Consider the following 114,524-nt stretch of genomic DNA (forward strand, 5'->3'; position numbering starts at 1 on the left):
GGGGAAAGTTTCCAGGCAGCGATGACAGCACGTGCTAAGGCCCTGAGGTAGGAGTGCCGGGTGGGGTTAGAGAGCTACTCGAGTGCCCGGTGTTTTTCTTTGACTTGAGAGATCTGGGGTAGGAGACAAAGTCAATGGAGAGGGGGCAGCACAGGTGGCTCCTGGAGACCACTGAGGCCTGGCTTTTACCACGGGCGAGACGAGACCGCTGGGAAGAGGGACATGTTGAGCTGAGGGGCTGCTGAGCTGAGACCAGTCTTCAGGGAGCAAGTATATAGGCAGGAAACCAGTTAGGATGATGCTGAGACAGATGATGGTGACTGAGCCAGGTGGCAGGTGTGGAAATGGAGAGACAGATGGGACCTGGGACATACTTTGAAGGTTTATTTCTTGGACTCCTTCCTGTATGCTGGTTAGCACGGTGCGAGGGACCTCACCATACTCCTTGTAATTTATTCTCGCAGCAACCCAGTCAGCCTCCCCCGGGCACAATTTTTTTGCAGTGTTGCAGCTTGATGAAGCAGCCGCACCACTAAATCATAAACAGCTTGCATCTCTCAAGCACCGCAAAGAAACATAGGTTCTAATTTAAAACAGGGTGCGCGGGGGCGCCTGGGTGGCTCGGTCGGTTAAGCGTCGGCTTTGGCTCAGGTCATGATCTCGTGGTTCGTGGTTTTAAGCCGGCATATCAGCTTCTGTGCTGTCAGCATGGAGCCTGCTTCAGACCCTCTGTCCCACCCCCTCGGCCCCTCCCGCCCTCCCTGTCTCTCTCTCTTAAAAATAAACATTTAATAATAATAATAAAACAGGATGCTTGCTATAGAAACATGACTTCCAGACTAGCCACCTCCCCTGACCTCCAAGTTGTAGGGCCAGCTCTGGCTCTTTGCATTATCCCCTTTGTGAAGGCGTGAGTTCATCTTGACCCCGAAGGAGGTTAATCTTTGAAGGATGCATATAATTCATGTTGCTTTCCTTTGACACTGGAATGCAAATCCCACAGAAGCAAAATCTTTGTTTCACTGGTTCCCCTGGGTTCCCTGGGGTCCCGGAGCCTGATCCATAGTAGTGGCTCAAGAAACAGTCGTTCAGAAATGCCTGGTGTGTGCTGTGGGCTAGGCAAGAGGGTTCTGCTATGGAAGACCTCACTCACCTTCATGGGGCATGCAAATCGGAGTTTGACCAGGGGACTGGCCAATTCTCGCGGAGCAGGCAGACGGCTGGATTTCTACACCTGACAGCTGCCTGATTCATCCTTTCCTTTTTTTTTTTTTTTAATTAGAGAGAGAGAGCGAGAGCAGGAGAGGGGCAGAGAGAGGGAGGCACAGAATCCAAAGCAGGCTCCAGGCTCCGAGCTGTCTGCACAGAACCCGATGCGGGGCTCGAACTCACGAGCAGTGAGATCATGACCTGAGCCCAAGTCGGACGCTCAACCGACTGAGCCCCCCCCCCCCCAGGCTCCCCAATCACTTGATTCATTCTTAATCCCTTCAGCCTGGCCCACCCAACCAGACACAGCACCTGTAGGGGAACCCAAGGAAGAGGTAAAGTACAGCCAAAATAACCAGTGCCTTGTTGTCCCCCCTTTGTCATTCTTCCAGACATACGAACATCTGGAGGTGCCTTTTCGGGCCTCACCTTGCTGTGCCTTATCCTTCTGGACAAAATCAGAGAGGGGGACAAAGAAGAGGTTCCAGAAAGTTCTTCCCACTTAAAATGGGCACATGGCTAGAAGGACGCTTCTTGACCGAGAACCTTAAACTGTTGTCTGTGTGTAACCTTCCCCACGTCCCCTTGTACCTTTGCTTGTTTTGGACTCAAGGATCTAGATTGGTACTGCGCACACACCACACTTCCGATCTGTGCTTCCCCATCCTAGTCTAGGTTCTTCAAAGCTTTGTAACGGAATCCAGAAACCTACCAGGCCAGATGCATCAGAGGGCTGACCTCCCCACCACATATTTCGAATCCACGACCCTGCTGCTCCCTCACGTACAAGCCCGTCGGAGTTCCTGTCTATTTCTCCCACACTGCTGTGCAGTAAGTTAGGCTTTCCATCTTTCAAAACTGTCACTATTATAAGATGACCATTAACTAACGTAGGAAATTATGAAAACACACCGAGCCCTCTGGAATATGTTGAAAGCAGCTTCAAGGGAAAAAGCATGAGTATTCAGAACTAGCAAAGAGTTTTCCCAAGAAGGCCCCAAACTGATGGCCTGGAAGAGGAGCGGTCCCCACAGCTGGGGTACAAGTCAGGCTTATCCGAACGTCCACATGCTTTTGACGATATGGATCTCAGCTTTCTCCTCTCTTCTCAAAGCAAATTTCTTTGTACACACAGAATGCCATGATGAGGTGCAGCTGGTAAAGAGCCCAAAAGGTCCGTCCTCAGAAGGACAGCTGGGCAATAACGTGACAGGGACACAGACAGCTACCCACCTACCGGGAAGGTCACAAAATCCAACTCCCGAGTCTCTCCTGGGAGGACTGTGCCCAAGCCAAGGGGTTGAATCCTGACCTAAGCTGACGTTAGAAAGTTTCATCATGGGCACGAGGCGCCTGGGTGGCTCGGACGGTGGAGGGTCCAACTTCGGCTCAGGTCATGATCTCGCAGTTCGTCGGATCGAGCTGTGGGGCTCTGCGCTGACGTCCACCAAGGAGCCTGCTAGGCCTTCGCTCTTCCTCCCTTTCTCTCTACCCCTCCCCCACACGCACGCAGCACACATTCTCTCTCTCTCTCTCTCAAAATTAATAAACAAAAACAATTTAAAAAACACATCTGAAAGTAAAAAGTTAATCAGTGCCGACAAATCTCACTGGTTTGGTTATTCTACAATCAGTACCTTTCAACCCAAGCCAAACTTCACCCTCAGGAGACCAGCCTAAGCCAGAGAAAGAGGGAAGGACGGTGTTTACTCGCTAAAGGAGGTTTTGCCGTCGCGTTACTGTTTATTCCCCAGGGCAAGACACCACGGTAGGAACTGGGATGAGTTCATGGTGAGCATCTGTCACCTAAACCACCAGTGGGTTTAGGGAGATTACGAGAACGGATACTTTCTCTGAGTAAGTATGAGGTTGAATATCCGTCAGGTCCTTGTACAGAAGAAGCTGGCCACCACCCCCGGTAAATGTCTACCCCCAGGCATCAGTGCCCACACGGCTAAGCCAATCCCAGAGATCCTTCTGCTCCTTTGCCGGATTGGCTCACGGGCAGGCATATGACCGGCTTCCAGTGAGACCAAAGGGGCATATATGGGGGGTGGGGGTGCCCTCCCACACAGTTTCCTGGGGAGGAGCGAGGTCCCTCTGCAGGGGGCTGCGACAGGTGTTTCACAACCCCAAGAAACAGGGCCAGGGTGCAAGAAAACCCGCTAACAGAGGACGGCAGAGAGAAAGGGGGAAAGCCAAGTTCTCTCTCTGAGCTGCAGGGCAAGCCCGTGGCTAGCCCTGGGCGTCTGGCTGAATCAATAGTAACTGTCCTCACGGATTAATCCCCGGGGGAGTGGAGTCATCGCAGCTTGCTGCCAGAAGCATTCTACCTGAACGATCGCCAAAAGTCACTCCCCTTGCCCTCTCCCCCCGGAGGGGTTCCTGCTCACTTTGGTACATTCAGTACCCGCGTGGGATGGCCTAGAACGCCTGACGCAAAGATGGGCAGCCATCAGTAACAACTAGGATGGGTCGGATCCCCAAGGTAGTATCCCTCTATCACAACCTGAAGATGTCCCACCTTAGGGAAACAAAAGTGAAGCATCCAACCCAGGGCCGATCTTTGGGAGGAACCTTCGAGAGACCGGATATAGCAAGTGCAAAGGCCCTGAGGCACGTTTGGCACAAATGGGAATGACTAATGCAGGACCTTGGGAGTCCGCAGGGTGAGGACTATGGGCTTTATTTAAAGTGTGATTAGAAGCCTTTTGGAAAGTTTTGAGTAGGAGGGAGATATGATGTATATTTTGAAAGCATTATTCTAGCTGCTGTGTGGTAATAGAGTGAGTGGGGCTGAGCTTGGAGTGGGATAGAGGGAAATATTGCAAAGGTTCACATGGGATATCATGGTGGCTTAACTAGGGTGGAAGCGTGGGGGATAATGAGAAGGGGAGATATACATATTGAGAGAGAGAGAGAGAGGTGTTAATATACCTGTTTGTGAATATAAGCTTAGATAGAGATACATTTTTTCAAGAAGGGGGAGAAGCAGAGAGAGAGAATCTAAAGCAGACTCTACACTCAGCACGGAGCCCAACGTGAGGCTCGATCCCACAACCGAGATCATGATCTGAGCCAGAATCAAAAGTTGGGTGCTTAACTGACTGCACCACCCGGGCACCCTGAGATACATCTTTAAATATTTATCGATACATAGAGATACTTTGGAAGATACACCAAGGGCATAGGGTGCTGGAGTAGACATCAGGTGGCAGGGCGTGGGGGCCAGACGATTTGAGAACAACTTCTCGCATAGAATTAACTCTCCCCAAGTCATGGCCAAAGGAGTGAGGTGTAGGACTTGATGGAGAGAAGGCCAGAAGGGACCAGAAGCTGACCTATTTCCATCGCCTGCAGCCCCTAGCATAGCCTCTCCCAGGCTGGTCCAGGAGAAAAGTGAAGGGTGAGTCCAAACGGAGACTCAGCCGAGTTCCTTGGGTTCATCAGGCAAAAGGGTTGTTAGAGGATTTATTTTTCTGGCGTCTGTCGTGAGGTTGCCTCAAACATCCCCCTCCACCCACAGGGCTGTGGAAATCGGACGGATGCCAGCTACCAAGGGCCAAATGTGCCTGAAGTGGTGTCCCAAAGTTCAACCTCTCCGCCTCCTCTCCAGCCACAGGAGAAAGCAGAGGGGGGAAAGGTGGCCACAATCCAAGAGAAGGGATACACAGGCGGTGGGACAGTCACCCAGTGAATACTACGCAGCAGTGAAAAGGCATGATCTACAGAAACGCCAGCACAATGAACCTCGAAACATGACGTTGAGCAAAAAGATCAAGGCTGAGAAGCGTATAGACTTTTACAGGAAGGGAAAAAGCAGCAAAACCCAAAACGTCTGGCTGAGGAACACATACCTGTTAGAGAAACATAAGGAAAGGCAAAGAAAGGCTGTACGACATTCAGGGCACTGGTTTCTTCCAAGAGAAGAAGATGAATTTAGGGAGAGGCTCCCAAGACACTGGGTCACAGGAACACGGTGCACACTTAGTATTCTTCAAACTGTACACACACACTATATTCAGACTTCTTGTACGGTCATACTTGTCCCAATTAAAAGCAAAATAGGGCTACCCGAGTTTGCAACAAAAGCCGGGACACTGAAAAAAAAAAAGTAAAATAGGGGTGCCTGGGTGGCCCAGTTAGTTAAGCATCCGACTTCAGCTCAGGTCATAGTCTCACGGTCTGTGAGTTCGAGCCCCGCATCGGGCTCTGTGCTGACAGCTCAGAGCCTGGAGCCTGCTTCAGATTCTGTGTCTCCCTCGCTCTCTGCCCCTCCCCCGCTCATGCTCTGTAACTCTCTCTCTCTCTCTCAAAAATAAATTAATGTCAAAAATTGGTTTGTTTTTTTTTTAAGTAAAATAAAAGCAGGGCCTTAAAACTCTGATAACATCAATGACTGTTTTACTTCGCCAAGCCTGGATGGAAAAATTGTAAACAAACTCAGAATCTGTCAGCAGGAGAAAGGCCAGTAAAGTGCAGTCCAGTCCACATCTTGCAATACTGTATACATCAGCGAAAAGCAGTAGGATTGACCCACAAAGAGCATCATTCTCGAAGACATTGTTCAGGAGGAAAAGCAAGTTGGAGAATAATATCTACAGATGTAGAACAATACATGTAAAATACCATTTGTGTTAAAAAAAATTTCTTCTTTGGCATACTTAATAATATATATTTTCTACCCATTAATGTACATGTAGGAAAAAAAAACTGGAAAGATATTGTAGGGGGTTGAGTGATGCCCTCCCTCCCCCCCCCCACAAGGTCCACCCGAAACCTGTAAACATGACCTTATTTGGAAAAAGCATCGTTGCAGATGTAATTAAGGCAAAGATCTGGAGATGAGATCATTCTAGATTACCCTCATAGCCCCCAAATCTAACGACAAGTGTCTTTATAACAAACACACAGAGGAGACACGAGGGAGGAGGTCATGTGACAATGGAGGGAGACTGGAGGGACCCAGCCACAAGCCAAGGAATGCTAGCAGCCCCAGGAGCCGGACAAGCCAAGGAGGACATCTTCCCTGGAGACTTCAGGGGGAGCACAGCCCTGCCCACAGCTTCCAGAACTGCGCGAGAATAAGTGTTTGTGGGTTCAAGTCAGCTACCAGGCTTGTAGTAATATATTAGGGCAGCCCCAGGAGACTGATACAGACGTTCATTACCCTACAAACAGTGGTTACCTCTGGGGAGGGAAGGCGGGACCCTGTGGTCCTGTCTGTCGTGTCTCCATTTTTCTGTAAGGGGGATGACTTCCTGGCAGTGTTAACACTTAGTAGCTTTGGGGGCACCGGGCTGGCTCAGTTGGTGGAACTGGCCAACTCTTGATCTCAGGTCAAGAGTCGTGAGTTCTAAGCCCCATGTTGGGCGTAGAGTTTACTCAAAAGCTCTGCCTTTGGGGCGCCTGGGGGGCTCAGTCTGTTAAGCGTTTGACTCTTGATTTCAGCTCAGGTCGTGATCTCATCCTTGGGGAGTTCGAGCCCCACAAGGGGCTCTGCACTGACAGCGCGGAACCTGCTTGGGATTCTCTCTTTCTCCCTCTCTCTGCCCCTCCTCTCCTCGAGCTCTTTCTCTCTCTCTTTTTTTTTTTTTTTTTTTTTTTTTTTTTTTTTTTGAGAGAGAGAGCGAGCACGAGCAGAGGAGGGGCAGAAAGAGAGAGAGAGAGAGAGGGACACACAGAATCCGAAACGGGCTCCAGGCCGCTCCAGGCCCTGTGCTGTCAGCACAGAGCAACACGTGGGGCTCGAACCCTGGAGCTCAGGACCGGAGCCGAAGTCCGACGCTTAACCGACGGAGCCACCCAGGCGCCCCTCTTCTTAGTGTATTCTTTAGGATGTCACGGGAGAGTGAGTATTTACGGGAGGGGTCCCGGGAAGCAAGGGAAAAAACCCTGCGGACGAGGCTGCCCCGCGCTGCTCGGTTCCCTCCCACTTGGCGCGCCCCCGGCCCGGCCCCGCCCCGCGTTCCCAACGCTCCAGCGGCTCGCGCCCGCCCGCGGAAGGATCCGGGCCACCGGCCTCACCACACACGGCACGCACTCTGATTGGCTGGCGGAGAGCTGGCCTCACATCAGCCCAGGCGGCCGCGCGGCGGCGGGGCGGCCTGGGAGCCAGCCAATCGCAAGACGCTCCGGTGCATGGGTTGCTCCTCTCAGCCAATCCAAAAGGAGAGCCGGAAAAGGGCGCGCCCAATCGGAGCCGGGCAGGTGGGCGGAGTCACCCTTCGACCGTGAAGGCCGACCGCTGTCACCTTGACAACCCGGCGGGTCCCCGGGCGAGTCCGTGGGGTCCGCCGGCTTGTCTCCCCTCCGGCCCGCAAGTGGCCCCCGACTCACAGCCTCCGGCTCCGCTGCCGTGGGGCCGACGGGAGATTCGCGTGCGAAGCGTCTGGCACACGTTTATGTTCGCATGGCCGTATTCTGATGTGTGTGCTGGGGCGCCAGCCTGCGAGACTCGGGCACGTGGGGGATCGGAGGGAACCGGACCAAATCTATGGGGAAAGGCGAACCAAATCCTCGGATAACTCACGTGCCTAATACTCGCTTGCACTCTAAATGCTTCTTTTAAATGCTCCCATTCGCTAAGGCAAAGCTTTCAGGTAACGCCAATTATTTCAATATGTACAGTGTTGCAATCAGTACACAGTGCCTTGCTTTGTGCAAACGCAGAGGAAAATTTCAGGACTTCTCAAAGGTTTTAATTCACTGCACACTTAACCTCAGAGGGTGTAGGGTTCAAGTTGTCAAGTTGGGTGATGGGTATGGTGAACCCCCAGAACTGTGGGTGCAATCTCTCAAAACTATGGAGAGAGAGAGATCATCATTCTTAGAGTCTCTTGAGTTCTGAACGTCTCACTTGAAATATTTGTAAGGGTGGGAGCCAGAGCCAAGTGAAATAAATATTAAGAAGTATCTAACTACGACTGGAAACCCTAAAATAGAACGGGAGAGGAATGGGACGCTCCAATCAGATAATCCTAGAAATGAAAATGTAATTGAACCTGCGGTTCAATCACAACCTTCAGGTTGTGGATAGGCCGCATAAATGCTACATTTCCTTTGACGTCACTTTCTCCATTCTATTCACCCAGATGTTTTCTCAACATACAGCCGTGTCTAGAGTAATAGGTACAGTTCATATATGAATTCTCAGCTGTCAAAAAACAGCTCTATTAAGATTTTTTTTAGTCTTTTTATTTTTTAATTTTTGTTTTGTTTTAGAGAGAAAGAGTGCGAGCGGGGGAGGGGCAGAGGTAGAGAGAGAGAATCCCAAGCAGGTTCCATCCTCAGCGTGGAGCCTGACCCAGGGCTTGATCCCACTAGCCTGGGATCATGACCTGAGCTGCAATCAAGAGTCTGGCCCTCAACCAATGGAGCCACTCAGACGCCCCTTAAATTTTTATTTTTAAGTAATCTTTCCTCCCAATGTGGGGCTTGAACTTATAACCCTGAGATCAAAAGTGGCATGCTCCACTGACTGAGGCAGCCAGGTGCCCCCCAAACCAACTCTTTTTAATGATGGTATTATTTTCCCACGATCCCTATCAATGGAGATCTGCAATTGATGAAGTTTTGGGGTGATGGCGGGGTGGTCTGGAGACAATGGCCAGGAAAGAATTCTTGAAGATGTGTTTGGTGCAAAAACAAATGATTTCATGATTTTATGAAAGCACGGGGACAGGACCCGCGGGCAGGAAGAGCTGCACTGGGGTCGTGACAGGAACTGATTATATATCCTCTTGTTGGTAGGGGGTCAGGCATAGAGTAAGTCTCTAAGGAATTTTGGAAGCAAGGTTTCCAGGACCTTGGGGGGCCAGCTGTTGCTACACAAATGCCAATGATTGTCGTTTAGTAAAACCTCAGTCACGAGACCCTTCCGATGTGTATCAGGGGCCATGAGCTTGGAGGATGATTGCCCGCGTATGTCTTGGGGCCGTTGAGATAAAGGAAGTTTCCAAAGGACTTTTTATCCGTGAGAGTAGACTTACGGGTTCCCAGGGGGGGTCAGGACGATGTTAAGCCAAGATTCTCCTTTGCCCCCAGCAAGGCGTCCTCATCAGGACGGCTGAGCTCCCAGAGGGAGGTCAGTCTGCCGGTTTCCAGGACTCGTCAGTGGGCTGCAGGCCGTAAGGGGATGTAATTTCTCATTTGCCTTAGTTTCCCACATCACCATGGCCGGGACGTACCCCCCTTCCCTTTGTCCTTGGGTAGCCAGGAGTGTCTGAGGAACATCACACACGTCCCACCTGGGGGCGGGGGGCTGTTAGCCTGCACTTTGCCCTCAGCCCACCCCACACTCCCTCATCCCAATCATTGAACTAAAACACTTTGAGAAAAACTTTGACACAGGAAAAAATAAAAAAAAAGAGAGAGTTCAGAATTCATTGTCATAATGTCATAATGTAGGTAACATCTTAGCACTGGCGATGAAAACGTCATGTCGGCACTGATGGGAGTTTCTCTGACTTTTATCTAGGCTGGAAGCCGGTGTGATTCTTTCTTTAGGCTCCACAGTCTCACTCCAACTGGTTTGACTGTTTGGATGCGGAGCAGACATTGTATCATGAGCTAACCACTTCGTAACTGTTTCCTTTGCTAATTCCGTGAGTATCCAGTTCCGTGGGCCATAATTTACAGTTTCCCAAGGAGTATGTTTTATGATTTAATCAAGTTCCAGTCGACTCAATAGCAGACTTCCAATACTGAAGTGTGGATTTAAGAACGAAAATGTAATTCAGCAGTGATCGGGAGTAAGTATTGGACGTTACGTTTTTAGAGACGGTGAGGATACATGTCGTAGCTGGCTGAGAGCGAATAGGGCCACACACCTTTGCCGCAAGACAGACAAAATCTTTCTGAAGGGTAGCCCAAATCCCTAGGCCGGAAGGAAATTGCCCCCCCTTAAGGAGCCATAGGATTGAATACCAGCTAGGACAAAGAATGTGTTTGGAAAACAAAAGACAGGGGCACCCGGGTGGCTCAGTCGGTGAAGCGTCCGGCTTCAGCTCAGGTCACGATCTCGCGGTCTGTGAGTTCGATCCCCGCGTCGGGCTCTGTGCTGACAGCTCAGAGCCTGGAGCCTGCTTCCGATTCTGTCTCCCTCTGCCCCTCCCCCGTTCATGCTCTGTCTCTCTCTGTCTCAAAAATAAAATAAACATTAAAAGAAAAAGACAAAACGAGCTTATCCATTAGACTAATGCCCATTTTCATTCAGTCGCCACAACCTTGGTTTTAAATTTTCAACACCAGTGGAAAGATGGAATGAAATTCGCAGCCCAGTTCCTAGGCAAAAAGCTAGAGGTGAAACTGATTGCTTAATGTCATATTGTATATACCGTGTTACATTGTATAATGTTACGTTGTGTTATAAGTTATACTGGGTCATTTGTACAATAATGCCGTACTGTTATTACATAATAATGCTATGTTGTCTTATCACATAATCATGTTATACGATGATGTTAGGTTGTATCATTATATAATAATGTTATATTGTGCCATGTTGTGTAATTAGGTTCTGTGATATTATATGTTACATTGTGTTGTATAATGATGTTATATAGCATCATATTTGCGCCGAGTACAACAACTTGCATCAAAGTCATAGAAACACGGGGCCCCTGGTGGCTCAGTCGGTTGGGCGTCCGACTTCAGCTCAGGTCATGATCTCACAGCTCGTGAGTTCAAGCCCCGCGTCGGGCTCTGTGCCAACAACTCAGAGCCCGGAGCCTGCTTCAGATTCTGTGTCTCCCTCTCTCTCTGCCCCTCCCCTGCTCATGCTCTGTCCCTCTCTGTCTCAGAAATAACTATAAAAAACATCAAAAAAAAAAAAAAGTCATAGAAACACATGGGGACTTAGGCTAAGTCAGTCAATTTAGGAAGTGTGGCTGTTGGTCAATACGGAAACGGTTAAATAAATTATGGCCTATCCACAAAATGGCCTTTCATAGCCAAAGAATGGGGCAGCTGGCTCAGCTATATGCACACAAATACCAGGTTCCAGAAATGCTCAGACAATATGCTGTGATTTGTGTTAAAGAATGGTGTATTTATATATCTTCGTGCAGACACTGGCTACCCCTAGCAGGAGTCACAAGAAACTGGTTACAGGTGTCCCCTTAGGGGAGGAAACCGCGGTGGTGGGGAGATGGGGCAGGGGCGAGGTTTGGTGTTCACCAAACAGAGAGACGGCTGTCATCCATAAACCAGGAAACGGGGCCTGGGCTGAGAGGCTGACAGCAACGGGCCTGATGCGGGACTCAGACCCATGAACTGCGAGATCACGACCTGAGCCTAAGTCAGATGCCCAACCGACTGAGCCACCCAGGCACCCCAGAAAACGGGAACATCTAGCGAGAAGAGTGGCAGTGTTCCACGCACCTCCTAATCTGTAATATCTGACTTAAGGACCACTGGGTTCCTCCTGCCCGTGTCGCCGTTCATCAGTTGTGATGTCGTATCTCATAGTCTCTGGAAAACCCCGTTGCACAGTCGTGAAAGAATAAAGTGGAGAATGCAAACGACTAATTATTAATAGTATTTTATGTAGCTGGAGGAACCCAGACCACAACGTGAGAGCCACAGGACTATCCAAATGAATGAAGAACATTTCTAAGCCTCCAAGGGTTCCTTCATGCAAAAAAAAAAAAAAAAAAAAAAAAAAAAAAAAAATTATATAGATGTATCTTTATATATGCATGTGGGGGTAACATTCAAATAATTGTACCTAATTCACACAGGGTGTTCTAAGCAATACGGGGAAAGGATCTGAACACAAAGGAAGGTAATTTTGCAGTCTTTTTTTTTTTTTTAGTTTATTTATTTTTGAGAGAGAGAGACAGACAGACTGAGCGCAAGCAGGGGAGGGGCAGAGAGAGACACACACACAGAATCCGAAGCAGGCTCCAGGCTCCGAGCTGTCAGCACAGAGCCCGACGCGGGGCTCAAACTCATAAATTGCGAGATCGTGACCTGAGCTGAAGTCCGACACTTAAGCAACTGAGCCACTCAGGTGCCCCAAGATAGCAAGATTCTTAATTAATTGTTTATAATGTTTATTTTTGAGAGAGAGAGAGGGAGAGAACGCACGCTGGGGAGGGACAGAGAGAGAGGGAGACACAGAATCCGAAGCAGGCTCCAGACTCTAAGCCATCAGCACAGAGCCCAATGCAGGGCTCAATGTCACAAACTGCGAATCATGACCTGAGTTGACGTCGGTCACTTAACCAACTGTGCCACCCAGGCGCCCCATAAGGCTTAACTTTTTTAAACCTCAATAAGCCGTAAAACAAATATTATTTATCCTTGTTCCCGGCTGTCACCCTTTGGAATAGAAAAGGTGGTTATTTCAGTTTTTTGATTGCCAGGCTTTGTAGTCATTATCTCATTAGGGTCGCCAATAGCTCTGTTGATACAGGTTCAAAAAATAATAATAATAATAAAAATACCCATGAGAGGTACAGCTTCCCAGCAGGGAGATCCCAAAGCAGGTGACGGGACTTCTGACGCAAGGGACATAGCCTGCAAGGCTGGGCGCCCACCCAGGTTCCCCGAGCTGTAAGCATTTGACCTTGGGAGATGTTCTTTAACTTCTCCGAGCCTAGGTGTTCTCATTTTATTACCCACATAATCCCTTCTTAGCAGAGTGGCTGTGTAATTCCAACAAGCTGGGGCAGGTACAGGGGAGCTGACCCACAGAAGGCTCTTAGCTCACACTGATGGCTGTCATTTATGGGGGCTTACGGCCACCGCCCCTCCCTCATCACCTCCCACGTCAACCTGCGGCGCTCTTGGTCCTGAAAACTCATCTAAAGGAAAATTGTTTCTCTGCTCTCAACGCTCTGACAGCAAACAGTTTTCCCTCTCACTAAGCAATTCTGAGACCAGTTACCCAGAACCAGTGCAGACCCCACAGGTTAAGAGCTGAGTCCCACGAAACCATCCCCGGCCTTCAGATGTCAATCCCAAGTTCGCCCCCCCGCCCAGGGTTGCCCTCACTTCTGTCCGACTTGGTGACAAATCAGGTTCATGACTGCCTCCTTGGAGTCAATAAATTGCTAGAATCAGGCTCACCGAACTCAGGGAAACACTATTTACTATTACTGGTTGACTATGCTTTAATTAGTGATGGCCAGCTTCCAGGGTGCCTGGGTGGCTCCATTGTTAAGCGTCTGGCTCTTGATTTCAGCTCAGGTCATGATCTCGCCGTTTGTGGGTTCGAGCCCCGCGTCGGGCTCTGTGCTGACAGCTTGGAGCCTGCTTGGGATTCTGTGTCTCCCTCTCTCTGCCCCTCTCCTGCTCACACTGTCTCTCTCTCTCTCCCAAAAATAAATAAACATTAAAAAAAATTAAAAAAAAAAAAAAAGAAAATACCACCCATACGAAGTGTCAGTGGGGTCGTGGAGGAACTGGGGTTCTCATACAGAGCTGGTGAAAGCGTGGGTACAACCACCTCAGAAAACACTTTTTCGGGAAACTAAACGTACGCCTGTTACACGATCTAGCCGTTGCACTCCCAAGTATTCACGTAAGACAAACGAAACACAATGTGGATACAAAGATTCGTGCCTACGTGTGGCTTTATTTGTAAGAGCCCCAGACTGGGAACAGCCCCAACCCGCCGGCAGGTGGATGCATACGCAAAGGGAGGTATATTCAGGCAGCGGACCACGACCCGGCAACAGAAAGGAGGGAGCTACGGACACACCCAACCTGGGTGAATTTCAGCATAATTACGCCGAGCCCAACGGAACGGTAGAAAAGCAAGCACACGCTGTTTGATTCCGTTTGTGTGAAATGCTAGAAAACGCAGGCTAATGTGTAGGGACAGAGTACAGATGAGAGGTTGCCTGGAAGCAGGAGAGCAGGGAGGTCAAGAGGCCGGCACACTGAGGGTTTGGGAAGCGGCCAATGTGTTCCCCGTCCACCTGAAACACGCATGGTTCACCGTATGTCAGTTATACTTCGGGAAAGCTGGCGTTAAAAATGAAACAAGCGGGGGGCACCTGGGTGACCGGGTTGGTTGAGCGTCCGACTTTGGCTCAGGTCGTGATCTCGCGGTTTGTGGGTTCGAGCCCCGTGTCGGGCTCTGTGCTGACAGCTCGGAGCCTGGAGCCTGCTTGGGATTCTGTGTCTCCCTCTCTCTGCCCTTCCCCAGCTTGTGTGCACTCGCGCTCTCTCTCTCGAAATAAACATTAAACAATTAAAAAAATATTTTTAAAAAAAAGCGGCCAACAGCACAGCTCAGTCCGGACTGGGGACAGGTGCCGAGGTGCCCATGCACCACGTAGCTGCCCTGGGTGTTAGGTAAACCACCTGCTGGCTGGAAGCAGCTGGCGGCTTTGGCAGAGAGGGCAGCGAAAGCGAAGACGGTAAATGGAGGCTGGGTCGGGGGCAGGGACGTGTATTTGTGCCCTCTGCTCTGTCAGTCACACTGCTCAGCCTGGTGCAGCCTCACCGGGCGAGGCCTCACTCCCATTTCGTTTAACACTTTCTTGGTCCCGGGACCTGCTTCCACCCTCCTTTTCCACCTGCTGTTTTTCACCGAGATGTTTTTTTTTTTTGTTTGTTTTGTTTTAATGTGCTCTCACAAAATGATTAATGGCTTATATTTAATTCACTCAAAGGGACAAGGCTTTCCTGTCTCAGCGTGGTTCCTATTTTCTGACCCGACGCGGCTGTTGTGGCTAACTTGCTGTTCTGTCCCCCGTGGTGTGGGTTCCCTACCTTTAACCTGCTCCCTCTCCCAGGGGCCGGTCACCCAGGTGGCCTCCAAATAACTCACACGCCCAGGAGCAGTACTTTTGGGTCATAAGTGTGTTTCATCGGACTCTTCTGATGTTACATTTGCTCCTGAATATTTGCTAAGGAAATAATTTTTAGCACCCAGGAGAGCATCTCAGTTCGGGATGGGGGGGAAGGGTCTACATGTGTTGCAAAACCCTCCTGGGGTTGCCCCAATTAGCAAATAAAAATAGTTTTCCTGGTTAAATTTGAAATATACGTTTTTTGTATATGTATATTCCTGGGTGGCTCAGGTGGTTAAGCGTCCGACTTCGGCTCAGGTCATGATCTCATGGCTCATGGGTTCGAGCCCCGCATCGGGCTCTGTGCTGACAGCTCAGAGCCTGGAGCCTGCTTCTGAGTTTGTGTCTTCCTCTCTCTCTCTGCCCCTCCCCAACTCATGCCTTGTCTCTCTCTCTCTCTCTCTCTCAAAAATAAATAAACATTAAAAAATTTTTTTAGTATATATATATCCCATACAGTGATTGGGATATATGTATACTTAAAAAGTATTTGTTGTTTATCTGAAACTCAAATTTAACTGGGCATCCCATGTTTTATCTGGTGGCCCTACCTACCTCCAACACGTTAAGATTATTTGATTTCCCAGACCGGGGAACAGAATCACAGAATCAACCAACACAAAGTCGGGGAAATTCCACAAATGCTCGGTTAGGAGTGATGACATATATTTAGGAAGCCCGTACAACGAAATTACAATAAACGTTTATTGAGCCGCAATTTTCACAATATTTTCATTCTGTTCTGAAATCGGTCTACAAATATCTCTACAGAACACTAAAGCCAGTGATTTAATAAATAAGAGGAATGTATTTAGCATTTTGCAAATAAAAGAAGCCTTATACATTCAGATCTCCATTTGACACGCACAGAATCAGTTTCCCAAGGCTTTAGGCAACTAAAATGCGCACACAGCACAGACACACACACACACCAGCGTATTCAAATCAGATGGGTTTAGATTAAGCGTGAAATCAAATGCTGCATAAAATTTATAACCAGATACACACACAGGATGAACTCAATCACGAACGCACTGTTCCGATAATGGACACGGTTACCTCACTAGTATGATTCCCAGTTAAGAGGGAAATAAAGGATTGCTTCGCTGGATTTTAAGTGAGCACAAATCACCGTCACCATCACAAGAAATCAGTTGAATTGCACGGTACCCAGAGATTGAACACACATGCGAATGTTAAGCTGACACCACAATAAAACCTTGAAATCTGCGAAAAGACGTGGGGACATAGGGTCGATGACACCGTTAGCTGCCACAGGTTTCCCGTAAACGATGCAAATGACCATCAGCTTTTTATGCCACCACAGGGGAAAAAACTGGTCCTGCCGTGTCTCCTGCAAAAAACTCAGGACGCTGAACAAAGCCTGCTTCTCCCAGAGACTGTATATCATACCGACGGCTGTCCGTTACTCATTTTAAGGGTACTATGCTAGACCCTGCAAAAAATAGATAATTCTATCGCTCACCACTCACAAGTGAGGGGCAAAACGTCCAAGACTCAAAGGACCGTAAACAAAACTTTGCGGAATGGAGATCTATTATCATTACTATTTTGATTTGGGGACGAGGGGGTGACACCTCAGGGCCTTAGGAATTCCTGCTAACACAAGCCAGCTGGATGGCCGGAGCTGGCTTTTGGGTTCAGTCGGGCAATTCGAACCCCGTCAGGGAGAAGTTACCAGACGTCCTTCACCTAAAGCATCTTGGGGAGTACCAGGAAGCACAGAAATGAAACGGTTCAGAATTTCCGCTAACGACAAGGCGTATTAACCGTGTTTTTGATGCGTTGGCTTTGGCGTGTTTTTCCTAAGCTGTCCGTGAGGCCGCTGAATCGGAGGCAGACCGGCAATCAAGGTGGTTTACGCCTTCCCCCCCCCCGAGCCAGCCCTCACGGGCGTGCAAAGTCACATCACAACCCTCCCGACCACTGCCCCCCAACCTGCACGTCCGCGCCTGGCACCCGGTAGGGCATGTTCAAACCCGTTGCTTCCTCCCACCGCGGTGACGGAGTCCAGACACACACCCACTCCGCGTCCCGACCCCGTGTGAGGCTTCGCGAGGCCCTGCAAGGCATGCTGCGGCCAGGTGCTTTAGGGAACCGTGCCGAGAACCTTCTCTCAATGGGATTGGCCCCCGTGCTGTCACCCAGGTCACCTTCGTAAATGAAGACCCCGGCACAATTCACAAGAGCAGCTTTCAAGAAATTCTGTTGCTGCGTTTTGCCCCCAGAAGTGATGTGGGTTATCACGGAAACATGAGGCCAAGACTCCCCCCCCCCCCCTCCACCGGAAGCCAGGGGATGCTGATCTTGACCAGTACGGGGAATGCCTTTGTGGAGGGCTGACGTACCACGAAGCGTCTTCGCCAGCACGTCAGGGAACAGGTCCCTCTGGACACAGACCCCAGAAGATCCACTCAAGTCCAGCAATTTTGAGATGGCCGGTCCTTCTCCTTTTCTGTCCTTGGCGTTGGTTGTTACTGAGGCACTGGAAAATAAAAACTAGTCGAGTTTAAGATCTCTAGAAAACAGAGTCTTAATTTGAACCCATCCACGGTCGTTTCTGTCAGGGTTTTCTAGATCACACTGAATATGAAGTGTCGCGCTAATAGGTCCTACAACCCGGAAGACATTAAAAAAAGGTTTCTCTTCCAGGTATGAGATGTGGTACAAAAATACATTTTTTTTTTCCCATGTACAAAAGAGAGAAAAAAGAAAGACACGGGGAGTAGTGGGAAAGGCCAAGTACCCTAACAAGCTTCCGTGGAGCGGAGAGAGAGGAAACGAAATCCCCAACTATTCGGGGTTAAGACGAGGCCCCAAAACAAAAGTCAAATGGATGCGTTAAAAAGCAGGCGTTGTTCAGACCGAACGTCCACGGTTTCTACCAGAATTCCAAAGAATGTTCTGCCCTGAAGTGATGCTCCTTTTTAACTGTAGGTGCTTTCATTACAAATAAAGCCATCTTTCATCGCAGTGCATGAAACTGCAAGGCTGGCCTCAGAGAGCCCAACCCTTGGCTAATGGGGTGGAAACAGCGCATGTGACCAACAGCGATTTCTACCTGCTGCTTACGGCCTCCGCGCGCCAGTGCCCAGGTGCACGCGCCTCCCTTGGTTTACCGGAAGTGAAAACGGTTTGACCCCAACACAGCACGGTGCCTTTCAGGGTTCGCGGGGGAAGGCGGCTGGGGGAACAGAGGGGATATTCCAGTGACAGTTTAGGACTTACAAGCTGTGTGCAGAGAACGCCAGTTCTGCCCTGGCCAGCACAAGCAAAGCAATGCTTTGGGATCTCAACACGCCCGATGCACGAGAGCCAAACGCACAAGAGGAAGGCAGGCCGGGATGGCCTCCCCGGGGCTATTTCTTATACCCCTTGTGCTAAAAGAGATTTGCCTCCAAGATTCTGACTGCAATGGCTTCGGGCTCCAAATGCCCCTGGAGAAAGGTTTGCCCCGGGGCAGACCTCGGAAAACACGTATGCGTTTCAGGAAGCGAACCGAATGCTGCAAAGGTTGGGTCCCGTTACGTGCACCTCACACAGAGAGGTTTCGTAAACATTCTCAGAAACATCCGCTCCGGTTTTCCGGATACTTGCATCCAGCAGTAAAACTTCACGGAAACCGCACAGGAGTTAGCAGACAGCTGAGTGTTTCTCCGGAACGATGGGTGGACCGTGGAGTCTTGGTTCTACCCGATCCAACTGGGGGTGGGGGGGTCTCTGCAAATCTGCGTACAGAGGCTCTGTCGGGGGGCCGCCGGGGCACGTAGGTGGGCAGGGAAGGATTGTGGCAGCCAGACCTCCCTTTCCTTGTTCATGTGTTGCCTGATGCTTACCAACAGGCCTGGGGGGGGGGGGGGGGCTACACTGGGCCGCGTGCATCGACCCCTGATCCAGCCTCGCAAGGCGCCCCTGTCGAGGACCCCCATCGCTGTCTGCCCGGTATGTCCCTCTCTGCCCCTAGGCACCGCCGAAAATGAGGGCACCACAGACTTCACACAGAAAGCACATAACACGTGTGTCGTAAAAATTTCAGGAAAAAGAATTCGGATCTTCTCCAAGGCGTGTTTATTGCTGCTTACTGCTCCTGAGAATGCCTGATAAGCAGCAAGAGACTTGAAAATGTTATTAGCTGCTAGAGTTTGTTTTAATTCCGAGGTCCTGAGTCAACCCACACTACAGTGACACAAATAAAAACCCTTGAGAGCGTACCTTTTCTCTACAGGTCTAGCTGGCAAATGGTGATACCGGGGCATCAGATAGACTCCGGACAGGGGGAGTTTTGCCACTCACCCAGGTAGCTCTCGGCATCGAACTCCAAAGACATTTCTTTGCTTGGTCCTTGGATCTTCCCTTACAAAACGCGGAGGTTAAAATACATCAAAGTTCAGAAAGGGAAAACAAAAACAAAAACAAAAACAAACGATCTCAGGGTTGCTATGAATAACGATCTCTTTCTCCATTTAGAAATATAATTGACGGGGGCCTGGCTGGGGTCACGAGGACCCAGAAGATGTTTAGTTTCGTCCTGGACCCCAACCACCCACATCCAGAAACAACGACATCTATCAGCTAAGTCACCGTCAACCAAAAATGACATAAAACGAAGTTCACGGTTTTGGAACATGAGAAGAACGCACACAGACCTCACCCACCAATCCCTATGCCGTGACAACAAACAGTGACACTGGAACTCTTCGTCTAAAATGTCCGATTAGCATATTCTTCCCCTCAGTGTAAAGTTTTATTAAACTTGACTCGATCTGCCTTTATTAAAAAACCTTACAAAAGATGTATTTAAGTGCTTGAAAAAATTAACTTTATGCACTATGCACAGATAAACTCTTACCATACAGCTAATATGGTTATATCCTTTGTTTTAAAAAATACCTCTTCCCCCACTAACGACCCTCGGCGGGTAGTTCCGCATACACGATCCTGTCATTCCTCTGGGAACGTGTCCTAGGGGTTGACACGTGGCCGGAAATACCCTCGCAAAGCGCCCCCGGTTCCTGCTCGGGAATGTTTATTAGGACTGCTTGGGGTTTGCTGTTCTTTTCTTCCTTCTTCTTTTTTGCTTCCTGAGGCAGGGCGCTGGTACGGGGGGACCCGGCCGGCCGGCTGATTGTCACTTGCCGTTGGTGCGGTCGAGACTCTCCAGCACTTTGTTGAGGCGGATGTTGAGCAGTCTGACCTGGTTCTCTAGGTGCTCCAGCTTCTCCTCCACGCTGGGGCCACTGGGGCTGCTGCGCCAGTAGAAGCCCATGGGCCCGGTCATGAAGTAGATGGCCACCACGAAGCACAGGGGCAGGACTGCGTTCTCCGGCTCCCCCTCGTACTTGTGCAGGACGTAGACGCAGGACATGGAAAACAGGATGACCCGGGCGATCCAGAAGAAGCGGCCGAACACCACGTGCAGGAGGCTGAAGGTGAAGCCCAGCGTCAGAGACAGGAACCAGTAGGCCAGGAGGACGACGCCCACCAGCAGGAGGGCGCGGGCCGGGCTGTTGGCCACCGAGGCCGGGCTGAAATACTGGGACAGGTTCGACACTGCGGAACAGAAAAGAGGGACAGCGGCGGGTCAGCACGAGCCGGGGGCTTCTCTGCAAGTGGGGCGCGGGGGTGCGCTGGGTCTCCGCCCTACGCGTGTAAAGTCCGCGGCCTCTTTATCCTTCACGCGAAGCCCTGGGGGAAGGCAGGGCACCCTCCGAGGCCACCCGCCGCATCCTGAGTTGAAAACACCTTTCGTGGCAGGGCAGAGCTTACGAGCCCGTCCTCTATCTCCTTCCTTCCTGTCTCCCATGGTAGCCAACGCCCAGGTGTAGGCTGGGTGCGTGGCTGCCTAGGAGGAAGGCGTTTCCAGCCTCCCTTGAAGCTCCGAGACTAAGCTCTGGTCAAGGAGATACTTTGTGGTGGCTTTGTGGGGTCTTTCCTAAAAGTAGCAGGAATGTGCCCTTTCTCTCTTCTTCTGCCTGCTGCGATGGAGATGCGATGGCGGGAGTGGGAGCGGCTATATTGGGCCATGAGGTAAGGGAAGTCACCTAAGCCATAAGACGGACGGTGCCTCGGTCCTGAGGCCCTCGTGCTGCAAAGCCACCTCCCTGCCTAACCACCTACCTGTGAACACTGACACAGCTTTATTGAGATATAACTGACAAAAAGCACTGTATAAGTTCAAGAGCATGACTCATTACATAGATTGTGAAATTATTAGCACAATAAATTTAATGAACATCCATCACCTCATATGGACACAAAAAAAAAAAAAAAGAGAGAAAAAAAATGCTTTTTTTTCTCGTCCTGAGAACTCTTAGGATCTACTACTCTCTTAATAACTTTCATATATACCATAGAGCAGAGTTAACTGCAGTCCTCACTTTCTAAATTACACCCCCGGTGCTTACTTATCTTATCACTAGAAATTTGTACCTTGACCCTCTTATTCCAGTTCCCGCACCCACTATCACCCACCTCTGACTACAAATCTCATCTCTTTTTCTATGAGTTGTTGTTGTTGCTGTTTTTTTTTTAACTTTATTTTTATTTTTGACAGAGAGAGACAGGCAGAGCATGAGTGGGGGAGGGGCAGAGGGAGAGGGAGACCCAGAATCCGAAGCAGGCTCCGGGCTCCGAGCTGTCAGCACAGAGCCTGACGCGGGGCTCGAACTCACGGACCGCGAGATCGTGACCTGAGCCGAAGTCGGACGCTCAACTGACTGAGCCCCCCAGGTGCCCCTGCTGGTTTTTTTTTTTTTTTTAAGATTCTTCATATAAGGGAGATTATCAGGTATTTGTCTTTCTCTGACTTGTTTCACATGCCATAATGCCCTCGAGGTCCATCCAAGTTGTCACAAATGGCAGGCAGGATTTCCTTCTCTTTTATGGCCGAATAACATTCCACGGTGTGTGTGTGTGTGTGTGTGTGTGTGTGTGTGTGTGTCACTTCTTCACTGCCTCAATTTACAATCCCACCACCAGTGCACAAGGAAGGGCTCCTTTCGGTCCGCGTCCTTGCCAGCATTTGTAAACTCTTGTCTTTTTGATAATGGTCATTCCAGCAGGTGCGAGATAATGTGTTTCTCGATTTGCATTTTCCCGATGAGTGATGTTGAACACCTTTTTATGTAACTGTTGGCTATCTGTTCTTTTGGGTTTTTAAAAAATGTTTACTTATTTATTTTGAGAGAGCATGCACACGAGTTGGGGGAGGGCCAGAAAGAGGAGAGAGAGAGGATCCCAAGCAGCCTCCACTCTGTCAGCACACAGCCCGACACGGAGCTCGGTCCCAACAACCGTGAGATCATAACCTGAGCCGAAATCAAGAGTTAACTTCCAGGTTAATCAGACTGTGGGTTTCTCGCTATTGAGTTGTAGGAGCTCTTTATAGATTTTGGTTATTAACCCCTTAATAGATACGTGGTTTACAAATAGTTTTTCCCATTCCATAGGTACTTTCTTTTTTTAAAAAAAATTTTAAAAATGTTTTTATTTATTTTTGAGACAGAAAGAGACAGAGTACAAGCGGGGGTGGGGGGCGCAGAGAGAGAGGGAGACACAGAATCCGAAGCAGGCTCCAGGCTCCGAGCTGTCAGCACAGAGCGCGATGCGGGGCTCGAACTCATGAACTGCGAGATCATGACCTGAGCCGAAGTCGGAAGCTCAACCGACTGAGCCACCCAGGCGCCCTGGTACTTTTCATTTTGTGATGGTTTCTTCTGCTGTGCAGAAGTTTCTGGGTTTGAGTAGTACTACTTGTTTACTTTTGCTTTTGGTGTCAAATCCAGCAAATCATCGCCAAGACTGATGTCAAAGAGCTTTATGGAGTTTTATGGTTTCTGGCCTTACATTTAATAAGTCTTTCATACATTTTGAGTTAATTTTTGTGAGTGGTATAAGGTAGGGGCCTCGTTTCATTCTTTTACGCGTGCATATCCAGTTTTCCCAGCACCATCTACTAAAGTGACCGTCTTTTCTCCATTGAGTATTCTTGGCTCCCTTGTCAAATTTTAGTTGACCACGTATCCCTGGGGTTTATTTCTGGGCTCTCAATTCTCTTCCATTGGTCTACGTGTCAGTTTTTATGCTGGCACTATAGTGTTTTGGTTACTGTTTTGGTTACTATTTTGGTTCCTAAGGCTTATAATACAACTTGAAATCAGGAGGTGTGGCGTTCTTTTCTCAGGATTCCTTCGGCTGTTCCTTTGGCTTCTGCAGTTTCATGTAAATTTTAGGATTTTTTTTCCCCACATCTGTAAAAAAAAGCCATTGGAACCTTGATAGGGATTGCACTGAATCTGCAGATGGCTTTGGGTAAATAACAGACATTTTGACATTAATTCTTCCAATCCATGAACATGGGATAATTTTCCATTTATTCACGCTGTCTCCGATGCCTTTCGTCGATGTCTTACGATTTATCTTTCACCTCCTTGATTAAGGTTATTCCTAAGTATTTTATTGTTTTTGATGCTATTGTAAATGGGATCATTTTATTTCTTTTTCAGATACATTCATCGTTAGGGTATAACAATACTGCTGATTTTTGTATGTTAATGTTGCACCCTGCAACTTTACTGAATTCATTGATCAGATCTAACAGTGTTTTCGTGGAGTCTCTAGGATTTTCTATGGATAAATCATGCCACCTGCAAACAGATAATTTTACGTCTTCTTTTCCAATTCTGATGGCTCTCGTGTTTTAAGAATAAACATTCTTCTCAAAGTCAACACTATGGGGCGCCTGGGTGGCTCAGTCAGTTAAGCGTCCGACTTCGGCTCAGTCCGTGATCTTGCAGTTCGTGAGTTCGAGCCCCACGTCGGGCTCTGTGCTGACAGCTGGGAGCCTGGAGCCTGCTTAGGATTCTGTTTCTCCCTCTCCCTCTGCCCCTCCCCCACTCATATTCTGTCTCTCAAATGTTAAAAATGTTAAAAAAACAACAACAATGGGGCACCTGGGTGGCTCAGTCGGTTAAGCGTCCGACTTTGGCTCAGGTCATGATCTCACAGTTTATGAGTTCAGGCCCCACGTCGGGCTCTGTGCTGACAGCTCAGAGCCTGGAGCCTGCCTCAGATTCTGTGTCTCCCTCTCTCTCTGCCCATCCCCTGCTCATGCTCTGTCTCTCAATAATAAATAAATGCTAAAAAAAAAAATTAAAACAACAACAACAAATTTCATTATGATTTTCTACTTAAATATACCTCATATTTCCAGGCTAATTTTTCTTAAATTTTTTTTATAAATTATTTTTAATGTTTATTTATTATCGAGAGACAGAGAGACACAGAGTGTGAGCAGGGGAGGGGCAGAGAGAGAGGGAGACACAGAATCCCAGGCAGGCTCCAGGCTCTCAGCTGTCAGCACAGAACCCGACACGGGGCTCGAACTCGTGAACTGCGAGATCATGACCTGAGCCGAAGTCAGTCGCCTGACCAACTGAGCCACCCAGGCGCCCCAAACATTTTCTTTTTTTAAGTAGTCTCAATTTTTCAGAGGGGTTTTGGGTTCACGGAAAAATTAAGCGAAAGATATAAATTAATTAATTTATTTATTTTTATTTATTTTTTTATTTTAGAGAGAGAGAGCATTGTGTGCAGGTGGAGGGGGAGGGGCAGAGAGAGAGAGAGAGAGAGAGAGAGAGAGAGAATCTTAGACAAGCTCCATACTCAGCATGGGGTCCGACTTAGGGCTTGATCCCAGACCCTGGGATCATGACCTGAGTCAAATTCACGAGTTGTACCCTTAACCAACTGAGCCCCCCAGGCGCCCCAATATAAATTAATTTTTAAACATTGTTATTATTAATTCGTTTAGAAATAGCAATGAACCCAGGGAAGTGGGTGGGGGGTGGGCTAAATGGGTGATTGGTACTAAGGAGGGTACTTGGTTTTTGTTTTTGTTTTTAATTTTTTTTCAATGTTTATTTATTTTTGACAGAGAGAGAGAGAGACAGAGCGTGAGTGGGGGAGGGGCAGAAGAGAGGGAGACACAGAATCCGAAGCAGCTCCAGGCTCCAAGCTGTCAGCACAGAGCCCGACACAGGGCTTGAACTCACAGACCGCGAGATCCTGACCTGAGCCGAAGTCGGTGGCTCAACCGACTGAGCCACCCAGGCGTCCCAGGAGGGTACTTGTTATAATGAGCACTGGGTATAATACGTGATGAATCACTAAATTCTACTCCCGAAACCAGTATTACAGACTATATGTTAACTAACTAGAATTTAAATAAAAATTTGGAAAAAAAATAACAAGGGACCCATTACAGGCTAACACAAATAATATATTTTTCGAGAAGAATAACTGATCTCCAAAACAGAACCAAAAAATCCCGATGATGGAAACAGTGAGATGTTCTGCATTTTTACAACTCTTGTGTTGGTTTTTTTTTTTTTTTTTTTTAATATCTGGGCTGTTAGGAGAGAGCTTGATCCTCATATCTGGTTTTGAATTCACAGAAACAGAATGTCAGCCACAAACGTGGGCCACGGATAGATTTTAAACATTTCTCGGGGCGCCTGGCTGGCTCAGTCCATAGAGTATGCAACTCTTGATCTTGGGGCTGTGAGTTTGAGCCCTGTGTTGGGTGTAGAGATTACTTAAGAATAAAATCTTTGTTTTATTTTATTTTTAAAGTTCATTTATTTATTTTGAGAGAGACAGCGAGCACAGGTCGGGGACGGTCAGAGAGAAGGAGAGACAGAATCCCAAGCCGACGTCACACCATCAGCACAGAGCTTGATGCGGGGCTCGAACTCACGAACAGTGAGATCATGACCTGAGCCGAAGTCAGACGCTTAACTGACTGAGCCACCCAGGCACGCTTAAAATACCTACTTTAAATAAATAAATGAATGATTAACAAAACAAACAAATATTTCTAGTAGCCACATTAAAAAGGGCAAAAAAGAAATAGGCAAAATTAACATTAAGACATTTAGCCCAACAGGGGCGCCTGGGTGGCTCAGTTGGTTAAGTGTCTGACTCTTGATTTCGACTCAGGTCACGATCTCACAGTTGGTGACTTTGAGCCCCGGCATGGGGCTTTCTGCTGTCAGCGAGGAGCCTGCTTGAGATTCTGCCTCTCCTCTCTCTCTGCCCCTCCTCTACTTACATGCACACTTGGTGTGATCTCTCTCTCTCTCTCTCTCTCTCAAAATAAATGAATAAACTTAAAAAAAAAAAAAAGATATTTAGCCCAACATATGCAACATATTATCAACGTGGAATTGATACATTGAAGGATCCCTTGAATGCCTGGCCTCACACAGGTTGCTGGAGAAGGGGGGACCTCACGGTTCCCCTGAGGGGCCTGAGGAACCCCCTCCAGGGTTCCTCAGAGCATACTTTGAGAACCACCGGACTAGCCTATGTATATCTGAAGCTACATACCACGTGTTATTATCAGGGTAACAAGGGGCTGAGTTAGGTGACCAGCGAGGACAAGGACCCTCGGTGGGGGTGGATCTAGGACTAGGGCCGAGAATGTTGACACAGGCACGACCTCGCTGAAACCCGCGCTGCAATCCAGCGAGGGGGGTAAGAAGCAGTGTGCCTCGCCAGACGCCCTAAAAATCGCACCTAGAACATGAGCAACTCATCACTCCTGCCTGAATCCGCTTCCCGGAACTGCCACAACAAAGCAGCACAGGCCGAGCGGCTTAGGCGACGGGAACGTACGTATTCGCACACAGTCTGAGGTCAAGGCGTCGGCAGGGTGGCGCCTTCTGAGGCCGCCGGGGGGACAGCCCGTCCCAGGCCCCTCCCCAGCCTCGGGGGGGGGGGGGGTGTGGGCGATCCGTGGTCTTCTTGACTCGTGGGAGCATCCCCCTGACTCTACCTTGGTCTTCAGGTGGCCTTCTCCCCGGGGCCGCTGGGTCCGAGCTCCCCGCGAGGTCACCGGTCCTACCGGATTAGGGGTCCACCCCGATTCAGAGCCAGGGGAAAGCCGGCTGTGTGTGCAGCCGGACACAGACGGCCCTCGGCGTGGGGAATCGAGCCTGGGTGGGTCCCACAGCGGCCTGACAATGACTTTTCGCAGCGGATCCCCTCCGTAAGCCGTGAAGGGGTCACAAGGTGTTTCCCGCGGGCCCACGCGCTGCTCTGATGGCTCCGCACAAATTGTCATCTGGTCCTCACGACGTGCTGATGACACGTAGCGTTTTCCACATGGGGGGGGTGGGGCTCAGGCACACAGCATGACTTGCCCCGGGTCCCGCAGCGAGGACAGGGCAGAGACAGAGTAAACCGCCTGATGCAGGGACGAGGCTTTAAGTCCATCCTTCCAACTCCTTCCCGGAAGAGTGACTTGAGCCGCCGGGCCTAGAGCAGGCCAACGCCACGGTGTCCGTTATGGGAGCCATCGGCCACGTGTGGCCACTGAGCGCTTGAAACGTGGCAGGTCTGAACTGGGATGTGCTGTGTCAAACACGGCTGGATCACGAAGGCCTCACACCCCCCCCCCCCCAAAATGTAAAGACGCCTCATTAATAATGCCACACGCTTCCCACACGTTGAGATGACAGGAGTTTGAATCTCTCGGGTTAACCGAAATACCTTATTAAGTTAGTGTCGCCGGTTTTTTACTTTTTTTAACATGGTAACTAGAGCATGTGACATCATCTGGCGCTCTCTTTGTACCGGACGGCTCTGGCTAAGGAGGCTCCACTTTAACCGGTACCCCGAGAGATTCTGGAGACAGGAATTAGAGGATTGTGCTCACGGAGACCTTTTGCACCAGAACATCCAACTTCGGAACGCTATTTCCCGTAAAGCCTCCTGCGTGCTCAGACTTCTAAGCAGAAGCTGAAAATCCCAAAGGCCTCTGGTTGCTTTGAAGTTTATGCGCCAAACACAAGGGGAGAACATGACGTGGGAGGGGTTCTTTCACCTCCGGAACGTGCCAGCTGCCCTCCCCACGAACGCAAGCATGTGGGGCCTCTGCGGGATGACTCTGCTCTGGTCCCCTCCCAGGTAATCAGGAGGCTGTCTCCACCGCAGCTTTCCGCTCCAAGCTGCATGCAACTTTTTGCAATCAGGTTTGCTTCTCCGGGGCTCCTTGTTGGCCAGGGATGGAAATACCGAGAGTTTAACAATCTGGGCGAGTGGCGAATACGGATTCCGAGCGGGATTGCACACAGTTGCCATATCTGGGTTGTGTGTTGGCTCAGCCCGACTCCCAGGAGGCTGCAAATGGCATTGCTAGAGCATTGGGACTGTGTCGTCTTGCCCGCTGGGGGCCAGAATTCTGAAATCAAGGTGTGGGCAGGGCCGTGCTCCCTGAGCGCTCAGAGGGAGTCCCTCCTGCCTCTTGCGGCTCCTGGGGGCTCCAGGCACCCTTGGCTTGTGTCCACGTCCCTCCAGTCTCTGCCTCCGTGTCCATAGGGCCATCTCCTCTCTGTGTGTTTGTCTCTGTGTCCCAATTTCCCTCTTCTTACAAGGACACCAGACACTGTCTGCTGGGATTTAGGAGCCACTCTAATCCAGGATAGACCCCATCTTAACTTGATCACATCTGCAAAGACTCCATTCCCAAATAAGGTCACATTCATAGATACTGGAGCTTTTGGGGTACTTTTGGGGGGACGCAAGTGAACTCCCACCAGCAGCGAAGCAGAGGGGCCAAGAGTCCTCCAACTTTTATTAATGACGGGACCCTGTCCACCAGAGGCAGAGTGAGGTGGAGGGTGCAGCCTGGGGGAGATGGGCAAAACCCTGCTCATAGGAGCTGATTCCGGAAGAAATGTGGGCAATAAACATATACACACGCGTGTGCAAGCTGCGGAACATTACAGCTGACAAGGGATTGTAGGCGTGAGAACAGGGTCCCTGTACATAGGGTAGTCAGGATGGGCTCCCTGGAGGAGGTGTCATGTACCAGAGACCCAAGGATGGGAAAGACCTGAGCAGACAAAGGGCTGAGGGCCTGCTCCCAGTGGGGAACACCTAAAGGAAACAAACATGTGTCCGAGGACAGGACGGAGGCCGGGGCTGGGTGGGGAGGCTGGGCAGATCCTTGGAGCCGACGGTCCCCATGGGAGCACTGTGTCAATTCCAAGAGCAACAGAAGTCACTGGGCAGTTTTAAGGTGAACGACTTAACCTGACTGATCCTTTTTTTTTTTTTTTAATCACTCTGTGCAACAAAAGAACTAATAAAAACTAAAACCACCCTGGCTGGTTTGTTGAGAAGGAACCACAAGGGGCCAAGAGAGGACACGGAATTAGGAAGTGTGCAGGAACGGGTTAACACGGCAGGCCCGAGTCTGCTCTCTAGAAAGAGGTGCCGGAAAGGATTAATATGGCCCTTGGCTGACATCTGGGAACTTGGGTTTCTGGAGTGTGATACAGTGATTTATAAGAAGTATATGTGGGGCGCCTGGGTGGCTCAGTCGGTTAAGCGGCCGACTTCGGCTCAGGTCACGATCTCGCGGTCCGTGAGTTCGAGCCCCGCGTTGGGCTCTGTGCTGACAGCTCGGAGCCTGGAGCCTGTTTCAGATTCTGTGTCGCCCTCTCTCTGACCCTCCCCCATTCATGCTCTGTCTCTCTCTGTCTCAAAAATAAATAAACGTTAAAAAAAAAAAAGCGTATGTATATATATATATATATATATATATATATATATATATATATATATATATATATATTTGGTCTTTGTCCCCATTCCTGGCACAGAGCTCCTCCTAGAACCTTTGGATTAATTCTTAACAGGGTCCTTTCGGCCACACCTGAGTATGTGTTGACACAGTGACCTCTGGACAGGCCCTGAGGATGGGGGACCAGGAGAACCCATCGTGAGGAGAAGGATGGAATTTCAGACCCATCCCCTGACCTCCAGGGAGGGGAGAGCGGCTGAAGGCTGAGTCAGTCACCGACGGCCAATGGCTTCATCAATCGTGCCCGTGTGACAGAGCCACCACAAAAACCCGACAGGAGCTTCTGGGATGGGGAGCTCAAGGAACACCAAAGCTCCGTGCGTCTTCCTACAGAACGCACCCGAACATCTCCTCCATCGGGCTGTTCCTGAGTTACATCCTCCTGCAATAAACTGCTAAGCTAGTAAGTGGTGTTCTGGAGTTCCGTGAGCCGCTCTGGCAAATTAATCAAACCCAAGGAGGGGGAACCTCCGATCTAGAGCCACTTGCTTGGTCAGAAGCACGGGGGGGCTTGCAACTGGTATCTGAAGAGGGAGGAGGGGCAGTCCTGCGGGATGAGCCCTGACCCCGTGGGCTCGCTCTGACATTATACCTCCAGGTAGCCGGGCTCAGAATTCAGTTCAATTCGTGGGACGCCTGGTCAACTCACAGAGAGTTGAATTATCTGCTTGGGGGGTGGAAAGAACACAGGTAGTGGAGGGGGCTTCCCCCCATTCCCTGATAATGGGGGCTCCCTGTGCCTGGACTATTTGCACACATTCTGTGGTTTATGCTGACCACCTGCTTTCCCGCGGGGTGTCGGGAATTTTGGCAGGTGCCGGGCAGAAGGTGCCCACATGACCAGCCTCTAAGAAACACCCTGGGCGCAGCGTCTCTAACGGGCTTCCCTGGTGGATGACGACTTTACACGCATCACCACAAATTGCTGCTGGTGGAATTAGGGTTTCCTGTGGGGCTCCCACCGGCCTGTCCCCTTTTGCTGAGGGTGCTTTGTGTCCTTGCACTGGAATAAATCACAGCCGTGAGCATGACGATAACACTGAGTCCTGAGTCCTCCTGGTGATTCACCGAACCTGGGGGTGGTCTTGGGGCCTCAACACAGGCGGCTGCAGACTTCCTGGCGGGAGAGGTGGCAGCCTGGACCAGGGCCGAGTCCTTGAATTCAACCGTTCCAGCAGTAGCCTCCTGATTCCGCACAGAGCAGCAACTCCCACGGCAGGCCAGTTCGGCAGCGTTCTAGGCACGGCTCTGGGACCGCCTCAAGCTCTGTATGAAATCCCTTTGTGCCTAAATAACTGTAGGTAGGAGTTTGTGATGGGTCCCAACACCCCGGAGGCCCCACCTCTGGTCTTTGCAGTTTGCCTGGGGGCCGACGAATCAGCCCTACCCACACGTACCTTACCCTAAACAGCATCTGTGAATCTCAGTTTTGACGGGCCATTTCTTTATGCAACTATCACAATAAAAAATGTTCATTTGTGGGGCACCTGGGGGGCTCAGTCAGGGAGGCATCCGACTCTTGATTTTGGCTCAGGTGACGTTCTCACGGTTCGTGAGTTCAAGCCCCACATCGGGCTCTGTGCTGACAGTGCAGAGCTGGCTTGGGATTCTCTCCCTCTCTCTCTGGCCCTCCCCCGCTCACACTGTCTCTGTCTCTCTGTAAATAAGTTAGCAAACCTTAAAAAAAATTTTTTAAGTGTTCATTTGTGTCCTCACTACCACCCCCCCACCAAGGGGTCCTGTGTGCCGCCCATCATGGGTACTGCGTCCACACTTTGATAACCACTCGAATAAAACAGCACCTTCAATGAATGCCTTCCCCCCAGCACCACGTACCATCGAGTCCGAGAACATCCAAGAGCTCCATCCAAACTTTCCACAGCGTTTCGATGAACATGTCCACCCCCAGCACGAACCTCTCGGTCAGCCTGGTCAGGAACTGCAAAAACAAGAGAGTGGTCACTACCACTGACTGGGACAACGCGCCCTTCTCCTGGTCCAGCCAGGCCCATTGGTTTACGCGTTAGTGGGAAAACAGAGGCGGCCAGTGATGAAGGACACAGCAGGAGTGGCCGAGTAGCCTGGGCACAGACATGAGCTTGGTAGGCCAGGAGCTGGGCGAAATCTGGTCAGGCCTCCTCCTCCACGGGCCAAGGGGGAGACGGGAGGTCCCCACAAAGCTGATCCACTCCACCTCTGACTTCTCCTGAAGCCCTCTTGCCCACGTCAGGCTCAAGGTCTCCTTCTTTTCTCTGCCTGATTTCTCACCTTTATCTTTTATTTATTTTTTTAATGTTTATTTTTGAAAGAGAGAGAGAGAGAGAGTGTGTGTGTGAGCACGAATGGGGGAGGGGCAGAGAGAGGGAGACACAGAATCGGAAGCGGGCTCCAGGCTCTGAGCCGTCAGCACAGAGCCCGAGGCGGGGCTCGAACTCACAAACCGCGAGATCATGACCTGAGCCGAAGGCAGACGCTTAACCGACTGAGCCACCCAGGCGGCCCTGGTTTCTCATTTTTAAATGATGGGAGTTTCCGCCCCCTCCCATTCCGCCTGGACGTTGGGTGCTGCCTCCTGGGACAGGAAGGGTGGGAGGGCGGTGGCTCTCACATGTGAGCTGTATCACATCTCCTGGGCATGAGGGAAACCCTAGAGACCCATGTCCACCTGGCTTTAAGGACCCGGGTCCTCGGAGGGCTTCCTGATCTCTACAGGGGATTCCAGAGAAACACCAGGCTGGAGGAACAGCTCAATGAGGTGTAGTCTCATCCATCCGGTTATTATTTTTAATAAGTGCTATTCTGTACACATGGTATAAAACTCAAAGTTGCAAATGGGAAGTCAGTGAAAACTAACCTTCCCGTCTTACTCCCCATAATGCAAATCTCCTTCTGGAGGCTCTGTCGTTATTCTGTGGCTTCCCTTTGATGCGCCGGGGGAGTAGCAGCAGACAAACATTCTTCCTCCAACCGCCCGTGACTATGCACGGTTTTCTCACGTGACACTCTGCCTCAGACCGTACAGAGCTGCCTTGTTCTCCTTAGAGATGTTTGAGCGATCCCCTACCCATGGACACCTAGGCTATTCCCACCCACGCTATTGCAGCAAAGGGGAGTGACACAGGGGAGCCCTGTACTTGTGCACTTTGGCTCACATGAGGGCGATCAATGCCTTGGAGTGAAATGGCTATTGTTTTTAAGTTATTTATTTATTTAGAGACAGAGGGCACAAGTGGGGGAGGGTCAGAGAGGGAGAGAGAGAATCTCAAGCAGGCTCTGCGCTGTCAGCGCAGAGCCCGACGTGGGGCTCGAACCCACGAACCATGGGATCGTGACCTGTGCCGAAATCAAGAGTCAGACACTTAACCGACTGAGCCACCCAGGAGCCCTGGCTACAGCATTTTGAATCAGACCTTAGGACTGGATCACCGCTCCAGGGCGCAAGGGGAAAGAGAGCAGGGTTGAATCAGCCACCGGGAGAGACAGGACTCCAGTAACCTCCGTGCTAGTTCTGTGGCTTGGCTGAGAGCGCGTGTGGCTGAGTTTAAGGGCCTGGGTTCAAATCCCAGCTCTGCTTCTTACTGCTAGCTACGTAGCCACGGGTGTGTGTGTGTGTGTGTGTGTGTGTGTGTGTGTGTGTGTGTGTGTGTATACACACATATAATACGTATCAGAGCTCCCGCTAACTAAATGCATGTATTAGTATCTACCCCAACTGGTTATTTTAGCATTAAGCGGGATACTCATATGAAATGCCTCGAGCACACGGTAAATGGTCAAAATTCCCACCGACATCCCATACTCGCACTGAGCCCTGACCCCAGAGCACGTCCTGCAAGGAATCATCCTTTTCTCCTTAGGTCATCACACTGAAGGGATTTGTACACGTAAAGCCCACGTGGCCATCAGCTGACGGATGGAGAAACAAAGCCCGGTCCATCCATACAGTGGGATGTTGTTTGGCCATAAAACGGAATGAGTTACCATGAGCTTCCACGTCAGTGAACCTTGAAACACGATGCTAAGGGAAAGAAGCCGGACGCAAAAGACCACATATCGTACGATTCCATCTGTATGAAAAGTCCAGAGGAGGCAAACCCACAGAGGCAGAAAGTCGACTGCTGGTTGCCAGGGGCTGTGATAGCTAAAATTTCTTTTAGCAGTGAGGAAATGTCCTAACATCGACTGTGGTAGTGATTGCACAGCTCTGTGGTCGGACTAACGAGGACCGAACGGTACACTTTAAGGGGGTGGATTGTAGAACACGTGAATTATACCTCGATGAAGCTATTTTGAAATGGGAGGGTAAAAAAATATACAATGGAAGAGCTGGCATTAAAAACAAAAACAAAAACAAAAACAAAAACAGGGATGGGAATGCAAACTGGTGCAGCCACTCTAGAAAACAGCGTGGAGTGTCCTCAAAAAATTAAAAATAGAACCACTCTACGACCCAGCAATCGCACTACTAGGTATCTATCCAAGGGAAACAGATGTGCTGTTTTGAAGGGACACACGTACCCCCGTGTTTATAGCAGCACTATCGACGATAGCCAAAGTATGCAAAGAGCCCAAATGTCCACCGATGGATGAATGGATAAAAATGTGATATATATACAATGGAGTATTACTCGGCAATCAAAGAGAATGAAATCTTGCCATTTGCAACTACGTGGATGGAACTGGGGGGTATTATGCTAAGTGAAATTAGTCAGAGAAAGACAAAAATCATATGACTTCACTCATATGAGAACAAACAGAGGGTTGCTGGAGGGGTTGTGGGGCGGGGGCGGGGAATGGGCTAAATGAGTAAGAGGCATTAAGGAATCTATTCTTGAAATCATTGTTGCACTATATGCTAACTTTGATGCAAATTAAAAAATTTTTAAAAACAAAAAAACTAACAAAAAACAACAAAAAGACAACAGGGTGTCTGGCTGGCTCAGTCGGTAGAGCATGCAACTCTTGATCTTGGTCATGAGTTCGAGCCCCACGTTGTGAGTGGAGCCTGCTTAAAAGAAAAAGTAAAATAAAATAAAAATTTTTTAAAAAGGGGGTGCCTGGCTGGCTCGGTCATTTAAGCGTCTGACTCTTGAATTCGGCTCAGGTCACGATCTCACGATTTGTGGGATCGAGCCCCACATTGGGCTCTGTGCTGACAGCGCGGAGCCTGCTTGGGATTCTCTCTCTCCCTCTCTCTGCCCCTCCCCTGCTCGATGGCTCTCTCCCAAAATAAATGAATAGTCTTAAAAAAAAGAGAAAGAAAGAAAGAAAGAAACCCGTACTCATCAGCAGCCAACCCCCATGCCTCCTCCCCAACCAAGGCAACCGCTAATCTGTCTGTCTCCACGGATTTGCCTTTCCTGGACTTTCCGTACAAACGGAATCATACGGCAGGTGACCTCTTGCGTCTGGCTTCTTTCTCTCAAAATAACATTTCCCGTGTTGTACCAGGACTCAGTAGTTCATTCCTTTTTATGGTGGCCGATAGCGTTCCACTTGACGGGCACCCCTGTTCTGTGTGTCCTCTCACAGAAAGTATGTTCGAACTGTGCGTGTTTGTCGGTAAAACCAGGTAGCAGGCTTTACCATTTGTTCAGAAGGAGGAAGAAGGAAGGAACGCCAAGGCTTTTGTGAGAAAAGGGTATCGGGTCCTTCGGATGGCACTGAGCCCCCCAGGAGGGGTGCGAGGCAACAGCTATTTTGGAAGGAAGAGACACGGCCGCTCAACGTTGCTGAACCTCTCTGTGCCTCAGCTTTGTCAGCTGTCAAACGGGGCAAAGACAGGATTGGACGTTCCGACCTGTAAAGGCCTCCGCGTGGTGCTGGCACAGACCGGGAGCCCGGGCGGCAGAAGGCTAAGGACGCTTCTGTCTCAGCGCCTACCCACGCTGGTCTCCAGGTAGGTGCTCGGAGACCTGCTATCCTTGGGAAACCCTCAGGCCCAGACATGACTGGCCTTGCTCAGGAGAAAGAACAGACCCGTCCCGGAAACTGGTCTGGGCGGGAGAGGTTGAGAGCAGAGAAGGGCCCACTGCTGGCCTTCTAGCCAGGAGCAGGACAGACTCGCCCTGGGCCCTGGGGGCTGGTGCTGTTGCTTTGGATACGGCCCTGTGACACCCTGGCCCACTTCACCCTGTGAAGGGCATCCGGGAGCCCTCAGGGGGATGAACCTTGTGCCTGCAGATTTCCTATGTCGAAGCCCTAATCGCCAGGCCCTCCGAATGTGACTGGAATTGACGACAGGGCCTTTGGAGAGGTAAGAAATGTAAAACGGGGTCACCAGGCTGAGCCCTAAGCCAACGGGACCTGTTGGGGAGGAGACGGGGACACAGACACATACAGAGGAAGGACCCCGCGAGGACGCAGGGAGAAGACAGCTGCCCGCACACCGTGGAGAGACACCAGGGTCTCAGTTTTCTAGTAAATTCCTACTGTTCGAGCTGCCCAGTATGTGGCACTGGGAGGGCGGCCCCAGCCACTAACAGGGGGTCACAACACGGCCCGGAGCCTGGAACGGTTCTCCCACCACCGGCCCGCGGGGGCCGAGAAACACACCCAGCCAAACGTGAACGTGGCCTTGCCTCCAGGGCAAGGCCCAACTTCGCCACAGAAGCCGCTGTGGACATAAAGAGCAGAGGAAGAGGGGAGCCCGGGTGGCTCAGTGGGTATAGAGCGTGTGACTCTCGATCTCGGCTGAGGTCCTGATCTCACGGTTCGGGAAATGGAGCCCCGCATCGGGCTCTGCGCTGACAGCGGGGAACCTGCTTGGGATTCTCTGTCTGCCCCCCCCCCCCCAAAATAAATAAATAAGCTTTAAAAAGAATGGCAGAAGGTTGATTAGCGGAAGCAGTGGCTGGTGGGTCCAGGGTTCATTATAGGATTCTCTCTGCCTTTGAACCTGTTGGACAATGTTCAGTATGAAATATGAAAACAAGGGAGATTCAGGTGAATTAACTCGAGGCCGGAGGCCGTCACGGTGGGAGGGACAAAATTACTTAAGCCTGGATTTCGTTATCCCTTCTCTTGTAGCAGAGAAGCCTGGACTTCCATCTCCCGAGGGCACCTGCCTCCGCCCCAACCTTCCCTCGGCCCGTCACCCCTTGGCTTGTGCAAATCGGCTCCAGGGAAAATCAGCAAATGTGTCCTGACGAGCGAGTCAGAGGAGGAGTGGGGTTTCTGCCATTTCGAGTTTGCCCAAGCATGTGAAGAACACCCAGAAATGCAAAGATTGCACGAACAGGAAATACTGGCCGACGCCCGGATCACAAATGGGTCACAAAAGGGAAAGGCACCTCCAGGGCACAAGGCAGGGACACAAGACCCCTTCAGGGGAATTCTTGCCAGATCCGGACGTGTGCCCTCATCCTAACCGCGAGGAAACAATCCGACCACACCATGGGACATTTCAAGAAATGACTGGTCTGCGGGCGACTGGCTGGCTGGGTCGGCGGAGCATGTGACTCTTGGTCTTGGGGTTGTGAGTTTGAGTCCCATGTTGGGTGTAGAGATTACTTAAAAATAAAGTCAGAAAGAAGGAAAGAAAGAAAGAAAGAAAGAAAGAAAGAAAGAAAGAGAGAGAGAGAAAGAGAGGAAGGAAGGAAGGAAGGAAGGAAGGAAGGAAGGAAGGAAGGAAGGAAGGGGAAGGAAGGAAGGAAGGAAGGAAGGAAGGAAGGAAGGAAAGAATTGGTCTGTCAAAACCACAGTGAGATACCATTCCGGCCTCACCCTGTGGGCTATAATCAAAAAGACAACGATGAGACGACTGGGTGGCTCAGTGGGTTAAGCATCTGACTCAATTTCGGTTTACATCATGATCTCACAGTTCATGAGATCGAGCCTCGCATTGGGCTCTGTGCTGACAGCACAGAGCCTGCTTGGGATTCTCTCTCTGCCCCTCCCCTGCTCTCTCTCCCTCAAAAACAAATAATGGGGTGCCTGGGTGGCTCAGTCAGTTAAGCGTCCGACTTCGGCTCAGGTCACGATCTCACGGTTTGTGAGTTCAAGCCCCAAGTCGGGCTCTGTGCTGACAGCTCAGAGCCTGGAGCCTGTTTCAGATTCTGTGTCTCCCTTTCTCTGCCCCTCCTCAGCTTGTGCGCACTCTCTCTCTCTCAAAAATAAATAAATATTTTAAATCAATCAATCAATCAATAAATAAAAATAAAATTGACTGTGGTGAGGGCCGGGCAGCTGTCTGAATATACTCAAAACTACTGAACTTTCAATAAAGCTGTTACCAAAACAAGAAAAGCAAAAAAGACAACTGGTCTGCACTATTCCAAAATGTCAATGTCAGAAAAGCTCTCCACACCCACACCCAAAAAGTGAGGGGACTCTGACAGACTAAAGGACATTAAAGAGACATGAAAACCAAATGCAATGAGCCATGGTTCATAAAGTGTTAGATTTTTTTTTTAAAGCTGTGAAGGAAATGTGAATACAGACTGTATGTGACAAGTTTTTACTGTACTAAATGTAATTTGGGGGGATGGAGGGGCCATGGTATTGTGGTTCTGTAGGAGAAAGTGTCATGATGTTTGCAACTTTTTGTTTTAACGTTTATTTATTTTGAGAGAGAGCGCGTGCGCACATGAGCAGGGGAGGGGCAGAGAGAGGCTCCGTGCTGTGCGTTCAGAGCCTGACACGGGGCTCGATCTCACAAACCACAGACCACAAACCGTGAGATCATGACCTGAGCCAAAATCAAGAGTCAGATGCTTAACTGACTGAGCCACCCAGACACCCGTGCGACTTACTTTCAAATGGTTCCGGGAAGAAAACAGTGTGTGTGTGTGTGTGCGTGTGTGTGTGTGTGTGTGTGTGTGTGTGTAAAGAGAAAGGGAGAAACCAGTTTGGGGAAAACGTGGGTTCAGTGGGAAAGTTTCTAGCTGTTCTTCATTCCAGCCTTTCATCTGTTCCGTACTTCCAAACTTCTCATAATGAAAACGAGAAACGTTTTGATTGTGGTGGTGTTTACACGGGTGTGCACGCACATCGAAATTTATCAACTTGTAAGCTTTCGGACACGTTCGTCCCACTTTAAATATGCGCTGTCTATCGAAGCGTAATGTCAGTCACACCTCCAAAAAGCCGCTAAGACGGGCCGGGGAAAAAAAGGCTGGAAAGCGTCAGAGTTATTTTTGCCCCACAAGCTCGCCGGCAAACAGCGAAACGGGCCAGCATCTCAAAAAATCAAAAACAAAAGACAAAGAAAGAGCTCAATAGAAGAAAATGGCAAAGAAAACAAAAGGCAGTCTCCAGACAAGAAAAGGCTGATGGAGTCTGCGTATGTGAAAAGATGTAATAAAACCAATAAAACACGTAATAAGAAACTTAATGATACACTTCGTCGGACAAGGTGTGGAAGGTAGAGCTCACACGTTCGGTAGGAGTGGAAACCGGCAGAATTTTTGGAAAACAATTCGGTCGTCTTTCACAGTATTGAAAGCGTATAGGGAAGTGGGTGTAAACACAAAACTAACTTATGTTGCCAAAAGTCAGGAGAGCGGTTGCCTTGAGCGTCCGACTCTCGATTTCAGCTCAGGTCACGATCTCGCGTGTGTGGTCTCGAGTCCCACGGGGAGGGCTCTGCGTGGACAACACAGAGCCTGCTTGGGCTTCTCTCTTCGTCCGCCCCACCCCCCTCTCGAAATAAATAAACTTAAAGAAAAAAATTAAAAATAAACACATGTGAACGCACAGACCCTTTGGCTCAGCGACTCCATTTCTAACAACCTGCACACAAAAATCTCTATAGAAAGACCTTTACTGCAGCCAGATTTGGAGGGCACAAGAGGGGACGCTAACAAAATGTCAACTATTAGGCGTGGGTTCAATTATGATACATCCTGAATGATGGTTTGCTTTCTGCACTCCTCCAAAAGGAAGGAAGCAAAGCTTTATGTACCAATAAGATGTGGTTGCCAAAATTTGTCAAGAAGGAGAAGAAGAAGGAGAAGAGGAGGAAGAGGGGGAGGAGGGGGAGGGGGAGGGGGAGGAGGAGGTGGGGAGTGGAACAACCTGCGTAATGAAAAACAGAAAACCCACAAAGGGGCAGGATCTGTACGGATGCTCAGAACACCAGGCTACTCTAGGAAGGAAAATGGGAGATGGGGTCAGACTGGGCAAGCAGATTTATTTTTTTTTTACTCTTGAACTATGTGAAATGGCATTGCATGCAGCTATGGCCTTATTAAAAAAAAAAAATGTTAATCGTCTTAAAAACAAAACAACTAAGGAACAAAGGACTAATAAGAACACCAACTCTCAGCTTCTCATTCAAATGTTCCCACCACGTGGGTCCAGCTGTATTTTTTCCCCTGTGCTCCCCAAGATCCACACCCCAACGCAGCCGCCTGTGAACCGGACCCCAACCTTGTCTCAGCCCTTCCCTCCCCTGCCAACCCATCTTCCCAGACCCAAATCACACCCCTTCCTCCACCCCCTGCCCAATGCCTCCAGGCAGGGCACCAGATCTCTTCCTCCTGGCTCTCCACAAGGCCTTTCTGGCATCACTATTGATGTCTTGTTAAACCCTAGGTCCTGTGTGACCTAGGTCTCGATCTCCCTCTGTCCCTTGTTCACTCTGCCACAGCCCTACTACGGACCCTCTCTGGCCCTCACACACCAAACCTGTTCCTACCACAGGGCCTTTGCTCACACTGTTGCCTTTGCCTGGGATTTTCTGTCCCTCCAGCTCCTTCTGTTTCAGCTCACTTCCCTGGCCACTCTGTTCCAGTCATTTCCAATTCTGCAGAGGTGACGAGTGTGGGCACTCCCAGTCCTCCCTCCAACTGATTAGTGGAACTGGGGGCGAGAGGTTCAACCTTTCCATTGCCTTACTTTCCTTCTCCGTAAAACAGGGCTGATAAGAGAGGCTCTCTCTCTTAGAACAGCGCGAGGCACATCCTAAGCTTAAACAAAGATTACCCGTCATCATTAGCACATCATCTTCTCTTACCTCTGTAACGGCACTTACTACTCCGAAATAATCTTGTTTTAAGTGTCTGACTTATCTATTGCCTGTCCTATGAAAGGTCCTCGAGAGGGGACAATTTTGTCTGGCTTGTGCTCATATGGCAGGTGCTTAAGAAATTTTTGAAAATTGTTGTAAAGGGGCGCCTGGGTGGCTCAGTCGGTTAAGCGTCCGACTTCGGCTCAGGTCATGATCTCGCGGTCCGTGAGTTCGAGCCCCGCGTCGGGCTCTGTGCTGACAGCTCAGAGCCTGGAGCCTGTTTCAGATTCTGTGTCTCCCTCCCTCTGACCCTCCCCTGTTCATGCTCTGTCTCTCCCTGTCTCAAAAATAAATAAAACGTTTAAAAAAAAAATTTTTTTTTTAAAAAGTAATATTTAAAAAAAAAAGAAAATTGTTGTAAAATACACATAGCATAAAATTAACCGGTTGAACCATTTTAAAGTGTACGATTCAGTGCCATATGGTACATTCACAATGCTGTGCAAGTCACCTCTGCCTAGTTCCGGAACATTTTCTGCCCGGAAAAGAAACCCCCGGTCGATGAAACAGTCACTTTCCACCCCACCCCACCCCCTCCCCTTAGCAACCACTCATCTGCTTTCAGCCTCTACGGATTTGCTTGTCCTGGAACATTTCACACAAATGCCATTGTACAATACGTGGCCTTTTGTGTCTGGCTTCTTTCACCTGTTTTCAAGGTTCACCCGCGCATCACCTATCAGTGCTCCACTCCTCTTTATGGCTGGATAATATTCCATGCTTGGACAGGCCACAGTTTATTCACTCATCAGCAGATAGACATTTGGGCTGTTTCCACCCTTTGGCTAACGTGAAAAGCACTCCGACGAACACTCATGTACAAGCCGCTTCATAATTTTTAATTGAATAAATGAGTCTATCACTTTCCTACCAGAGTCCCTTTCTTACATAAATATCTCCCACCATTGACTAAAAAAATCATTCAGTACCTGGTATTATACAACCTAGTCGCATTCGGCCCTCCAATTCATCTCCTCTGGGGAGGAGACAGAGAGGTCAAGTCAACTGGCCCAGGATCGAAGGCCAGGAAGTCCAATCCTTGTCTGTTGGACAGCAAGGCCCATGCTCCAAACCAGAGCCCCGCAGGTTTATTTTAGACGAGGCCTAGCTTAGACCATGGGGTGTTTCTTGAAACACCCTCAAACCTCACAACCCACCAAGCCGGTCTGGCTCCGACGACATCGCCAGCATACCTAGTTTTTGTTAACAAAACAGTCTCCCCCAAGCCCGGCCAGTCTGGGCGCCGCTCGGCTCGGCAGGAAATGTCAGGTCAGTCTCGTTCTAGATGCTGCGTTGATGGGGGGAGGGGAGGACCACAAAGGGTCATGAGGCATAAAGACCCATGAAGGCACCAGTGTGGACCCCAGGCCCACGCTGCCTGGGTTTAATTCCCGGCCCTGCCACTCAGTTTGACTTGAAGCCACTCACATCACCACTCTGTGCCTCAGTTTCCCTATCTACAAAATGAAAACATGAACAGTACCTACTCATAGGGTTTTTCTGAGAATTAATTGAGTGACTCTATCTCTAAAAGCACTCAGCACATTTTAAGCAAATAACAGATTTGTATTAGCCCCGTGGAAGGCACAAACCTTGGTCACCCCAGAAAGAGTTCTGATCTCGACCCAAGAAGAATGCCAGTCTGAGTTGGGTTTTGTTTTATCTCAAGCACCAGAAAACTTTTTTTTTTTTTTTTTTTTTTAAATCCTGAAAGTCCTTCCAGCAGGGCTAAGCAAAGTGGATTTGTGCCTTGGCGGGAATGTCAGCAAAACGATGTAGTTGACACAGATTCAGTCATTACTCGGGGCCAGGAAAAAACCATAATTACAGGAAGCATTCATAATTACAACCGCATAATGAAGGGGATATTGTTATTAGCCCCTTTTAGAGGATAAAGAAACTGAGGCTCAGGGAAATGAAGCCACACGTGGCCCAAAGCGGAGCAGCCCGTTAAGTGGTAGCCTGAACCCGAGTTCCCAAACCCCAGGGCTAGCCCGGAGCAGAGACATCAACAGGAGGACCAGCAAGGGCTGTCCTCAGGGAACCACGTTACCACGTGCAACTGTCTCTCATTCACTTCCCCTTTCTCGGGCCCGAATGAAGCCTGTCCCACCGGGCTCCAGAGGGCAGCGCAGGGTGCGGACACACGTTCCCGCGCTCCTCCTGAGCGCTCGACACAGCAGCTCCGAAGTAAAAACGCTCCGAATCAAGGGACGGCACACAGTAGGAGCTCAGGAGGGTTACTGGGCCAAAGCAACAGAGGAGACTGCCTCAGTCCCTTTCTTTTCTTGTAAAGTTCAAAAAAAAAAAAAAAAAAAAAAGCCGAGATATCTTCGCAGCAGAAGGAGGAGGGCCTAAGGTGCTCGGGGGAAGTGGGTCGGCGCGAGGCTGGCAGAAACGCAGGGGTTGCTGGGGAGAGGGCAGGGCGCCCCCTGGGCGGCGCGCGCGGCGCCTGGCTCACAGTAGGTGCTCATTCAAACGCGCTGAATGAATGAATGAGAGGCGCGGCCGGCGTGGGCGCAGCCCAGGGGCCGCGCGGCGCCCGCGGGCAAGGTCCAAGGAGAAGTGCGGCGCCGAGCAGAGGGCGCCCCGAGGCCCCGCGCCCGCCCCCCGCCCCCCGCCGTGTGCGCCGCCACCGGCCGCCGGGCCCGACCCCGGCCGCGCGCGGGGGGCCGCAGGCCGCAGAGGCCCCGGGGCGCAGGCCGGCCTCCCCTCTCCCCGCCGCCCGGCGGCCCCGGAGGCCGCGCACGGCCCAGGCCGGCCCCGGGAGCCAGGTGCGCGTGGGCCCGGGCAAGGTGACCGCAGGCTGGAGCCCGGCGCCCACCTTGTGAGCGGCGCGCACGTTGTCCTCGCCGAACAGGCTGCTGACGCTCTGCGAGAAGGTGTTGACCGTGCGGCGGTAGCTGTTCTTCTCGGCGCCGCCGCGGCCCCGCGCCCCCTGCGCGCCCGGGGCCAGGAGCCCGAGCAGCAGCAGCGGCAGGAGCAGCAGGAGCCCGGGCCGGGCCCGGGGCCCGCCCGAGGCGCGCGCGCCCATCCTGGGGCCGGCGGGATGCGGGGTCGGGAGCGGGGCCGAGGGCCGCACCGGGGACGCCGCGGCTCCGGCGGGGACCGCGTTAGCGCGCTCGGGGGCCGCGCGCCGCGCCTCTGTCAGCCGCCGCCGCTGTCGCAGCGCCACCTGCCCCGCCCCGCGCGCAAAGCCGCGACGGCCCCGCCCACGCCTCGCCCCGCCCCCCGGACGCCGGGAGCCGGCCGACGACCCCGCGAGGGGCCGGTGCGGCTGGAGGCTGCCTGGTCTCCCCGCCCCCACCGAGCTGGAACGGGGTGGGGGTGGGGGTGGAGGTGGGGAAGCGGTTGACCTTTAAAAAAAAATAGTAATTGTTATTTTTAACTTTTCTGTAAAAAGGAGGCTGTGCTGGTAAAACTTGCAACGGCCTCAGCAAGGATGGTGACTGCGATTGATTGGAAAACCAGATACATGCATGTCCCTGAATTTCAACTGATCCCCAATACTTGGCCACCGTTGGCGACGGCAAGGGCAACCGTTCCTCCACCCGTTCATTCATGCTGAGATTTTGAATTAAAGGGAAAGCACCAAGCATCCCTCCTGACTTTCCTCACCTACTATTTCAGCCTCGCAAAACGGGAGGAGGGAAAGTTCTCTGAACATAAGTCCAGCTGGTAAATGAGGAGGGAGCCAAGGAGCTAGAAAATCATTTTGCCCCTTAGGGGCACGATGGATCCAGGCGATGGTCATCAAGAGACTGAAACCAAGAGGTGAATGCTGGGTGGGGAACTTGAAAATGGAGGCGCCGAGTTGTCCAGACCTGGACGCGGGACAAACCCTAGAAGCAGGAAGTACCTGCCCCACCTGGGATGGATTCTTGCCCGAACACTTTGAACCCTAACCGGATCTGGTCTCTACAGCTAACCAACACTTTACAGGAAATATGGGGGATGGAGGAGAAAATGAGAAGGCAGCAGAAGCAGTCAGTCAAATCCAGAATGTACAGGGCAAGCGACCCGGTGTCTTCAATAAATTAAATGGTACACAAAGCGAAGGAGGATTATTGATTTTAAAACACCCATGAGCCATAATAGCCAAATGCAACCCAAGGGCCTAAAGCAAACGGTGTCCAACCATTTTTCTGAGATAACCAGGAAAACTAAACTAAACCTTTGCCAATCCAAAGAGTGAAAAATTGTATTTTATTTTTGAACTTACGCTTCTCTGGATTCCTGATGAAGCTTCCACGTATTTAGTGGCCATATATTTTAAGTTCTTATTTTTTAAGAAAAGTTTTACTGAAGTAGAGCCTACACACAGAAAAATACCCAAATCGTAAGGTGCTTCTGCATGCATTTAAACAACACATGAGGTAACCAGCACCCACGTGGAGAAATGGAACATTACCAGCTTCCTGGGGAAACTCACTATTTTCCCTCCAAAATTTAGGGACTTAATTTTGCCTGTGTTTGAACTTTATGTGTATGGGATCAGTCTGCTCTTTTGCGATTGGTTTTTCAACATAGTTATGAGAGCCATGTTGTTGTATATACGTCTTGTCTTTTTTGTTTGTTTGTTTCCAGTGTATTTATTTTGAGAGAGAGAGAGAGAGAGAGGCAAACAGAAGAGAGACAGAATCCTAAGCAGGCTCTGCACTGTCAGCACGGAGCCAGATGCAGGGCTCAAACCCACAAACCGCAAGATCATGACCTGAGCTGAAGTCAAGAGTCAGATGCTCAACAGACTGAGCCACCCAGGCACCCCTATGTCTTTTCCTTCTTGTTTTACACAACATTGTATTTTCTGGAGATAATACTTTGGTATATAAGGAAACTATAGGAGAAGTTACTATTACCCCCTTAATTTTAACATGGACACACCTTTTATTTACTTAAACATATTTAAAGGAAACACTGCGGATCATTATCATTCTAAGCAATAAGACCCCTGAAACCAGAGGTTTGATATGCTAATTATTCTCTCTCCTCCCCAAAATTCGTTTAAATCAGTATATAACTTTTTTTTTTAATTTTTTTTTAACGTTTATTTATTTTTGAGACAGAGAGAGACAGAGCATGAACGGGGGAGGGTCACAGAGAGAAGGAGACACAGAATCTGAAACAGGCTCCAGGCTCTGAGCTGTTAGCACAGAGCCCGATGCGGGGCTCAAACCCACGGACCGTGAGATCGTGACCTGAGCTGAAGTCGGACGCCCAACCGACTGAGCCACCCAGGCGCCCCAGTATATAACTTTATAAACATGTTCATACATACATTATCTAAGTCCTCTCATGCACCACCTGTGTGTTTATAGGGATGTTTTTGCTTTTGAATTTGGGGGGAAGGAGAAAGTCTATGCAATCATGCTCTTCATTTATTCATTCAGTGATTATTACATTCAGTAACTCCTTATTGCTTACCTACTCCGCAGCAGATCTTGTTCTAGGTTCCTTTCTAAAATTCTGAAATAAGGGGTGCCTGGGTGGCTCAGTCGGTTAAGCCTCCGACTCATGATCCCACAGTTCCTGAATTTGGACTCACAGTTGGTGAGTTCAGCCTGCGCTGGATTCTGCACTGACAGCAAGGAGCCTGCTTGGCATTTTCTCTCTCTCTCTCTCTCTCTCTCTCTCTCTCGGCCCTTCTGCTTGAGCGCACTCTCTCTCAAATAAATAAACATTAAAGTAAATACAATTCTGAAATAAATCCTAATGCCTTCACCTGGTTTTTGTTATGTTATTTAAATGTCTGCCCTTAATGAACTCATGCTTTTAACAGAAAAAATGCTGCACGATGTAACTGTTCTACATGCAACATAATTACAGGACTCACAAAATACATTATTTCCGAATGCGCTACAGACAATGTGATATGGTAATGAGAGTTTAAAGCCGCCTAATAGATACTTGCTTCTTTTCGTTCTTCTGTCCCTGTAATGGAAATATTTCATGCCTTTTTACTACACAATTAATTATGTTTCTTATCGGAGTAACAGAAAATGCAAATGAGCAAAAAAAAAGAGAAGCAGTTTGCAATGGGGACGGGGTTATAGTTGGAAAGGTGACAACACAGCCCCACTCCCAGGTAGCCAAATAAGTATTAGCAGGTAACTCCGATTTAGGGACTCTCCTACACCACGTGCGAACTATCCCCAGTTTAAATTCAGGCCTCCCAGGAGACCTCAGGCCTCGTTCCCGCCTCTAACTTGGCCCCGCCCCGCCTCCCCGCAGGCCCCGCCCCCAGCCCCCTGTTGTTTCCCAGCTCTCGCGAGAGTGCAGCCCGGAAGTCTCGCGGCCCGAGCCTGGGGCCTGGGAGGGAACCCACGTGGGCTGGGTTTTGGGGTGCGCGGCTCCCGCAGCCAGCCGTAAACCCTGCCGGACCCAGCGCCATGGGGAAGCTGCGCCGGCGCTACAACGTCAAGGGGCGCCAGCAGGCGACCCCCGGCCCCTCGAAGGGCCCCCCGGAACCGCCCCCCGTCCTGCTGGAACTAGAGGGTAAGGCGTCCGGGACGGGGGCTGGGTTTCGGGGAGGGGCCGAAGGGCTCCGCGACTCTGGGGCGGGGGGCACCGGGAGGAACCTCCTCTCAGATGATCCGGGGAAGGGGAGACAGTGACACTATGGTTTTAACGGTGAATTTGGGACAGTCCCGGGGCTTGCTCCTCTATGGGAGTCCGGCCCTAGTTTATTACTTTCTCAAGTTTTATTTAAGTAATCTCTGCACCCAGCGGTGGACTCGAACTGAGGACCTTAGCTGAGATCAAGAGCCGGGTGCTCTTCAGACTGAGCCGGCCAGGTGCCCCCACCCCTAGTTTAGTAGTATGGGGGAATGTGGGCAAGAAAACAAGGTAATTCCCTCTATTCCTCTGGCTGTTTTATAATCTCCTTGCCAGCGACGCCCGAATAAGTAAGTATGTTTAGCCCAGACCTGTCTGCTCAGCTCCAGGCTGCTTGACGTTTCGGCTCAGACTCCTTTTTAGTAGGAGCTGCCAGGACTTTAGGAGACATAAGGGAAGAGGAGATTTAAGGGAAAAAGAAAAAAAAAAAAGAATCTGCCCTGCTGAGCCTATTAGATGCTTGTGGGAGGAAACAGGCAAAAGCAGACAGGTAAAATATACAGGATGTTGCGTGGGTATAAATACTAAGGAGATAAAGCAGAGTGGGTGTTTGGGTGGGTTGCAGTGTCCCATCGGGTGGGCAGGGAAGGCCTCACTGAGGAGGCGTTGAGTCAAGGCCTGAAGGCAGCCAGAATGGCTGAGTGGAGGTGAAAGAAAAAAATGGGGCAGGATCATGTAGGGTCCGCGGGGTGGGGTCGTGGTGAGGACTGTGGCTGGGGCAGGGTTTAGAGCGCCAGGGGGACATAGGCTTATGTGGTGACAGCATCTCTGTGGCTGCTGCGTAGAGAAGCAGTAGAAGGTTAGGTAGAACCAGGGTGGTCGGTTAGGAGCTTGTTCATTCGTTCACGCAGGGAGCAGGTGAGCTGGTGGTGGTCAGGCTACGAGGAGCTCACAGGATTTGCTGGCTGAGTGTGCACAAGAACACTGATGTCGAAAAGGACTCCCAGGCGCTGGGCCCAGCCGGTGGAGAAAAGGCAGGGTGGGCAGCTTGGGAGACCCAGAGCCATGTTTGGGATATGAGTGGTCTGGGGGTGCTGTTCCATAACCCAGGCGACCAGGGTAGGCAGGCAGGTGCTTGAGAGAGGCCGTTCCTGGGGGAGATGGCAGTTTGGAGTCATCTGTGAGTGGCTGGGGTTTGTTCATTTCAAGTCCAGGCTGGATTAGCTCACTGAGGGGGTGAGTCCTGCCCTGGAGAAGGATATGGGGAGGAGAGCTCTGGGGCGTGTGGTCTGGGTGCCGTGGAGGGGGTCCCACCATCCGCATCAGATGTTCCCAAGGGGCCAGGGAGGGAGAGAGGGACCTCTGGATGTAACCAGGGAAGCTGTCCATGACCTGGATGGGGCCACTTGTGCAGGAGAGGTGAGATGAAGTGACTGAGTCCGTTCAGAGTTGTCTCGCAGGCTCCCGAAAAGGATGCGGTCCCAGGTCGGACTCACCCAGCTGAGTGCACGTGCTCCCTGAGGTCCAGCCGAGTTAAACATCAGGAAACAGCGGGCCTAGGCTCTGGAGATGCACAGAGGGAGAGCAGGGCAGCTGGAAAGGCCTGTGTCCCTCGACCCACGGCCTGGCCTTCTGTTCTGCACTCGCGTTGGGCCTGAAAGACAGTGAGGTTACCAGACAGAATTTTAGGGTGGGAACCTGGAGCCTGAATTCCCTCCTGAGAAGTCGCACGGATAGGCTGGGGGCTGACCAAACCGCCTCACATCTCCATGCCTCAGTTTTCTCATCTGTAAAAAGGATCCAGGAGGAGTAGTCGTCCTACCCCCGTCGGAGTTTTGGAGGAGGTGATTGGAGCAGGGGGGCCTGAGGTCTCTTGGACCCAAAGATCGGGGAAGGTTCTTTCCCACCTCAGGACATCTCCAATTAATCCCCGCCTTCCTGAGGGGCCAAGAGGAGGCTTATAAAAACATCCATCACATTGCCTGCCTTCTTCAAAGAGCCTTCCCCGACCACTGACCTAACATCGCCACCCGCTGCCTGATTTCTGTTTTTATCGCTTCCCTTATTATTTTTTTTTTTCTATAGTACTGTGGTTCTCAAATTTTTGGACCGAGGACCCTTTCACGTTCTTAAAAACTGAGGGTCCCAAAGTGCTTTTGTTGGTGTGGCTTCTGTCCATCAACACCAAGAAATTTTGAAACCTGTACATACGAGCACACGCTTTTTCAGCTGTGAGAGCAGCTACGCGTCACATGATTTGGAGCCTCTGGAAAATGCTTGCTGTACGCTCTTTTTTTTTTTTTTTTCCTTTCTCGCTTTTAATTCTGTTTTATGCGAGAATTGCACAACGGATCACTTGCATTGCTTAAAATTGTCTCGTTCTCTCCTACGTGTTGTGACACAAGGCAAGATGGACGAAGCCAGAGGAACTACTGAAAGTCAGGGCCCCCACGGAACACGGGAGAGGGGGGCCACAGCAGGTTGAGTTGAAGAGTAATGTGGTAGCCGAATTTGGGTCTAGATTGTATACTTTCAGACTGTGGCATTTATTTTTTTTTTTATTTTTTTTTTTAACATTTATTTATTTTTGAGACAGAGAGAGACAGAGCATGAGCAGAGGAGGGTCAGAGAGAGAGGGAGACACAGAATCCGAAACAGGTTCCAGGCTCTGAGCTGTCAGCCCAGAGCCCGATGCGGGGCTCGAACTCAGGGACCGCGAGGTCATGACCTGAGCCGAAGTCGGACGCCCAACCGACTGAGCCACCCAGGCGCCCCCAGACTGTGACATTTAAAAGTAGGTATGGGGGGCGCCTGGGTGGCTCAGTCGGTTAAGCGTCCGACTTCGGCTCAGGTCATGATCTCACGGTATGTGAGTTCGAGCCCCGCGTCGGGCTCTGTGCTGACAGCTCGGAGCCTGGAGCCCGTTTCGGATTCTGTGTCTCCCTCTCTCTCTGACCCTCCCCCGTTCATGCTCTGTCTCTCTCTGTCTCAAAAAAAATAAATAAACGTTTAAAAAAAATTTTTTTTTTAAAGTAGGTATGGTACATGGGGTGCCTGGGTGGCTCAGTCGGTTAAGGGTCTGACTTCAGCTCAGGTCCTGATCGCACGGTTCGTGGGTTCCAGCCCCACGTCGGGTTCTGTGCTGACCGCTCAGAGCCTGGAGCCTGCTTCGGATTCTGTTTCTCTGCCCTCCCCAGCTTGCGCTCTGCCCACCCCCCCAAAATAAATAAACAAACAATTTAAAAAATATAAAAATGAAAATAGATATGGTACAAACTCAGTACTTAGCCCCCTGCGTGTCTGAGGAGGGCGTTGTACCAGTGCTCTGAAAATAGTTTTGACCTCACAGGTCTGCCGAAAGCAGGCCACATTCTGAGCAGAGCACTGCTGTCCCGTGTACCCTCCCTCCTGGCGCCCGCTCTCCTCTGCCTTGACCGCTAGGGTGGAGGTGCCCTGACCCGCGTGGCGGGTGGTGGGCCCGCACCCCCGGTCCCGTGGGGGACGCTCAGGGGGCTCACACAGGGGTGGGGAGGCCACATGGAGCCGCCCCGCTCCGAGCCGGTGGCGTGAATGTTGACCGTTACTTGGCCTCCGGAGTCTCCGGTCCCTGGGCCAGGGTTCAGGCGTGTGTGTCCTTCCAGATCAGGGCACGCTGAAAGGAGTTGACGCAAGCAATGCGCTGGTTTTGCCGGGAAAGAAGAAAAAGAAGCCCAAGGCCCCTCCCCTGGCGAAGAAGGAGAAGAAGCCTCTGACCAAGAAAGAGCGGAAAATGCTGCAGAAGATCTTAGATCAGAAGGAGAAAAAGAGCCAGGTACGCCTGTTGTGGCAGGGTCCGCGCCCGGCCCCCCAGACTGCGGAGGGATGGGGTCTGTGTCCCCCAACTTGATCTCTTCCTTGGGACTGTCCCGTAGAACTTTCCGGAATGCGGGCCGTGCTTGGTGTCTACGCAATCCCATAGGGTAGTCGCTAGGCGTGCGTGGCTAGCAAGGTTGAGGAATTGAATTCTTTATGTGATTTAATTAATTTAAATTTGAATGGCCTCCCCGTGGCTGGCCCTTGACTGACACCGCTCCAGCAGTCTCAGTCTGTCTGGGACAGACTGACGGGGCCCAGGTTTGTTGAGGCCAGCTGTCAGCGCAGAGCCGGATGTGGGGCTCAGACCCACAAACTTGAGATCACGACCTGAGTCGAAATCAAGAGTTGGACCCTTAACCAACTGAGCCACCCAGGTGCCCCTCCCTTCGTACTTCTTTGCAGAACAAATTTTGTATTGGGAAATTCAAGCCTCTACAGAAGCAGAGAACCTAGTGTAATGGACTCATGCGTCCTGGTCGCCAGTGCCAGCGGCTGCCAGCCCAGAGTCCCCTCGTCATCCCTCCTGCTGGCCACTTTCCCACCTCCGGGGTCAAAGCCGGGGAAGCATAAGTCTGTATTGGTGTCCCGGGCTGCTGAAACAGGACGGCAAACTGAGCAGCTTAGGGTAGAGTTGTATTCTGTTGTGGTTCTGGAGGCCGGAGTCTGAAATCAAGGTGTCGGCAGGGCCTTGCTGCTTCTGAAGCCTCTAGGGGAGGGTCCCCCCGCTTTGGGTGGCCCCCAGCCTTCTTGGCCTGTGGCCTCATCTGTCCAGTCTTGGCCCCTGTCTTCACGTGGCTGTCCTCTGTGTGTGTCTTGTAAGGACACTTGGCTTGGGATTTAGGACCCACCTGGATAATCCAAATCTCATCCCGAGATCTTTAACTTAGTTACATCTGAAGAGACCCTTTCTCCAAATAAGGTTGCATTCTGGGACAAGAGTTATCCTTTGAGAGGGCAGGACACCGTTGTGTTTATACATAAACAGTTTCAATTGTATCTCTAAAATAAGGGCCATTTAGAATAACGGCGAGTCGGGGCGCCTGGGTGGCTCAGTCGGTTAAGCGTCCGACTTCAGCTCAGGTCACGATCTTGTGGTCCGTGAGTTCGAGCCCCGCGCCAGCTCTGGCCTGATGGCTCAGAGCCTGGAGCTTGCTTCTGATTCTGTGTCTCCCTCTCTCTCTGCCCCTCCCCGTTCATGCTGTGTCTCTCTCTGTCTCAAAAATAAATAAACGTTAAAAAAAAAAAAAATTAGAATAACGGCAAGAGGGGCACGGGGCTCAGTCGGTTGAGCATCCAACTTCGGCTCAGGTCATGATCTCACGGCCAGTGAGTTCAGGCCAGTGAGTTCGAGCCTGCGTCGGGCTCTGTGCTGACAGCTCGGAACCTGGAGCCTGCTTCGGAGTCTGTGTCTCCCTCTTTCTCTCTGCCCCTCCCCTGCTCGCACTCTCTCTGTGTCTCTCAAAAATGAATAAATGTTAAAAAAAAACAAAAAACTTTTTTTTTAAATAACCCGCAAGGCCATTAGCCCACCTAAATTTTTTAAAAATATCAACTTTCCCTAAATGGCCGAATTTCCAATTGTTTCATAAATGCTCCCCTAGCCCACCTATTTATTTTTCTTTCTCTCCTCCCCTCCCCCCCCGCTTGTCATTTATTTGTTGAGGGAAATCAGGTTGCTTGTCTGCGGTTTCCCACAGTCTGCGATTTTAAACCTTCATCTCTGTGGTGCAGTCAAACACACCCCTCTGCCTCCGAATGTCCTGGAAATGCTATTTGGATCTGAGGCAGGGATCCTCAGCTGGGACAAAACATTCTCTGGCCCGCATTGCCTGCAGTACAGAGACCGAGAAACCCCAATCTGGAGACTTCCTGGGGTTCACATTTGACCTTCCACCAGGATCACCACACAGGGTCCCCTGCTCACAGCCCTGACACTCGGCCCCCGGAGCCCTTTCTGCAGGGAGGCTCACGGTCCGCGAGTGTGTCCTTTTAAAATCCTGTGCGGTGTTTTTTCTCACTGTTCTGTACGTGCTTTTTCCTCTCGTTGATTGCAAAATACGTAGATGGGAGCACATATAAAATGCACGTTTATAATTTCAAGAGGAAGAAAAACTCCTGAATGGTTCCTCAGCAGAAAGAGGCCAACTGTCCCCACCTCCGCATGCTGCTTTCTAGAAGGTGGCACAGGGACCGCTTGCCATATCACACAAGAGCCTCCCCTCCCTTTGACACCGCGGGGGAGCCCCGCTTTGTACACATAAACCCTCCTTTATTATACGGTCTCCTGCGGATGGGCATCTGGATGGTGGAGAATTGCTTATGACACACAGTGATGCAGAGAGAGCCTTGGTCCAGCGCCAGACTCCAGGGGTAGACAGCCACCCCAGCTCACGTGAATGTAAGGCCCCCGGCCTGTGATGCACTTATAATTGGACGTTTGGGGGGCGCCTGGGTGGCTCAGTCGGTTGGGCGTCCGACTTCGGCTCAGGTCACGATCTCACGGTCCGCGAGTTCGAGCCCCACGTCGGGCTCTGGGCTGATGGCTCAGAGCCTGGATCCTGCTTCCGATTCTGTGTCTCCCTCTCTCTCTGCCCCTCCCCCATTCATGCTCTGTCTCTCTCTGTCTCAAAAATAAATAAACGTTAAAAAAAAAAATTAAAAAAAAAAATAATTGGACGTTTGGTTTAAAAAGCCTAGATGTTAGCGTAGCCGAAATCTGATGTATGGTCTCCCTTCCTTTTTTTTTTTTTAATTTAATGTTTTAAGTGATCTCTTTTTATAATTTTTAAATTTTTTTTAAAGTTTATCTTTGAGAGAGTGTGAGCAGGGGAGGGGCAGAGAGAGAGAATCCCAAGCAGGCTCCCAGACGCTTCACCAACTAAGCCCCCCGGGCACTCCCCAGGTCTCCCTTCCCTTCTGAAGAGAGGGTCGCCCTGCCACATGTCTGACACTGTCATTTCCTTCCCCAGCGAGCGGAGATGCTGCAGAAATTGAGTGAAGTCCAGGTCTCAGAAGCCGAGCTGAGACTCCTTTACACCACATCCAAGCTGGGCACTGGGTACCGCATGTACCATGCCAAAGAGTGAGTCGGGTGCCCCTCCTGCCAGGGCCCCGGGGGCGGCCTCACAGGTCACCGAGCCTTCCGGGTTGAGCGTTAGGGAAAGACGCCTGCAGTGGCCCCCGTGCTAACACGCCTCCGCAGCGTGGGGGCCTGGGTGCTGCTGATTCCCGCCCACACTCGAGCGGGGACCTTCTCACTCATGCGGGGTCCTGCGCGACCGGTTCTTCCAGCTCTGGCCCAGACGATTAGGCTAGACGTTGCCTTCAGGTGATCAGGGATTCGGTTCAGCTTATTTCTGAGCGCAGAAGTGTGGCCTTCCGGATGTCACAGGCTTGGTCCCTTCTGGAAGCTGGAGAAGCTGTTCCTCCCCTCTCCCCCGGCTTCGGGTGGCTGCCAGCCGTCCCGGGGGTTCCCTCCTTGTAGATGTGACACCGCGGTCCCCGTCTCCGCTGTGTCTCCCGGCGTGTCTCTCTGTCTTCCGTGGCCTTCCTCTGTGTCCGCGTCTTTTAAGGACACCAGGCATTGGAATTGGGGCCCGCCCTGATCCAGGATGCCCTCATTTTACCTGAATTACCTTTGCAAAGACCCTGTTTCCAAGAAGGTCACATTCTGAGTCCCCGGATGTGAATTCTAGGGAGACACTGTTCAACCCAATACCACCCACATTCCAAGATTCAGACTGCAGGAGTCGGGGTCACCTGGGTGCACTAAGCATCTGACTCTTGATTTGGGCTTTGGGATCGAGCCCTGCATTAGGCTCTGCTCTGAGCTTGAAGCCTGCTTAAGATCGTCCCTCTCCCCCTCCTCCTCCCTCCCTCTCTCCCTGTCCCTCTCCTTCTCCCTTTCCAATAAATAAGCATTAAAAAAGAAAAGTTGGTCTCATATTAAAATCCAGGTTCCCGCCTGGTCTTGTGCCACACCGGATGGCCCTCTCACAGGGCAGCTGACCCTTAGATGGAGCCCATGTGCCTCCCCCCACCCCCCCCAGACCCACGGGACACGGCCGTCTTACTGTCAGCCTGCTCCCTGTAGGCCTTGTGCATTTATGGCTGCTCTGAGTGCAAACTGTCCCAGGCTCTCCTCTGGGCCCCGGGGATGGAGAGTGCACACAAGTAAAATAAGAAGGAAGCTTCCCTTAGGAAGCCTGCGTTCTCATCATGGGGAGATGGACAATAATCAAACGAATGCATACGTATCTAGTGCTGGGAAGCACGAGACACAAAGTAATGCAGGGAAAGAGGATGGAGGGAGATGGGAGAGTCTCCCTGATGGGTGACATTTGAGTGAAGTGAGGGAGTACTTCTGCATAGGGAGCGGGAACAGCATGTGCAAAGGCCCTGAGGTGGGAGAGGGGGGTGTCCTTTGAATCCCGGCTTCTGAGGGGTGTGTCGCAACACAGAGCTGCCTCAGGTCGACCGGCCCGTCCTAGGGCTTTCGTGCCTGACTTCTGGCCGTGCTGGCAGGAGGTCTGACGAGATCGAAGCCCAGGGGCAGAAGATCAGCAGCCTCAGCGGGGCCCATCGGAAGCGCCCCCGCGAGGAGGCAGAAGATGAGTCATCCGAGTCCTCGGTGGAGTCTGAGCCTGGTGAGGCCCCTGCCGCCGAGCCCGTGGAGGAGGCTGGTGCGGGGCTGCCGCCAGCTCCACCGGGGGCGGGGGCCGGGGGCCCCGGCTCCAGCGGCCAGCCCTCTCTGGCCGCGACGTCATCGGTACCTCCCGCAGCAGCCCCCACCGTGGCCAGGCCCCCAGCGAAGCCCGCCGTCTTCATCCCTGTGGACCGCTCCCCCGAAGTGCAGGTTTGCTGCTCCGTGTCTGCGACGGGCTCTGAGGCTAGCGTGGTGGGGGGTTGGGGGTGCGGGAGCGGGGGGGCGTCCTGTGCTTCGAGTGGGTGGGATCCCTCCCATGTGCCGGTGTCCTCGCCCAGAACGGGAGCAACTGTGCCCTCCTGTAGGGTCGGTGTGGAGACGTGGGCAGGTGCGTGTGTGGACGTGCCGACTGCAGGCCCGGCACGGGGTGGGGGGGGAGGGCAGCAGACAGCGCCCCCGCTGTTGTGAACGGAGGAGGCTGGGTGCCGGGAAGGGGGAGAGCAGGAGGGCCTGGGGAGGCATCTGGGGCAGGAGCTGGGAGACCAGCAGGAGCGGAGGAGAGGGGGCTGTCCCACACTGAGAACAGCAGGAGCTAAGGCCCTGAGGCAGGAGGCCTCCTGGGTCCTAGCGGGGCTGTGGCAGACCGCACGCTGTGTTGTGGAAACCGGAGGGATGCGACCAGCTCCTTTCTTTTAATGGAAAAAAAAAAAAAAAGAACAGAAAATATCAGCATAGCGTTGTAAGTAAGCATCAGAACTGTTTATTGAAACCGGGATTTCAGTTCGTGTGCTCGGGTATAAATGGGGCAAGCTGACGGCTCTGAGGAACCACCCGGTGTGCCCCTGGGTTCATGCTACAAAGATTTGCTCGTAGGTGCCGTCACATGGCTGCTGCTGGTGCGGGAATCTCTTCACTCGGTCCCTGCGGGCCCCGGGCTGCCCCCGCCCCAGCTTCAGCCCCTTTCTTTCTCCGTGGCTTTTCTCCATACGTGTTCCTAAGCCGTTACGACAGGTCGACCACCTGTTTTGATAAGTGACATCATATCACTCGTCTCCCTGCACTTCGATTGCTTGGTCAAGTCAGTTTCACGTTTCTGAGATTTATTCGTCCGTGTCGGTGCTGTAACCGAAGTCCCCCTTATTCTGGGTGGTTTCCCCCCGCTGCTCTCGAGTATTCTGGCGTGTGACTAGAACACAGGGCACGTATTCTTGCGAGAATTCTTTTTTTTTTTTTAACGTTTATTTATGTTTGAGGCAGAGAGAGAGACAGAGCATGAACGGGGGAGGGTCAGAGAGAGAGGGAGACACAGAATCTGAAACAGGCTCCAGGCTCTGAGGTGTCAGCACAGAGCCCGACGCGGGGCTCGAACTCACGGACCGTGAGATCATGACCTGAGCCGAAGTCGGACGCCTAACCGACTGAGCCACCCAGGTGCCCCGCGAGAATTCTTCACATGCACAGAACTTCCTCTCGGGCAGTGTTGGCAAACTGTAGGTCACAGCCATGACCGGGTCACGAGATGACCAGCACTTGGTTTTGAAACAAAACGGAGTAGAATAGAAACGGAACAGAATGTTTTAAATCCGCACTTAGCATGCTTCACGTAATGAAGGTGTGAGCCGTGGTTCGTGAAACTTCTGCAGTATATAATAACACCAGATCCTTGAACAACGGGGGTTAGGGGTTCCAACCCCCCTCGCGGTCAGAAATCCACGTGCAGCTTTTGACTCCCCCCAAACTTGACGACTAATAGCGTACTGTTGACCAGAAGGCTCAGAACACAAAACAGTTGATTCATATGTGGTTTGTATGTTATGTGTGTCATATGTTTTCTGTATTCTTAAAATAAAAGTAAGCTAGAGAAAGAAGATGTTACTGAGGAAATCGTAAGGAAGAGAAAACATTTATAGCCTTGTACTTTTTTTTTTAAGTAATCTCTGCAGCCTACATGTGTCTTGAACTCACGATCGCGAGATCATGCTCTACTGACTGAGCCAGCCAGGCGCCCCTAGTCCCGTACTGTACTGAAGACAATCCGTGCGTGAGGAAGCAGACCCCCGCAGTTGTTCAGGGGTCGGCTTTGCGTGCTGGGCTGTCCCCGAGGACACCCGCTCTGGCACGGGAGGATCCCACTGCCATCTCTGTCTCCTGTAGCAGGGCCTCACTGGCTTTGCTAGGAAGGCTCACGGCATCCACATGCCCACGGCCACCTTTATAGAAACCACGTCACCCTTCGCAGTCTCGCCGATCCCCTCTGCCATTCTGCGGGGCAGCCCCCCCACCCCCCCGATTCCCTGAGCACTGACTTCCTCTCTTCACCAGGAAGAACGGCTAAAGCTCCCAATTCTTGCTGAAGAGCAAGTGATCATGGAGGCGGTGGCCGAGCACCCCATCGTCATCGTGTGTGGTGAGACCGGCAGCGGGAAGACCACGCAGGTGCCACAGTTTCTCTACGAAGCAGGCTACACCAGGTGGGGGCTGGGGGCTGGCCCCTCGGGTGACCCCCAAAAGTTACTACGAGTGGGAGCTCCCAGGGCCCTAATCCAGGCTCCGCCGTTGGTATGCTGTGTGGCTTTGGGCAAGCTGCTTAACTTCTCTGTGCCTTGGTGTCCTCCCACCGTCGTTGCACCTACTTCACACGGGTGTCGTGTGCACGAAATGAGAGACTTTGTGTAAAATGCTTAGATCAGCCCCTGTCACGTGGGGCGGTGTGTTTATGAATGTCGCCTCCTGTTGGCACTTTTGACCCGGGCGTGTCACAGGTCCCCAAGACCACCCCGGGTTCGTTGATTTGCGAGGAAGGCTCACGGGACCCAGCGTGTAGTTGTACATGTGAGTGTGATTTCTTAGAGCAAAAGAACACAAAACACGATCGGCAGAGGGAAGAGGTGCACGGGGTAGAGTGTGGGAGAACCGGGCACAGGCTTTCCGAGCCCCTTCCCGGGAGAGTCACACGGAAGCAGTCCGTGTAAAGAGCTGTCACCAGACGAGCCGAGTAGAAACTGAGCGCCCAGGGTGTTTGTTGGGGTCGGACGCCCTCTCCCTGGCACCTACCCAAGTCCCAGGCGCCCAGAAGGAAAGCTGGTGGTCAGGATGAACCATGCTGTTGGTACAAACAGTCCAGGCACAGAGACCCCCCCCCCGCCCTTATCAGGATCAGGAACCCTCCCGAAATTCGGATCCCAGACACCAGCCACCCCCGACCCAGTAAGCAGACCTCTCTAGGGGGACCGGCCGCGGGCTTCTGTGCTGCCTGTCGTCCGCCGTCCCCTTGGCAGGTCCTGTGACTCACAGAGCACTTGCTCCGGGCCAGCTCCAGCCCAGCCTCCCGTCCGCAGCTGGCTGCCTTCCCTTCCACTGTGACTCCCACGGCGTCTGTGCGGACCGCCAGGCTGTCCCCTTTTGCTGTCAGGCGGTGCCTCGTCACCTCTAGGGAGGGCCACTCCGTACGTGGAGTCCTGACGGGGAACCGTGTGTGACCGTGGGACTGACAGGTGGGGCCGAGCACTGCTGATGTGTCTTCTCTCCCTCCCGCAGCGACGACGGCATCATCGGCATCACAGAGCCCCGCCGCGTGGCTGCTGTGGCCATGTCCCAGCGGGTGGCCAAGGAGATGAATCTGTCACAGCGGTGAGGGCTCTGCGTCCTGGAGGAGGGAAGGGGGTGGTCCCCCGGCTTGGCCCCGGGCGCGCTGTCCAGGAGGAGCAGAGCAGCCTCGTGGGCGCTGTCCGTCTCGAGGGTGCTGGGTGGGAGCGTTGCTTCTGCGTCCGAGCGGAGGGTCTCCTCCCGCAAGAGGGCTTTCCGCCCTCTGGACGGCAGGAGCTTCCTGGGGAGGGGCCACAGGGCAAGGACGAGCCCGCCAGGCCGTCGGGCTCACTCTGTGCCCAGTGCCCCGAGGAGACCGTGGCCCTTTCTGGGGCTCGAGGGCGGAGCAGAGTGGCAGGTGGCCAGACGCAGGCAGGCAGTGATCACTGCTTGCCATGGTCCAGTAGTTCTGTCTAGGCAGGGCTCCCGAGTTCGGGTCCCCTGCGGGCGGCGAGGCTTTAGGACTTGATGTGGAAAACCGAGCAAAGCAGGCAGAGCGCCCGCTTGAGGGTGGCTGGGGCCGCGTTTATACCGCACACGCCTGGGCCTCGGCCCGCACCGGGGCATCCAGGTTTGAGGGGGTAGCATGTGTACTGGGCCTAAAATTGAGAAAGTCTCCTTCATCTGCCCTCTCTCTGAATATTTACTGAGCGGCACCTGCTGTGGGCCGGCCCGGCCCCGGGTCTCAGGACAAGGTGAGCGAGACAGAACGGCCCGCCCTCCTGGGACTGGCATGCGGGTCAGGGAGGCTTGTTGCGTGCGCGTGTTGTGGGGGCAGGGTGCCCCCAGCGTGTTTCCTGTGGATTGTTCCAAACAGTCACAGGCACAGACAAGCAACCGTGGGCATCTCTGTATTTCTCCTCTTCGACTTGTACGTAAACAATTCATATTGTTCATCCCTTCTGAATCTTTCCCGTTGTATTTGATGGTATGTGTTGAAGATAATACATACAAAGCTATCCTTTTTGGTCACCATTTTTAACTTTTTTAAGGGAATGTTTATTTTGAGAGAGAGAGCAGGAGAGGGGCAGAGAGAGGGAGAGAGAGAATCTTAGGCAGGCCCCACGCTGTCAGCGCGGAGCCCGACGCAGGGCGCGATCACCCGAACCGCGACATCGTGACCTGAGCCAAAATCAAGAGTCGGACACTTAACTGACTGAGCCACCCAGGCGCCCCCTCTTTAACTTTTTGTGGAAGCTTTTAAGCACACACGAAAGTAGAAAGCGTAGTGAACGAGCCCCCGTGGACCCGAAACCCAGTTCGGTGATGGTCAGCTGGTGGCCAACTTGCTTCTGACTCCGTGCCCTGCACCCCAGGGGTGCAGAGCTGCTCTTGGAGAATTGCTTCCTCGGGGTTTGTCTGTTGGGCTGAAAGATCAAGGCTGTATTTCATTTCTGTGCGAGAAGACGCTAGAACGGTTTCAGTGCCCTCACCGTGACCGAAACCTTGTGACACGCTGGAGGGCCCTCCGGCCCCCGTTGTCTCTCTTCTGAACAGTTGTTCACCGTTGGTCGTTCAAATTGCGCTCTGACCGAGGTCCGCGTTCAGTCGACCCGTTTTTCAGAGGGCGGTGACGGGCCTCCGCCGTCCGCCTCCGCGTGGCCACGTGGCTGCAACCGGTCGGGACCTTACCTGCCCTGAGCCGGAGTCTGTCCCTGCAGGGTCGTCTCCTATCAGATCCGATACGAGGGAAACGTGACCGAAGAGACCAGGATCAAGTTCATGACAGATGGCGTGTTGCTCAAGGAGATCCAGAAGGTTGGTTGCTCGTCTCCGGACGCAAGGCCAGCGAGCATGGGGCGGGCAGTTCGAGTGCTTGTCTTGCCACCCGCTGGCACGGCAGCCCTGTGTCACCTTGGGCAAGTTCCTTCCCCTCTCTGAGCCTCGTCTTCTTGATCTGCAAGCCGGTACTTCCTCACGTGGTTGTTTTGAAGCAGAAGTTGTACGACGCGCGAACGCGCCTCAGCGTAGCGCCTTGTAGGTGCTCATTACACTCGTGTCGTTAGGATTTGGTTCACAGACTTTGTGCCTCGGCCACACGCGTGTTGCTCCTTGCTGGCTGTGTGGCGTCCACCTGGGCAGAGGTCTCTGGGGAGGGCAGAGGTGACGCCTGCCCCCTCTGCCCTGAGGCCGGCCAGGGTCACCCGGGGAGGTGGCTGTGAATGTGGCTCTGGTGTGGTTGACTACGGCTCCTCTCTGTGTGGGAGACGCTGTCCCAGTGTCCTCGGTCCTACCCGCCACCCCCTCGTTCCCTTGCCCTGCGTGTCCTCTCTGCTCTACAGGCGTCTGGATTTGGTAGCTCGCCTCTAATAAATGGTAGCTGCCCGTTTTCCAGCAATTTCTCTGCCAGGCACCAGCCCCCAGGCTGCGTACTTTACGGATGGTGTTTGTCACAGAAACCTCCCTGTGACCCCGTGAAGTGGGTCCTGTTGCCCCGTTTTACAGATGGCAAACGGACACGGGGAAGTGAAATAACTTACCTGAGGTCACAAACCAGGACCCCCCGGGCCAGTGCTCCCGGATCCGTGCCAGCTGCGAAGGGGGCTCCTGGAGCGGGAATTCTGGGGTGTGAGTGATGCCGGAGTGGCTGGGGCCCAGGCTGGCGGGCCTCACCACGCCCCCCTCCCCAGGACTTCCTGCTGCGGAGGTACAAGGTGGTGCTCATTGACGAAGCCCACGAGAGGAGCGTGTACACGGACATCCTCATCGGCCTCCTGTCCCGCATCGTGTCTCTCCGGGCGAAGGTAGGGCGGCGGGGTGGCAGGGGTCAGGTGAGACAGGGTCTCCTGAGCACGGGGTCCCCCGGGCCCAGGGGCGGGGCTGTGACTCTCGGTGTGAGCGGCCCCCCTGTGATTCGTCCCCCTTGGAATCCTGGATCCGGCCGTGTTACCCTTCTGTCCGTCACCCCGTCTGCCCTCCCGCAGAGGCACCTGCCGCTGAAGCTGGTCATCATGTCGGCCACGCTGCGGGTGGAGGACTTCACGCAGAACCAGCGGCTCTTCGCCCGGCCGCCCCCGGTCATCAAGGTAGCGCCTGGGTCGGCATCTCGGGCCGGCGAGGGGGGGAGCGGGGCCCGTCAGCTCCCGCAGCGGGACGCCTGGTCTCGAGGCCGCTCCCGCAAGGCCCCCCTCTGCTGGTGGAGGCCGAGGCCGGGAGGCCTTGGGGAGCTGCTCGCGCCGAGCGGAGAGCTCCGGGGTCGCAGGGGCCAGGGAGGGGGGAGGCACCGAGCTCAGCCCCCCGCCCCCGGTGCCCCTGTGGGCATGTGTCCCAGGTGGAGTCCAGGCAGTACCCGGTGACGGTGCATTTCAACAAGCGGACGCCGCTGGAAGACTACAGTGGCGAGTGCTTCCGGAAGGTCTGCAAAATCCACCGCATGCTGCCGCCAGGTGAGGCCCCGGCGGCGGGCGAGGCCGGGTCCCCCCTCCGGACCCCGGGCCCCACCTCCCCGCGCTGGCTCTTTCCTGCTGGTGGAACGAACACGAGTTGGACCATTTGAGCCGTTTTTAAGTGTATAATCCGGAGGCGTTTAGCGCCTTCCCAAGTGCAGGCTCCCCTCGCTTGCTCGCTTTGCTTGATCGTACTTCGCGGCTCCTGCACTCTGACGACTTAGGGTTCGTGGCGATCCTGCGTCAAGCCAGCCGATCGGGCCCCTTTTCCGACAGCACTTGCTCCCTTCAGCGTCCGTGTCACGCGCTGGCGATCTCCACGGTATTTCAGACTCTCCCCCTGTACGTTTCCAGTGATCTGTGAGCAGCGGTCACCACTCCTGAGAGCTCCGGTGACGGTTAGCAGTTTTTAGCGATATTTTAAATCGAGGCATCCGCGGTGTCTTTTTAGACGGTGACGCCATCGCGCGCTCAGTAGGTTCCAGCATAGCGTAAGCGTAACTTCCGTGTGCACAGGGCAACCCAGCAACAGCTGTGACGCTCGCTTGTGTCAGTCATTGTGACGCTCGCTTCTCGGTGGTCTGGGACCAGACCCGCGGCATCTCTGAGGTGTGCCCGTGCTGTGCGGCCGTCCCCACCATCCACAAGAGAAACTCCGTCCCCATTAAACACTAACTCTCCATCCCCCTGTCCTGGCCCCTCCCCCCGTTCTGCTTTCTGTCCCGACGCATTCGTCTATTCGGACATTCTGTACAGACGGACTCGTTCGGTGTGTGGGCTTTTGTGCCTGGCTTCTTTCACATAGTCTTGCTTTTTCGGGGTTCGTCTGTGTGTTTTCTGCCGTGTGGACGGACCACACTCTGGGGTCCATCCACCAGCCGACGGACGCTTGGATTGTTCCACCTCTCGGCTGTTGTGAATGGAGCTGCCGTGGGTATCTGGGGACAGGTCTCGGGTTGCGTCCCTCTTTCCCGGTCTCCTGGGCTAATGCCCACGAGTGGAACAGCCAGGTCGTGCAGGGGCTCTGTCCAGCTCCCTGCCACACGTCCTCCGTGTGGGAGGCGGCTGCCGCTGCGCGTCTCTATGGCTGAGTCGTGCCGTGACTGGCTCTTCCTTACGCCCAGCTCCTGGCAGGTGGTAGTTGCTAAGTAGATGTTTGCTCCACGAATGACCGGGTAGCCGAGGGATCTGGTTCTTTTCGCAGGGGGCATCCTGGTGTTCCTGACGGGGCAGGCAGAGGTGCACGCGCTGTGCCGCAGGCTGAGGAGAGCCTTCCCGCACGCCAGACGCAGGCCTCCAGGTACCCCGGTGGCACTTGGCCCCGAGAGCCTCCCTGTGTGAGAGCCGGCGCCTCGCCCGCCCTGCCGTTCCCCAGTAAATGGCCAGCAGTGCGGTGGCCTTACTCTGGACGGTGAAGAACAGAGCCCCGGTAACCCGCGTGTGGCCTCGAGACATCTGCCTGCTGAATCTGCTCCTTCTTACAGAAAAGGAAGATCAGGAAGATTCAGTAGAGGAAGTGCGGAAGTTTAAGAAGTCGAGGACAAGAGCGAGGAAGGCCCGGGCAGCGGTATGTAGAGGCTCGTGGGCGCCTGGGGACTCTGAAGCTACCTTCTCTGGTGGCCAGTGGCCCCATGGCATGTAGGTGCCAATGTAATTAAAACAAAATAAAAATAAGGTTCAGTTTTAATCGAATTCTATCAGACGCATTTCAGGTGCTCAGTAGCCACCTGGGGCTGCTGGCGACCGTGCTGGGTCCAGAACATTCCTACCGTGGAAGAGAGTTCTGTTGGGTGGTGCTGCCCTAGAGGCCTCAGGGTGGGCTGTGATTTGAAGGTTCCCTGTGCTGTGGGCCAGGAAGAAGTTTCTGGAAGGCCAGCCCTGAGCCAGGAAGAAGCTTCTGGAAGGCTGGCCGTGAGGTCCTGAGCAGGGCCTGTGAGGATGTCTGGGAGGGCAGGCAGAGCAAGGGTGTGGAGTCCCACACAATGTCGTTGTGGTTCCGGGGGTGACGGCGTCCTTACTGGGGGGTCACTTGCCCCTGCCTGCTGCGTTTTGGACCTGCCGGGCGGCGTCGTAAGTCCAAGTGTCGACTGGTCCTCACGGCAGCCCGTTGAGACAAGCTCTGTGGTCGTGCCGGCGTTGAGGCGAGGAAGCGGGCAGAATGGTTGTGAGGGCTCACGGGCAGTGCTGGGCCTCGTTCTTGGACATGCTCGTCTTTCCTGCCTGTGACCATGTCTCCCGCAGCTGGGGTTCTGCTGTCTTCTTTGTTTAGACGTTGCCGCAGATCAGTCTGGACAGCTACTCGGTGTTGCCTGCAGGCGAAGGCGACGAGGACAGGGAGGCGGAAATGGATGAGGAGGAGGAGGAGGAGGCCCTGGGCTCCGACCTTGACCTGGACTTGGGGGACGACGGGGCAGACGGAGGTGTGCCCTGGGCAGGGCCCCTGCTCGCGCTCCCTGGGTCATTCACTCGGCAGGGGTCTGCAGGGCGCCCGAGGTGTGCCAGGCCCCGTGGTTAGGCCCAGACTTGTTGGTCTGGAACTCAAGAGGGCCGGGCTTTGTGGCCGCCTTGCGCCTGCTGTTTGCTGACTTCCTGTAGCTGCCTGCAGACAGACCCTCCGATGTCCGTAGTGTTGACTGTGATGGGCATGCCACCCCCGGGCTCAGCTTTGCTGGGTAAAGGCGGGCCTCAGGGCTGGCTCGGGGGGGCTGCCCGGTCCCAGGGCCCCCTGTATGGAGATGGGCCCACGGCCTTGTGGGAGCCCCGGAGGCACCCAGCCGGCGGTAGGGCTCGTGGCCAGATTCTTCCCAGTAGACTCTCCAGCGGGGCGGGCGTCCCCCCCCTTGGAGGAGGGTCATGGGGCCTGAAGAGCCTCCAGGAGCCTCTCAGACTCAGCCCACCCTGTGCTGGTCTGGGGGCGGGGGGCGGCACCTGGTAGCGGGTGCAACAGGTAGGGGGACGCGGGGCAGCCTGAGGTGGGCTCCCGCGGGGGGCGGGGAGTACCAGCCGGCCCTGCTTTCCCTGCAGGTGCACAGCCGGATGCGTCGCTGCCCCTCCACGTGCTCCCGCTCTACTCCCTGCTGGCCCCGGAGAAGCAGGCGCAGGTAACTGTGTGGGCTCCTCCTGGCCTCTTGGGGACGCCTCCTAGGGGCACTGAGATAGGGGCAGGTCAGGCCCGGGGCTGTCCTCCTCCTCAGCAGTTAGGTCAGTGCCGCCAGATGGGAGAGGGTGTTGGGATCCCTTGGAGAACAGGAACGCATCCCTGCGTTTGCACTGAGGAATGTCGCGGCCAGAGGCAAGGGGAGGGCTTGTCCACCTCGCCACCCGTGGGCCCCCCCCAGCCTGGCCGATTTCTCTGGGGTCAAGAGCCCCACGTGTCTGTGCCACCAGCTCTTTCCTGATTCTGGTGTTTTGCGGCCTCTGCTCCCTGACAACCCCAGGTCTTCCAGCCTCCCCCGGAAGGGACACGGCTGTGCGTCGTGGCCACCAACGTGGCCGAGACGTCCCTCACCATCCCGGGCATCAAGTACGTGGTGGACTGTGGGAAAGTGAAGAGGCGTCACTATGACCGCGTCACTGGCGTGTCCTCCTTCCGAGTCACCTGGGTGTCACAGGCCTCAGCCGATCAGCGGGCAGGCCGAGCGGGCCGGACAGAGCCAGGCCACTGCTACAGGTGGGACTCCCCTGGCCTCTCCAGTGACGTTGGGGGTCCCTCTGCGGCAGCCACCACTGAGGAGCAAGGAAGGGGGCCCCCGCCCCGGTCTGCAGCGAGTGCCGTGTCCCCCTGGGGACGGTCCTTGGGGTGCCATGCAAGCCCTTGTTGGCTCTCAAGCACTCAACGTGCTTTCTTTATTCTGACCCTTAAGCGATACTTATTTTTAGCTGTTTTGTTTTCGTTTTATCTTGTTACGGCTTTCCGAAGGTACCGTTAACGTACCGGAACTTTGACAGTTTTGAAGCATGTACTTCTCTGGTATTGGGTGTTCTCAGAACCGTGCAGCTGTCCCCCAGTCCGTCCCAGACGTCGTCACCCCAAAAGAAGCCCCCATCCATTAGGCGCTTTCCTCCCCTTCCCGTCCCCTTGCTCGGAGTGGTGTTTCTGCTTCCCCTGGGTCTCTCCCTGGGGTGGGGGGTTGGGGGGCTTGCTGGGTCACATAGTCACTCTTGCGCCTTCTGGGGCCCGTCAAGCGTCTTCCGCAGCGGCTGCCCCACTCTGACGTTCCCAGCAGCCGTGCTCGCAGGTTCCCGTCTCCCCACATTCTCGCCAACGTTTGTTCCTTTCCGTTTTTTTAGACCTGCAAGTGTGCGTGGTCGCTCGCTGTGCACTTGCTTTGCGTTTCCCCCCCGATGACCTTGAGCGTCTTTTCGTGTGCTGTTGCCTATTTGTGTTCTTGGGAGAAGTGTTTGTTCGTTTCTTTTGCTTATTTCTTTAATGGGGTTCTTTTTCCTTTATTGTTGAGTCCTAAGAGTTCTTTACCTAATCTGCGTATTAGCTCTGCCTCAGAGGCGTCATTGGCGAATATCTTTCCCGTCTGTGTTTTGTTATGGTTATTCGATCACTTTATAGCTGGGTTTTTTGGGGTGTGTTTGACATTGTTTTAAATCACGAGAAAAGGAAATTGGGAACCTGTGTAGAGAAAGCTAGTAAGGAGCGACAGTAGTCTCGGGGACTGTGTGCCAGGCACCGGTCTCCCTGCATGTGTGGCTTCAGACATCTGTGCCCCAGCCCCGGTGAGTCCCCTGCTGGCTTGGCCTGTCCCGCAGGAGAGGGAAAGAGGCACGAGGAGGGTCAGTGCCCGCCCTCGTAAGCGTCCTGGTTGAAATCCAGTGCCCGGTAGCTTGGTGGAGCTGCCCTTCTATTTATTTATAAAATGATGGTGTTCTCTCTGGTGCTTCTCCCCCCCCAGGCTCTATTCATCTGCGGTTTTCGGTGACTTTGAGCCGTTTCCTCCTCCTGAAATCACCCGGAGGCCGGTTGAAGACTTGATCCTTCAGATGAAAGCACTCAACATTGAAAAGGTCAGTGGCGGCCCCCGGCCCTGCCAGCACCCCGCCGAGCCCCCAGCCCCCGCTGAGCCCCCAGCCCCCGCGTGGGCCAGCTCCTGAGATGCAGGGGACCCAGGAGCGGAGCCCCGTGGTGCCGGCCCAGCCACCCGGAGCGCTCTCGTGGGACGCTGTGTCCACACGTGCCGCTGGGTCCTCCCACCTCTCGAGGCACCGCTTCCCCCGGGGCTGCACCCCTGGAGCACCTGGGGGACGAGTGCCTGGGACGGAAGCCACACAGGGAAGGCCTGCCCACTGCACAGAGACCTGTCGCTGTCCTTGGGGCTCACAGAACATTCTGTTGACACGGTCCTCACGTGGCACCTGTCTGGGGGTCACCTGCTTTTCTGCTGCTCCACAAGGGGTTGTGCAGAGAGAGAGAGAGAAAGAGAGGGAGACCCTGGACCCATTAGTCCTTTCCCGTTCCTTCCACCCTGACCCCCAGGGCAACCGTGCACCAGCTTTCTGTCCCCGTGGCTTTGTCCGTTTTGGACGTTTCGTATGAAAGGGGTCATTCGCATAAACGTCCTCGGGGGTCACCCACGTGGTGGCACGTGTCAGTACTTCGTTCCTCTGTACGGCTGAGTATCGCTCCGTCATAGGGCCAGGCCGCGTCCTGTCTGTCTCGCTGTCGTCGGGCACCTGGGGCGTCTCCACCTCTGGCTGCTACGCACAGAGCCGCTATGAACGCGGCCGTGTGCGGATTTGTTAGAACACTTGTTTTGGGTTGGTCACGCTTTCTCAGGTGCCCCCATCCCCGATCCCGGTCTGTCTGTCCCCTCCCTCACCCTTTTATTGCGTGAGGACGTCTGCTCCCGTTCACTTAATGCGTTTGCTCCGGTTGAAGGGGCCCCGTGGAGGCGGAGCCCTTATCTGGTGCTTTCTCCGTCTCTGTTGCCAAGAACAGCCCCTAGGACGCACGAGGTGCTCAGTGGACGCACCCGTGAGGTGCTCGGTCTGTGCTTTTGAGTCCGTGGGTCGTGTGAACGAAGGGGTCCCTCTGGCACACCGCGCTGGAGTGTGCCTGGGGCTACTTCCTGAGCGCCCGGGGCTGTGCGCGGTGTCCGGACTGGTGCGGGAGGCGCCGTCCCCTGCCAGGCCAGGCCCTGCTGCCCCTTGTGGCCACCATGCCTGCTTCTCCACGTCTCACCGCTGCCCCTGCCGTGTCTCCTGTGCCCAGGTCATCAACTTCCCCTTTCCAACCCCTCCCTCCGCGGAGGCCCTCGTCGCCGCCGAGGAGCTGCTGGTGGCGCTGGGTGCCCTGCAGGCGCCCCAGAAGACAGAAAGGTAGGCGGGGCTGGGGGTGGGGGGAGCAGCGAGCCCCGGGGCCACTTAGCCGTACCCCCCCGCCCACCGCACGCCTCCGTCCTCCAGGGTGAAGCAGCTGCAGAGGTCCCGGCTGAGCTGCCCCATCACCGCGCTGGGCAGGACCATGGCCACGTTCCCCGTGGCGCCCCGCTACGCCAAGATGCTGGCGCTGAGCAGACAACACGGCTGCCTGCCCTACGCCATCACCCTCGTGGCTGCCATGACGGTCCGGGAGCTGTTCGAGGAGCTGGACAGGTGGGCCTATGGGGGCTGCCCTCGGGGGGCGGGGGGGTGACTGGCGTGTGGGGTGGCCTCGTGCTAACTCGGGGCCTCCCTGAGCCGGCAGCGCTCCGTCCCGGTTCCATCCCGGCAGAGCTCTGCCTTTGCAGAACTTCCGGGGCAGCGCAGATGTCAAAGGTCGGTTGTGTGACGGCCAGCCTGCCGGGGTTCAGCTCTCCCTCTGCCACTTCCGGACTGTGTGGCCTTGGGGAGACGACTTCACCTCTCTGTGAAGAGAGGGGGAAAGTGGGGATGAGGCCTTAATAACAGTTGAGCTGTCGTCGGGGTTAAAGTAGCAGACGCGAGGGGCACCTGGGTGGCTCAGTCTGTTAAGCGTCTGATTTCAGCTCAGGTCATGATGTTGTGGTTTGTGAGTTCGAGCCCCGTGTCGGGCTCTGGGCTGACGGCTCGGAGCCTGGAGCCTGCTTCGGATTCTGTGTCTCCCTCTCTCTCTGCCCCTCCCCTGCTCATGCTTTGTTGTTCTCTGTCTCAAAATAAATAAAAACATTTAAAAAAATAAAAATAAAGTAGCGGACGCGAGCAAAGTGCTCCAAACCGGGCCTGACGGGTGCCTTAATCTGCGTGTCCGCTCTTCAGGCCGGGGAGCCAGGAGGGTAATTCATCCAGGCCACGCTCGGTGGTGGTCACAGCAGGGTTCAGGCTCTTGTCGCTTGTGAGCAGCTCGGCAACATGCGACGTCCCTCGTTTGTTGGATCCTTTCTTTGTATCGGTCCCTAGACGCGGACTGGTCGGGTTAGGAAGCAGGCGTGTGTATCATCTGGTGGGCTGCTGGCAGTGAATTTTGATTCTGGGACCTCAGTTGTGTTCGGCGGCGGCCCCACCAGGCATTTTCTCTGCCCCTGAGCCTCCCAGCCTGCCCTGATTAACTAATGTGTTCCCTGCCCCTGTGGCCCAGAGGGCGGCCGGGCCAGTAACCCAGGTGGTACTTATGTTGGCAGACCGGCCACCAGTGACGAGGAGCTCGCCAGGCTGAAGGGCAAGCGGGCCCGGGTGGCCCAGATGAAAAGGATCTGGGCCGGGCAGGGCGCCTCTCTCCAGCTCGGGGACGTCATGGTGCTGCTGGGTGCGTGCCCGGTGCGGCGTGGAGGGGTGGGGGGCAGGCGGGCTTGGGCGGGGTTCCAGGGGGAGGGAGGGGACAGGCGGGCGGGGGGGGGGGGGTGGTTAGGCTGGCCTGGGCGGGAGGGGGGGGGCAGGCGGACCTGGGGGGGGTGGTTAGGCTGGCCTGGGCGGGTTGGGGGGGGGGGGCAGGCGGGCCTGGGCGGGGTTCCGGGGGGCAGGGGCTAGGCGGGCCTGGGGGTGGGGTGGGGGTTAGGTGGGCCTGGGAGGGGGGGCAGGCGGGCCTGGCGGGGGGGGGGGGTGCTAGGCAGGCCTGGGGTTGGGGGCAGGCGGGCCTGGGCGGGGCAGCAAGCGAGCACCCTCCTCGTCCTTAGGTGCCGTGGGAGCCTGTGAGTACTCCGGCTGCTCGCCCCAGTTCTGCGAGGCCAACGGGCTTCGGTACAAGGCCATGATGGAGATCCGGCGCCTGCGGGGCCAGCTGACCACCGCAGGTACCATCCGCCCCCCACGCCAGCCTCCCAGTCTCAGGCAGCACGCGGCAGAGAACTTGACTATTTTGAGGTTTCAAGTTGTTTTGGGCGACACCAGCCACGTACAGTCAATCCCCTTTAACCACAGATTCCACGTTTGCAAACCCACCTGCTTCCCGAGACTTTAACCCAAACCAGTACTGGGTGCTTCCCGGGCGTGCGCGCCAGCAGGGGGATAACGTGCACACTGGTTTCCATCAGGCTGTCTGTCCCTCGGTCTCCTCTTTTCCTTAGTGACATTCCTCTTGTCACCCTCTGCCCCCCACCGCTCCCCATACCCCCTTCTCAGCGGCCCTTGTACCCCCCCACAGTCTCACTCTGGGGCTCCCCACTGCTTGCTCCATGGCCAAGTGGAGAGCCCCTTTTTGCGGGTCGGGGAGCAGCCCCCCACTTTCTGCCCCTGGGCTGAGCCGGCAGAGACCAGACCTGTGTGAGGCCGTGTCGGGAGGCGGGGGCTCCAGGCACAGAGGCTTCCGGGCTTCTGTGTTCTGTCCTTGGGGCCTGTTCGTTTCCTATTTTTCCCCTTTTTTCTCTTTCTTCACCTCCAACGACATCCGTTTTGCCGAAGGTCTTGTAGAGAAACAGGTTTACGGGGCAAATCTCAGAGCAGAAACAGTCCAGTCTGCGCCCACCTTCCTTCCTGGCCCTCATCCCCTGGTTCTCCACCCTGCCGCGTCCCCCTCCGAGGTGCAGGGCCCGAACCCCCCATCCCCTCTCTCCCCCTGCAAGGTACCCCCACAGCTTCAGACCCCCCTCCTCTGGTGCGGAAGCGTGAGGCCTCGCCTCGTGTCAGGCCTGCCTCAGCAGCAGCCCCCGCAGGAGCTCGAGAGGAGATGATCTCGCCCTACCGTGCACGCTTGGGGGGGTGACCCGTTCACAGAGCGCATCGGGGAAGTCACGTGCAGGCTGAGCAGGGTCTCCCTTGGTGCCTCACTCAGATGCCCACTAAGGCACTGGGGTCTTGTCCTAAGGGGAGGAGGCCGTGGGTTTGGGGCAGGCAGCTGGTTGTGTCCTGCTGAGGACACCCTGGCAACCTTGGTGGAGAAGAGCCCCGGCGAGCAGGTGACTGAGTCGGGAGCTTCACGCCGAGGGGCCTGAGGCCTTCCAGAAGGTCAGGGCGGAGGCAGCCCCAGGCCTCGCCGTCCCCACCACTGCCGTCCTCACACCCGGCTCTCCCCGCAGTCAATACCGTGTGCCCCGAGGCTGGGCTCTTCGTGGACCCCAAGATGCAGCCACCTTCCGAGAGCCAGGTGACCTACCTGCGGCAGATCGTGGTGGCCGGCCTGGGCGACCACCTGGCCCGCAGGGTCCAGAGCGAGGACCTGCCGGACGACAAGTGGAAGAACGCCTACAAGGTCAGCCTCGGGAAGCGTGCGGGCGGGTCGCTGCGCCAGGCTGCCCTCCGCCCTGCCCTCCCCACCCCCACCCGTCCCCCTCTGGGAAAGCCCCCGCCAAGGATCGGGGTGGGGTCACGGCGGGCTCCCATCTCCCTTTGGGCCTTGGCTCTGCCCCAGCTGCATTTTTGTAGCAGCTGAATTGAGAGAGAAGTCACACACGGTACAATTCAGCTTCTCGAGGTGTGCAGTCTGGAGGTGTTTAGTGTGTTTGCCCAGCGATGCAACCGTCCCCACAGCTGATTCCCGGACACGTGCGGCATCCCCAAAAGACGCACGTGCCCGCTAGCAGTGGCCCCTCGTTTTCTCCTGATCTCCCCACCCCTAACCCGCTCTGTGTCTGTGCCGGACTCTTGGTGCTGGCGGAGGCGACCGGCACGAGGCGCTCTGTGCCTTCTCTCGCTTGGCATCTCATCGTTCAGGTTCATCCGGGTGCTGGCACGGGTCGGTGCAGCATCCGCGGGGCGGATTCGCCACGCGCACGTCTGCGTGGACAGACGCACGGAGAGCCACGCCGGCGGCTGGCGGAACGCTCTCCTGTTCTCTGGGCTGAGCGTGGGATCCGGTTCGCACGGGTCAGTCTCAGCTGCTGTGCGCGCGTCTCCTGGTCTCACGCCCGCTCGCCGTGTCTCCGCAGACGCCTCTCCTCGATGACCCCGTCTTCATCCACCCCAGTTCCGTCCTTTTCAGAGAACTCCCTGAATTTGTGGTCTACCAGGAAATCGTGGAGACGACCAAGATGTACATGAAAGGTAGCCAGGCCGGTGGCCGGCCCCTCGCCTGGCCCACCGCGGCTCTGCTGAGCTGTGTCACCGGGACCCTGTCGGGGGAGAACCCGGGAGGCCCTCCCGTGCGGAGGTGCCCGCTGCGACCCCCGGCCCTTCTCTTCCTGGCCCGCAGGCGTCTCGGCCGTGGAGGTCCAGTGGATCCCAGCCCTGCTGCCTTCCTACTGCCAGTTCGACAAGCCCATGGAGACGCCGCCCCCTGCCTACTGCCCCGAGAAGGGGCGGGTCCAGTGTCACCGGGCCAGCGTGTTCTGTGAGTTGGGGCGACCTGCCACCGCCCTGGTGGCCACGTGGCCACACACCACGTGCCCTGGAAGCGTGTGGCGCGGGCAGTGTGGCCTCAGCCTTCTTCCTCTTTGGTGGGTGGGCCCAAGGGCTCGGGGCCAGGACGAGGGGCCTGTGGGAACCCATCCCGATCTCTCGCTCACGGGCCCCTGCCCTCCAGACCGTGTCGGCTGGCCGCTCCCCGCGGTCCAGGTGGATTTTCCGGAGGGCATTGACTGCTACAAGCACTTCGCCCGGTTTCTGCTGGAAGGGCAGGTAGGCGGCCCGGCGGCTCCCTCGGCCCCTGGTGTCGTGGGCGGAAGGGGAGCCGGACCCCTCACCCTGTCCTGTGCTGTCTCCTCAGGTCTTCCCTCAGCTGGCCTCACACCGGGGCTGTTTGCTGTCCAGTCCTGGCACGATGCTAAAGACGTGGGCCAGGTACGGGCTTGCCCGGGAGCATCGGGTGGCAAGGGGAGCGGGACTAGCACCCTGGGACAGCCGGGACAGATCACCGCCCACCAACCGAGAGGCTTAAAACGACGGAAGTGTGTTTCTCGTGGCCGTGGAGGCCAGAGGTTGGAAGTCAAGGCGTCTGCAGGGCTGTGCTCCCTTTGAAGGCTCTGGCGGGGTCCTTCCTGTCTCTTCCAGCTCCTGGTGCGTCCAGGCGTCCCTTGGCCTGTGACCACATCGCCCCCGTGTCTGCCTCTGTTTTCACGTGGCTGGCCCTCTCGGCCTCTGTGTCTTCTCTTCTCATAAGGACACCAGTCGTCGGATCTAGGGCCCGCCCCCAGTCAGCACGACCTCCCCTTAAGTAATTGTACCCTCAAAGGTTCTCTTCAAATAAGGTCACGGTCTGCGGTTTGGGGGAGACCCTGGTCAGCCCATCGTGAGGCTCCAGGTATCAGCAGGGAGCATCCTGGGGGCTGCCTGCCCGCTGAGCACAGACCCGCCTCCCTCCCATCAGCCTGCTCCTCCCTTCTGCTCTCTTCCTGCTCGTGGCCCCCACCGCCTTCCTAAGACTGGCGTCCCAGACGGCGCAGGGGGCCAGACACGTACGAAGCAGGCAGGCGTGCACACGCCCCAGCATTCCCGGGGACTCTGGGTAGGGGCAGGGGGCCGGGTGCCCCCTACCCCTCTGCCAGCCAAGTCACTCCCCCGACAGACAGTTGTGAGCACCAGCTGTGTGCCAGGCACGTTCGCGTGCTGGGGCACGGGCACAACCCCGCCCCCAGTGGGGATGTCGCAGTGCGGGGAGGCCAACACCGAGCCCCACCGTGACTAGTGCAGATGGCGTGTGGGGACCGGGCGACAGAGGGACAGAGCAGCACGTTGGGGATGAGCGTCTGCGGGGCTGGGGTTGGTCGGGGGGAGCCTGGCTGAGCAGATGGGGAGGAGGTGATGCTGGGAGCAGGGATGCGGAGGAAGGTTCCAGGCAGGAGGAACAGCCCGCATGGGAGTGAGGAGAGCCAGGGTGCCGGATGAGGGTGTGAGAGGAGAGGCGGTCGGTGGGGCGCCAGGGTCTAGACCCTCCTCTCCGGCCAACACCGCCAGCACGACGGAGGGAGACCCTTCACCGGCCTCGGTCAGTCTGGCCTGGCGGGAGCGCCTGCCCCTTCGCACAGCTTCCGGGCGGAGTGACGCCACAGCGTGCGTCCCCCACCTGCAGGCTGCAGCCCAGGACAGAGAGCCTCCTGAGAGCCCTCGCTGCCGAGCGCGCCAGCTGCCGAGACGCCTTGCTCGCCGCTTGGAAGAAAAACCCCAAATGTGAGCTCCCCCGGGGCGAGCGACCCGTGGCCAGGGGGTTGGGAGCGGACAGGAGGGGACCCACCGAGGCAAGCCGGGGTCGGTGGGCGGATCTGCCCCAGCAGGCAGCCGGGTCCAGAGCCACCCTGACGCCGACCTCCCTCCTGCTTCCCGCAGACCTGCTGACCGAATACTGCCAGTGGCTCCCACAGGCCATGCACGCCGACGTCGAGAAGGCCTGGCCCCCTGCCTGCGACCACTGACCTGAGGCCTGGCTGCAAGGCCAAGCACTTGTCTGGAGACCCAGGAGGCTGGCAGTGGCCACCCTGATATGCGGGCTGCTCCCAGGAGGCGGGCCGAGCCCCCAGGGAACCCTCTCTCCTCTCGGACACGGGATGTCTGGACACAGCTCGCTGCTGTCCTGGGCAGTCTGACGTGGGCGGCTTCTTAGAACTGTTTATTCCGTAGGGGGTAATGGTGTCTTGTCACACGCTGCTCTGTGGACTACGTTAGTCCCTTGTGGGGCGGCAGCCTGGAGGGCGGAGCGGCGGGGAGCGGGAGGGTGCACGCGGGCCCTTCCCAGCGGGCTGGGCGCTCCCTTGCCGGGTTTGGTGCTGTAATAAATCTCAGCCATGAGAACAACTGCGAGCGAGTCGAGTGAGTCTCTGAATGCGGGGGTGGTCGGAAACTAGTCTGGGTGGGGGCTCACCCAGGTGTTCACTATGCCTGTAGGGGGTGTTGATTCCTTCCTTCAGCCGAATATTTGTCCTAAACCAGTTTGTGCTAATGCTGTAGTACAAATGCATAAATTCTAAAACGTACATATGTAAATAAAATAACAGAGATACACGTTTAATATTCCAGAATTACTCTCTCCATAGCTTGGCCACTAATCCCAGTGTACCCCCAAACCAGGAGGTCCCCCCTACTCTCCCCACATTCCAGCCAGATGCAAGTTGGGTGGGCTCTACCCCCAGAGTTTGTCCAGAGCCCCCTCCTGCTCCCCAGCTCCACTCCTGCCCGCCCACATACACGCCCCCAGTCCCTGAATCCCTAACAAGCCCCCACCAGCTCCTGCCTGCTCTCCCAGCCTCCACCTGCTGGCTCAGGGCGTATTCTCCACCTGGCAGCCAGAGGGAGCCTTTTTACAGCTAAATCTGAACATGCCATGCCACATCAGGCCTTCTAGAATCTTCGATGATAAAATTCAAGCCCCTTATATAACCCTCATTCACCAAACTCCATGCACAGGGCTTGCTTTCAGTGTCTTCAGACAGAGCTCTCCTCCCCCTCCCAACCTGGAGCCTTAGCACCTGTCATTTCCCCTGCTTAGCTAGGCCTCCTGACGGCTGTTGCATACCAGCTTCCACACCCTCCCCCTCCAGTCTCCATCTTATCATATTACTGTCTTCCTAAAACTTAACCTATACCGGATGAATGCTAGTCTCTAGAACTCAAACCTTGCTTCTCTTCTCCAAGGAATACTCAACTAACACTGTACCTGGGCACACAGTAGGAGCTCCATGCATGCGCATCACCGGCATTAGGCGCTCAGGAGCCACTGACTAAACGGCCACCTGCAAAACCCTCCTTAGAAATCACAAGCCGGTGACTAGAATAGGAGTGTAGAAACGCAGATTCCTGGGTCCACCGCCCACCTATTCAATCTGAATCTCCGCGGGGGAGGGGGGTTCCCTGGGTAACCGCGTTTGGGACCCGACCAGGGACGTTTCCTAGCGCTGCCTTGTCCATGGGGGCTTGTTTCCCAGACCCACTAATGCGGGGCATCTGGGTCACCTTCCCTGCTTTGCCTTCTGGTGGTGCGACGGCTTTCGGACCAAGAAAAAAAAAAAAAAGGAAAACAAGTGGAGATGCCGGGGATTGAACCCGGGGCCTCATACATGCAAAGCATGCGCTCTACCACTGAGCTACATCCCCTACCCGTGAGCCCTTTTTTTCGGGGAATAGAGATATCGGAAGCCACATCTTCGTCTCGTGCCCGCGTTTTTCTCCTTCCCGGATGCTTAGTATCCCATCGTTTCCGAGAGGTCCCTCCGCGCCTCGGGAGGCCCACTGGCCAGGCGCGCCCGGCGCTGCGTCTGTGACAATCAATCCCGGCTGGGGATGGATGCGCGTGGTAGCAGGTCGGCGCTGTATCTATATGGACCGACCCAGAAAACGGTTGCCATAGCGTGTCCTCGTTAGTATAGTGGTGAGTATCCCCGCCTGTCACGCGGGAGACCGGGGTTCGATTCCCCGACGGGGAGGCTGGCAAACCGTTTTAAAAGCAGCAGAGGCTTTCCTTGGACGAAGACACCCTGCGCTCTGGGCCTAGTAACGCGCCCCTTAGGGTCCTCGCAAAGATGAGCCAAGTCCTTGGAGTCAACTGCGCGGGAGAAGCGCGCTACCCCATGTGTGCCCTGTTACCTACATGAAATATACACAGACTGTCAGTGTGTTATTATTTCTACAAGAGCCAATGATTTTAGAGCTCTCACCACGTCCGGGGGCAATATTTACGGGTGTGCGCTCCTTCCGAGGCTGGCTGGGGCTATCTGGTCACCCAGGCGGGTAGTGACCAGGCGGGTGGGGAAGCATCTCTGTAACCTGCCCAAGGTGGCGTCAATCACAGTCTGCTGGAGACACCGGTTACCTCTGGGGGAAGGACTGCAGTAGGGTGGGAGTGACTCTCACCTTCCATTCTGTACCCGTCTGCACCGTTTGAATTTTATTTTTCTCCCTCCCTCCCTCCCTCCCTCCCTCCCTCCCTCCCTCCCTCCCTTCCTTCCCTTCCTTCCTTTCTTCCCTTCTTTCCTTCCTTATTCAATTTTTATCAAAATGATACACTTCAATGATTTCCAAAGAATGGTGTTTAAAGGACTATAGGTGATTGTTGCACCATCTTGTGAATATACTAAATGCCACTAAGCGGTTCGCTTTGAAATGGTTACTTTTATGTTACGCGAATCTCACCTGAATTTTTAAAAAATTGATTTTAACAAAAAAAAATTAATTGTAACAACAGATCAAGACTTGTTTGGGGAAGGAAGGAGTGGGATGGGCGGATGGGAGTGTAAATGGCTTCAGCCTATTCAGAAAGCGCCTGGAAACGCGTGTATTCCACCATCTAACTTGATAATCCCATGCATGGAATTTTGCCATTAGGGAGACAAACTTTAAATGCAAAATACAAATAGCTTTGGTCTTTTTTGCTTATGAGCATTGCTATTATGCTGAATACCTGGTTAGTGCATTTGTGACTGGACCAGACGGTCATTAGGTGCTTAGCAAACACTTGTGAGATGACGTCACGTCATGAAGGACCTCCCCACTCCCACCCCCGTCCCAGACAACACTCCTCTTCCATTTCCCAAAAGGAGGGAAGTAGAGCCGAACTTGGACGCCAACCTGTTGACCTCTTCACGCCTTGAAGCTGAGCAGGTGCCACAGGAATGGTGGCCATGCGTGGAGGCCGGATCTGAGTCACTCACTGCCCGAAGGAAAGTCACAATCTGCCTGTTGCGTCCTCCACACGCCTTGACGTGGTCAGCATCTCTGCCACACCTTAGGCTGCTTGGGGAGTTGCACCCGAGACATGACCTTGTTCCTATGTACAAAGAAGGGGGCTTGAGAAAGTGGAGTTCTGAGCCAGGTACGATTCATTCATCCATTCACTTGTTCATTAATTCTACAGATATTTATCAAGCACCTATTAGGTGCCAGGCACTGTTCTAGACCTTGAAGGATACGGAGGTGACCAAGGCACGTGACTTCCCTGCCCTCAGGGGTCTGTCATTAGCGCTGGGGAGACAGAGAATGGACAAGGAAAAACAATACCTACCCTAACAGTAAACGGTAAGGGGCTGGGGTCAGGTTGGGAGGCGTGATCCGGGAGGGCTTCTCGGAGGCGGTGACCTTGAAGGACAAGAGGGAGTAGATGCCGGCGAGCCTGGTCGACGTGGGTTCCAGCTGGTTCTGGACTTTCCGCATCGGATGTCCAGGGCGGAGGACCCAGGGCCGGCACCACGACCAGGAGGATCTGAGCGAAGCGGCGCCTTACCAGCAGCCGAAATAGCTCAGTTGGGAGAGCGTTAGACTGAAGATCTAAAGGTCCCTGGTTCGATCCCGGGTTTCGGCAGTCGCTTCTTTTTTTTTTTTTTTTTTTTTTTCTTCCCCGCCGCGAAAGGCGGTTGCAAAAACCGGAACAGGGAGGCTAATTCTCCGCGATTAATAAAGAGTTTCGCTTTCTTTAAACCCGGCTCCGAGCGGTATCCACGGGAAATGGGAGCGGAGGGAAACTTCCGCGCAATGTGGAGAATTCTAACGCGGCTGTTTCCCCTGCCTCCATTTCTCGCCTCTCGGAAACGTTTATTAATGTCTGTCACGTGTTTGTTGATGTCTGCTCGTTAATTTGGGCTTTCTGCGTATGAATTTCTGTTCCCCGAAACCCGCGCAACTAAATCAAGGACCGATGGAGTTAAGTCAAGTAGGACTTTTGTTCTTCGGTTTTGAACGGAAAGAATAAAAGAAAATATTGAACCCTTTGATATATAGTGATACACAGGGGAACTTGAAAATGCTTAAAAGGAGTACCTGAAAGCTCTGATCAGAGCCGGTCCTCGTTAGTATAGTGGTGAGTATCCCCGCCTGTCACGCGGGAGACCGGGGTTCGATTCCCCGACGGGGAGGCACGCAGGTTTTTGCGTAATCCTCTGTTACTGTTTTCATTTCTCTTCCAAATAAATCAGATTCTCCCACTTTCACGGAAACTCTTTTCTACGAACGACTAAACCTGACCGGCGTGCGAGATTCGTTGTAGATTCTATCGACTGCCTGGTCAAAATCATGCCCCGGGTCCCCAGTGTCCTACAGTTACACGAAAGAAAAAGCCCAAGGTCTCGCACCCCGGCTTCATTTCCCCGCTCATGCTCCCAGCGCTGCACAAAAGTGCTGGGTTTGCGCCATGCTGTCGCGGGACGAGAGGGTCAACCTCCAAGGCCAGGAAATGCTCCTTCTGCTGCAAATATTCCAATCTCTGTGGCTTGCTCCGGACCAGGCTGGCCCTGGGGAAAATGTTTATGGATTTGAGACAGGAAGTGTGGGGACGCTACCGTGAAACGCTTTCTTGTCTTAACTTGCAGACTCCTTCCCGGGTGGCTATCAGCCTTCCCAGGCTCCTCTTCTTTCATTCGTTTTTTTTGTCACATTCATTCTGCAAATATACACTGAGTACTTATTAGGGGCCAGGCACTGTTCTAGGCACTGGGGCTATAGCAGGAACCACGAGGCCCTGGCCCCTGCCCTACTGAGTTTATGACACCGGTGATAAACAAATAGTATTAAAAAAAAAAAAAAAAAAAAAGTCTCCCAGAGAGTAAATGCTGTGAAAGAAGAGAAAAAAAAGGGGGAGGGGAGGGGGAGGACACGCCAGGGAGTGTGTGGGATTCGCAGGCCCCAATAGTGAGGCAGCCAGGAAGGCCCCTCCGAGGACCTGGACAAGGAGAAGGAGCCACTCACCAGAAGATCTGGGGAGCACCCTTGCAGGCAGAGGGAAGGGCAGGTGCAAAGGCCCTGAGGTGCAAAGGAGGGCAGCGTGCCTGCAGAACAGCAAGGAGGCAAGTGTGCATGTAGGAGGGGGAGAGGAGGAAGGGATAAGGTCACAGGCGAACCTAAGGAGGTTGGATTCCATTCTAGGGTTTTGTGCAGAGAGGCAACATAATCGGGCTTGTTTCGAGCAGAGCAGTCTGGCAAGAGGGCAAGCAGGGGCGCCTGCTAAACCGAACCCAGCTCATTCCCAAACGTCGTGCAAAATAACACCGCGAACAGTGCCATCCGTCCATGCTGGGCCAAGGTCTGTCTGTCTTTGCCAGAGCTCATATAATAATAACTGCATTTGCCATCCTGAGAACCCAGGCTCGGCCAGACCTTGTACCAGGCGCTGTTCTAATCGCTCAATGGCCGCACCCGCCCAGGGGAGGAGGTAGTACTCAGATCTCCATTTTATGAATGAGCTCCAGACAGGTGGGGATATGAATCACAACTGCCCGGCAGGTGTCCTGGGCACCAGCTCAGGTAGCCCTTTACCTGTGAAGGTTTCAGGCGGGTTGGAAGGGAGCTGACTGGAAGGCAGGACAACTGGGGGTGTGTTCTCCCCATCAGAGTAAGTGCCTGTTTCCTGCCAGGAAATCTCAAGCGCTGGTGGAAAGAGGTAAAGAGTCAACTTTCTGCCCTCTCCCTGCCCTCAACCATTCCTCCACCGCAGAGCGACCCCTTGATGGCTGGAAGACATCTCGTATTGCCTCCCTGGGGCAGCTTCATAAGCACTCTGCACTCCGGAAGAGACGGGTGCCGACGGTGAGAAATGGTTCTTTTCGGTGGGCTTTTGCAAAGTGATTCCTCCCTCAGAGCCCTGATTCTGGAGCTGGACCTATTTCTTTTTAATTTGCTTCTTTTTATATTCAGAAGAGTGCTCTGGGAATGTGGGGGTGTGGGGGGGGCGGGGAAGGTCTGCAAACCTCAGTTCCTGAAGGTTGGAATATTTTTGTATTACGTCTTTAATTTTAATGCCAGTAGAGCTAACATACAGTGTTATCTTAGTTTCAGGTGTACAATATAGTGATTCAACAATTCTTTGCGTTACTCAGTGCTCGTTATGATAAGTGTACTCTTAATTCCCATCGCCTGTTTTACCCTGGAATGGTTTTATTTATTTATTTATTTATTTATTTATTTTTTTACCCTGGAATGGTTTTAAAGGACAGAGAACCAGACATTGCTGGGTAGAGGTTCAATCAAGGCAATGCCCTTATTTATTGGAAATAAACTCATTTTCCTTCCTTTTTTTTTTTTTCCCCCTGTGATGAGCAACATTCAAAACTAGATCTCTTTCCCTTGGTTCCTGGGTTCCGATATCAGCGAGCACTTCAATCACAAGGCTATGTAGAACGGGCCTGTTTGGGGAGATTTATTTTTGGTTTGTTTATGCCAACCCCCAACACACATTTAATTAGACAAAACTTTAGAAAAATAACAACCTCAAGAATAGCATACAGCAGAGAATTTCGGGAAGCCAGGTGAAGAGGGAGGGGGATGTAGCTCAGTGGTAGAGCGCATGCTTTGCATGTATGAGGCCCCGGGTTCGATCCCCGGCATCTCCACGAGGCCCCGGGTTCGATCCCCGGCATCTCCACTGTTTTTCTTCCCAGTCTCCCCCTTCTTCATCATTAAAGTGCCATGTATGTGATTACGACTCCTCTGGTCACTACTTGCAGGTGGGATTTTCACAAGAGGCAGGATCCCCCCCTCTCTGAAACCTGTAACACTCCCGATGCGCTTTTGTTGCAAGAGGCTGAGGGCAGCTGCTGGCAGAAAAACGTAAAGGCAAAAACGTCACCCGATGACTGAAACAGCCCGAGAAGGAGCAACGGGGGAGGCCACGGTCCTTTTTGTGGCACCGTGACTGCAGCAGAAGTCCCCAAGGACTGGCGACTGATGCCCCGCCATCAGAGGGCAAGTGTGGAAGCCATTCAAAGGTCTGACTGCTGGCCCTTGCCCTTTATTTGTGCTGTCAGTAACCACCCAGTTTGGGAGTGACCCGAAGGGAAACGAGCATTCCTGGCAGGCAGGATTTTGCCTCCTGCTTCATCAGCAACAGGTCACGAACGAACGAATGAACAAATGAATGAATGAATGAATGAATGAATGAATGACACTGATGCACATACGGTTCATGTTTATATTTATACACGATCTGTATTTTATCATTAAAGATCAAAGATGCATTTTATAGAAAGAAGGGATTGTATTTATTGCCTTCTGTGGGTTCAATTCTTTCTCTGCAGTAAGAATGAATTCCTCACCCGGCAAATCCTGTCTCTCGCGTGACTTGACCTCATCTATCAAATCATAAAAGCATCTCATCTCAGATCTGGAGGGACGTGACTCTTTGCAAAGCCTTCACTTTTGAGATGACATTGAAATCTGTGAAGTGACTCACCGGTTGGGCGGTGGAGTTTTGGTGACAGCTCCTGTGTCTAAATGAGCTGCTGTGAAGGTGATTTCTCCTCAAACGTCAACCGGGCGTTAAGGGAACAGAATGTCGAGGTGATTTCTAAAGGCATCAGGCCTAACACGAAGCTAATTATATGCTTCTGGTGTACTTTCTATCTTATCATTAACCATTTCCGATAGCACACTGACAAGGCGAAATATACCATCAGGCTTGCTGGGGAATGTAGCTTCCTAGAAAAGCGGTTGTGAGTCTTTGAAAACTCTGCCTTTGTCAACTCTTGCATTTTACCGTGCACTTAAAACGACAAAGCCCATCGTAGGACATGGCTGGAGCAGTCAAGTTCAGAGAGGCAGAAAGCGGAATGGTGGGTACCAGGCGCCGGCGGAAGGCGGATATGGGAGTTCTGTAAATGGGGGCAGAGGACCCGTTTTGCGAGATGGAAGAATTCTGGTGGGGACGGCTGCATGGCAGTGTGAACGTTGACGAGCACCAGAACATGCCATCTGAGATTATTTTGAGCTGAAGGCACTTGAAGATCAGCATAGGCCGGGAGAGGCTGTCTCTGAACCCCTCCTTATGTGCCTAAATACAGACCTTCCCAAGGGGCCCACTGGTCCAAGATCCCCCCTCCGGAGGTTCACCAACCGGGGCAGACTGGCACACGGTCACACACTGTCCTACCTCCCATCTACTCTATGGTCCTTCCTAAAAACCATTGAATGGCCCCCCGAGGGGCCTATACCCCCCTCCTCTTTCCCTCTTCAGATGGTGTTTAGGCCTAAATTCTAAAACCACCTCTGACTTCGTAATTCATGTTGTCCTGGGGGATCTCCCATGCATAGCATATGTGTGACCTACATGTTAATAAACTGCTGGGGACTTTTCTCTCTGGTTAATGTCTTTCATCACAGAGGTCTCAGCTAAGACCTCAGGAGGGTAAAGGGAAAATTATATCCCCCCCCCCCCCGCCCCGTGTACCTCACGATGTAGAAAATGTTGGCCTTTGGAGCCAACGGCCAAGAAAGAATTCTTGAGACGTCTTTGGTGCAAAAAGGTGGTTTTATTAAAGCACAGGGACAGGACCTGTTAGGGTCTTAAAGGGGGGCCGATGATACACTTCCAAGTCGGGAGGGGGTTAGGGACAGCACAAGCCTCCAAGGTATTTTGGAAACAAGATTTCCCACGGTTAGGAAAAGGTCATTTACTACCTTACTACCGTCTAGTAAAACCTCAGTCATGAGCCCCTTCAGATGTATATCTGTGGGCTGTGAGTTTGGAGTTATTGCTAACATAGATCTTTGGGGGTGGGATAGACACAAAGGAAGTTTCCAAAGGAATTTGTAAACAGTTTTATGTTATTAAGTTTTAAAATTTATTTATGAGAGAGAGAGACAGTGTGAGCAAAGGAGGGGCAGAGAGAGAAGGAGAGAGAGAGAGAATCCCAAGCAAGCTCTGTGCTGCCAGTGAAGAGCCCAACGCAGGGCTCGAAACTCCTGGAACGGTGAGATCATGACCTGAGCCAAAACCGAGAGTCAGACACTTAACCCACGGAGCCACCCAGGCGCCCCCAAAGGCATTTTTATATGTTAAACTAGATTTTCAGGATTAAGATTGCCTTTTGCCCTTAGCAAAGAAGGGAGCTGAGCTCCTAGAGGAAGGTCCCTCTGTTTCAAGGGCTTTTCAATAGGCTGGTAAGTTGTCAGGAAATTTAATTTTTTCCTTTGCCTCTGTTTCCCGCATCCGTGAACGCTACTGAAGGGTACACTTTAAAATGGTTTAAGATACGGGGCGCCTGGGTGGCTTGGTCGGTTGGGCGTCCGACTTTGGCTCAGGTCATGATCTCGCGGCCCGTGAGTTCAAGCCCCGCGTCGGGCTCTGTGCTGACTGCTCAGAGCCTGGAGCCTGTTTCGGATTCTGTGTCCCCCTCTCTCTCTGCCCCTCCCCTGTTCATGCTACATCTCTCTCTGTCTCAAAAATAAATAAACGTTAAAAAATAAAATAAAATGGTTTAAGCTGGTACATTTCGTTACGTGTGTATATCGCCACAACTGCCACGAATTAAAAACAAACCAAATCCCCAACAGGCTAACTAACTTCTTAACCTTCCTAAAGCAGGCATATTTGAGGACTGGAACTTTTTAAAGTCTGATTGTCCCAGAGGTAGGGCATGAAACTGGTTATTTTTAAACCGGGGCGGTCTGAGTTCGGCCACACGAGGCCACACGAGGCAAATGCACGCAAGTAAACAGGAAAATGAAGAGTCCCTTGGGCTTCTCCCCCCCGCCCCCCCCCCCCAACTGCAGACGCCTTTGATTATTACCTTTTATGGTTACCTATGACATGACAATGACAAAGCAAGGCAAACGGTTCCCAGCCAGCCCTTGATCTCATCCTCTCTCTTGGGGGAAATGTTTGCTGATCGCTGTACTCTTGGATTTTCTTTCTCATGATGCTGAGTCAAGTCCCAAACACGGTTATGACCTTCAGGGGAACCAAATCCTTTGGGGAAAGGAGGAAAGGCAGGCAGACAGACGGGCACCAGTCCCACCAGCACCGCCCACCCCGCCCCCAGCAGCCCAACACCCCAGGCCCTTTGTGAGCTCAGCCCGTCACGTGCTCGCGTCCGCGCGCCAATCCCGCCGTGTTGCTGGGCCTCTGTCACTCTTCCATTGGTTCCACCTCCGAAGCCATCTCTTCTGGGGCGTTTGCAAAGGACGGATCTGTGGGCGGAAGGAACCGAAAATGGATCCGGTGACTCACCCTGCATCTCGCACCTTCCAGCACATTACATTCTAGGTCAGGGGATTTGGGGTTTCAGGAACGTGACTTGATACCCGAAGCCTGAGTCCAAGTGGGACATTTAGGTTTGGGGAGGCTGTCTCAGCAAATAGAACAGCCAGTTGTAAAGAGGACAACGGTCCTCCGTAGGGCAGGGTCTCTCAACCTCCTTGGTGTCGCTGACCTTTGGGGCTGGGTAATCGCGTGGGAGGGGGCGGGGGGCGGGGGATGTGCCGCAGCGTCCCCGACCTCGGTGACCACACGCCAGTGGCAGGAACTCTTCCTCCCCGCTCACACCACAGTTGTGACAGCCAAAAATTGCCTCCAGACGTTGCCACGTGTCCTCGGAGGGGTCAGATCACTGGTGCTTGAGAATCCCCGCTCTGGGGAAACACCAGCCATCCCCTCTCCTTTTCTCTCCCTCTCCCTGTCACCTCCGTGCCCTTGGACGTTTACTTCTGTACCCTCTGCTGGACTGAAGGAATGCAGCAGGGGTGTTGCAGAGAATGGTTTTTCTGCTCGAGACATCAGTGTTGTCAGCTCCCAAGAATGTTGTTTTCTCTTTGGAGATAACCCTGGACCCCATTCCCCCCCCTCCCAGCTTCTCCTCTTCCTCCTGTCCTCCTCTTCGTCCTCCTCTCCCTTCCCTGCCCCTGAAACCAGGCCTGTTTTTCTCTGTACCTTTTGGACTCTGGAAAAAGCTATGTCACAAAGCTCGTGACTCAGCCCTTAAACAACACGAATCACGAGGCTTCCAGCAAAAGCCACGGCCAACAGTGAACCGGGTGTGGTTTGAAGCTAAGCCTGATCCCCTCGGAAAGAACCTCAGCTTTTTGGTTCCCCGAAAATTGGGGAGAAACAACCCTACAAAGGGCCTCCGTGTTTTGTTCCTGTGAAACCTCTTTGCACGAATAACCTTCACAAACATCCGGATTAGGAAGTTACTGGCGTCTCCTAACCGGAGACATGACATTTTGCTCTTAATACTCATTTTAACTTCCCAGTCATAAATTCATTCTCTCTGAAAAATGTTAAAAATTACAAAGTCAATTCTGACCTCTCATCAGACCTTTTTCATAAACACCTACCTACACGGGTTATCAAAGAAAATACAGAGCAGTTTCGTTTTCTCATTCTAAGTGGCTTAAAACAATACAATGATCATAATTTAAAACAAGAGTGAGTCTTTTCTTAATGGCAGAACGTTTTTTAGGAATCTTTTCCTTTTTTTTTTTTTTTTTAAGGCTTTGAGGATAGACATTAAAACACCCTCTCCCCCTCCACATGGTGGAAATACTTCTGGAAGAGTCCAGAAGGGACAGTGACTGGGGAACTGAGTGTTTCTGAGGGAGACTTTTCACTGTAAACTTCTGAAAATCTCTTTTTTCAACATGTTCGCGCATTTTACAAACGCTTTAAAAAATATGTTGGGGGCACCTGGGTGGGCTCAGTCTGTTAAGCGTTGAGGACTCTTGACTTTGGCGCAGGTCATGGTCCCAGAGTCCTGGGATTGAGCCCCGTGTCTGGCTCTGTGCTGAGCCGGCAGCCTCTCTGCCCTTCTCCCCCTCAAGTGAGCGAGCACTCTCAAAATAAAATAAAATAAAATAAATAAAAATATGCTAAGAAAGGACTCACAGAAATCACAAAATGGAGGATAGTAAAAATAAAAATATCTGGCTGGTAATCTTGTTCTCTTTTATCCAAATGGAATTTAGCGTACAATGAAATTTCATGTTTGGGATATCAAATTGCCCCCCCCCCCCCCACAGAAACTCGGTCGGTGTTTTTGAAACTTCAGGCTTCAGTAGGTTCCACTTCCTGCTCCACTGAGTATCATCAACAAGCATGAAAACCTGAGGCCTTCCTTTCAGTATCTAAGTACAATCTTCTCAAACCCAAGGCCGTGCCCATGCAACAGGACGGCTCAAGAACAATCTAGAAAGTTCTTTCGGTGTCCGGAGGCACCTCACGTAGGTTCACGAAGCGTGAGGGGCCAGCGGCGCTTCCCCGACGACCCCAGGCGGGGAGGGGGGGGAGGGGAAGCAAGGGCGGCCCCGCCTCCGCCCGCGTAGGTGCCCCCCGCGCCCGATCTGTCCAGTCATCCGTCCTGTCAACGCGCCCGCGCGGGGGATGGGCGGCTGCCCCGGCGGGGGTGGGGTGGGTGGGGGAGGGGCACGGGGGTTCTGGTGACACGCGAACACGCCGCGATCCTCAACGTGGCCCCTCACGAAAACCCCTCTGTCCGCGGAGGGGGAGGGGCGCGTGAGGCCTGAGCCCCCTGCGTCAGGGGCGGGTCTCGGCAGCGGCGGGGGCCGTTGGGGCTGAGGGGACGGGGACGGGGGCGTCGGGGCCGAGCCCGCTCCGGGCGCCCGGGAGAATCCGCGCCGGGTTTTCACACCTCCCGCGGCCCCGCCCCGTCCCGCCCCGTAGGTCGAGCGCCGGCCACGTCCGCGGACGCCGCACTCAACAGTCGCGCTGATCCCTCCGCGAGGGCGCCGAGCACAGCGGCCCCCTCCTCCTCAGATTCTCCGCTGCCGCCCGGTCTCCACGGGAAACCACTACAGGAGGGGGCCCTTCGATGCTCTGGGGTACTGCTTTTTCTGTCCGGGGCGGGGTAGGAAGAGCGGAGAAAAGTAGTCCGTTCTCGGCGTTTCTGCGGAGGGATCCAGCGGAGCTGTTCCACCGAGTGCTATATAAGGAGGTGCCGGGTGTGGCGTAGGCAGTTCCGTGGAGGCCGGGCGTTCCGTTGCTGCTCTTTGGTGTGAGTCGCCGCCACAGCCGCTTGGTGAGGAGCGGGTCGCTACCCCGGCCCGGGGGGCTTGTAGTCGTGCGGCGCGCCGGCGGCGGAGCGGCAGCCGCGTCTTAGTCGACGCGGCCGGCGAGCAGGGCGGTTCTGAGGGGCAGGGACGAAGCAAAATGGCGGCCGTGCCCGCTGCCTGGGTGGGATAAGCGGGGCTGTGAGGTTGGAGGGAGAAGACGCGGGGAGGGGGTTGGGAGCGGAAGAGAGCGCGACGGGCCCGTGAGGCTTTAACGGCTCTTTGCTGGGGCTCCGTGCGCGGCGGGGGGCGGTTGGGGGGGGGGCGTCTAATGTCTGGCGGCCGCGCTGGCACGAGACTGGGTTTCTGGTCGCAGTGAGGGGAAGCTACGGGCACGGTGCCACCCTGCGCGGCCCCGCGCCCGCTCCGTCGGTCACGTGATGTCACCCCCGCGTGGGCTCACAATCCAGGGTGGGGCCGCCCACTGCCGTTTGTGTGGCTCGCTTTTGTCACTCACGGGACACAAGGTTTGGGCCTGGGGGAGACCCTGCAGAATCGTCAGGGGACAGACATCGGTCGGGGGGAAGGGGGAGAGGAAGAGAAGTGAGACAGCACCTTCACTTGGCTGGGATCCTCTCTCTCAGGGCCTGAAACGGGGCTGTTGAGCTTTTTTCGTTCCGTTTCGTTTGTTTTTATGGTTATTTGTCTATCTGGAGCCAGAGCATGTGGGGAGGGACCGAGAGAGGGAGAGCGAGAGCATCCCAAGCTGGCTCAGTGCTGGGGCTCAATCTCATGAAACCCTGAGTTCATGACTTGAGCTGAAACCAAGAGGCGGTGCTTAAGGGTTTGAGTCACCCACATCCCCCTGGTTGGGTTTCTTTTCTCCGGCAAGGTTTATTTTAGTCACTGGGCCCTTATAAGATGACCTATAACTTTTAACGCTAGAGATGTGTTCACATGTGAGTTGTTTATTACAATCTTGGTTTTTTTGTATTCGTTTTGTTTTGTTTTTGGTGACAGACCATGCAGATCTTCGTGAAGACCTTGACGGGCAAGACCATCACCCTGGAGGTGGAGCCCAGTGACACCATCGAGAATGTCAAAGGGAAGATCCAGGAAAAAGAGGGCATCCCCCCTGACCAGCAGAGGTTGATCTTTGCCGGCAAACAGCTGGAAGATGGGCGCACCCTGTCTGACTACAACATCCAGAAGGAGTCCACTCTGCACCTGGTCCTCCGCCTCAGGGGGGGCATGCAGATCTTCGTGAAGACCCTGACGGGCAAGACCATCACCCTGGAGGTGGAGCCCAGTGACACCATCGAGAACGTCAAGGCGAAGATCCAGGACAAGGAGGGCATCCCCCCTGACCAGCAGAGGTTGATCTTTGCCGGCAAACAGCTGGAAGATGGGCGCACCTTGTCTGACTACAACATCCAGAAGGAGTCCACTCTGCACCTGGTCCTCCGCCTCAGGGGGGGCATGCAGATCTTCGTGAAGACCCTGACGGGCAAGACCATCACCCTGGAGGTGGAGCCCAGTGACACCATCGAGAACGTCAAGGCGAAGATCCAGGACAAGGAGGGCATCCCCCCTGACCAGCAGAGGTTGATCTTTGCCGGCAAACAGCTGGAAGATGGGCGCACCCTGTCTGACTACAACATCCAGAAGGAGTCCACTCTGCACCTGGTCCTCCGCCTCAGGGGGGGCATGCAGATCTTCGTGAAGACCCTGACGGGCAAGACCATCACCCTGGAGGTGGAGCCCAGTGACACCATCGAGAACGTCAAGGCGAAGATCCAGGACAAGGAGGGCATCCCCCCTGACCAGCAGAGGTTGATCTTTGCCGGCAAACAGCTGGAAGATGGGCGCACCCTGTCTGACTACAACATCCAGAAGGAGTCCACTCTGCACCTGGTCCTCCGCCTCAGGGGGGGCATGCAGATCTTCGTGAAGACCCTGACGGGCAAGACCATCACCCTGGAGGTGGAGCCCAGTGACACCATCGAGAACGTCAAGGCGAAGATCCAGGACAAGGAGGGCATCCCCCCTGACCAGCAGAGGTTGATCTTTGCCGGCAAACAGCTGGAAGATGGGCGCACCCTGTCTGACTACAACATCCAGAAGGAGTCCACTCTGCACCTGGTCCTGCGCCTCAGAGGAGGCATGCAGATCTTCGTGAAGACCTTGACAGGCAAGACCATCACCCTGGAGGTGGAGCCCAGTGACACCATCGAGAACGTCAAGGCGAAGATCCAGGACAAGGAGGGCATCCCCCCTGACCAGCAGAGGTTGATCTTTGCCGGCAAACAGCTGGAAGATGGGCGCACCCTGTCTGACTACAACATCCAGAAGGAATCCACTCTGCACCTGGTCCTCCGCCTCAGAGGAGGCATGCAGATCTTCGTGAAGACCCTGACGGGCAAGACCATCACCCTGGAGGTGGAGCCCAGTGACACCATCGAGAACGTCAAGGCGAAGATCCAGGACAAGGAGGGCATCCCCCCTGACCAGCAGAGGTTGATCTTTGCCGGCAAACAGCTGGAAGATGGGCGCACCCTGTCTGACTACAACATCCAGAAGGAGTCCACTCTGCACCTGGTCCTCCGCCTCAGAGGGGGCATGCAGATCTTCGTGAAGACCCTGACGGGCAAGACCATCACCCTGGAGGTGGAGCCCAGTGACACCATCGAGAACGTCAAGGCGAAGATCCAGGACAAGGAGGGCATCCCCCCTGACCAGCAGAGGTTGATCTTTGCCGGCAAACAGCTGGAAGATGGGCGCACCCTGTCTGACTACAACATCCAGAAGGAGTCCACTCTGCACCTGGTCCTGCGCCTCAGAGGAGGCATGCAGATCTTCGTGAAGACCCTGACGGGCAAGACCATCACCCTGGAGGTGGAGCCCAGTGACACCATCGAGAACGTCAAGGCGAAGATCCAGGACAAGGAGGGCATCCCCCCTGACCAGCAGAGGTTGATCTTTGCCGGCAAACAGCTGGAAGATGGGCGCACCCTGTCTGACTACAACATCCAGAAGGAGTCCACTCTGCACCTGGTCCTGCGCTTGAGGGGGGGTGTCTAAGTTCCTGCTGTAAGCTTTGACAAAATGCATTGCACTTTTCTTTCAATAAAGTTGTTGCATTCCCAAATGGTGTGAGTTTTTGGCCAGTGAGGGGTTCTTTTTATTTTGGATGGGGTTTGAGGGATCAAGAAATTTAATCTATCAAATGATTCTGGTAACCAGGAGGTAAGAAAGGTCAGTAAAAATGGAAGGTTGCACTTAGAATTCTCCATGTGGAACGTCTATAGCTATATTTATAAACTACTTGTTTTAAAAATACAGAATTTGGGCTTGGTTTGTGAGATATCTGAGAATGGGAAAGTTCTGGGCTACCAGCAATCAGGTGATATTAAAAAGAAGGTGGTCATGGCAGAGCCTGTAGGTGGAATCTATAGAAGAGCCAGCTTTAATACATAGCTCTGTTTCACATTGAGTTACACAGAAAGTCGTTTGACTAGATATTTTTAAAGAATGGCAAGTAATGTGTAATAAAAAGTATGGCATCGTGCTCAAAAGTTGAGGAATTCGTGGTTCTTTAGATCATGAAAATTACTGATTGAAATGTTAACAGTTGCTGAGGTGAGTTGTGAAAGTGATCCTCAAATTCATGTGACTATAGATGAAGCTTTTCTAGAAGAGTGTTAGAAGAGGCCACATTCTCTTGGTCTTCACTTAGGAAAGTTTGTATCAGTTTTTACCCAATCGGATCCTTGTGTCAACTGCAAACAAAGGTGGAAGTCCAGGGAAGCTTGTTTGATGAAGGGAATTGAGGGGCGCCTGGGTGGCGCAGTCGGTTAAGCGTCCGACTTCAGCCAGGTCGCGATCTTGCGGTCTGTGAGTTCGAGCCCCGCGTCAGGCTCTGGGCTGATGGCTCGGAGCCTGGAGCCTGTTTCCAATTCTGTGTGTCTCCCTCTCTCTCTGCCCCTCCCCCGTTCATGCTCTGTCTCTCTCTGTCCCAAAAATAAAAAAAAATAAAAAAAAAAAAAATGAAGGGAATTGACATCGGGTGGTAGGTGCCCCAGAAACCAGAACTATTAGAACTTTAAAGAAGGGCCTATTCTCCAAAGCACTACTGCCTTCCACTTCCCTGGTGTTTTAGAGTATCCGTATATAATTTTGGGTGTACAGGAGACTTTTGTGTTGTCTACCAAAAGTCACCCGTCTTCGCTTTAGGCATTGGAAAATGCCTTTTGAGAAACCTATTAAGTCTTAGGTAATTACATTAGCTGCAGTTTTTCACTTTGTTGATACAAGTACACAAAATGTAGTTAAGTGTCCCATGACTCATTCATATAAGTTGACGTATATCAAGAAACAAGAAAGACCCAGGAACTCCACTAGCACCACTGTGGTGTAAATTAGGTGCTCATTCCAAACGTTATAGGAAAACCCCAAAAGCATCTTGAAAATCACCAGTCTGCAGGACAGGCAGCACATGGTTCATAAATAACCGTGAGAGTTAATTTTGAAATAGGCTCTTGGCCTAGTGCAGGGCTTGAACTCAAGACCCTGATATTGAGACCTGAACTGAGATCAAGAGGTGCTTACCCGGCAGCCACTCAAGCACCCCTGATGAGTTTTTTTTTTTTTTAATATTTTTGAGCGCCCACAAATGGTGGGGTGGGGGGGGAGGGGTAGAGAATAAGAGGGCAGAGGATCTGAAACGGGCCCTGCGCTGACATATAGCCGATGCAGCACTCCACTCACCATGAGATGGGGACCTGAGCTGAACTTGGACGCTTAATGGACTGAGCTGCCTAGGCACCCCATGAGTGGCTTTAAAAAATTTTCCAGGGGCATCTGTATGGCTCATTGGAATGTGCAACTCTTGATCTCAGGGTCGTGAGTTTGAGCTTCCAAATTGTGTAGGGATTACTTCAATATTTAAGGTCTTGTAACTAAGAGGTTCAGGGGCTAACAATAGTTCTTGAGAACATGGGGCTGGATCATATTGTTACAGCCCCATGTCCCTTAAGACAGAGACCCTTAGTGCCTTGTGCAGAGCTAGAGGGGTCTTGGCATTGGAGCGTAAGAGCATCAGAGCACCAACCTAATAAAACTAGCCCCTGGTGGGGATGCTCAGTAATACTTGGTTCCTTGAACTAAAGTGCTGCCTGCCAAGTGTAATGAAAGGAATTGCTAATTAACAAGAGTAAGTACTAGAAAAGTTTTGAAGAACAATTACAAGCACAGGGGTGCCTAGGTGGCTCTTGATTTCCACTCAGATCATGATCTTACGGTTTGTGGTTTGAGCCCCAGGTCAGGCTCTGCTTGGAATTGTCTCCCTTTTTCTCTGTCCCTCCCCACTCGTGCTCTCTCCCTCTCTCTCAAAATAAACATTAAAAAAAAAAATTTAAAAAGGTGAAGCACATTAAAATCAATGATGTGTAAAGTGAGAGTTCCATATAAGCCTACTCTTAGAAAGGAGTTTAGAATAGGTTTGCTGCTCATTTTAATTACAAGGTATACATACATTGTGTGTATCATAAAGTCCAAGATAGTCCACCTGAGTTCCTGATTATTTCCCGGTGATAGCTACTTCTAAGGTTTGGTCCTTTTGGGGGACTGTAAAATAAATACACCATAGTTACTTATATACATACATATGTATACACATGTATGTACACATACAAATAGGACCATTTGCAATGCAGTGTTTCTCAGCTTTTTTTAAAGTGTAGTTAGGGACATTTTTTCATGCCACCGTATCTAGACCTACGTTGTTCTTTTTAACACTCTTGCTATTCCATTTATATGGATGCCCTATAATTTCTTTAACCTTTCCACCAACATTTGTTTCCAGTTTTTGCTGTTACAGTGCTGTAGCAAAGTCATCTTATACACATCTCTTTTTTTATACTAATATTTTGAAAGTATAGCATAAATAATGAGATTTCTATGTAATAAGTTTCTCCAGGGTAATTAAAAATTGGCCTTAGAGCTTAACTTTTATAACTATTTGTTGTCCCATGATACTTTTCTATTTTAATTTTTTGAGTAGGTAATACCTTTCATGTGTTCCAGATACATAAAACGTTTAAAACTGTGTATAACAAGTCTCCACCCAGTTCTCCACCCCCCATCTTCCCCCGCCCCCCACGAACTTTTAGAGTTTCTCTATACACATACAGGCAACCACTAATTTTTAATATCCCCTGCCACAAAAAGTAGCATACTGGTTTGCAGTCTCCTGCACCTCGCGTTTACACTTTACATCTTTTATAGTTTTGACAGAGTTCTACTATCTTTTCATTCTGTATGAAGGAAAAATGCCTTTTATTTCATTTTCTCAGGAATAAAACCACCTAGCCAGCACAATCCCTAGTGGAACATTTACAGGCCCCCTCCCAACCAATCCAGAACTGCAGTGACACAGTGATGAACGAGATGTGTTTCTGCCATTTAGGCGTCCTGAGCCGAGTTAAAGACCAGAGAGAATAGACTTGTTCAGTTTCACCGAGTGATGTAATAGGTCAAAGCACCCGGAATTTTGCTTTCACACGTGAATTAATGCTATGGAAGGATTTCACCTACATAGATACAGTTGCAAGTCTTGAATAAACTAGAAGAAAAGCACATGGCTCTCATTTATTTCTTTTTTTAATGTTTTGATTTTTGAGACAGAAACAGCATGAGCGGGGGACGGGCAGAGAGAGAGGGAGACGGAATCCGAGGCAGGCCCCAGGCTCCGAGCTGTCCGCACAGAGGCGGAGGCGGGGCTCAAACTCAGACTGTGAGATCATGACCTGAGCTGAAGTCGGACGCTCCACCCACTGAGCCACCCAGGCGCCCTGGCTCCCATTTATTTTAAGGTAGTGTTCCTTTTCATGTTTTGTCTGAGAGCACAACAAAATCCTCGCCAAGTTATAAATATGACCCTGACAGAGGTATGCTGCTTAGAGACTGGCAAGTGCCTTTCAATGATCGCCCATCTTGGTGTGCAGTGCTTATTTCTGCCGGAAGAGGGAACCCTAGGACAGGCTTCGGTTTAGTCGTGAGGCCCGCAGCGCCTCCAAGCGGTTGTGGTTGACCAAGCAATTTATGTTTTTGCCTTTCTCCCTGGTGAGGCTTTTAACCGTCTCACCCTTTGCGTCCCCCCACCCCCTTCACCCACCCACCCCCGCCCCAATGCCTTATACGTTCTCCTTTTTCTTCCAGTCCTACAGCCACTTCCTTTTCCACCCCAGTTGGAATTACTCCGCAACATCTAATGTAGCCATCGTTCAATGCAGGCCCTCTATTTCTGACTCGATCTCATCAGATATAATCCCTCAAAATGCTCTCTTTCCTGCTTCCCTTATCTGCTGGCCACTTTCTTTTCTCCATATGCTTCCTGTCATTTTCCGCCTTTCTCCACTCAAGCTGCTCCTTGTTTCTAAAATACCACCAACCCCGACCTCAACAAATCAAATCGTATCCGTCCAGGCCTGCTTCAAAGGTTGGTTGCACAAAGCCTTCCTTGACTGTCCTGACTGGACATCATCTGAAGTCCCTGAAATCTAGCTCTTTCTAGTTTTGTATTGAAGTTCTTTATTCAAACGAGATAAAGCACTTTATTTATCTTTAAATAAGATAAATTTAAATTTAAATAAGATAAATTGTTCCTTTATTTGAGAATAAACAATTAGACACAGCAGCAGAGATGATCGGATTGAATGGGAGAAGTTTGGGATCCTACTTATGATCTGATGGTTAGGAGAGGCTTTCCGGGAGGAGACTCCTTAAGTGAGACCTGAAAGATGAGTGGAGGCAGCTTTGCAGAAGGCGGGGCAGCACAAGGTAGTTCAGGAGCCCCGGTATTGGCAGGGTTTGGCATATCTGAGGAACAGAGAGACCAGCATGGCTGGAGTGCAATAAGCGAGTGGAGAGACGGGGCCGGAGGGCTTTCAACAGATACACTAAATGCTTGGTCTGGAAGGGGTACCAGGCATCAGCTTTAAAAAAACAAAACAAAACAAAACAAAACAAACAACCCTCTCCTAGTGGATCTAAAAGTGAAGCCAGGGTTGGGAACCACTGTTGTAAACTGTTGCTATCATTTAATGGGTGGAATACCTTTTAATCAAACTGGTACCAAAGAATTGTATTAAGGAAGTTCAAATGTATTTAAAACATTTTTAAAATTATTTTATGAAAAAAATTGTTTAAGGTTTATTTATTTTTGAGAGAGAGAGACGGAGTGCAAGCGGGAGAGGGGCAGAGAAAGAGAGGGAGACACAGAATCCGAAGCAGGCTGCAGGCTCTGAGCTGTCAGCACAGAGTCCGATGTGGGGCTTGAACCCACGAAATGCGAGATCATGACCTGAGCTGAAGTCTGGTGCTTAACCGACTGAGCCACCCAGGCACCCCTATTATTTTATTTTCTTAAGTTTATTTACTTTGAGAGAGAAAGAGTGAGTGGGGGAGGGGCATGGGGGGGGGGGAGAGAGAAAATACCAAGCAGGTTCTGCACTGTCAGCACAGAGCCTGATGTGGGGCTTGAACCCATGAACCCTGAGATCATGACCTGGTCCAAAACCAAGAGTTGGATGGCTCAACCCACTGAGCCACTCAAGGTTCCCCCTCTACCAGTTACTATTGGGAATCCTATTTTTAGCAACTGTTGGTATCTACTCAATTAAAACTTTTTTGAGCCCCTACTGTATCAGAATGTTTCCTATAATAGAAAACTCAACCGGCTGGTCTAAACCTTAGGGAAATACATTATCTTTATAACAAGACACTCAGAGCCAGGACTCTGGCCTCCTCTGTGTTGCCTTTTTTTCTTGGGTGGTCAGCAAGATGGCTGAGCGGTTCTGGACATCACATACAGATCAGACAATGTCCACAGGAAGAAAAAGTGACACATCTCGTTCCTGTGACTCTTATTAGAAACAAAACAAAACAAAACAAAACAAAACAAAACAAATCTTTCCTGGATGTCCCCATGGCAGACGTGCCTTCATTGCCCAGAATAGGACTATCTGTTCATTCATTTTATTGTTGTTGAAACTGTAGAATCTATTTTTAAGATTTTTAGTTGTTCTTATTGTGTTTCTTCTTCTTGTGGTTGGAATATAAACAATGATTAGGACACATTTATCTCTCAGAGATGGTTATAGTAAACAGGACATATTGGGGCACCTGGCTGGCTCAGTTGGTGGAACGTGATGCTCTTGATCTCAGGGTTGGAAGTTCGAGCCCCATGTTGGGTGCAGAGATTACTTTAAAAATAAAATCTTGGGGTGCTTGGGTGGCTTAGTTGTTTCAGCGTCTGACTCTTGATTTTGGCTCAGGTGATGATGTCACTGTTTGTGACATCGAGTCCCGTGTGGGACTCCACGCTGACAATGTGGAGCCTGCTTGGGATTCTCTCTCTCCCTCTCTCTCTGCCCCTCTCCTGCTCATTCTCTCCACCCTCCCCCAAATAAATAAACATTAAAAAAATTAAAATCTTAAAAAAAAATAAACAGGACATATTTACAAACCATCAAATGAATCTTAAAATGTGTTGAAAACCCGAGCTCTATGGAATGAAGAGTGGAACCTATCAAGATGGACTATGGCAGGGGAGTGGCCAATTCAGATGTAGGCAGGAGGGAGCAGGGAGGTGGACCCCAGAGTCTGGGTGAACCAATGTGGAAGGGTCAGTATTTCCTTTAAGCCCATATGACAATAGTCTGTGCTGCATTGTGTATGACTGCCTTGAGGAAGACCTTCCTAAGTTTCTTTTTAAAAAAATGTTTGTTTGTTTGTTTGTTTGTTTGTTTGTTTAGAGAAAGCCATGAGTGGGGGAGAGGAGAGAGAGAGGGAGAGAGGGAATTCCAAGCAGGCTCTGCACTGCCAGCATGGAACCCGACTCGGGACGTGATCCCACGAACCGTGAGATCATGACCCGAGCCGAATTCGAGAGTCAGACCAGTGGATCTGGTTTGGGTCTCTGATGGTGTTGCAGGTCTTGCATGAAGGCTTGGTAAGCCAACGTGGCTGCTGGCCTCCCCCAGAGTGAGTCATTCAAGCAAGTAGCGGAGGAGGCGCTGTCTTTTCTGATCTAGCCTTGGAAGTCACACACCTACATTTCTACAATATCCTATTGGTTACACAGGTCAGCCCTGCCCACTGTGGAAGGGGACAGCACAGGGTATAAATACCAGGAGCTGGGGGCCACTGGAATCATCTTGGAGGTAGATGCCATCCCCGTATTGAGTCCCCGATCGATTATTATCCGGCCTTGTTCAAAATCAATGAAATCGATTTCATATTGCCTTGGTCTTCAGTATTTTCTTTCGAAGAGATGTTACAAATTCCCAACGATCGTTGCTTCTGTTTAAAGAAAACCTGGTTTGATACCTAATGATTTTTACGTTATGTATTTCACGTAGGACGTCATCGGAATTCATTTTTCTTTCTTTCCAGGGTCATATTGTCAATGAGATTCGATAGACCCAGTTGCTGGGGTTTTTAAGGCCTGCTACATTGCTTGGGAGTCTAAAAAAGTACACTGTATCCGATATATGAAAACTTGACTTTGAGAATTTTAGGATTGAGGAGGGGGGGCCTCCTCACTGGCTCAGTCAGTGGAATGTGTGTGTGACTCTTGATCTCAGGGTTGTGGGTTCGAACCCCATGGTGGGTGTACAGATTACTTAAAAATAAAATCCTAAAATAAATAAATAAGTAAATAAATAAATAAATAAATAAACAAATAAATAAATAAATAAAAATTAAACAAAGCAAAACAGTAAAAGTTACCCACATTAGATACAATTCCCTACTTCAGACTTGAGGTGAGCATCACTTTGTGTCACCTTGTGTAGCTACTAAAATGTTTATTTATTTATTTTAAGATTTTATTTTTAAGTAATCTCTATGCCCCACGTGGGGCTCAAACTCACAACCCTGAGTTCAAGAGCTATATACTCTACACACTAAGCCAGCCCCGCACCCCAAAGGTGGGTACATTTTAATGTAAGATCCAATATGGAATATTTAGTATTTGGTTGTGGCATCCGAAGTAAAAATGGCTAGCCCCTCCCCCTCCCCCCCCCCCCCCCCCCCGTCTTGTTTTTCTTTCATTAAAAAACAATACTTGACAACAGATTAGACATTTTTGCCCCAAGGATTTCCTGGCCACAAGAGAATCCTGAAAGTTTGGGAATAAATGATTTACGGCACCCACGTGCCGAGTCGAGGCTGAAGGGAAGAAAAGTTCTGGGGAGATCACTTCGTGCGTCTGCCCAGGACGCTGCCGTATTTATTAGGTGTGAGATGTAGTTTCTCATGCACTCCTCATTTTGTACTTCCCCTAAATACGACGGCTCTAGAAATGCTTAAATGACCCCAACTGGGTCTTCTTATTCGCTTGAAAAGAAAACAAGATTAAGGACCGGGTTCTTGTGTTAGGTGTAGAACCAGCAGAGAGAGCCAAATATTATTTTCTGCCTTGAGACAAGTCTGCATGGATCTGAACAATTAGTAAAGTGATGGGGTTTTATGATCAAAGGCCTTTGATGAGTAATAAGGATGCTTTTAAAAATACAAAATAAAAAATATTTTTAAAAAATTTTAAAAATGTTTATTTATTTTTGAGAGAGAGAGAAAGAGCGCGAGCGCAGGGGAGGGGCAGAGAGAGAGGGAGACAGAGGATCCGAAGCAGGCTCCATGCTGTCAGCGCAGAGCCCGACATGGGGCTCAAACCCACAAACCATGAGATCATGGCCCAAGTCAAAGATGGATGCTTAACTGACTGAGCCACCCAGGTGCTCCTTTTGCTTTCTTTCTTTCTTTCTTTCTTTCTTTCTTTCTTTCTTTCTTTCTTTCTTTCTTTCTTTCTGATTTTTTTAAATGTTTATTTATTTATTTTTGAGAGAGAGAGCACAAGCAGGGGAGGGGAAGAGAGAGAGGGAGACACAGAATCCGAAGCAGGCTCCAGACCGAGCTGTCAGCACAGAGCCCGATGCGGGGCTCGAACCCACGGGCCACGAGATCATGACCTGAGCCGAAGTCGGACGCTTAACCGACTGAGCTACCCGGGCGCCCCTATTTACCTTTAGATTAGTTAAAATTTAACAAAATGAGTTCCTCAATTGCACCAGCCACATTTCAAGTGTCCAGTAGAAAGGTTGGATTTGGGCTAATCTACTGGACAGCGCAGACAGAGACGAGTCCATGATCACAGAAGGTTCTGCTGGATGGGTGCCAGTGTAGACGAGCCGTAATTTAGTTAAGCAATCCCCTATTGTTGGACGTTCATGTTGTTTCCGATACTTTGGTTCTATCCACACTGCGACAAAGACTGTTGTTAGCACAGATCTCTGCCCACCTGTGCATGTATATCTGAAAAACCAACTTCTCAAGGCAACTTGCTGGGTCAAAGGGCATATACATCTTAAATTTACACAGGCTTTGCCGAATCCCCCTGCAAAGAGGTGACAGAAATGTGCACTCCTGCCACCGATTGCCAAGAGCGCCTGGTTCCCCACATGTGAGCCAGCACGGGGCTTCTCGAACTTTGATCTTGGCTTGGTGAATGATGGGATCTTAGAACAGCTTTAATTCAGACACTATTTTAAGTTTCCCCCAACGTAAGAAGGACCTGATTCACGATTTCACGCGACAAAATCCACTCTCGAGGCGAAAAACGTTTCTCGAAGCCCTTTGTGGATCAGTTGGGGACTTTGGCCTTCAGGAGGGCGTTGGATGTTTATGTTGATTGCCTCACCTGTCATTAGGTGTTGAACTGTGTGCTAATTATTAGCTACGGTGGATGGAGAAGCAGAGGCAAGATCGGATATGGAGTGCTCGAAGCTATTGACCAACTATAAGGGTACCCGGGTGTCACTTTCAAAGAAAACGTGTGATGTTTCTCAGTGAGACTTAGTTTTCAGGTACAGCCTGTTCATTTGCCTGAAGCAGTCAAGGGCTGTCACCTGGCCCTCATCCTCAGCGACTGCTCGACTGATCTGCTCTGGGGACCCAAGATTTCTGCAGCCGTGGCTACGCAGGACCCTTGACTTCAGCTAAACTGTGTAACACTTAAAGATAATTATGGTACGCCCGTGTTTACACCAGCACTGTTCCAGCAGCCAAAAGGTGGCAACAGCCCAGACTTCTATCAAGGGATGAACAGAGCAGCAAAGCCTCATCTACCCATGCGACGGAATAGGAAACAGCCACCAAGGGGAAGGGGACTCCGGCACCTGCTACAGCATGGACGAATCCGGAGGGCATCACGCTAGGTGAAATATGCCAGTGACAAAGGGCAGCTACTGGCTGATTCCACGTACATGAGGTCCCCAGAGGATTCACATTCACAGGGACAGAAAGCAGGATGGTGGGCACTAGGGGCTGGCGGGAGGCGGGGTGGGGGGGACTGGGGAGTCAGTGTTTCATGGGGACAGAGTCTGAGTTCGGGAAGATGAAAGAACTCTGGAGACGCACGGAGGTGACGGCCACACAACAGCAGGCATGTACTTTGTGCCGTGAACCGTACGCTTAAAAATGCTCCAAGTGGGGAGAAAAATATACGTGCGGAGGCAAGACGTGGAACAGAGTTTAGGTGATAGATGGAGAACCTGAGAGCGGTCACAGAGCCTTTCATGTGGGAAGATTTTTATTTGTATTTTACCTTTTAAGGCGTTTATTTCTTTTTGAGAGAGAGAGGGAGAGAGCGATCAGACAGGGGAGAGGCAGAGAGAGAGGGGGGACAGAGGAGCCGAAGCCGGCTCCACACTGACAGCAGGGAACCCGACCTGTGGCTCAAACTCACCATCCGTGAGATCGTGACCTGAGCCAAAGTTGGACGCCTAACTCACTGAGCCACCCAGGCGCCCCAGATTTTCATTTATTTATTGTTACTATTATTTTAATGTTTTATTTATGTTTGAAAGGGCGCAAGCTGGGGAGGGGCAGAGAGAGAAGGGGACACAGGGTCTGAAGCAGGCTGTGCGCTGAGAGCCCTAAGCGGGGCTCGAACTCACCAACCGCAAGATCGCGACCTGAGCCACAAGGGGGCGCAAGGAGGCGGCCGAACACCCCAGAAAGGGGGTGAGCAAGGCCCGTCTCCCTTCCTCCCTTCCTCATTCCATTTCCTCCTGCTTTTTGTTTTTGTTTTTTGTTAGAGCCCTTATTTTTTAGGGCAGTTTCAGGCTCACAGCAAAGTTTGACGGGAGGTACAGGGCGTTTCCATACACGCTGCCCCCCACAGCCTCGCCGCTATTCGCGTCCCCCAGCAGAGTGGTATCCCCCCCTTCTTAACCTTGGGGTGACATTCACGGAACACACAAAGCGCCGTTTCAACCGCGGTGGAGCGCACAACCCAGCGGGGTTTCATCCGTTCACGACATTGTGCAACCATCGCCTCTCTCTGGCTCCGGAACATTTCGTCACTCGGAAAGGAAACTTCGTACCCGCCAAGGGGTCACCTCTGCTGTCTCTCCCCCGGCTCCTGGCAGCACCAGCCTGGGCTTTCTTTCTTTCTTTTTTTTTTTTAAGTCCTTTTTTAATGTTTATTTATTTTTCAGAGAGAGTGTGAGTGGGGTAGGAGCAGAGGGAGAGGGAGACGCAGAATCAGAAGCCGGCTCCAGGCTCTGAGCGGTCAGCACAAGGCTGGTGTGGGGTTTGAACTTGAGAGCTGTGAGACCATGATCTGAGCCGAGGTCAAGAGTCAGACATTTAACCAACCGAGCCACCCAGGTGCCCCTAAGATTTTATTTTTTTAAGAAATTTCTAACATCCAACATGAGGCTTGAACTCCGGACCCTGGGATCAAGAATTGCACGTTCGGGGGGTGCCTGGGTGGCTGTCTGTTAAGCATCCGACTTCGGCTCAGGTCATATTCTCACGGTTCGCAGGTTCGAGCCCCACATCGGGCTCTGTGCTGAGGGCTCAGAGCCTGGAGCCTGCTTCGGATTCGGTGCCCCCCCGCCTCTCTCCCACTCAAGCTCAGTGTTTCTTTCTCTCCCAAAAATAAATAAACATTAATTTTTTTTTTTTTTTTTTTTTTTTTTTAAGAATTGCACGCTCTACCTACTGAGCCAACCAGGTGCCCCTCCACTGTTCTTTAAAAGCAAGGGCCTCAGGGTGCCTGGGGGGCTCGGTCCCTTAAGTCTCCAACCTTGACTTCCGCTGAGGTCACTATCTCATGGTTTTCGGTTTTGAGCCCCGCACTGGGCCCTGCCCTGAGAGTCCGGAGCCTGCTTGGGATTCTCTTTCTCTCTCTCTCTGCCCCTCCCCTGCCTGTGTGTGCTCTCACTTTCTCAAAATCAGTAAATAAACTTAAAAAATAAAAATAAAAGCAGGAGCCTCACCTGCCTTTTCGTTGCTGTATCTCCGGGGCCACAAACAGGGCTTGGCGATAGTAGTCACTCAATAAAAGTCTGTGAAATAAGTTGGTTCCAACTTGGGGAGACATTCTTACTACAACTTCAAGCCTTTTTTAAAAAAGTTTTTATTTATTTAATTCGAGAGAGAGAGAGCATACGAGCAGGAGAGGGGCAGAGAGAGGGGGAGAGAGAATCCCAAGCAGGCTCCGCACCGTCAGCGCCTGACGCGGGGCTCAAACTCCCCAACCGCGAGATCAGGACCTGAGCCCAAATCAAGAGTTGGATACTTAACCGACCGAGCCACGCAGGTGTCCCTACAAGTTTGAGTCTTGTTATCATCCTGAAATACAGTTCCTCATTTCAAAAAATTCTTTATTAGTTATTAGAATGGTACTGGACAGAGGCATCAGTCAGTAATAATATATTTTTTTTAAGGTCTTATTTTTAAATAATCTCCATACCTGATGTGGAGCTCGCACTCAGGACCCCAAGATCAGGAGTCACCTGCTCTACTGCGCAGCCAGCCGGGCGCCCCGATACTGCATTTCCCAAACAAGCAGAGACAGTACGGCCACATGATGCCTGATCTAATTTATATGAAATGTCCAGAATCGGCAAATCCATCGGGACAGGAAGTAGCCTGGTGGGTGCCAGGGTCTGGGGTGGGGTGGGGTGGGGTGGGGGTGGGGGTGGAGCAGGCAGTAACGTTAATGGGGGCGGGGTTTGATCTGGGGTGATGAAAAGTCTCGGAAATAGACAGAAATGGGGTTGCACAGCGCCGTGGAACGACTGGATGCCCCCGAACTGTTCGTAGGAAAATGTTACTTTTCTGTCGCTTCACCTCAATTGAAAGAAAGAAGCCAGTCACCAAAGGCAACTACTGCCTGATTCCACTTATATGAAGTGTCTAAAGTAGCCGAACTCATTGAAACACAAAGCAGGGTGGCGGTTGCCAGGGGCTGGGGAAGGGAGGAAGCGGGGAAATGTTGTTTATGGGGACAGAGCTTTACTTTCGTGAGATGCAGAAGTTCTGGACCTCTGTGTCCAGCCACGTGAATGTACTTAACAGCACTGAACTGCGCGCTTAAGAAGAGTTAAGATGTTAAATTTATGTCTTTTTTTGTTTTTTTTGGTACCATTTTCAAAAAAAAACAAGCAGAAAGAAATACGTCACAATAGGAAGATTTATTAGGTCTGGGTGCTAGGTACCCGGTGTGCATGATGCTATACTATATAGCATACTTTTAAGATATTTCACAATCAGGAAAAAAAAAAGCTGAAAGTATTTCCTTGAGATACAGGGGCAAAAACTGATCTAGAATTTTTTTTTGAGCTTTTGTGCAAATCTTTAGACTTGAACAGCAGCCGTAGGGCTTTACTTATCCTTTAAATTATATTTTTAAACGCTGATCTTTTTTTAAGTTTATTTATTTCATTTTGGAAGAGAGAGAGAGAGAGAGAGAGCATGCGTGGGAGAGGGGCAGAGAGGGAGGGAGAGAGTCCCAACAGGCTCAGCGCTGAGCTGTCAGGTTTGGAGCCCAACGCGGGGCTCAAACTCACAAACACTGAGATCGTGACCTGAGCCAAAATCAAGAGTCGGATGCTTGACCGATGGAACCAACCAGGCGCCCCCGTAAAAGATGGCCCTTTAATTCTATTTATGAGGTATTAAAAGCATACCTAATATACACACATAATGAAAATGATTCCGCAGGATTGCTTAGTTATCTGTCGCTGCTTAATAAACCGTTCCGGACTTAGGGGCAGGACATCACGCCGTCCAACGATTGTGTGGCTCGGCTCTGGGGGTGACCGGGCTCAGCAGGGCGGTCCCTGCGCAGCTTTGTCAGGTGCTTGGGTCAGAAGTGGCTGCGGAAACCAAGAAGCTCCCTCCCTCGCACGGCTGGCAGTTGGTGCTGGTTTGGGCTGGGTCCTCGGTGGCGGTTGTTGGCTAGAACACAGCACAGAGCATCGGCACTTGGTCTGGGGTCCAAGAGCGAGCAGCCCGTGAGAGCCAGGCGGACCTCATCGCCTGTGCCACATCCTGTTCATTAGAAGCGAGCACAGCTAGAAGGTGCAGGGTTAAGGCTATCTAGAACTTTTTCATCTTGGAAAACAGAAGCTCATTAAACATGAACTTCTCGCTCCCGCTCCCCCAGACCCTGGCGCCCCCCCCCCAGACAGTAAATCTGCTCACGTAACGGGAATCCGTATTTGACTTTTGTGACTGGCCTATTTCACTTAGCATAATGTTCTCGAGGTTCGCTCCTGTTGTAGGAGGTGACGGAATTTTATTCTGAACTTTTAAAAAATGTTTTATTTATTTCGGAGAGAGAGAGAGAGACAGAGCGCTAGCGGGGCTCGAACCCATGAACCGCGAGATCGTGACCTGGGCCGAAGTCGGACGCTTAACCGACTGAGCCCCCCCGGGCGCCCCATTCCAAATTTCCAAGGCTGGATGATATTCCACTGTATGGCTGGAACACATCGTGCTGAGCCATTCGTCCGTCAGCGGGCGCTGGGGTTGCTCCCACCTGTCAGCTATTGTGAATAACGCTGCTGTGAACACGCGTGTGTGACTCTCTCTTCGAGATCCTGCTCTGAGTTCTTCGGGGTGTATACCTAGAAGTGGGATTGCTGGATTCCCGATTTCTCCACGCCCTCGGCCGTGCTGGTTGTTTTCTGTCTTTTGGGTGGTAGCCATCCTGATGGGTGTGAGGTCAGATCTCACCGACTGGCATCTCGCCGATAATTAGCGATACGGAGAATCCTTCTATGTGCTTGTCGACCCACTTGTACATCATTTTTGGAGAAATTCCTACTCAAGTCCTTTGTTCATTTTTTTTTTTTCAACTTTTTTTTTTTTTTTTTTTTGGGACAGAGAGAGACAGAGCATGAACGGGGGAGGGGCAGAGAGAGAGAGGGAGACACAGAATCCGAAGCAGGCTCCAGGCTCCGAGCGGTCAGCACAGAGCCCCATGCGGGGCTCGAGCCCACGGACCGCGAGATTGTGACCTGAGCTGAAGTTGGCCGCTTAACCGACTGCGCCACCCAGGCGCCCCCTTTGTTCATTTTTTGACCGGGTTCTTTGATTTGTTGTTGTTGAGTTGCAGGAGCTTTGTATATATTCTAGATATTAACCCCTTATCTGACACACGACTTGCAAATATTTCCTTCCATTCTGTTAGGTTGCCTTTTCACCCTGTTGACTATGTCCTTTCATACAAAATAGGCTTTGCTTTTTCTGGAGAACTGCCACAGGCTGCAGAGATACGTGTTAAAGCCACACAAGTATAAACAGGTCTGGGCAGAAAATAAGTCTTGCCCTGCCCTGGCTGCCCCCCTCGAAGGCAGCGTCTAGTACCAGGTTCTCCTGTGGCTTTCCAGAAGCTTTCCTTGAGGCTTTGAGATGTAAAATTACCATAGGGATTGTACAGGGCTCATATTCAGACAAACTGCAAAGTTGACCTTTCCTCATAGGGTTTGGAGAGCTTGTGTTCTTGGCTTGAAAGGTGCTTGCTTTCTTTTTTTCTTTTTTCTTTTGTTTGTTTTTAATGTTTATTTATTTTTGAGAGACAGAGAGACAGAGCATGAGTGGGGGAGGGGCAGAGAGAGACCAACAGACAGACACAGAATCCCAAGCAGGCTCCAGGCTCCGAGCTGTCAGCACAGAGCCCGACGTGGGGCTCGAACCCACGAACTGTGACATCGTGACCTGAGCCAAAGTGGGATGCTTAACTGACTGAGCCCCCCCGGCGTCCCAAAAGGTGCTTTCTTAAAGGAGAGAGTGTTTGCTCTGAACAGCGTCTGAGTTACTGTTCTGCAGGAAGATAAGAGTTTGTGTTTTGTTTTACTCGAACTCAGTTCCTCTTGTCAGTCCTGTGCTGGGGAAAACTCTCACTTTGGTTCTTTGTTTTTCAGAAATTCCAAGGAACATGAAACGTGCCAACAGGAAGACAGCAAAAGTGCTGACCTTCCCCCAGATTCTTCTTCAATCAGAAACTGGTAGGATATCAGCCATTGGGGCAGGTGGGCAGAAGGGAATATAGCGCGGGGAGATGAAGAATTAGCCTCCGGTTACCGTTTGCCGCTTTCCCTTTGAGCTTTGGAGACACCTGAGTTTCAGGGGGCATCTGGCTGTCCAGCTAGAGCTGATGTGTCACAACAGAAATGATTCCGTGTCTCTGGGGGCCAGAAGTGGGTAATCAAGGTGAGGGCAGGGCGGGTGCTGCTGGGGGCGGGGGGGGGGGGAGGAGGGAAGACCCAATTCTGAAACCACCGCAGATGGAGAGAAAGCAAAGAATTCAAGACCTATCCGTGCAGGAGAAATCTTAGATTCGATGGGGAGGGGCCGTGGAAGGAGAAGGAAGAGACAAAGAGCTCGACTCCCTGCTGTCCCCCCCTCGCAGCAAAGCTCAGAGGGTGCGGGTGTCTTGTTTCTTTCCGTGGAGGCTCCTAAGAATTGAGTTTCAGGAGCTGGATTCCCATATGGTGGTAAACACGTTGCCGAAATAAACACCTTCCTACCTGACAACTTTCTCCCTTTCCGGTGCGGGGGCAGGGCCGGGACAGGGGAGCTGGAAGCAAAATGCACTTTTCCCACGGAGCCAGATTGCACTAACCGCGGCTCGGGGCGGGGGCCCTTGGGAGCCAACACCAAGTGCAGAATCAGGTGCCCGGCCGCCTTAGATCTCAGCCGCCTCAAGGAGAGGGTGGAAAGGGAGACAGCCTCGGGCTTGTCTCAGTGAGAAGGAGCTGGAGAATAGGTCAGCGTGGGAGTCCCTCCTGACATTTGGGCTTCTGGAAGGGCCTTCTCCCCCCTCCCATGGCCTATCTGGAGTGTTCGTCAGAAGCCTCTGGAAGGCATGTGAAGACACAGATCCCTGGACCTTGCTCGGCATGCCTGAGAGCCCCCGGGATTCTGGTGTTCAGCCAGATTTGAGGTTAACAGCCCGGTTCCTCCTTGTCTATCAGAGGGCGACCCAGAAAGCCTTCCCTGACCTCTCCCGCTGGGGTCAGGTCCCCTATTCACTCACTCACTCACTCATTCATTCATTCCACAGACCGTCACACCCCTCGCACGCTGTGGGCCCTGGTGTGAGGACAGGCATACTGGTGAAGGAGACAGACAGAATCAGGCCGGACGATATCCGGGTGTCGCGGAAATATAACAGGATGATGTGATAAGGAGTGTTTCTTTAGATGCGCCGGCCAGGGGAAGCCTCTCTGAGGAGGTGACATTGGAGCTGGACCTCGAAGGAGCTGCTGTGGAGACCAGTGATGAGTGTTTAAAGCGGTGAGCCCAGCACGTGCCAAGGTCCTGTGGTGGGTGCAAGCCGGGCACATCAGAAGATCCACCAGAGGCTTAGGGTGGCTGCAGCTCAGGGAGTGAGGGGCGGGGAGAGGTGGAGGAGGGAGGTGGCCCAGGCCCAGGGCCTTGTGGGCCCCAGGGAGGGCTGGAGGCTTTATGCCCTGCCTGGGCAACGGGCACCGATGGGAAACCAGGACGGGGTTTAGGCAGGAAGTAATTCGATCCTGCTTGCTTTGACAAAGGGCCACTCTGTCACCTCTGTAATACACCCTCACTGAAGCGGACTCCTTTCCCTGAGAGTGTTTTTCTTAGTGCCAGTATAGACTCACCGGTGTGAGAGTAATATCTTTGTCCCTACGGGTCTGGAACCTGTACGAGGCCGTGGCTGATGGGCCCCGTGTCTCCCTTGCCCGTAAGAAATGCTCAGTAGACACAGTTAAACCGACGGCCCTGTGAATGTCCAGCGGTGCCCCCCCCCACCCTGCTGCCCGGGCCCTCTCCCCTCCCCCCTCCTCCCCCCCCCCCCCCCCGCCCCGGCCTCTCTCTCCTCCCCCCCTCCGCCCACCAGCACCACCCTGTCCCTGGCAAAAAGCAGTTTCAGATGCTGGCAGTTGTGTCCGGAATGGTGTTGCCATCCCTCGCTTGCTAGATCATATTTTTGGAAGCTGCTTCTACCTAGGTTCCAGCCGCCTCCGACATACAGTCTGGTGGCCAAGGACACTCTCCCCCTCGGGGAAGAAACAGGCAACTTTGCTGTTCTACGGTTGAGCGAATTTTTAAAGCAGGCGGCGGGCTTTTCCTGTCCCAAAGGATTCTCTGTCCCGACACTGGCCTGCTGTGCCTGGCTGCCCAGGGACCGTCGTCTTGCCCTGATGCTGTGGGACGTGTCCCCGTGCCTCAGCGGGCCCCAGGCAGAGGAGGGCAGGCTGCTGCCCTTTTCTGGGCGGGGCAGAAAATGTTGCTCCGGCAGGACAGACAGCGAGACAGACAAACAGACGGGGGCTGGGTGCAAATGAGCTGTTCAGTCAGGCCGAAGCACGAAAACTTGGCGATCGTTTAACAAGCCAGTGTGGGGTCAGGCCCCCCCGACGGTGAGAGGTTAAGTGGTTCTCTTGAGTTAAAAAGAGAAGCCTGCAAACTCAGCCCAGAGTGTAACAAACCGGCGCTCATACGCTTTGGGCCTGGGAACAAAAGCCCTAAGAAAGAGGGACAGGGAGAGAGAGAGGGAGAGAGAGAGAGAGACAAGGAGGGGGCAGAGGGAGACTTGGACTGCGGGTCTTTGGAGCACTTCCAGATACTTCCCCGAAAGCTGCTACCACAACCACGCCAGCCTCACGTTGCGCCTTTCAGGTCCTTGGACACACGAAGTTCACTCTCACCTCAGGGCCTTTGCACCTGCTGTGCTCGCTTGCCTGGAACCCTTTCCCTGGGTCTTCACGTGGCTGGCTCTTCTCTATGCCATTCTTTGCTCCCCTGTTACCCTCTCGGAGAAGCCCTACCCTCACTCTCTCTATCAAACTGCTCGATGCTGTCTCTTTCTGCGCCTTTAGCATTGTCCGAAATGATGCTGTTTGCTCATTCGTGGACTTGCTTTTGTGTCTGCCCCCACCCGCTGGAATGCACCTCGAGGAGAGGAAGGACCTCTCCCATGAGCTCTCCAGTGCCCAGGACTGTTCTGCCACATAGAGGGCACTCAGTAAACATTCCCCGAACGAATCAATCAATAACGCTGTTGATTGTGGCTGCTGGCTGCTTGCCAGAGGGTTTCATATCTGTATCCATTGAGATGCTTTTGGCTTTTTGCTACTAGAAAGCACCAACCCAAACAGTCGGACAATCAAGGCATTTATTATTTCCGGAGGGGGAGAGTCCTCTGATAGGGCCGCTTTGGGGTTCTCAGTCTCAGTGGCCAAGGACGGGTGTCGCTGAGGACCCAGGCTCTTGCCATCTCCCTGCTCCGGCATTTGCTACACGGCAAGATGACGGTCACCCCCCCAGACGTCTGTCCCACTCAGACGGGATAACACCCGCCACCCTCTTGTCTCATTGGCCAGAATTTGGTCATGTGTCCGTCTTGTCTCTAAGCCAGTCATAGCGAGGCGAATAGTATTCTCCAGACTGGCTCGGCACAATCGGGATCCCCTCCTAGGGGGGCGTGGGGTCCCCCTTTTTGAGCCTCGTGGCCACCCGGAAGAAGGTGGGCACTCTGCATTCAGCAGAGAGGGGGGTGGAGAGGAGTTTGGGGAAGGCGGCCAATGGTGCCTATCACACGCAAGTTTAATGTTCCATTTCATTGTCACAAAGATCGTGTCAGCAATTGACCCCTGAGTGCACCATTTTTTAACACCCCACCCTTTAAACGACAATTATTTTCAGTAAGAATAATTATTTTCCGGATTCCTTCTTTAGTTTCTTTCTTTTTTTAAAGATTTAATTGAAAAAAATTTTAATGTTTATTTTAGAGAGAGAGAGAGAGAGAGAGAACGCAAGCAGGGGAGGGGCAGAGAGAGAAGGAGACACAGAATCCGAAACAAGCTCCAGGCTCTGAGCGGTCAGCACAGAGCCCGACTCGGGGATTAAACTCGCAAACCATGAGATCATGGCCTGAGCCAAAACCTAGGTGCCCCAACTAACTAGAACTTAAAGAAAAATTTGGAAAAGAAAAAAAGAGTTGCATGCTCCACAGACTGAGCCAGCCAGGTACCTTCCTTTTTTAGTTTTAGACAAACAGAAAGAAGAATATATTTCTATTTTAAAGATGTTTATTGAAATATTGTGTGTGTGTGTGTGTGTGTGTGTGGCATCTGAAGTTCTCTGAACTAAATTCTGTATAGGATACCGTACTTATTAAAGGGCAAATTGGGGCTCCTGGGTGGCTCAGTCAGTTAAGTGTCTGACTTTGGCTCTGGTCATGATCGCACGGTTCACGAGTTCAAGCCCCGCGTCGGGCTCTGTGCTGACAGCTCGGAGCCTGGAGCCTGCTGCGGATTCTGTGTCTCCCTCTCTCTCTGCATGTGCTCTGTCTCTCTCTCTCTCTCTCCCCAAAATAAATTTAAGCAAAGAAGTAAAGGGCAAGTAACACAAGGATGCTAATTTGAAGCTTCCGCAGATATTGTTAAAACTCAGCAGCAAGGTAGCAATTGTTCAGCATGGGAATTGGTAAGCTTTTTCTGCAAAGGGCCAGAAGGTAAATATTGCAGGCTTTTTGGGCCATAGTGTTTCTGTCACAACTCAGCTCTGCCATTGAAGCAAGACAGCAGCGGTCAATGACATGCAGTGAATGTGTTCCGATAAAACTTCATTTACAAAAACAGGCTGGGGGTCAGATTTGGCTTGTCGTTTGACAATTCCTGGTTTAGAAAACTTAAAGGGTTTTTTTTTCAGGGGCAATATTTTATCACTGACTTTCTTAGAGTTACTGTTGTGCGGTGATAATAAGCAGACTGAAGGGACGCCTGGGCGGCTCAGCTGGTTGAGCGTCCGACTCTTGATTTCAGCTCAGGTCATGATCCCGGGGTCGTGGGATCGAGCCCTGTGTTGGGCTTTGTGCTGAGCATGGAACCTACTTAAGATTCTTTCTCTCTCTCTCTCTCTCTCTTCCTGCTCCTCCCCTGCTCGCACATGCTGTCTCTCTAAAAAAAAAGAAAAGAAAAGAAAAAGCTTGGGGCTCCTGGGTCCAACTCTTGATTTGGGCTCAGCTCACGATCTCAGGGGTCGAGCCCCGCATCAGGCTCTGTGTTGACAGGGCAGAGCTTACTTGGGATCCTCTCTCTCTCAAATTAATAAATAAACTTAAAAAAAGAAAAGAAGCAGGCCGAGCGGGTTTTATTATTGTTTTTAAATTATCTAGAAGCAATGCATTGTGGGGGACTGGCTCCATGGTCTCAGCCTCGTCTTACAGAGGGGGCAGTCGGGTCTTAGAGGGGCGTCCCGGGCTTGGGGGGGGGGGGAATGCCTGGAAAGCAGCGAGCCCCCATAGCCGGCACGTGTCCCCTTCCTGCCCCCCTGCGTGGCAGGGTCCTCTTTCTGGCACCGTCGCTCAGGGGAGCTAGCGGGCTGCCCCCTCACACTTTGCGGACTTCCCTCTCTGGCCCAGGACGGGCCCAGGAGGGAGGCGGTCCCTCCAGGGTGGGCTTGGTGACAGTTGGGAGGCCCACGGCCCCTCACTCCCCTGGCCTGGAGGCTGCGGAGAACCTCCCCCCGCCTCCCCCCCGCCCCAAGCCCTTCCCACCATATCTTATCTGCCACCTCCCTCCCCAGTTCTTGATCAAAGATCGACTCCTGGGTCCCTCTTTACAGCTCAGTTTCCTGCCAGCCTCCTAGGACGCTCGGCAAAGCTCTAGGCCACAAGCCCTGCGCGTCGTGGGGGCTCCTTTTCCTTCCCTGTGCGGCTCAGACGTTTACCATCGTGTAGATATGTAGATATCATCGTGTAGATATCAAGCGGGGTCCTTGGCGGTGAGTACGCTCACGTGTCTGTGCAGCGCCACCTCCGTCCACCTCCAGGGCTTTCTCATCCTCCTGATCGGAGACTCCGTGGCCCTGAAACACTGACCCCCCGGTCCCCTCACCCCCCTTGCCGTCTCTGCGGACGCGACTCCCCCGGGCGCCTCACACACGTGGGATCATCCCGTATCTGTCCTTGGGCGGCCGGCGCCTTTCATCACGCAGCACACACGTCCTCGAGTTGCGTCCCGGGCGTAGCGGGGTCGGCGCTGCCCTTGTTTTGAAGGCCGAATCATCTCCCACTGCACGTTGGTCCTTCCTCTGTCGACGGACGCTCGGAGCGTTCCCACCCCTTGGCTCTCGATGCCGTGGACACGGGTGGGCGAGGGTCTCTCCTCTCCAAGCCCCAGCTCTCAGTTCCTCGGGGGATAGGCTCGGAAGGGGAGTTGCCGGGTCAGGTTTAATTTTCCGGAGGAGCCACTACGTTTTTTTCCCCATAGCGGCTGCAGCGTGCACAGTGGTCCCATTTTCTCCGTATCTTCTTTAATACTTGTTATTTCCTGTTTTGCCTTATTTGTTTGTTTGTTTGTTTATTTGCTTACATTTTCCACGTAGGCTCCACGCCCGATGTGGGGCTTGAACCCACACCCCCGAGATCGAGACTCCCATGCTCTACGGACTGAGCCAGGCAGGCGCCCCGTGCCTCACCTTTCTA

The 114,524-nt window shown here is 52.6% G+C and overlaps 3 protein-coding genes, 3 long non-coding RNA genes and 5 other non-coding genes across 14 annotated transcripts; 7 read left to right on the forward strand and 4 right to left on the reverse strand.

Annotated features, from left to right (window-relative positions):
* Nucleotides 1-15,708: 15,708 nt before the first annotated feature.
* On the reverse strand, nt 15,709-43,866 carry BRI3BP (BRI3 binding protein). Of its 2 annotated transcripts, XR_008422088.1 has the most exons (4): nt 43,524-43,866; nt 31,525-31,627; nt 19,332-20,588; nt 15,709-17,523 (listed from the first exon to the last, which is right to left on the reverse strand). XR_008422088.1 is itself a non-coding variant. In XM_053901919.1 (3 exons), exons 1-3 carry the CDS (start codon nt 43,731-43,733, stop codon nt 20,167-20,169), a joined length of 735 nt encoding a protein of 244 aa, XP_053757894.1. In that variant the 5' UTR covers nt 43,734-43,866; the 3' UTR covers nt 15,709-20,166. The 2 variants fall into 2 exon arrangements, 1 of the variants encoding a protein (XP_053757894.1); XM_053901919.1 differs by having other exon boundaries at nt 15,709-20,588.
* Nucleotides 43,867-46,987: 3,121 nt separating this feature from the next.
* Nucleotides 46,988-75,788, forward strand: DHX37 (DEAH-box helicase 37). Of its 2 annotated transcripts, none has more exons than XM_019467702.2 (27): nt 46,988-47,194; nt 50,896-51,065; nt 54,079-54,191; nt 55,634-55,964; nt 58,077-58,225; nt 59,292-59,384; nt 61,001-61,097; nt 61,970-62,083; nt 62,264-62,365; nt 62,611-62,725; nt 63,930-64,025; nt 64,210-64,292; nt 64,995-65,145; nt 65,750-65,826; nt 66,163-66,395; nt 67,630-67,741; nt 68,946-69,052; nt 69,140-69,328; nt 70,312-70,436; nt 70,804-70,920; nt 72,142-72,314; nt 72,991-73,105; nt 73,254-73,391; nt 73,584-73,678; nt 73,767-73,840; nt 75,069-75,166; nt 75,323-75,788. In XM_019467702.2, the coding sequence occupies exons 1-27, from the start codon at nt 47,089-47,091 to the stop codon at nt 75,406-75,408; spliced, it is 3,459 nt and encodes a 1,152-aa protein (XP_019323247.2). In that variant the 5' UTR covers nt 46,988-47,088; the 3' UTR covers nt 75,409-75,788. The 2 variants fall into 2 exon arrangements, with proteins under 2 accessions (XP_019323247.2, XP_053757895.1); XM_053901920.1 differs by lacking the exon at nt 46,988-47,194 and adding an exon at nt 49,841-50,048.
* A 1,223-nt stretch (nt 75,789-77,011) lies between these two features.
* On the reverse strand, nt 77,012-77,083 carry TRNAA-UGC (transfer RNA alanine (anticodon UGC)). Its single transcript has one exon. It is a non-coding gene; the product is annotated as a tRNA-Ala (tRNA).
* A 257-nt stretch (nt 77,084-77,340) lies between these two features.
* TRNAD-GUC (transfer RNA aspartic acid (anticodon GUC)) lies at nt 77,341-77,412 on the forward strand. The gene has a single exon. It is a non-coding gene; the product is annotated as a tRNA-Asp (tRNA).
* A 665-nt stretch (nt 77,413-78,077) lies between these two features.
* Nucleotides 78,078-79,611, reverse strand: LOC109277777 (uncharacterized). Its single transcript, XR_002085326.2, has 2 exons — nt 78,987-79,611; nt 78,078-78,752 (listed from the first exon to the last, which is right to left on the reverse strand). It is a non-coding gene; the product is annotated as an uncharacterized LOC109277777 (long non-coding RNA).
* TRNAF-GAA (transfer RNA phenylalanine (anticodon GAA)) lies at nt 79,211-79,283 on the forward strand. The gene has a single exon. It is a non-coding gene; the product is annotated as a tRNA-Phe (tRNA).
* Nucleotides 79,612-79,761: 150 nt separating the features above from the next.
* On the forward strand, nt 79,762-79,833 carry TRNAD-GUC (transfer RNA aspartic acid (anticodon GUC)). Its single transcript has one exon. It is a non-coding gene; the product is annotated as a tRNA-Asp (tRNA).
* A 2,397-nt stretch (nt 79,834-82,230) lies between these two features.
* Nucleotides 82,231-82,302, forward strand: TRNAA-UGC (transfer RNA alanine (anticodon UGC)). The gene has a single exon. It is a non-coding gene; the product is annotated as a tRNA-Ala (tRNA).
* Nucleotides 82,303-84,196: 1,894 nt separating this feature from the next.
* LOC109277773 (uncharacterized) lies at nt 84,197-86,522 on the reverse strand. Its single transcript, XR_002085324.2, has 3 exons — nt 86,184-86,522; nt 85,477-85,876; nt 84,197-84,670 (listed from the first exon to the last, which is right to left on the reverse strand). It is a non-coding gene; the product is annotated as an uncharacterized LOC109277773 (long non-coding RNA).
* A 2,063-nt stretch (nt 86,523-88,585) lies between these two features.
* On the forward strand, nt 88,586-91,838 carry UBC (ubiquitin C). Its single transcript, XM_019467695.2, is given in 3 exon segments — nt 88,586-88,719; nt 89,711-91,729; nt 91,731-91,838. Coding segments are annotated over 2 exon segments (2,043 nt in total). The 5' UTR covers nt 88,586-88,719; nt 89,711-89,713; the 3' UTR covers nt 91,758-91,838.
* A 12,390-nt stretch (nt 91,839-104,228) lies between these two features.
* On the forward strand, nt 104,229-109,839 carry LOC109277770 (uncharacterized). 2 transcript variants are annotated; one of them, XR_008422090.1, is made up of 3 exons: nt 104,229-104,695; nt 107,974-108,057; nt 109,116-109,839. It is a non-coding gene; the product is annotated as an uncharacterized LOC109277770 (long non-coding RNA). The 2 variants fall into 2 exon arrangements; XR_008422089.1 differs by lacking the exon at nt 104,229-104,695 and adding an exon at nt 107,182-107,564.
* Nucleotides 109,840-114,524: the final 4,685 nt, after the last annotated feature.

This window comes from Panthera pardus, unplaced genomic scaffold (genome assembly GCF_024362965.1).
Source record: "Panthera pardus isolate Hobbes unplaced genomic scaffold, ASM2436296v1 HiC_scaffold_15, whole genome shotgun sequence".
Lineage (NCBI taxonomy): Eukaryota > Metazoa > Chordata > Mammalia > Carnivora > Felidae > Panthera > Panthera pardus.

Coding starts and splice junctions, on each gene's coding strand:
- BRI3BP (XM_053901919.1), bottom strand. CDS start 43,733: ATGGGCGCGCGCGCCTCGGGCGGGCCCCGGGCCCGGCCCGGGCTCCTG. Junction 31,628..43,523: donor ACGTGCGCGCCGCTCACAAG/GTGGGCGCCGGG, acceptor TTGTTTTTGCAG/TTCCTGACCAGGCTGACCGA. Junction 20,589..31,524: donor GGATGTTCTCGGACTCGATG/GTACGTGGTGCT, acceptor TCTGTTCCGCAG/TGTCGAACCTGTCCCAGTAT.
- DHX37 (XM_019467702.2), top strand. CDS start 47,089: ATGGGGAAGCTGCGCCGGCGCTACAACGTCAAGGGGCGCCAGCAGGCG. Junction 62,726..63,929: donor CCACCGCATGCTGCCGCCAG/GTGAGGCCCCGG, acceptor TTCTTTTCGCAG/GGGGCATCCTGGTGTTCCTG. Junction 66,396..67,629: donor GAGCCAGGCCACTGCTACAG/GTGGGACTCCCC, acceptor CTCCCCCCCCAG/GCTCTATTCATCTGCGGTTT.